The 124,933-nt window shown below is 42.1% G+C and overlaps 1 protein-coding gene across 1 annotated transcript; it reads left to right on the top strand.

Annotated features, from left to right (window-relative positions):
- The first annotated feature begins 26,282 nt into the window (after positions 1–26,282).
- dnajb5 (DnaJ heat shock protein family (Hsp40) member B5) lies at positions 26,283–113,227 on the top strand. The gene is made up of 4 exons (XM_072571747.1): positions 26,283–26,398; positions 26,568–26,816; positions 71,100–71,710; positions 110,680–113,227. Exons 2-4 carry the CDS (start codon positions 26,606–26,608, stop codon positions 110,911–110,913), a joined length of 1,056 nt encoding a protein of 351 aa, XP_072427848.1. The 5' UTR covers positions 26,283–26,398; positions 26,568–26,605; the 3' UTR covers positions 110,914–113,227.
- Positions 113,228–124,933: the final 11,706 nt, after the last annotated feature.

Genomic DNA, 124,933 nt, shown 5'->3' with positions numbered 1-124,933 from the left:
GTAATGGAAATTTAGTCTTTGAGCATGTTTAGAATAGAGATTGATTTCTGATTTATCAAGGTCAGTCAATGGCCATCAATTTATCAATGTGAGGCAGCCGTGCTAACCACTGAGCCACTGTGCTGCCCCAGAAAGGGTTCAGAAAAACTTTACAAGGATGTTGCCAGAGTTGGAGGATTTGAGCTATTGGGAGAGGCTGAACAGGCTGGGGTTGTCTTCCCTGGAGTGTCGGAGGCTGAGGGTTGACCTTATAAAGGTTTACAAAATTATGACGGGCATGGATAAGATAAATAGACAAAGTCTTTTTTCCTGGGGAGAGGGAGTCCAGAATTAGAAGGCATAAGTTTAGGGTGAGATGGGAAAGATATAAAAGAGACCTAAGGAGCAACTTTTTCACGCAGAGGGTGGTATGTGTATGGAATGAGCTGCCGGAGGAAGTGGAGGAGGCTGGTACAATTGCAACATTTAAGAGGCATTTGGATGGGTATATGAATAGGAAGGGTTTGTAGGGATATGGGCCGGGTGCAGGCAGGTGAGACTTGATTGGGTTGGGCTATCTGGTCAACATGGACAGATTGGACGAAAGAGTCGGTTTCCATGCTGTACATCTCTATAACTCTAATTTCCTTTGCTGGACATGTTTTAATCATCTTTTTTGTCTTTGAGTCGCTGACCACATCACTAACTAATGTTCTATTTCCTGTTTCCTGATCTGAATTTTACCCATCTAAGTTGATAGTTTGGTTCCCATTCCTCTGCCATACTAGTTTAAAACCTCACCTCACCTATCATTTATGAAGATGCAGCAAACTCTGGACAAAATTCAAACCTTGGCTGATAAATAGCAAGTGTGACTTATGCCGCACAAATGTAGGCAATAACTATTAACCCTGACATTTAATATTACCTTGCTGAATCACCCAACATCAAGATGGCGGGAGTATGACTTATGAGAAACCTGACTGGTCCAGCCATATAATTACTGTGTTGATGTAAGTACGTCAGTGCCTGGAAATTCTGCAGAAAGTAGCTCACACCTGACTCCCCAAAGCCTATTCACCACCAACAAGGCACAAGTCAGGTGTGTGATGAAATATTCTCCATTTTCCTGGATGAGTGCAGCACAAACAGCATTCAAGAAGCTCTACACCATCCTGGTCAAAGCAGTCTACTTTGCTGTAACATGCAAATTGTGAAAAAAGGAAGTTTCAATTAAACTAAAATCATGCACAGAAAGAAAAGATTTGGGAAATAATTTGGGAATTGGGAAGATTTGGAAACAAATTGAAAATGTAAAAAATAATTAAATCTCCAACATTAACTTCTGAAAGGTTCAAATGAAGATGTGAACAATCATATAAATTATGAGTAGGAGTGAGTTATTCAGCCCCCTTCTCATATTCTGATAACATCAAGGCATTCTCAACTCCAATTTCCTGGCTATCTCCTACATCTTTTACCCAACCTATCTCCATAAATAACTCTGTATGACCTTGATAAATCAGAAATCAATCTCTATTCTAAACATGCTCAAAGACTAAGTTTCCATTGCTAACAGTGGCACATAATTCCAAAGTTTCACAACTGTCTGAATGAAGATAGATCTTCTCATCTTAACCTAAGTGCCATCTCTCATTTTTAAAATGTGGCCCTGGTTTTAGATTCCCCAGTGAGGGAAAAAATCTTCATCTACCCTGGCTATACCTGTAAGAATGTTGTAAGTTTCAATGACATAATTCTTCAGAACTTTAGAAAGTACAGTCCCAGTTTGTCCAATCTCACTTCATGAGTAAAGTGGGGACATCTGGTTGTTGTAGCTGCCTGGACCAGATACTCCTGGCTATGAAAGGCCTGGAGCGAGGACTCTTGGCGGTGTCAGCAAAGCAACGGCAGGAGCAGCGGAGCTGGGGTTTCCTGGGGCATCAGCATCATTATTGCTGTTCCCAAGAGGGGTTTCCTTGAGGCCCAGACGCCTTGCAGAAGCACTAGAGCTGGGCTTGAGACCCAATTTGAATACAATAAACCTCAGTCAGGAGTTCCCCCACTCTGAGCACAGCCACCGCTAATGTCCAGGATCCAGGCCTACTGCCACCAAGAGTTTCTGCTTTGGGCACTGCCACTGCCACCAGAAGTGCTGATCCACACCACCGATGTTGCAGCCACTGTCCCACTGACACTGCTCTGGCCTTGAAGATGAAGAAAGAAAAAGAAAAAAAGATGAAAAGTAATCTTTTTCATAACTCAAAATGGCGCTGGATTGTGGCAATAAAACACTTTTCATTGTATCTTGCTAGACCTATGTGACAATAAAATCATTCATTCATTCAAAATCATTTGAAATGAGGTGTGGTGGGTGCTTGAATTTCACAACTGCAGCATAAGGGTACTGCTGATTGGGAAAACAAATCAAACAGTGATATCACAGGGAATTGTGTTGATTGGTTCACGATTTTTAAAAATCTACTTTTTTGAAAGAAGGGATTAGCTGAGAAACAACAGGAATAAATGGAAGTCAGAGCCAATATAATAAAGTAATATAAGTAAACAAACCATGTTCAATCTTGCTGTCAGTAGGGTTTAAATTAACTTGGCATAGGGGGTGGGATCTCGAGAGAAGGTTGTATGTGCAAACTAGCAGAGGTAGCAAGTGAGTCAGGAAGGTAAAGAAATTATAGACCATTTAAGTCTCAAGGGAGTTTGACAAGGTTGGATGATACTTCTTTTAATGCAAGGAGTCTGATGAACAAGGCAAATGAGTTGAGGGCATAAATTAAAACGAGGGCATATGATGTCTTTGCTGTCATTGAGACATATCTGAGAGAGGGCCAGGATTGGCTACTCAATATTCCAGGATCTTCAGGTGAAACAGGATTTCTCGAAGATTTGCCTACATACCTGTTTTTCTATTTCTCAGACTGTTAGGGAGCAATGTGATTGTTCATTTTTGGTTTAAAGTTCCACTAATTTCATTTGAGGAACTTTTTAAATGTCATCTTTCCTTGTAATTGATTCTCTGATTAATATTTTGAAAGCATAGATAGTGGGTGATTTCAACTTCTCCAATATTAACTGGGGCAGTCACAGTGAGAAAGCTTTAGAGGGAGCAGAATTCTTAAAATGTATCGAGGTGAGCTTTCTTAAGACAGTATATGGAAGGCCATAGAAGAGTGGGGCAGTTTTGGACTTATTTTAGGTAAGCTGAGCACATGGTTGAAGTATCAGTGGGGAACATTTTGCAGACAGTGATCATAACTCTACTAGAATTAAGATTGTATGGAAAGGGACAAGGAAGGATGAGCCAAAAATCGAAGTTCTCCACTAGGGGAAGGCCTATTTTAATAAGATCAAATATGAATTGGCCAGAGTGGACTGGGAGCAGATACTTTTAGATATCAGGTCAGTGTTCAAGAAGGATATAGGGAGAGTACAGGACCAATATGTTCCAATAGAGATACAGGGTGGGACCAATAAATCCGGTGAATCTTGGATATATAGGGTTGGATAAAAAGAGAAAGGGAGGCTTATAGCAGATACTGAGCATTCAAAACAGCAGAATACAGAATGTGGAAGGGGAAACTTAAAAAGGAAATTAGGACAGCAGAAGATAGACATGAAAGGATAAAGGCATGTTAAACAGATGTAAAATCCTAAGTTATTTACAAGTACATTTAGGGTAAAGGATGGCTACGGATAAAGTAGGGCCCATTAAAGACCACAGTGGTCATTTATGTGTGGAACTGAAGGTTCTAAATTAATATTTTGTGTGGCCATTCACTAGAGAGGAATGAATTAGGTATATAAATCAAGGATAGAATTGTGATAATCTCCAAGCTTGGTGAAATGTTTTCCTGGCTGTTGAATGAGACAAAGACAGAATAGCAAAGCGCTGACAAAAACTTTCATTTGTGATCTCTAGCTGCAGGAGAAGTGCCAAAGGACTGGAGGACAGTCACTGTGCTACCATTGTTCAAGACAAGAGAAAGGGGATTAAACCTGGAAACTACAGGCCAGTCAGTGATGGGGAAATATTGAAAGCAATTCTGAGGGACAGAATTAATTTGCACTTGGAGAGGCATGAATTAATCAAGAACAGTCATGGCTTTAGGCGAGATCATATCTGATTAACTTGATTGGATTTTTTTGAAGAGGTGACCAGGTGTATAGTTGAAGGCAATGCATTTAACAGTCAATTTAGACTTCAGCAAGGCTTTTGATAAGCTCATGCATGAGAGATTGGTAGTGAAGCTCATAGGATCCAAGGAATTTTGTCCAATTGGATCTAGGATTGGCTGAGTGGTAGGAACAGAGGGTGACAGTTCAGGGATGTTTTTGTGACTGCAAGCCTGTGACTAATGGGGTAGCACCGGGGTCAGTGTTAGGCCCCTTGCTGTTTGTGATATATAATGATTTAGATTTGAATATCGAAGGGTTCATCAGTATAGTTTGTGGATGAGACAAAAATTGATGGTGGGGTAAATAGTGAGGAGGACAGCCTCAGATTACAGAAGGTTACAGATGGACTGGACAAACTGAGCAATGACAAATGGAATTCAATACAGATAAATGTGAGGTGACTTGAGCAGGACAAACAAGGCAAGGGAATCTATGATGAACAGTAGAATTCTAGGAAGCACCGAGGACATTGGTGTACATGTCCATTGGTCCCCTAAGGTTGCAGAATAGGCAAATAAAATGGTTGAGAAGATATATGGGACATTTGCCTTTAATGCTGAGGTGTGGAGTTTATACTGGAACTGTACGACTGGTTAGGGCACAGCTTGAATATTATGTGCAGATCTGGAATCCATATTATAGGGACTGTGATAGCACTGGAGAGGTTGCAGAAGAGATTTGCTGGGATGTTACCTAGGCTGAAAAGTTTTAGTTATGAAGAGATAGATTGGGGTTGTTTTCCTTGGAGCAGAGGAGACTGAGGAGGGACATGTTAGAGATGTATAAAATTATGAGGGACATAGATACAGTGGGCAGTTTCACCTTAGTAGGATATCCAATTACCAGGTGGCATACATTTAAGGGGCAGGAGGTTTAGATGAGATGTGAGGACTGAGGGTGGTAGGAATCTGGAACTCACTGCCTGTAAGGGTGCTAATGGTAGAAACCCTTACAAGAATGATTTCAATATGTATTGTGATGTTAAAGCATACAAAACTGTATGCTAGATGCTGGTAAATGTTATTAGAATAGTTAGGCAAACAAGGGGCCAAAGGTCTTTTTCTGTGCTTCTATATCTGAGTGCAATCACACAGTATGCTTGATCCCAGTCAAAATATGAATTGGGTCTGTGATGGATCCAGGATCGTTTTGGAGGCAGCTGAAACAAAGGAGGTCACTCCATAAATCCTTGAGGTTGATAGAGCTAAAGGTGTCTGTGAGGTCAAAGAAGAACATGTGCAAGGATTAGTGCTGTTTCCTACATTTCTCTTATAGTTGCTTTGCAGTAAAGATCATGTCTGTTGTGTCCCTTTGAAAGTGTAATCCATATCAGAAATCTGGAAGAAGATCCTGAATGACAGGCAGAATATGAGTTTTCTGTAGTTAATGCAATCGGATTTGACAACTTTCTTAAAGATGGTCACAATTACAGAATCTCTGAAACTACCTGGCATGCAAATGTGACAAGATTCCTTATTCTTATCCCCCAATTCCCTTGAAATATGAGCCAAGATGGTATTTGTCATCCTTCCTGATGGCAGTACCTGTAAGAGCTTTGGAGCAACAACAATAAGATGTTTCATGTTATAAAGGATGGGAACCTGAGGGGCAACCCAAATTGGAAGGAGGTAAAGTTGTCAACAGGAGGTATAGGGAGACTAGAAGATAGGAGAAATGAAGCCAAATATCAACTTTGCTTAGAAAATGGAATTATGTCACAAAGACAAAATAAAAAGCGCTCTACCTGAATAAACATAGTATTCACAACAAGGTAGATGATCGAAAGGCATAAGTAAAGATGCATCTAATTGCCACTGCAGAATCATACCAGTTTGGTCTAGAACTGAGAAATGAATATTCAAGGATATTTGACATTTAGGAAGGAGAATCACAGGTTATTTATTTATTGTCATGTGTATTTTATTTTGCACTACCGTGAAACGTGTTGCATAGTGTCGTCACTCACCCCCGCCATCTTAAAACATAGAAAAATAAACCAAAACATAAACCCAAAGGCAGAGAAATAAAGAAACAGTGTTCAATTTTATAGTCCTTCTTGTTAAGCGTTCTGTCACATGCCATGGGCTTGGTGGCCAGCTACAAGTACCTTTCACTGTATCGCTGGAAAAAGAATTGCCCACTCTTCAGTACAATTTCACCTCCACCAACGGCCCCACCACTATCAGTCCTCACTAATTCTTGCCAATGCAGCCACCACTGATGTCATCGGCCACACCTTCCCAAACTCAACTCCACCACCACCATAAGTCTACTTCGGGCCCACCTTGCCAATGCTGCCAAGTCTCGCACTGAGCTCAAACTTGCCACCACCTTCATGAATCTGCGCTGGATGCAGACATGACTGAGAACTCATGCTTGCCTCCGCCACAGCAGGCATGGGTCAACGCTAGGACAACTTCACTGATGCAGAAGCACTGGGCACACTCGCCAACCAGCCTCGCTGCTGCCAATGCCGTCGCCATGACTGAGCTCTTCACAAGAGGTAAGGAAAACAAAAGAAACAAGGAGAAAGAAAAGAAATCTAAAAAAGTGATCAGAGCAGAGGAGCCCCAAACTCAGGAGCCCTACTCCGCCACCAGCTTACCAGAAACTGAGATTTTCAGAAGGTTTTTGAGAAATCCACCAGCAAGACACCAGTTAGAAAACTTAAAGCACATGCATTAGGAGTAATGTATTGGCACAGATTAATGATTGGCTAATAAAAAGAAAACAGACAGTACAAGTAAACAGGTCATTCTCATGTTTGCAGACTGTGACTAGTGGGGTACTGCAAACTTCAGTACCTGAGCCCCAGCTGTTCACAATATATATCAATGATTTGGAGGTGGGGAAACTGTAATATTTCCAAATGTGTGGATGAGACAAAGCTAAGTGAGAATGTGTAGAAGAAAGTGAGGACTGCAGATGCTGGAGATCAGAGTCAAAAAGTGTTCCGCTGGAAAAGCACCATCAGGTCAGGTTGCATCCGAGGAGCAGAAGAATAGATGCTGTGGACATAAGCCCTTCATCAGGAAGAGGGACCCACAATCCTGATTCGCTTGCTCCTCGAATGCTGCCTGACCTACTGTGTTTTTTCAGCGCCACACATTTTTTGATTAAGTGAGAATGTGTGTTGAGACGAAGATGTAAAGAGGCTTCAGGAAGATTTGGACAGGTTTAGTGTAAAAATATAGCAGAAATATGGTGAAATATGAAGTTATCCATTTTGCTATGAGAATTGGATGTGTAAAGTAACTCATAGTTTCATTGTAGCTATACAAAGATGTGCAGGTTAGGTGAATTGGCCATTCCAAATTGCCCATAGTGTTAGGTGCATTAGTCAGAGGGAAATGGGTCTGGGTGGGTTTCTCTTCAGAGGGTCGGTGCGGACTTGTTGTGCCAAAGGGCCTGTTTCCACACTGTAGGTAATCTAATCTACTCTAATCCTTGTCAAGGAGTGCATTAGTGGTACATCAGACCTGTTCTGCAGAAGATGGGACTGTCATTTGAAGAAAAATTGAGCTAATTGGGTCTGTATTCTCAATTTGGAAGAATGACAGATGATTGGTAGGATAGATGAAGCTAAAATGTTGTACTTGGCTGTAAAGTCTAGAATCGAGGCACAAATTAAAAATCAGGGAGATGCCACTTAGATCCAAGATAGGAGAAACTGTTTAACTCAGATGACTGTTTACCTCTGGAAGTCTTTACCACAGAAGGCTGTGGGAGGTCATTCCTTCAGTGTGCTTAAAGTAGATTTCTGATTACCAATGGCATACAGGCTCCTGGACACAAGTTCTGTAAAAGACAATGAAGTGTTTGATCAGCCACAATTATATCAAATATTAGGGCAGGCCCAAATCCTGTTCCTATGGACCAATTTAAAAAGAAATCTGTTTTTCTAATCTTAGTATCAAAGTGAATAATTTCACACTTCTTTACATTATACACTGCCACCTTAATACCCACTAACGTAATTACCTAAAAATCACTCCAAACTCTGTGTGCTCCTCACAGCTTACATTGCCATTCAATGTTGTATCATCAGCAAAATTGCTCTTGGTCTCCTTATCTAACATTGAGAAAGATTGTAAATAAATCTGTCCTTGATGTCCCTAGTCTCTGCTTCTTGTCCGTTAACCAAACTTCCATCCATGCTGAAATATTTCCCCAATTTCATGAGCTCTTATTCTCAGTTCATTGACATTTTACATGATATCCAATTGAATGTCTGCTGGAAGTTCAAAGTTAAAAATCACACAACACCAGGTTATCGTCCAACAGGTTTAATTGGAAGCACACTAGCTTTCGGAGCAACCTGATGAAGGAGCGTCACTCCAAAGGCTAGTGTACTTCCAATCAAACCTGTTGAACTATAACTTGGTGTTGTGTGATTTTTAACTTTGTACACCCCAGTTCAACACCGGCATCTCCAAATGTTGAAAGTTCAAGTATATAACATCTACTAGTTGTCCTCTATCAAACATGAGTTATATCCTCAAAAATCTAAAGAATTTGACAAATACAATTTCCTCTTTGTAAAACCTTTTTCTTTCTACTTGATTATAGTATGGTTCTCCAAGTGCATTGGATCAAATTCCTCAATAATAGATTCCAGATTTTTTCTAATAATTGACATCAGGTTAACTGCCAGATGGTTCCCTGTTCCTTTCTTCCTTCCTTAAGAGTCAGCATAGATAAATCAAGAACAGGGTCTTTTGATTCCTCCTGCCCGTTTTGGATATCACTTTGATGTGATTGATTAGATGCTTCATTTGTTTCACTTGGCACAAACATTAACAGTTACGTTCATGAAAACGAGTAAAGTACATCCCTGACCTGCCAAGACTTTTACTCTGGCACTTTATCGGTTGATTTTTTTCCAATATACATGATTGTGGCTCTTGCAAATATGTCATGAGTTCGGATTCAAAAGGATATCCTTGGTCTCCTAGGAGGTATCTTGCATTTACATTAAATGACAAAATGATGCACCAATTTAAATTGTCACATAACTAGCTAACATAAGGGTTTAGACACATGATCTTGTGTTGATGGCTGCAGACAATTTGCATATTGTCGGTAATAGTAGCCTTCGTTATTCGTAACTATATATATGTTATCTGCAGGAACATTGTGGGTGCCACAACACCCTATCATTTTGCAGAGGGACCCTATTAATGCTGTTGTCTGACATTAGTGGCAACAGAAGTAAGCTGTCAGATCTGGCAAGCAAGGCACTTGTTTGATGCTAATGTTGCACATTTCCCAGAGTCTGAGACAAAAAGCTCAGGTTCAAAGGGAATTTCACAGTTAATTAAGTAGTAATGCTGTAATTCATAGAATCATAGACATGTACAGCACGGAAACAGACCCTTTGGTCCAACCCGTCCATGCCGATCAGATATACCAACTCAATCTAGTCCAAACTGCCAGCACCCGGCCCATATCACTCCAAACCCTTCCTATTCATATACCCATCCAAATGCCTCTTACATGTTGCAATTGTACCAGCCTCCACCGCTTCCTCTGGCAGCTCATTCCATACACATACCACCCTCTGTGTGAAAATGTTGCCCCTTAGGTCTCTTTTATATCTTTCCCCTCTCACCCTAAACCTATGCCCTGTAGTTCTGGACTCTCCGACCCCAGGGAAAAGACTTTGCCTATTTACCCTATCCATGCCCCTCATAATTTTGTAAACCTCTATAAGGTCACCCCTCAGCCTCCGATGCTCCAGGGAAAACAGCCCCAGCCTGTTCAGCGTCTCCCTGTAGGTCAGATCCTCCGACCCTGGCAGCATTCTTGTAATCTTTTCTGAACCCTTTCAAGTTTCACAACATCTTTCTGATAGGAAGGAGACCAGAATTGCATGCGATATTCCAACAATGGGCCGAACCAATGTCCTGTACAGCCGCAACATTACCTCCCAACACCTGTACTCAATACTCTGACCAATAAAAGAAAGCATACCAAACCCCTTCTTCACTATCCTATCTACCTGTGACTCCACTTTCAAGGAGCTATGAACCTGCACTCCAAGGTCTCTTTGTTCAGCAACACTCCCTAGGACCTTACCATTAAGTGTATAAGTCCTGCTAAGATTTGCTTTCCCAAAATGCAGCACCTCACATTTATCTGAATTAAACTCCATCTGCTACTTCTCAGCCCATTGGCCCATCTGGCCCAGATCCTGTTGTAATCTGAGGTAACCCTCTTCGCTGTCCACTACACCTCCAATTTTGGTGTCATCTGCAAACTTACTAACTGTGCCTCTTATGCCTGCATCCAAATCATTTATGTAAATGACAAAAAGTAGAGGGCCCAGCACTAATCTTTGTGGCACTCCACTGGTCACAGGCCTCCAGTCTGAAAAACAACCCTCCACCACCACCCTCTCTCTTCTACCTTTAAGCCAGTTCTGTATCTAAATATCTAGTTCTCCATGCGATCTAACCTTGCTAATCAGTCTCCCATGGGGAACCTTGTCAAACGCCTTACTGAAGTTCATATAGATCACATCTACTGCTCTGCCCTCATCAATCTTCTTTGTTACTTCTTCAAAAAACTCAATCAAGTTTGTGAGACATGATTTCCCACGCACAAAGCCATGTTGACTATCCCAAATCAATCCTTGCCTTTCCAAATGTACATCCTGTCCCTCAGGATTCCCTCCAACAACTTTCCCACCACCGAGGTCAGGCTCATCGGTCTATAGTTCCATGGCTTGTACTTACAGCCCTTCTTAAACAGTGGCACCACGTTTGCCAACCTCCAGTCTTCCGGCACCTCACCTGTGACTATCGATGATACAAATATCTCAGCAAGAGGCCCAGCAATCACTTCTCTAGCTTCCCACAGAGGTCTCGGGTACACCTGATCAGGTCCTGGGGATTTATCCACTTTTAACCGTTTCAAGACATCCAGCATTCCTCCTCTGTAATCTGGACATTTTGCAAAATGTCACCATCTATTTCCCTACAGTCTATGTCTTCCATATCCTTTTCCACAGTAAATACTGGTGCAAAATATTCATTTAGTATCTCCCCCATTTTCTGTGGCTCCACACAAAGGCCGCCTTGCTGATCTTTGAGGAGCCCTATTCTCTCCCAAGTTATCCTTTTGTCCTTAATATATTTGTAAAAACCCTTTGGATTCTCCTTAATTCCATTTGCCAAAGCTATCTCATGTCCCCGTTTTGCCTTCCTGATTTCCCTCATAAGTATACTCCTACTTTCTTTATACCCTTCTAAGGATTCACTCGATCTATCCTGTCTATACCTGACATATGCTTCCTTCTTTTTGGAGATATTACGACACACCATCAACAGCAGATGGATGATCGGCCAAAATAAATACACTACCACTGCATCTCAAGACCTCTATAGCTTAACTGGTTCCAGAATGCTGAACAACTATGAACAGCAATTTATCACAGGAGATAGGGCAACTCGGCTGTCCCTTAACTCCTAGGTCTTGCCCATATGAGTTGAAGCATTTAAATTATCATCTTCAGGTATAAATAAACATGCTATTCTGAACTGCTGTTAATTCGAAGTGTTGACAGCCTTAAAGGACATCAAGTAAAGGCTTGGGGCTACACATCAGGCTGACAAAACAGACATATAGATGAGACAAGAAAGCTCCAGACCATGTTATTTTAAATGGATAGATTAATTCAGTTCCCTCAATGTCTATTAAACTATTAACCTCACCAATTAAAACTATATAATAAATTATACATGGTTACAGCACAGAAAGAGAACCTTCAGCTCACAGTGTCCATGCCAGCTGTCAATAAGAGCTATTCAGTTAGCTGTACTTCCCCAACTCTTTCATTTTCTGATCAGTCAAGTGCTTACTTCTGTTCCCATTTTTTATGGTCCTATGGTCTTGTAGGCCTACATGTTTTTTTTCTCTCTTTAACTAAATTATCATTCGTAAATTAATATCTACCTCAATGCAACCAATAGAAATAAAAGTCTTGTGAGGTGCATCCTCACTATATTGAAAGGTTCATTATGCTTAATCAACAAGATTAGGGCAGATGAGAAAAATAAGACTAAGGAAACAGATGTCATACATAACAAAATTTCAAAAGCTAAAAGGGTAGAATACTTGACTTGTAACATTGAGACATGGATAAGAAAGTGTTTGTGAATACAAAAATTTAATGCAAAATGCTAATAACATTCTCCAACAAATTGTCTTCCCCAGTTATCAGTGTTGAGGTCCTATTTATTCACTCTACCTATAAAGATTTTAATTTGGAAAAAGAATATAAGCTAGTCTCAGATGATACTAAGCTAGATGACCACAACAAAACATTGCAAAGGGAGTTAAATAGCGCAACTGAGCAGAATAGTAAATTCTGTTTAATGCAAAAAGCTGTTGACTGTCTACACAAAAGTAGAGATTCTCCTCCTCAATGACAAAAGTGTATCTTTGAGATTTCCCCAAAATTATGTCATCAGACCCTACTCAAAACACTGGTTAAGTAGGATTAAATCAAGCTTATTTTGAGATTTCCAGATGAATCTCACATTGTTTAGGTAAATATTGAAACAATTCAACAGGTCTAATGAGATGCACAGCTGTGTTTTAGTAATTAGTCTAAATAACAAGTCAGACTTTGCAATTAAATGACAAAGTGTACATGTTACAATGGTTTTCTCATTCCTCAAGCAACTGAAGTTTTCTTTAAAAAATGCAACACTGATATTTGTTAAAAATCATACACTCCTTTACTCCAAGGGTACAATCAGGTCAAAGTTAAGGTAAGCAGGCCTGGCTGGAAGCTGCAGTCTAACCCATGATTTGAAGTCGAATGGAGTGAGGATGGGAAGCTGTGAATAATGAGAATGAATAAAGGTAGCAAGTCAAGAGGTTAGGCTCTGAAGGGACGGTGAAGGTACTAATGAGTAGACGCTCTAAGACTGAAAGTGGATTTTTAAAAAAACACATATTAAAAGTAAGATAAGAGGAAAATGGCCTATACAAATCTTCAGCAAAAGGGATGAAAGAGTTTACCCAAATGAATTTAACACAATGCTCAAATATTTCTAAAATATTGATTCAGAGGGCCAGAGAAATTTGGTAAATGGCAAAGGAGCTGGGGCTAAAGGTAACCTTTCATGATAATTTCAGTAGCATAACAGTAGCAAAGTAGATAGGATAACCAGAAAAACGCATAAAACTAAGAATATGCACAAACTAGTAAAATTTCTGACAGCCAACACATTTTCAAATAATCAATAAATAGGACATAAGCAATAAGCTACCTCAAAGATATTCCAAGTATAATAAGTGATTTAATGATAAACAAGTTTAAAATCTAGATAAACTAAAGGAATAAAAAATAATTCCAATTGTACTTAGCATAGAATGCCAAGAAAAACTAAGGAGGAGGTCTGAGTGGTACTATATTTACTGCAAGGCAAGAGGTGATCAGCAGTGTTTAAATAGAAATGTCCATCATGCTAAATAAGTGGATAGTTTGCTATACATCTACTGTTTCTGGATAGGTTGAGCTTGGATGTTCTCTTGTCAAGTTGGAAATTAAGTGGGTTTTTTTAAAAAGCATTAGTTCTTTTTTATTCTTTCACGAGATATGGGCATTGTTGGCAAGGCCAGCATTTGTTGCCCATTTCTAACTGCCCTTAAGAAATGGAAATGTTCCACATTACTGAAACATAGCAGTCCATCTGGTGGGGTACAGCTGCAGTGTTGTTCAGAAAATTGTCCCTGAGGTTATCCCAGTATTTATCAGAATTACATGCTTTCAGAATGTCAGCTAGATACAAGACACTTTTGAGACTGCAGAATTGTTTTTAGAAGATTCCAAAGTCCTCATGAATTCCTAAGTTCAGGTTGGTTATGCTTATAATCATGAATTGCATGCATAACTGTGGATTTTAGGTATTGGTATATGCACTACAGTTGACAACCAATGAATTGTTAATGTTCTTGTAATAATTAACACAGCATTTAGTTGTGATTGTGGAAGTCAGTCATCTCAGCTTCAGGATATCACTGCAGGAGTTGCTCAGAGTAGTTCCCTAGGCCCAATCATCTTCAGTTGTTCCAATCATCTTCACTCCGTCATAAGGTCAGACATAGAGATCTTTACTGATAATTGCACAACAATCAGCGCAATTTGTAACTCCCCAGATACTGATCACTCCATGTTCAAGGTACAAGGTCTGGGCAGCATCCAGGTTTAGCTAACAAGTGTCAAGTAACATTCAAATCTCACAAGTACCAGGGAATGACAAGAGGGAATCTAACTATCATATTCAATGGCATTACCACTTCTGAATTCTTTATTATCAATATCTTGTGGATTATCCTTGACCAGGAACTCAACTGGACTAACCACAGAAAAACTGCAGTTTCAAAAGCAGATCAGAGTCAAGAAATCCTTCAGCAGGTATCTTACCTCCCTATTCCCCAAAGCCTGTCCACCATCTACAAGGCACTCATCAAGAATGTAATAGAATATTTCCTATATGCCTGGATGAAGCTTGACAAGAATCAAGACAAAGCAGCCCACTGGATTGCCACCACACCCACAAATGTTCATTACCTCCATCATGAACCCTTAGGAGCAGCTGTGTACTAACTACAAAATGCACTGCGGAAATTCACCAAGGCTCCTTAGACAGCGACTTCCAAACCCACAACCATGACCATCTAGAAGAACAAGGGCAGCAAATACTTGGGAAAACCATAACTGCAAGGCCTCCTCCACACTGTTCACCACCTCGACTTGGAAATATATTACCTTTTAGTTACTGTTGCTTGATCCAAATCTTGGAACTCCCTTCCTAACCCATAAACAGATTCCAGCAGTTCAAGAAGAAAGCTCAACATCACCTTCTCAAGGGCAACTAGGGATGAGCAATAAATGCTGATCCATCCTGTGACACCCACATCCTTTGAGTGAATTTTAAAAATCCAGAAATTTGATGTACATTGCCCATCTAGACATAATGATGTAAAAATTCTATTTTTTTTATTTTTCTGTATTTTTGATTATGGACTGAAATAGGAAAACAACTATTTTAAGAAAAAAGTATTGTTGAAGGATTATTCGAGATTTTAAAAGCAATTAACCTGACACTCGCTGCAAGTATAGTCAGTTCTGCTATAACACAGTAGTTCCATTCTTTGCAATCCTGTGTTATAATAAAATCGTGAAAGAGAAGCATCATTTAAACTAATGGGGCCAGAATTGCATTATAACAAATACACACTTTAAAACTTTGCACTTTAGAAACAGTGTCCCCAATTCATCAACCATGTTATAACGAATTCATGTTCACGAAATGCATGTCACAGCAGAACAACCTGTAAGCAGCTGCTTGTTCAAGCAGTGGTTGTACTGTTGTTTGCAAACCAAGGTTGTGTACAAATGAAGACTCAGCTAGCAACTGTAGTTGATTGTTCTGTGGATAGGTGACCAGTTTTCAATAACAAAGTCCCTCTGCCTGCCAAAAACTCCGTAAGTAGTTCCTCGGTGACTGAACAGCTTTGAGCTGTTGACAAGATAGTGAAAAGCCATCAGACCTCTACCAGCTCAGGAGTTCTGTGTTCCCTGCAGTAAAAGCCACTTTAAGCCTGAAGAAGACCAGTTTATTTCTTTTCAGCAGCTGTTGTAAGCGGTGTCATTTGATTAATAAATTAGAGATCTTTTATAAGTATGAACCAGCTTCTCGATACATCCTGCAAGACAATGGAAACATCTGGAGAAGGAAGACAAAAAAGCAGAATTTTGATCAACACAAGATTCTTCTCAGCAGATCCTGTGAACAGCAACCATAGAACTGTTTCCCTCTACCCATAAAATCCATGTATTTTTTTCTTATCTTTCTCTGTCAGGGGGAGTTTATAAGGGGTGAGATTCATAGAGATGTACAGCACAGAAACAGACCCTTCAGTCCAACTCATCCATGCTGACCAGATATCCCAACCCAATCTAGTCCCGCCTGCCAGCATCCGACCCATATCCCTCCAAACCCTTCCTATTCATATACCCATTCAGATGCCTTTTAAATGTTGCAATTGTACCAGCCTCAACCACTTCCTCTGGCAGCTCATTCCATACACGGACCACCCTTTGCGTGAAAAAGTTGCCCCGTAGGTCCCTTTTATATCTTTCCCTTCTCACCCTAAACCTTTGCCCTCTAGTCCTGGACTACCCCATCCCAGGGAAAAGACTTTGTCTATTTATCCTATCCATGCACTTCATGTTTTATAAACCTCTATAAGGTCATCATCCCTCAGCCTCTGATGCTCCAGGGAAAACAGTTTCAACCTATTCAACCTCTCTCTATAGCTCAAACCCTCCCCCAACCCTGGCAACATCCTTGTAAATCTTTTCTGAAGCCTTTGAAGTTTCGCAACATCCTTCCAATAGGAAGGAGACCAGAATTACATGCAATATTCCAACAGTGGCCTAACCAATGTCCTTTACAGTTGCAACATGACCTCCCAACTCCTGTACTCAATACTCTGACCAATAAAGGAAAGCATGCCAAATGCCTTCTTCACTATCCTATCTACTTGCGACTCCACTTTCAAGGAGCTATGAACCTACCTACACTCCAAGGTCTCTTTGTTCAGCAACACTCCCTAGGACCTTACCAATAAGCGTATATATCTTGCTAAGATTGCTTTCTCAAAATGCAGCACCTCGCTTTAATTTAAACTCCATCTACTACCTCTCAGCCCATTGGCCCATCTGATCAAGATCTCGTTGTAATCTGAGGTAAATCTCCTTCGCCGTCCACTACACCTCCAATTTTGGTGTCATCTGCAAACTTACTAACTACATCTCTTTTGCTCATCCAATACATATATATAAATGATGAAAAGTAGTGGACCCAGCACGGATCCCTGTGGCACTCCGCTGGTCACAGGTCTCCAGTCTGAAAAACAACCCTCCACCACCACCCTCTGTCTTCTACCTTTGAGCCAGTTTTGTATCCAAATGGCTAGTTCCCTCTGTATTCCATGAGATCTAACCTTGCTAACCAGTCTCCCACAGTTTCACTCTTAGAAATATATGCTGACAGTTCATACGTTTTTACCTGTGGCTAGAGTCTACTTACTTGTAATAAACAGTAGTTCTTGTCAATCAGGATGTGAAAGCCAGGTAAACTATTTTGGGAGGCATTGACCTAGTATTATTATTGCTGAACTGTAAATTCAGAGACTGAAGTAATGTTCTGGGAAACTGGGTTCAAATCCTGCCATGGCAGATAGTTAAATTTAAAAGGGATTCTTATAGTGCAGTGATAGTATCACTACCCCTGGACCAGGAAACCAGAGCTCAAGTCCCACAACCTCCAGAGGTGCATAATAACATCTCTGAACAGGTTAATTAGAAAAATAGGTTAAATTTTGGTCTGCAGAACTGCCTGTCCTGGATTCAGACAAAATAGGCAGAAAGCTGGAAAAATACAACAAGACAGGCATCATCAGGAGGTGGGGAAGTCTACATTTTGAGTGTAACCCTTCTTCAGAAGGGTTACATCCGAAATGTCAACTTCTCCACCTTCTGATGCTGCCTGGCTTGCTGTGTTCTTCCAGCGTCCTGCCTGTCTATTTTAGATTCCAGCTTCTGCAGTTTTTTTTGTCTTTAACCTGGATTCGGATAAGCCTATGTATGCCATGAGTAGTAATACTATCTTTGTATTCAATAATAAAGGATGTTCCTTTGGACTTCCTGAGTTACTGCACTTTTCTTCTCTCTCCGCATATGCTGCCAATTTCTCTAATATTCTCTATGACTGCTTCAGATTTCCATCATCTGTAGTATTTTGATTTTATTTGAGTGTTTAATTCACTGTTATTTTTCTTCCAGGAGACACAAAGAATCAGTGCCAATGCTGTAGAACAAGGTTAATTCACAGGCACAAGTAAATGCCATCTACTTTAGAAAATAATGTTTGATCTGTTAAACACTAGGTTGCTTTCAGAAGATGTGTCAATGAAGCTACTCACAGGAGACAGATCAAGGTTAAACTGGTTACAATAGAAGATAAGCCAAAGATATTCCTAAGAAAGGGTTCCATCTGGTAGACTGGTTGGCAAGGTTAGATTGCATGGAATACAGGGAGAACTAGCTATTTGGATAGAGAGCTGGCTCAAAGGTAGGAGACAGAGGGCGGTGGTGGAGGATTACTTTTCAGACTGGCGGCCTGTGACCAGCGGTGTGCCAAAAGGATCAGTGCACAGCTTTTCGTCATTTATATAAATGATTTGGATGTGAACATCAGAGGTATGGTTAGTAAGTTTGCCAATGGTACCAAAATTGGTGGTGTAGTGGACAGCCAAGAAGGTTACCTCAAGACTAGAATGGAACCTTGCTCAGGTGGACTATTGGGCCCAGGAGTGGCAGATGAAGTTTAAGATAAATGTGAGGTGCTGCATTTTGGAAAGGCAAATCAGAGCAAGACTTATACACTTAATGGTAAGACAAAAGGATTCTGGGTAGTCCAAGATGGAGGACGGGAAAAATTTCTGGCTGTAAGAGCTGCTCCTTTTTTTGAGGTATTTTAGATGTTGGAGGTGATTCCCTCGAATTCCAGGAGCAGCAATTACTGTTTATATGCTGTTGCATTGTTTTGGAACTTTGGAAAAAAAAGTCAAAACAACACCAGTTTAAAAGGGAGAAGAGCAGACAAAGAAAGCACGTGGTGAGGACAGTGTAGGAGAGAGAGAGAGAGAGAGAGAGCAAGCGAGCGAGCGAGAGAGAGAACACCTGCACAGTTACCGTCTTTGCTGTTTGAATTTGTGTATCGCTGGACATCGGAGTGCATCTGGGAAAATTAACAAACAGTGAAATTCACAACTAATCTTGGAGGAGCTGTTGGGCGAAGTTCACAGCACAGAATCAGATAAGTTAATTGTTTTTTAAGTCTGTCCAAGAGAAAGGCTGCAAGTGAGTATAGTGGATTCTTTCTTGATTATATGTTTTTTGAGATAAGTCTCTTGATTAAACTTAAAATATAAGCCATAGCTATTAATTTAACCTGGGGCAGTGTTTGTAGAGGAATAAGACGGTGTTATTTTCTGGGTCTGTAGATTGTGAAGGAGCAAAAATGGCCTTTGCAGTGATATGTACTTCTTGTCAGATGAGGGAGTTTAAAGAGTGTTTAAGGGTTACTGCGGATTATATCTGCCATAAATGCTGTTTTTGCGAATCTTATCAGATTGAGTGGATCGGTTGGAGAGACAGATAGAAGCGATGAGGAATTTGCAACAGCAACAGTATGTGATGGATGGCAGTTATAGGAAGGGGGGAAAGTCTCAGATACAGTCACATAGATGGGTTAACTCCAGGAAAGGTGAGAGAGGTCAGCACCTAGGGCAGGAGTCTTTTGTGGATATACCCATTTCAAATAGGTATGCTGTTTTAGAAAATGTAGGGGGTGATGGATTCTCAGGGGAATGTAGCACGAACAGCCAAGTTTCTGGTATTGAGACTGGCTCTAATGCAACGAGGGGTACGTCGGCTTCCAAGAGATCAATTGTGTTAGGGGATTCTCTAGTTTCTATGGCCAGCAAAGAAAAAACAGAATGGTGTGTTGTTTCCCTGGTGTCAGGATCAAGGATGTCTCAGAGAGGGTGCAGAATGTTCTCACGGAGGAGAGGGGCCATTGGAACCAACGACATTGGAAGGGAAAATGTTGAGGCTTCGTAGGGAGATTACAGAGAGTTAGGCAGAAATTTAAAAAGGAGGTCCTCAAGGGTAGTAATATCTGGATTACTCCCAGTGCTACAAGCTAGTCAGGGCAGGAATAGGAGGATAGAGCAGATGAATGCATGGCTGAGAAGCTGGTGTATGGGAGAAGGATTCACATTTTTGGATCATTGGAATCTCTTTTGGTGTAGAAGTGACCTGTACAAGAAGGACGGATTGCAGCTAAATTGGAAAGGGGAGTAATATACTGCCAGGGAAATTTGCTAGAACTGCTTGGGAGGATTTAAACTAGGGACCCAGGGAGATAGTGAGGAAAGAGATCGATCTGAGACGGGTACAGCTGAGAACAGAGGTGAGTCAGGGCAGGCAGGGCAGGCAGGGACAAGGTAGAACTAATAAATTAAACTGCATTTATTTCAATGCAAGGGGCCTAACAGGGAAGGCAGATGAACTCAGGGCATGGTTAGGAATATGGGACTAGGATATCATAGCAATTACGGAGACATGGCTCAGGGATGGGCAGGACCGGCAGCCCATCAAGGATACAAGGATACAAATACTATAGGAAGGTTGGAAGGGAGACAAGAGAGGAGGGGAGTGCCATTTTTGATAAGGAATAGCTTTACAGCTGTGCTGAGGGAGGATATTCCCGGAAATACATCCAGGGAAGTTATTTGGGTGGAACTGAGAAATAAGAAAAGGATGATCACCTTATTGGGATTGTATTATAGACCCCCCAATAGTCAGAGAGAAATTGAGAAACGAACTTGTAAGGATATCTCAGCTATCTGTAAGAATAATAGGGTAGTTATGGTAGGGGATTCTAACTTTTCAAACATCGACTGGGACTGCCATAGTGTTAAAGGTTTAGATGGAGAGGAATTTGTTAAGTGTGTACAAGAAAATTCTCTGATTCAGTATGTGGATGTACCTACTAGAGAAGGTGTAAAACTTGACCTACTCTTGGGAAATAAGGGAGGGCAGGTGACTGAGGTGTCAGTGGGGAGCACTTTGGGGCCAGCGACCATAATTCTATTCATTTTAAAATAGTGATGGAAAAGGATAGACCAGATCTAAAAGTTGAAGGCCTAAATTGGAGAAAGGACAATTTTGACGGTATTAGGCAAGAACTTTCGAAAGCTGATTGGAGGCAGATGTTCGCAGGTAAAGGGACAGCTGGAAAATGGGCTTCAGAAATGAGACAACAAGAATCCAGAGAAAGTATATTCCTGTCAGGGTGAAAGGGAATTTACTGTGGAAAAGGATATGGAAGATATAGACTGTAGGGAAATAGATGGTGACATCTTGCAAAATGCCCAGATTACAGAGGAGGAAGTGCTGGATGACTTGAGACAGTTAAAGGTGGATAAATCCCCAGGACCTGATCAAGTGTACCCGAGACCTCTGTGGGAAGCTAGAGAAGTGATTGCTGGGCCTCTTGCTGAGATATTTGTATCATCGATAGTCACAGGTGAGGTGCCGGAAGACTGGAGGTTGGCAAACGTGGTGCCACTGTTTAAGAAGGGCGGAAATACGAGCCAGGGAACTATAGACCGATGAGCCTGACCTTGGTGGTGGGCAAATTGTTGGAGGGAATCCTGACGGACAGGATGTACATGTATTTGAAAAGGCAAGGACTGATTTGGGATAGTCAACATGGCTTTGTGCGTGGGAAATCATGTCTCAAAAACTTGATTGAGTTTTTTGAAGAAGTAACAAAGAAGATTGATGAGGGCAGAGCAGTAGATGTGATCTATATGAACTTCAGTAAGGCGTTTGACAAGGTTCCCCATGAGAGACTGATTAGCAAGGTTAGATCTCATGGAATACAGGGAGAACTAGCCATTTGGATACAGAACTGGCTCAAAGGTAGAAGACAGCAGGTGGTGGTGGAGGGTTGTTTTTCAGACTGGAGGCCTGTGACCAGTGAAGTGCCACAAGGATTGGTGAGGGGCTCTCTACCTTTTGTCATTTACATAAATGATTTGGATGCGAGCATAAGAGGTACAGTTAGTACGTTTGCAGAGGACACCAAAATTGGAGGTGTAGTGAACAGCGAAGAGGGTTACCTCAGATTACAACAGGATCTGGACCAGATGGGCCAATGGGCTGAGAGGTGGCAGATGGAGTTTAATTCAGATAAATGTGAGGTGCTGCATTTTGGGAAAGCAAATTTTAGCAGGACTTATATACTTAATGGTAAGGTCCTAGGGAGTGTTGCTGAACAAAGAGACCTTGGAGTGCAGGTTCATAGCTCCTTGAAAGTGGAGTCACAGGTAGATAGGATAGTGAAAAAGGCGTTTGGTATGCTTTCTTTTATTGTTCAGAGTATTGGGGGTGTACAGGAGTTGGGAATTCATGTTGTGGCTGTACAGAACATTGGTGAGGCCACTGTTGGAATACTGTTTGCAATTCTTGTCTCCTTCCTATCGGAAAGATGCTGTGAAACTTGAAAGGGTTCAGAAAATATTTACAAGGATGTTGCCAGGCTTGGAGGATCTGAACTACAGGGAGAGGCTTAACAGGCTGGGGCTGTTTTCCCTGGAGCGTCGGAGGCTGAGGGATGACCTTATGGAGGTTTACAAAATTATGAGGGGCATGGATAGGATAAATAGACAACGTCTTTTCCCTGGGGTCGGGGAGTCCAGAACTAGAGGGCATAGGTTTAGGGTAAGAGGAGAAAGATATAAAAGAGACCTAAGGGACAACTTTTTCACACAGAGGGTAGTACGTGTGTGGAATAAGCTGCCAGAGGACGTGGTGGAGGCTGGTACAATTGCAACATTTAAGAGGCATTTGGATGGGTATATGAATAGGAAAGGTCTGGAGGGAAATGGGCTGGGTGCTGGCAGGTGGGACTACATTGGGTTGGGATATCTGGTTGGCATGGACGGGTTGGACCGAAGGGTCTGTTTCCATGCTGTACATCTCTATGACACTATCCTGGAGAGTGTTGCTGAACAAAGAGATCTTGGAGCGTAGTTTCATAGTTCTTTGAAAGTAGAGTTGCAATTGGACAGGATAGTGAAGGCGGCAATTGGTATGCTTGCCTTTATTGGTCAGTGCACTGAGCATAAGAGTTAGCAGGTCATGTTGTTGCTGTACAGTACAATGGTTAGGCTACTTTTGGAAAATTGTGTTCAGTTCTGGTCTCCCTGCTCTGGAAGAATGTTGTGAAACTTGAAAGGTTTCAGAAAAGGTTTACAAGGATGTTGCCAGGGTTGGAAGGTTTGAGCTATAGGGAGAGGCTGAATTGGCTGGAGCTGTTTACCCTAGAGTATTGGAGGTGGAGGGGGTGACCTTATAGAGGTTTATAAAATCATGGGGGGCATAGATAGGGTGAATAGCCAAGGTCTTTTTCAAGGGTAGCAGAGTCCAGACTAGAGGGCATAGTTTTAAGGTGAGTGGGGAAAGATTTAAAAGACCTAAAGGGCAACTTTTTCACACAGAGGGTGATGCATGTATGGAGTGAGCTGCCAGAGCAAATGGTGGAGGCTGGTACAGTTACAACATTTCTAAGGCATCTGGATGGTTCCATGAATATGAAGGGTTTATAGGGATATGGGCCAAATGCTGGCAAATGGGACTAGATTTATTTAAGATATCTGGTCGACATGGACAATTTGGACTGAAGCATCTGTTTCCATGCTCTACACCTCTGTGACTCTATGAAAAATAATAACTCAGAACTGGCAAGAAGATATCTATGTCAGTGAACATATCTCTAAGTTAAGCTTGATACAGAGCCAGGAAGTCAAAAACTACATGGAGAAAAAAAACACATGGGGAATGCTATATAAGGCTGTAGAGGTCTGAAAGGGTTAATGTTGAGGCATGCTTAACACCCTGCCTTATATAATCTCAACTTTGTGACTCGAGAGTAAAATCTGACATCAAGGTCTCCCTCATGGCTTCCATAACAATGTCTATACTCTCAATGTTAAAAATCACACAACACCAGGTCACAGTCCAACAGGTTTAATTGGAAGCACACTAGCTTTTGGAGCACCACTCCTTCATCAGGTGGTTGTGGAGGACACAATTGTAAGGCACAGAATTTACAGCAAAAGTTTACAGTGTGATGTAACTGAAATTATACATTGAAAAATACCTTGATTGTCTGTTGAGTCTTTCATCTGTTTGAATACCATGATGGTTTCACTTCTTTCATGTGTAAATCACAAAACTTTTTTTTTGAAGTTGCATTCTTGTAACTTTCACATCATTGGTGTCAAGTCATAAACTACATATTGTTTTAGATGGCAGCATCATCACATTAGATTACTAAATGATTTTCTCTACCACTCCAGATCAAGAAGGCCCTATGGATCCTTCCCATGAACGAGGATGGTGACATCAAATTCACCAAATTGATTTTATATCAAGACATGTAAATTACTACTTTTAAATTCTTGTTTCCCTGCTACAGTAAATATTTTTTTAAACTTGAAGGGGTTCAGAAGAGATTTACAAGGATGTTGCTGAGTTGGAGGGTTTGAGTTACAGGGAGAGGCGGAACAGCCTCCTCTCACCCACCACACCCCCCCCCCCCCCACTTCCCCCCCCAAACTGAGCCTCACAATCTGCAGGGTGACTTTTTACAGGTTTATAAAGTCATGAATAAGGTGAATAGTGAAGGTCTTTTTCCCAGGATAGGCAGTCCAAAACTAGAAGGCACAGGTTTAAGGTGAGAGGGATAAGGTTTAAAATTGACCTCAGCATCAACATTTTCACAGAGAGTGGGAAGTATATGAACCAGCTACAAGAGGAAGTGGTGGAGGTGGGTACAATTAGAACATTTAAAAATTATTTGGAGATGCCAGTGTTGGACTGGGGTGTACAAAATGAAAAATCACAACATCAGGTAATAGTCCAACAAGTTCATTTGGAAGCACTAGCTTTCGGAGTGCTGCTTCACCAAGTGGTTGTGGAGAATAAGATTGTAAGACACAGACAGGCAACAATGAAAAGTGGCCAAGCAGAAGCTGGGGATGGGGATGGCCTCAACCAGGACCTTGAGTTCATGTCTCACTACAGGTGACATATAGTGCAATGGGGTCACCTGTAGTGTAACATGAACTCAAGGTCCCAGCTGAGGCCATCCCCATGGGTACCAAATTTAGCTATCAGCCTCTGCTCGGCCACTTTTCATTGTTGCCTACCTCTGTCTTACAATCTTATTCTCCACAACCACCTGATGAAGGAGCAGCTTCCAAATGAACCTGTTGGACTATAAGATGGTGTTGTGTGATTCTTAACATTTAAAAAGGCATCTGGATGGATACATGAATATGAAAGGTTTAGCAGGTTGTGGGCCAAAAGCTGGCAAATGGAACTTGATCAGTTTAAGATATGTGATCAGCATGGATGATTTGGACTGAAGTGCCTGTCTCCATTCTGTCTGACTCTAGGATTCACAAACAAACTGGATCGGAGATTAGCAGCTAAATTGCTGAGAGCGTTCAGCTTTGAGAATAGGTCGTTTATTTTAAAACTAAAAAAACACACCAACGAGTGAAAAAGAGTTTTGATTGTGTAGAACTGACTGGCCAGAAATCCACCTGTCCGAAAATGCAAAGGTTACTCGAACGGCTGTCAGTGAATTGTCTCATAAATTCCAACTGGTAGATTTTTTTTCTTGAAATCTCAACATCAGAAAACATCACTCGCCAAAATTTCCCATTGCCGGAAATCAAACTGGGAATTCAGAAGATACAAAGCCACCTGATGAAGGAGCGGTGCTTTGAAAGCTCGTGCTTCCAAATGAACCTGTTGGACCTGGTGTCGTATGATTTCTAACTTTGTCCACCCAAAAGGTAAGTATGCTATCAAGGGCAATTGTTATAGATGCAGTTCAGGAACCTACATACATTTGAATGGATGGTTATGGTAGATTCAGGCGAGAAAAATGATATAAGTCATACTCAAATAGCTCGAGCCGCAAAGGAAGCGAGGCTGGAAATCAAATAGCCATACTTATCCTTATTGCCCTTCAAAGTAACAGAACATCGTAATATCAAAGTAAATCAATAACGATTTTTTTTTATAAAGCAGCTATTTGTCTTCGTTTAGTTTAGCTGGACCGACTGAAAATCATCCAACCATCAGCTAGCTTCCCTGTGCAGGCGAATTCAGAACGGAAGCGCTGCTGTGCCGGAATGTTTCTGGAAGTTTCTCTCGTTTCGCCTACTCCTCCCCCCCCCCGCCGTGAGCACTCCGCTCTAATTCTAGTCTATGACTCATCCTCTGCAGCCGAACCTGCTGGCCGCCGATTTTTTTAAAAGTCAAATGATCGACATCAGCGTTCACCAATCATCTGCGGAGAGCGGCGGGTGGGCCAGTTAAATAAAAACAACGTTTGGGGAGGTGATGGAGAAGATGGTCCAATCAACAGTTGAGTGGGCGGGGTTTATGACGCATCCACCGGCATTCAAGCGGCTGACAAGTTAGGTAGCACGGTAGCGTGATTCTGGTTGACGTGTTGGCTTAAAGGGAGAAAACAAACATTATTTAACGGTAATAAATTTTGGCATTTGGGCTCTAGATCTTTGAGTTCAAAGTAAAGTTTTGATGCGTGTTTCTAGTTTTACCACGCGGTAGTCCCCGGCTGGAACTTGTTACTTTTTAAAGCAAAGAAATCTATGCATTTTTTCACTTATAAAATGATTTTTTTTTTCTCCTTCAGAAAAATCGCTGGTCAACGTTTCGGATTAAAACAAAATCATGGGTAAAAATTACTACACTATCCTTGGTATCAGCTCTGAAGCCAGTGACGATGAAATTAAGAAAGCTTACAGGAAAATGGCCTTGAAGTTTCACCCAGATAAAAACAAAGAGCCTAACGCCGAGGAGAAATTTAAAGAGGTGGCCGAAGCTTACGAAGTACTCAGTGACCCCAAGAAGAGATCTGTTTATGATCAGTATGGGGAAGAAGGTGAGTGTCCTTACAGCTGACCATTTACCTGTGTCTTCCTACATTTAGGCATTCTCTGGCAAGGGCAGCTTGGAACCATCTGCCTGTGACAATTGAGTGTTGCAATTCATTGCAGTGAGAAAAAGAAACATATAAAAACGAAAACCCTGTCTCCAAATTTTATCACAGAATGATTATTGTTCTCATCAGTGCAGTTTATTCTTTTATGAACATTTGTACCTATATTTCCAATGCCTGCACTCCGTTATGTTTAAACAGAAGTTTTTTTAGATTTTGTTTGATTTTTTGAAGGAGAGAAGTTTGTCATTGTCATTGATATATGACCAGGACTCAAAATAACGAAGCTGAAGGGCACGACTGCCAATTTAACGTTAAATGGCAGTGTAAGCAGTTTGGTACAGCCTCTGTTGGAGTGAAGTTATTCTAGTATTTGCTGTTATATTTGGAATTAGTGGTATGACTATTCTGTCATTATTTGATTTATTTATGAATTATCTTCTACTTGTTTAGTCTAACACTATGTTGTGTGTTGTCAATTCACTGTTAGCTTTTTCTTGGTTTGCTGTATAAACAGTTAACCTGGGGAAATAATATTAGCAACTGATTGTGACTGTAACCAGTTTTATATATATTCTTCACTTTCTTGGAGTGTCTAAAGCTATGAAACTCTTCACACATGAGGCCAAATCCAAAGAGAGCCAGTAACTTTTAAAATCAGATCAAATTATAAAGAATAATGTTTGCATTTCAACAGTTCATTGAAGAGTAAGAAAATAAAGACTTGCAATTACATTGCACTCATCATGACTTCAGAATGTCTTAAAACACTTTACAGGCCAATAAGTATTTTTGAAGTGTCATCACTGTTGTAATATAGGAAATGTGGCAGCAACTATAGACAAACAGCAATCTGCTAATGACTAGTTTTGTTTTTAGAGATGTTAGTTGGAAGATAAATATTGGTCGAGATGCCAGGGATAACACTCCTGCTGTTATAAATAGTTTCATGGGATTTATTACAGCCAGAAAGGTAGACAGGATCTCAGTTTCACTTCTTAAAATTGCAAGCTCAGATGCCCCACTCCCTTCCTACTGCATTCATGCTTTAGCTAGATTTTATTTTGTGCTCAATTCTTTGCAGTGAAATTTGAACCCCTGACAGAGGCTTTGGGAAATACATTCGTCGTTATTTGTTTGTGTTATGGCCAAACCCTGAAGAGTAGCAAAGTGAAAATGGAGTCTTGTAATATTTAGGAGCAGAATTAGGCCATTTAGCCAACCACTAGGAGAAAGTGAGGACTGCAGATGCTGGAGATCAGAGTTGAGAGTGTGGCGCTGGAAAAGCGCAGCAGGTCAGGCAGCATCCAAGGAGCAAGAGAATTGATGTTTCGGGCATAAGACCTTCATCAGGGCACTTCATAATTTCTGATGAAGGACTTATGCCTGAAACATCGATTCTCCTCCTCGGTTGCTGTCTGATCTACTGTGCTTTTGCAGCACCACTCTCTCAACCCATTTAGCCAACCACATCTGCCCAGCCATTTGATCATAGTTGATGTGTTTCTCAACCCCGTTTTCTTGACTTCTCTGCATAACCCTTGATCACCTTACTAATTAAGAACCTGTGTATCTCTGTTTTAAAGTCACTCAATGACTTGGCCTACACAGCTTTCTACAGCAATGAGTTCAATAGATTCACCACTCTGGCTAAAGAAATTCTGCCATATCTCAGTTGTAAGGTCGTCCCTTCACTCTGAGATTGTGCCCTCTGGTCCTATTCTCTCCAACGAGTGGAAACATCTTTTCCACGTCCATTTTATTCAGGTTTCAGTATTCTGAGTTTAAATTAGATCACTCCTCATTCTTCTAAATTCTATGTATTACAGACACAAAGTCCTCAGTTGCTCATCAAATGACAACCCCTTCATCCTGGGCTCATTCTTGTAAGCTTTCTTCAGACCCCCCTCCAAGTCCAGCACATCCATCCTTAGGTATGAGGCCCAAAACTGCTCAGAATATTCTGAATATAGTCTAACCAGACCCTGTATAGCCTTAGCAGTACACCCTGCTCTTGTGTTCTAGCCGTTTTTGAAATAAATGCTGACCTTGCATTTGCCTTCCGACCAACGGAGCCGACATTTTAACCTTCAGCAAATCCTGAACTAGGACTTCTAAGTCCCTTTTGTGTTTCAGATTTACAAAGCACTTCCCTATTTAGAAAATAGACCATGCTTCATCTTCCTATCAAAGTGCCTACCTCACACTTTCCTATGTTGTAGTCTATCTGCAACTTCTTTGCCCATGCTCCTAGCATGTCAAAGTCCTTCTGCAGACTCCCTACCACTTTAACACTACCTTCCCTCCACCTATCCTTATATTATCTGCAAACTTAGCAACAATGCCCTTCTCTCCTTCATCTATATCATTAATGTATAACATGAATATTTATGGCTCCAATATTCATCCCTGTGGAACTCCACTGGCTGCCATCCTGCAGGAGGCTTCTTTATCTCCACCAAAACTTGATGTATGCTACTACTTTACCCCTAACACTCCTACCTTATTTGACTGAATCATAGGATCCCTAACTGTGTGGAAGCAGAGCATTCATCCCATTTGAGTCCAGACTATGTGCCGAGGATCTCACCCAGACCCACGCACTACACTACCCTACCCCTGTATTTTCCATGGTTAATCCATCTAACCTGCACGTCTTTGGACTTGGGATGAAACTGGATCACCCGCAGATACGGGGAGAATGTGCAAACTCCAGACAGTTACCCGAGGCTGGAATCGAACCCAGTCCCTGGCCTTGCGAGGCAGCAGTGTGAACCACCATGCAGCTATATATTTAGCAACGTATTAGAAGCTTTCTTAAAATCCAAATAGATCATGTCTACTGGTTTTCCTTCATTTAATCTCCTCAAAGATTTCTAGATTTGTCAGACGTGATCTCACCTTGACAAGACCATGCTGACTGCACCCTATTTTACAATTCTGTTCTAATATTCTGCAATTTCATCTTTAATAGTGGACTTCAAACTCTTACTCATAACTGCAGACACTTAGACCTTTAAATTCCCATTTGCTGCCTCACTCCCCTCTTAAACAAGGTGTTCGATTAGCCATTTTACAGTCTGCTAAGATTCTCCCTGACTCCAGTGATTCCGAAAGATCACCATCAATGCTTCCACAATCCCCTCCTTCAGGATCCTAGGATGTAGTCCATTCAATCCAGGTGATTTATCCATCTTCATAATTTTCCAGGTGCTTTATTCTGAGTGCTGGCTACAACATTCACCTCTACCTTCCACCCCCCTCCCCCCACCAGCTGTCTTGAAGTTCTGGTGTGCAACTAGTATCTTGCACTGTGAAGATTGTTGCAAAGTATTGATTTTGTTTCTTTGTTCCAATTACTTCTCCAGCCTCATTTTCGAATTGTACAGTGTCACCTTTTTTAGATATCCAGAAAAAAGTGCAAGCTTCTATATTACTCGCTAGCTTACCCTATTTCATCTTCTCTCTTTGTTGGTTATTTTAGTTGTCCTCTGCAGATTTTTAAGTCTTCCCAATCCTCTGACTTCCCACAAATCTTGACCACCTTGTATACTTTTATTTTCTTCTGCTTTTACGTTGTCCCAGACTTTTGTTATCAACCGTGGTTGCCTAATCCTCCTCATAATATGCTGCTGTTTCCTTGGGATGAATTTCTGCTGCGCCTCCTGAATTACCCCCAGAAACCCCTGTCATAGAGATGTACAGCATGGAAACAGACCTTTTGGTCCAACTCATCCATGCCAACCAGATATCCTAACGTAATCTAGTCTGATTTGCCAGCACTTGGCCCATATCCCTCCAAACACTTCTTATTCAGATACCCATCCAGATGCCTTTTAAATGCTGCAATTGTACCAGCTTCCATGCTTCCTCTAGCAGCTCATTCCATACACATACCACCCTCTGCGTGAAAAAGTTGCCCCTTAAGTCTCTCTTATATCTTTCTCTTCTCCGCCTAAAGCTATGCCCTCTAGGTCTGAACTCCCTCACCCCAGGGAAAAGACCTTGTCTATTTATCCTATCTATGCCCCTCCTGATTTTATAAACCTCTATAAGGTCACCCCTCAGCCTCCGATGCTCCAGGGAAAACAGCCCTAGCCTATTCAACCTCTCCCTATAGCTCAAATCCTCCAACCCCGGCAACATCCTTTTAAATCTTTTCTGAACCCTTTCAAGTTTCATAACACCCTTCCAATACGAAGACTAGAATTACACGCCATATTCCAAAAATGGCCTAACAGCGTCCTCTACTGTCGCAATATGACCCTCCCAGCTCCGATACTCAATAGTCTGACCAATAAAGGAAAGCATACCAAATGCTGCCTTCTCTATCCTATTTACCTGTGCCTCTACTTTCAAGGAATTATTAACCTGCACTCCAAGGTCTCTTTGTTCAACAGCACTCCCCAGGACCTTACCATTAAGTGTATAAGTTCTGCTAAGATTTGTTTTTCCAAAATGCAGCACCTCACATTTATCTAAATTAAACTCCATCTGCCACTCATTGGCCCATCTGATCACGATCCCGTTGTACACGGAAGTAACCACTTTCGCTGTCCACCACACCTCCAATTTTGGTGTCATCTGCAAACTTAGTAACTATATCTCTTATACTCACATCCAAATCATTCATGTAAATGATAAAATGTAGTGGACCCCACACTGATCCTTGTGGCGCTTCACTGGTTACAGACCTCCAGTCTGAAAAACAACCCTCCACCACCACCCTCTGTTTTCTACCTTTTGAGTCAGTTCTGTATCCAAATGTCTAGCTCTCCCTTTATTCCATGAGATCTAACCTTGTTAACCAGTCTCCCATGGGGAACCTTGTCGAATGCCTTACTGAGCTAAAAACTGTGTTGCTGGAAAAGTGCAGCAGGTCAGGTAGCATCCAAGGAGCAGGCAAATCGACATTTCGGGCATAAGTCCTTCTTCAGGAATGAGGAGGGTGTGCCAAGCAGGCTAAGATAAAAGGTAGGGAGGAGGGACTTGGGGGAGGGGCGTTGGGAATGCGATAGGTGGAAGGAGGTTAAGGTGAGGGTGATAGGCCGGAGAGGGGGTGGGGCAGAGAGGTCGGGAAGAAGACTGCAGGTCTAGAAGACGTTGCGGAGTCCGAGGGTTGGGACTGAGATAAGGTGGGGGGAGGGGAAATGAGAAAGCTGGAGAAATCTGCATTCATCCCTTGTGGTTGGAGGGTTCCTAGGTAGAAGGTGAGGTGCTCTTCCTCCAGGCGTTGTTGCCATGGTCTGGCGATGGAGGAGGCCAAGGGCCTGCATGTCCTTGGCGGAGTGGGAGGGGAGTTAGTGTTCCGCCACCGGCCGGTTGGGTTGGTTGGTGCGGGTGTGCCAGAGGTTTTCTCTGAAACATTCCGCAAGTAGGCGGCCTGTCTCCCCAATGTAGAGGAGGCCACATCAGGTACAGCGGATGCAGTAAATGATGTGTGTGGAGGTGCAGGTGAATTTGTGATGGATATGGAAGGATCCCTTGGGGCCTTGGAGGGAAGTGAGTGGGGAGGTGTGCGTGCAAGTTTTGCATTTCCCTGCAACCGCAAGGAAGGTGCCGGGAGTGGAGGTTGGATTGGTGGGGGGTGTGGACCTGACGAGGGAGTAGTCTTTCCGGAACGCTGATAGGGGAGGGAAATATATCCTTGGCGGTGGGGTCTGTTTGGAGGTGGTGGAAATGACGAAGGATAATACAATGTATCTGGAGGTTGGTGGGGTGGTAGGTGAGGACCAGTGGGGTTCTGTCCAGGTGGCGATTGGAGGGGTGGGGTTCAAGGGCGGAGGAGCAGGACGTGGAGGAGATGCGGTGGAGAGTATCATCAACCACGTCTGAGGAGAAATTGTGGTCTTTGAAGAAGGAAGCTATCTGGGTTGTTTGGTATTGGAATTGGTCCTGGGAGCAGATGCGGCGGAGGCGAAGGAATTGGGAATATGGGATGGCGTTTTTACAGGGAGGAGGTGTAATCTAGGTAGCTGTGGGAGTCGGTCAGTTTATAGTAAATGTCCATGTTGAGTCGGTCGCCCGAGATAGAGATGGAGAGGTCTAGGAAGGGGAGGGAGGAGTCTGAGACGGTCCAGGTAAATTTTGAGGTCTGGGTGGAAGCTGTAAGTAAAGTGGATGAACTGTTCGACCTCCTCGTGGAAGCACGAGGTAGTGCCGATACAGTCATTGATGTAGCGGAGGAAAAGGTGGGGGTGGTGCCAGTGTAGCTGCAGAAGATGGACTGTTCCACATATCTGACGAAGAGGCAGGGATAGCTGGGGCCCATGGCTACTCCTTTGGTTTGGAGGAAGTGGGAGGATTGGAAAGAGAAGTTGTTCAGAATGCCTTACTGATCCATCTAGAATGCATCCACCGCTCTACCCTCCTCAATCCTCTTTATTACTTCTTCAAAAAACTCGATTGAGTTTGTGAGAAATGATTGCCCACACACAAATCCATGTTGACTATCACTAATCAGTCCTTGCCTTTCCAAATACACATAAATCGTGTCCCTCGGATTCCCTCCCACAATTTGCCCACCACTGACATCAGGCTCACTGGTCTATAGCTTCCTGGCTTTTCCTTACCACCTTTTCTTAATTAGTGGCACCACATTTGCCAACCTCCAGTCTTCCGGCACTTCACCTGTCAGTATTGATGATACAAATATCTCAGTGAGGGGCCCAGCAATCACTTCCCTGGCTTCCCATAGAGTTCTAGGGTAAACCTGTTCAGGTCCTGGGGATTTATCCACTTTTATGTGTTTTTAAGATATCCAGTCCCACCATCTCTGTAATATGGACATTTTTCAAGATGTCACCACCTATTTCCCCACATTGTTCTCTTTTATGTCCTTCTCCACAGTAAACATTGATGCAAAATATTCATTTCGTATTTCCCACATTTGCTGTGGCTCCACACATAGGCTGCCTTGCTGATCTTTGAGCGGCCCAATTCTCTCCCTAGTTACCCTTTTTTTTTTGTCCTTGATGTTTGCCAAAGCTACCTCATGTCCCTTTTTTGCCCTCTTGATTTCCCTCTTGAGGATAAAGGCAGTAGGAGTATACTTTTCTAAGGATTCACTCAATCTCTCCTGTCTATACCTGACATATGCTTCCTTCTTTTTCTTAACCAAAGCCTCAATTTTTCTAATTATCCAACATTCCCTGCACCTACCAGCCTTTCACCCTAACAGGAATATACTGTCTCTGGACACTCTCTCATTTTTGAAGGCTTCCCATTTTCCAGCTGTCTCTTTACCTGCGAACATCTGCCCCCAATCAGCTTTTGAAAGTTAGAGTCATAGAGATGTACAGCACGGAAACAGACCCTTTGGTCCAACCTGTCGATGCTGACCAGATATTCCAACCCAATCTAGTCCCTCCTGCCAACACCGAGCCCATATCCCTTCAAACCCTTCCAATTCATATACCCATCCAAATGTCTTTTTTAAATGTTGCAATTGTACCAGCCTCCACCACGTCCTCTGGCAGCTCATTCCATACACGCATCACCCTCTGTGTGAAAATGTTGCCCCTTAGGTCTCTCTTATAACTCTTTCTCTCCCCCCCCCCCCCCCCCCCCCCCCCCCCCCCACCCCCCCCGTCACCCTAAACCTATGCCATCTAGTTCTGGGCTCCTCAACCCCAGGGAAAAGATTTTGTCTATTTATCCTATCCATGTCCCTCATAATTTTGTAAACCTCTATAAGGTCACCCCTCAGCCTCCGATGCTCAAGGGAAAACAGCCCCAGCCTGTTCAGCCTCTCCTTATAGTTCAACTCCTCCAACCCTGGCAACATCCTTGTAAATCTTTTCTGAACTCTTTCAAGTTTCTCAACATCTTTCCGATAGGAAGGAGACCAGAATTGCATGCAATATTCCAACAGTGGCCTAACCAATGACCTGTACAGCTTGCCTAATACTGTCAAAATTAGCCTTCCTCCAATTTAGAACTTCAACATTTAGATCCGGTCTATCCTTTTCCATCACTATTTTAAAACTAACAACAGAATTATAGGCACTGGCCAAAGTGCTCCCCCACTGACATCTGTCACCTGTCCAGCCTTATTTTCCAAGAGTCGGTACATTCACATAATGAATCAGAAAATTTTCTTGTACACATTTAACAAATTCCTCTCCATCTAAACCCTTAACACTATGGCAATCCCAGTCTATGTCTGGAAAGTTAAAATCCCCTACCAGACAACTGAGATCTCCTTACAGATTTGTTTCTCAATTTCCCTCTGACTATTAGAGGTCTATAATACAATCCCAATAAGGTGATCATCCCTTTCTTATTTCTCTGTTCCACCCAAGTAACTTCCCTGGATATATTCCCAGGAATATCCTCCCTAAGTACACATGATACCCACCAATTTCAACCTGCATGACAAGCTCATATACCTTTATGTTATATACTGCGTGCATTAAGTACAACCCCCCTCAGTCCTGCGTTGACCACATCCTGTCTCATAGTTGTCCCCTTAACCACTGTGCATGAAGTTAGATTCCTGACCCATTCCATTCTTTCTGTCCTATTATAGATATTGAACTGTATTCTTTGACTACAAGCCATTGGGTAATATTGAAAGTAGCTACTCTGACTACACTTTTTATTGCAGATCCTATTCTTGTGACTTAGACAGATCAGAGGCATCCAAGCATTAAGTATATTGCAACAAAAGTTACAGCTTAGATCCTTAACATTAATGCTATCCCTTATCAAAAACGCCTCTTGCCCCCCCCCCAACCTTTCTATCCTTCTTATAGCATTTGTATCCTGGAACATTATGCTGCCAGTCCTGTCCATCCATGCCCTGAGTTCATCTGCCTTCCTTGTTAAGTCTTTTGCATTGAAGTAAATGCAGTTTAATTTATCAGTCCTACCTTGTTCTCTGCTTTGTTCCTTTCTGGCCTGATTGTTTGACTCGCTCCCTTTCCCAGCTATACCAGTCTCAGATTGATCTCTTTCCTCACTATCTGCCTGGGTCCCACTCCCTCCCCTTACTGGTTTAAATCATTGCTGCTCCACTGTCTTTTCTGCTTGGCTCCCCTTCCAATCAACTCTGGTTAGGTCCTCCCTTGTGTCTTTGTAGTTACCTTTTTTTAAATTATATTACAATTACATCTAATTCCAGCTTCTCTCCCTCAAACTGCAGGGTCAATTCTATCATACCGTGGTCACTGATCCCTAAGGGTTCCTTCACTTAAGCTCTCTAATCAAGTCTGCCTTGATTACACATCACCAGATCCAGAACTGTCTGTTCCTTCATGGGATCTGCCACAAACTGCTCCAAAAAATCTCAGATACATTGTTTTCTTGGGATCTGCTACCAACCTTTCCCAGTCCACCTGATTACTGAAGACCCCATGATTGTGGTAATAGTGCCTTTCTTACATGCCTTTTCTTGTATGCCTGATTTATTTTCTGCCCCACATCCTGACCACAACTAGGGGACCTGTACATGACTCCCATTAGGGTCTTATTTTCCTTTGCAGTTCCTCAACTCTACCCACAAATTCTATGCCAACTGACCTTTTTATCATTTTTGCTATCTATTTGATTTGGTTTCATACTAATAAGGATATCCTGCCCCCTCTGCCAATTTAGGAGAAAGTGAGGACTGCAGATGCTGGAGATCAGAGCTGAAAATGTGTTGCTGGAAAAGCGCAGCAGGTCAGGCAGCATCCAAGGAGCAGGAGAATCGACGTTTCGGGCATGAGCCCTTCAGGAAATTCTGAAGAAGGGCTCATGCCCGAAACATCGATTCTCCTGCTCCTTGGATGCTGCCTGACCTGCTGCGCTTTTCCAGCAACACCCCCTCTACCAATTTGCCTATCTTTTTGATAGGTTGTGTATCCATAGATACCTAGTTCCCAGCTGATTGTCTTGCTGCATCTCTGTGACGTCCACAACATTATACCCACCAATTTCAATCTGTGTTACAAGCTCATTTACCTTGTTTCATATACTGCATGCATTTAAGTATAACACCCTCAGTCCTTCATTGACCACATCCTGTCTCATAGTTGTCCCCTTATCTGCTGTGCATGAGGTTAGATTCCTGACCCATTCCAATTTTTCTGTCCTATTACTTGTTGTGGAAAATAGATATTGAACTATATTCTTAATATGGACTGTAAGTTATTGGGTAATATTGAAAGTAGCTACTTGGACTAGACCTTTTGTTGCAGATCCTATTCTTGTCATTTAGACACAACAGCGGCATCCAAACATTAAGTATTTTGCAGCAAAAGTTACAACTTTGATCCTTAACATTAGGAATCAATTTTATGATCAAGCTTTGAAGGTGGTGTGTGAGAATTAATCTTATTGACAGCAAATTAATGGAAAAGGTAAATCCAGAGAATTACTTTGAATTAAGTTAATAGTAAAATAAGAATGCAGATTGAAACAAAGAAGCAAAATTAGGATTGACTTTGGGGTATTTTGCACATGGTGGAGTTCTTCTGGATTGGTAAACTGGAATAAGTCAAATTATTTACATAAATACCATGTGAAATCTATAAAATTTCAAGTTTGACAAATATAGAACCCTCTCCATTTTCCTGGCAATTGAGGTGAAAACTACAAATTGCAATAGTATGTGTAGTATTCAAATTTTAACTTTGAAATAACCAAGTTTATAATAAGCAATGCAATGATAAACTTTATTATAATAAACCTAGGTATTTGGTAAAAAAAATGTTACCACAAGTTTCATGCTTTAAACAATATTTTATTACACAAAAATCAAATAACCTGAATGTAATTACATTCTGATTTTAAAAATATCACATTAGCGTTTAAAAACATGTTGTATTCAATTACTTGTATTTAAGTTGAATGCCTTAATTCCATTAGACTTGCACCCCTGAGCCCTTCCAATCAAGATACTTTTCAAAACACAGGATCAATGTCAATTTCACCAGTTTCCTCATCTTCTCTCTCCCTACCTTATCCCAGATCTAACCCTCCAAGTCGGGTTAGATCTGGGATAAGGTCCCTCTTCCTTCCCACCTATCCATTCCACCCCTGTTCCGACTTATCTCCATCACTCCTGACCTGATCTCTCAGTCCTCTTGGGGCCCCCACCCCCACATTCCTGATGAAGAGCTTATGCTGGAAACATTGACTCCCCTGCTCCTCAGATGCTGCCTGACCAGCTGTGCTTTTCCAGTACCATATTTTTTTGACTCCGATCTCCAGCATCTGCAATTCTCACTTTCTCCTCAGAATATTTATAGGTTTCTGAGATCCTCCCCTCATCTCACTCGAGTCAACTCCAGTAAATGTAGTCCTAACCTAGCCAGCTTCTTTTCATATCTGAAAATGTGTTGCTGGAAAAGCGCAGCAGGTCAGGCAGCATCCAAGGAACAGGAGAATCGACGTTTCAGGCATCAGCCCTTCTTCAGGCTGATGCCTGAAACGTCGATTCTCCTGTTCCTTGGATGCTGCCTGACCTGCTGCGCTTTTCCAGCAACACATTTTCAGCTCTGATCTCCAGCATCTGTAGTCCTCCCTTTCTCCTCGAAGCTTCTTTTCATATGCCAGTCTGCCAAGAATCAGTCTTGTAAACCATAGTAGCACTTCCTTCCTCTAATAATGTAGCCAAATCTGCACACAGCATTCCCAGTATGGTCTCACCAAAGCCCTGTACTATTGCAGCAAGATATCCCTACTCCTATACTCTAATTGGCTTGCTATGCCAAAATCTCATTTTCCACCTTCACTGCCTGCTGCACGTGCACACTTACTTTCTGTGATTGGTGTACGGAGACACCCAGGTTACAATGCCGCGCCCCCCCCCCCCCCCCCACCAATGTTTCCCAATCTGTTGCCATCCAGATGACAATCTGCTTTCATGTTTTTGCTATCATGGTGAATCAACTTGCATTTATCTAAGTCTATACTATAGTATATTTGCCTACTCACTCAAAACTCACTGAAACATTTTTATATCCACTTCAGCTCTCACCCTCCCACACTGAGGGAAGCAATGGCCTAGGGGGTATTATCAGTAGACCCTTAATCCAAAAACCCAGGTAATAATCTGGGGATTTTGTTTCAAATCCCACCATGGCAGATGGTGGAATTTGAATTCCATAAGAATCTAATGACGACCATGCAAGCATTGTTGATTGTCAGAAAAAAACCCACCTGGTTCAGTAATGTCCTGTAAAGAAGGAAACTGTTATCCGTACCTGGTCCAGCCTATGTGTGATTCCAGACCCACAGCAATGTGGTTGAGTCTTAACTGCCCTATAGGCAATAAATGCTGGCTTAGCCAGTGAAGCCCACATCCTAAGAATGAATTTAAAAAATGCTTTGTGTCATCTGCAAATTTTGGAGTTTATACATTTTAGTTTCCTCCTCTAAATCATTCATACTTCATACATATTATGAATGGCTGGGGCTCAAGTACTGACCCCTATGGCACGTCACTGGTCATTGACTGCCACTCTTAAAAATGATGCATATATTCCTGCTGTTTGGTTCCTGTCTCCCAATAAGTTTTCTGTCCATGTCAGTACACCCTCTTTCCCAACAACCCCCCCCCCCCCCCCCAACTTTACATGCTAATCTCTTATGTGGGACTTTTCTGAAGTCCAATAGATCACAATAAAGGGGGAGCATTGGAGCAGAAATTAAGCCATGCATGCCATTGAGTCTGCTCCACCATTCAATCATGGCTGATAGGTTTCTCAACCACCTTCTCCCTGTAATCTGTTATCCCCTCGACAATCAAGAACCTATCTATCTGTCTTAAATATATTCAATGACCTGGCCTCCACAGCCTTCTGTGATAATGAATTCTGTGGATTCACCACTGTCTGGCTGAATAAGTTTCTCCTTTTATCTCTAAACGGTGTGCCCTTGGGTCCTAGTATCTCTTATCAATGGAAGCATTTACCCAACATCTAATCTGTTCAGGCTATTCCGTATTCTGTATGTTTCATCTAGATTCCACCCCCCCCCCCCCCCCCCCCCCCCCCCCCAAACTTCCTTATAAATTCTATTGAGTATAAATCCAGACTCCTCGAATGTTCCTCAGATGTTAAGCTTTTCATTCCTGGCACCATTCTCATGAACCTCCTTTGAACTCACTCCAAGGACAGTACATCCTTCCTGAGATATGGGGCCCAAAACTTTGCACAATATTCCAAATGTGGTCTGACAAGAGCCTTCTAGAGCCTCAGAAGTACATTCTTGCTTTTATATTCAAGTCCTCTCAAAATAAATGCCACCATTGTGTTAGGTTCTCTTACTTGAGATTCTTATACTCTTGATGCAACTGCAACACGCCAACATCTGTGAACAACCGAAATTTTATTAGGCAAGTACAAGCTTTCTGAAGGAACCGTTAACACAATTCGCAGGGCTTGTGGAACTGTGTCAAAGATCTCTCTAAACAAAGAGACAGTTCTTTCTTTATACAGTACAAGAGTTTCACATTACAGTCAAGAATGCCAACAAGATGCCCCCCCCCCCGCTATTTCCTCCATAGTTGCATGCCACTCGAGACACAATGTAGTGATCACATCATTTCCAGAAATGATGTAATGTAAATCATCACTTAATGGCCATATCTGTTGTGAATCGTCTTTTAGTCAGAATTTTAATTGCAATGTTCTTATTGATTTCTGAATAGGGGATGATAATGTAATTCCTTTACTCTGAATGAATAACTAGGAAATGGCCATACAAATGGCTCTGAATAGCAAGGGATGGGAATGTAAATTCCTTACGTTCTACCTGTAAGACAGAGACATACCACTCTAGCCTCGGGACATCTAATTTCCTGCAGGTCAGCAGAGCAAATTAATCCTTTAATATCTCAATTGCATTTGCCTTCCTAACTACTGACTCAACCTGCAAGTTTACTTTGAGAATATCCTGGACTAGGACTCCAAAGTGTCTTTGCACTTCAGATTTCTGAATTTTCTTCCCATTTAGGAAATAGTTCATGCCTCTATTCTTCCTACTAAAGTGCATAACCTCACACTTTCCCACATTGTACTCCATCTGTCACTTCTTTGCCCTTTATCCTAACTTGTCCAAATCTTTCTACAGCCTCCCTGCCGCCTCAATGTTACCTGTCCTTCTACCTACCTTCTGTATTGTCTGCAAACTTAGCCAGAATACCCTCCATTCCTTCATCTAGATTGTTAATGTATAAAGTAAAAAGTTATGGTCCCAATACTGAGCCTTGCGGAACAACACTTGCCATCCTGAGAAAGATCCTTTTATCCTCACTTTCTACTTTTTTTTTGTCAGATAGCCAAGCTTCTATCCTTGCTAGCATATTGCCTGTAATACCATGGGCCCGTATGTTACTCAGCAGCCTCCTGTGCGGCACCTTGTCAAAGGCCTCCTTCGTCCAGATAGATAATATCCATTGGCTCTCCTTGGTCTAATCTGCTCCTTACATCCTTAAGGAATTCTAGCAGATTTACCAGGCATGACCTCCCCTTGATGAAACCATGCTGACTTTGCCCTATTTTACCATACACTTCCAAATATTCAGAAATCTCATCCTTCACAATGGATTCAAGGATTTTCCCCACAGCTGAGGTTCGGCTAATTAGTCTATAATTTTCTGTCTTTTCTTTTACCCCCTTTTTAAACAGAGTTGTCATATTAGCAAATTTTCCAGTCCTCTGGGACCCACCCTGACTCTAGTGATTCCTGAAAGATCACCACTAATGCCTCCACTATCTCTTCAGCTATCTCCCTTTAGAATTCTGGGGTATAGTCCAGGTGATTTATCCGCCTTCATGCTATTTAATTTTTTGTAACAGCTTTTCCTTAGTGATGGCCACCATACTCAGCTTTGCGCCCTCACACTCTTTTGAATTTTTGGGATATTACTCCTGTCTTCTACCATGACTGACGTGAAATAATTATTCAGTTTCTCAGCCATTTCCTTGTTCCCCACTACTATTTCTCCAATGTCATTTTCCAGTGGTCTAATGTCCACTTTTACTTCTCTTTTTTTTTGCCCTTCGTATATCTAAAGAAACTCTTATAGTTTTACTTTATATTACTGGGTAGCTTGCCCTCCTAGTTAATCTTCCCCCTCACGTTTTTTGTTTGTTTCTGTTGGTCTTTGTAAGCTTCCCAGTCCTCTGGTTTCCCACTGTCCTTTGCCACATTATATGCTTTCTCTTTTGTTTATATGCTATCCCTTGACTTCCATGGTCAGCCATGGTTGCCTCACTGCAGATTTCATTAACATACAAAAGTAAAAACTTTTATTTATTTTAATAAAGATATCCATGTCATCTAAAATATGGCAAAGAGATTATTAATTACTAATATGAAAACTTAAACAAAACCTTTTTCTAAAATTCTTACGTACATTTATTCATGCAAAGGACAGACAAACAGTTCTGTTTAGGAATATTGTGGATGAAAAATATAGGCAGAGGTACAGAGTCTGAATAAAAGTCTAATCCAAAGGGATTGAGGTGGCTCTTTTCTGAATTTTTTTTTTTTGTTTTCACATTGCTTCTCAATTTGGTAATCAGTCAGTTGGACATCAGTTATTCACTTGAATTAAAATTTATTTATTTTGGGGGAAAAAAATGTTATTACTTTCTGCAATTTCACTTGCTGGCAGGCTTGTAGGTCTGATTGCCATCTGCCTTCTCTCCTGTCAGCATTGTGACAAAACTTCTACTTCTAACTAATCCATTAACTATTGCTGAGCAGTTACTTTTCTTTCCCCAAAAACACTTTGATGCACTTCTCCCACAAAAATATCTAAATCTAAGTTCGAACAAAGCAATACCACTTTTTTTTTTTTCCGAGATTCTTTTTGAAAAAAACTAATAATCCAAAGTTCTATTTTTCAGGTTTAAATTTCTAAATATGTGGTCTTTTACAATGTAGAACAAAGCAATTTTTTTCATCGCACAGCTGAAAGCTTGAAGTTGAAAAAAACCTTGTACTCTGTTATATGTGCGTTCATGATTCAAATGACTATAGTCAAAAAATCATATACCTACTTTTACATTTTTTTTAGTGCTATTGCTATCATTCAATTTTGTTGTTTCAGTATGCTGTTTTATTGCAGCCTTCTATATTTGCACTTTCAGTATCAGGATCTTTGGTCGACAAGTGAAATAGAATTTTGAGATTTTGCAACAAAACCAGAAATGTAAGTTTTTATTTTGACCATGAAAGGGATGGAGACTGCGTAACTAAATAAGCACTCCTAATTAGTATTATAAACAGTTCTGGTGTTTCCAAGTGGATTATTTTGCAATATAATTACACTATAAATCAACATTGCATAGGGGATATTTTGCTGGGACATTTTGTTTATTGTGAAGATGTTTAAAATGCACAGACCAGTGATAAGATAGCATCGTGTGGGCTTTTTAGAGAATTAAATTTCAGTCATAACATGGATGCTGCCTTTCAGTCCTATTTGTTTTGGCCTCGAATCAACCCACTTGAAATTTGGACTGTCTCAAAGTTGATTTGATGATTTTGTTCATATTTATATACCAGTCCTGGAAAAATATTTAAGCAGTAAAGTGTGCAACAACGTGAAAAAAAGTGAAGAACAAAAGAAATACTTTACTACAAATATCTTTAGGTTAAGCAGACAAAAACTTGGCAGGTAGAATATAATATGGGAAAATGTGAGTTTATGCACTTTGGCAGGAAGAACAGATAAACTGAATGTTACTTAAATGGAAAAGACCACAACAATTTGAAACATGGAGGGATTTGTGTTCCTTGTGCATGAATCACTAAAAAGGTAGTTTCCAAGTTCAGTAGGTTATAGTGAGTTTAAACAGAATGTTTGGCTTTTATTTCAAAAGAAAATTGAATATTTTTTAATTTACTTATGGATGTGGACGTCTCCAGCATTTCTTGGCCATCTTGTACTGCCCAACGGGCAGGTAAGTCAGCCCATCGCTATGGACCTGCAGTCACATGTAGGCCAGACCAGGTAAGGATGAAAGATTTCCTTCCCTAAAGGACATTAGTGAACCTGTTTTTTTTTTGACAATTGACAATGGTTTCATGGTCATCATTAGACTCTTTGAATTCAATAAAGAATCTGGAATTAAATCTGCCATTGCAGAATTTGAACCCAGGTCCCCAGAACATTTGCCGAATTTTTGGATTAGTAGTCTAGCAATATCACTTGGCCATTGCCGCCTCATTGGAGGACTTGCTGTAGCTGTAAGACATTTTAATACTGTGAACAGTTTGGCCGCCTTATCTGAGGAAAGATTTACTGGCATTTGATAGTCCTAGAAAAGGTTCACTAGGTTGATTTTTAGGTATGGAAGAATTTTCTAACAAGGAGAGGTTGAGTAGATTGGATTTGTACTCATTGCAACTCTGAAGAATGTGAGATGACGTTATTGAAACACAAGATTTTTAGTAGGCTTGACGAGGTATATGTGGAGAGGTTGTTTACCCCTAGTGGGAGATTCTAAGACTAGAGGACATAATCTGAGTGAGGGATCACCTATTTAAGATAGAGATGAGGAGGAACATTTTCTGAATGGATTTGTTTTGAAAAACATGGCAGTGCCAAATAATCACATCAATGAGCAAATGGTATACAGTCAATTTTTCTATAACACAATGGTTGCATTCTTGTGCAACCTTGTGTTCTAGAAAAATCACACTTTGCCAACACTTTAAGCACTGTTTCTAATGTTACAGCCAACACATTTTAAAGGTTTGCATTTTAGAAACAGTGTCCCTGATTTGTCAATTGCATTAACGCAAATTTGCTGTAACAAAATGCTTTATAGCAGAACGACCTGTAACATAATTGCCTGTACTAGCAAGGGTATTGCAAGTGTATACTCAATGTTTTGGAGATGTCAGCAGGTATTCTCTAAGCATGGCAAAATGGAAGGAACAATTATTTAATTCACCTTACTCAAAATAATCTTTTTGTGCTAAAATTGAAGGTTCATTTGCTTGAATGAAAAGATTTTTAAGAGGTCAGGCAAACTATGCCTCTCTGTAGACGGTCATTCTCACTACTTACTTTCTCACCTATTTTTGTATTTTGGTTGCTGAAAATTTATTTCTGCCATCAAAGTCAATAACTCCATCCCATTCTTCCTGTCAGTGCATCCCAGATACAATCTCCCTGATCAGGATAATTTTGTGTTGGGCTCCTTACATTTTGTTTTTGTTTTCTGCTAACTGCTTCCCCTACTATTGTTATGAACCATCAGCAGCTACGTTAATATCTCTCGCACTCCAGTGCTCTGTGCAATTAGTATTGCTGATTTGTAACAGTGGCGATGGTATCTGGACTAATAAATCCAAGGCTGACTTCAAATTCCACAAGGGCAAATTAGTGAAAAAGATAGTAGATCTGGAGATTTCTAGGATCATGTGCAATAATCACAAGTTTGTTTTCAGGAAGGAGGTGGTTCTTCTTGGGGCTAAAGACTTCAAAGGAAATGTGGAGAACATGGGAACAGGGTACTAGGTTGGATGGTCAGCCATGATCATATTGAATAGTGGAACAGATGGTAGGTCAAATGGCCTCTTCCTCTGGTTTTCTATTTCCATGTTCACATGCTGCTGTGTGTACCAGGCACTGCCCACCAACAGATGTGATCTTCAATCTAAACCATCAAGATCAATATGAGTCCATGTAGAGAGCGTGAAGTCTCAGATTTCATCCTTAGTTAAGCTATTTTCCATTGGTTAATCTCAGGCTAAAATAGGAAAACAGCCCCAGCCTATTCAGCTACTCCCTATAGCTCAAACTCTCCAAATCCAGCAAAATCCTTAAATCTTTCCAACACCCTTTCAAGTTTCATATCTTTCCTATGGGAAGGAGACCAGAATTGTAAAAGTGGCCTCACCAATATCTTGTACTGCCGCGACATGACATCCCAACTCCTTTACATAATGCACTGACCAATAAGGCAAGGGTACCAAATGCTGCATTCACTACCCAGTCTAATTGTGACTCTACCTGGAACTCTACCTTTTAGAAACTATCAACATGCACCTCAAAGTCTTTGTTCAGCAACACTCTCAGGACCTTCTTATCAGTATAAATCCTGCCATGATTTGCCTTACCAAATGCATATTTATCTAAATTAAACTCCATCTGCCACTCCTCATTGGTCCATCTGATCAAGGTCCCATTGTACTCTGAGGTAACTGAAGTAGCTAGCTCTCCCTGTATTCTGTGATCTAATCTTGCTAACCGGTCTACCATGTGCAACCTTGTTGAACGCCTTGCTGAGTCCATGAGACAATGTCCACTGCTCTGCCTTCATCAATCATCTTTGTCACTTCTTCCAAAAATTGAATCAAGTTAGTGAGACACAGTTTCCCACACAAAGCGATATTGACTATCCCAAATAGGTCCATGCCTTTCCAAATAAATGTAGATCATGTCCCTCCGAATCTCCTCCAACAACTTAACTACCACTGACATCAGACTCGCTGTTCTATCCTTACCACTGGCTTTTCCTCACCACTTTTTTTTAAAATAGTGGCACCATGTTAGCCGCCCTTCAGTTTCCTGGCACCTCAGCTGTGGCTATTAATAATACACATATCTCAGCAAGGGGCCTAGCAATCACTTCTCTAACTTCCTATAAATTTGTGGAATACATCTGATCAGGTCCAGGTAATTTATTCATCTTTATGCATTTTTAACAAATCCAGCACCACCACCACCTGTAACATGGACATTTTTCAAGATATCACTATTTATTTCTCCAAGTTCTCTAGCTTCCATATCTTTCTCCACAGTAAATACTAATGTGAAATACTCATTTAATATCTTCCCCATCTCCTGGGGTTCCACACAGGGTTTTGTTGATCTTTATTCTCTATTTTCACCCTAATTACTCAATGTATTTCTAAAATCTCTTTAGATTCTCCTTAACCCTATTTGCCAAAGGTATCTCATGTACCCCTTTTGACCTTCTGACTTCTTTCTTGAGTATACTCCTACTGCTATTCCACTCCTTGAGGGATTCACTTTATTTCAGCTGTCTATACCTGACATATGCCACCCTCTTTTTCTTGACCAGAGCCTCAATTTTCCAATCATCCAGCATTCCCTACACCTACCAGCCTCGCCATTCATAAAAACAGGAACATACTGCATCTGGACTCTTGTTATCTCATTTTTTTGAAGGTCTCCCACTTCTTAACCTCCTCTTTACGTGGAAATTGCTTCTCCCAATCAAGTTTTGAAAGTTCTTGCCTAACACCATCAAAATTGGCCTTACTCCAATTTAGAACTTAAACTTTTAGATCCGGTCTGTTCTTTTCCATAACTACTTAAAATTAATAGAATTATGATCAGTGGCCCCAAAGTGCTCCCCCATTGACATCTCAGTCACTTGTCTTGCCTTATTTCCCAGAAGAAAGTAAAGTTGTTTTTTTTAGTAGGTTCATCCACTGACTGAAAAAGAAAATTTTCTTGTACATAACAAATTCCTCTCCATCCAAGCACTTAACACTATGGCAGTCCAAGTCTATCTTTCGAGATGATAGGTTTGAAAGTTTTAGCTAAGGAGTCTACATGCATTTCTGCTGTACATACTGCTGTTACTGTGCATTGATGGTGGAGAGTGAATGTTTGTAGATGTGATTTCTTGCCTCTGATTTGCTCTTGAAGCCACAGCATTTAGTGGCATGTTTAATTTACTTTCTTGTCTCTGTTAACTCCCAGGATATTGATAGTGGGTGACTCAATGATGGCATTGAATCACAGAATCCCACAGTATGGAAGAATATCATTTCGCCCATCAAGTCCACACCGACCCTCTAAAGAGCATCCAACTCAGACCCATTCCATTCCCTCTAACCCTGCATTTCTCATAGCTTATCCACCTAATCTACACATCTTTGGACATTATGACAAAACCAGAGCTCTTAGAGGAAAACAACACAGACACAGGGGGAATGTGGAAACTCCACACAAACGGTCATCTGAGGGTGGAATTAAACCCAGGTCCCTGGACTTGAGGCAGTAGAACTAGCCACTGTGCTGCCTAATGAATATCATGAGGCGATGGTCAAATTCTCTGTTATTGGAAACTGTCATTGCTTGGCATTTGCGTGGCACAAATTTATTTGCTACTAGTCATCTCAAGCCTGGACATGGACTTTCTGTTTCCATTTGCTGATTGCTGTTCATTGACTTCCTTTGGCAAGTACAGGTTATAGAGTCGTAGAATTATACAACACGGAAATAGACTCCTCCGTCCAACTTGTCCATGTCAACCTAAGTTAATCGAGTTTTGACCTGATTTTGTAAACTCAGCCTCTGCTCCAGAGGAAATAGCCACAGGCTATTCAGCCTCTCCCTGTAGCTCAAACCCAACTGTGTCAATATCCTTGTAAATCTTTTCCGAACCCTCAAGTTTCACAACATCCTCCTTGTAGCAGGGAGACTAGGATTTAATGTACAGCTGCAATATGGCCTCCAAACTCTATTCTTTGCATTAACCAATAAAAGCAAGCATACAAACGCCACCTTCAATATTCTATCTACCTGCAACTCTACTTTCAAGGAACTAAGGTCCTGCACTCCAAGGTCTTTGTTCAGTAACACTCTGCAGGACCTTACCATTAAGTGTGTAAGTCATGTATTGATTTCCAAAATGCAGTACCTCACATTTATCTAAATTAAATGCCATCTGTTACTCCTCGGCCCACCGACCCATCTGACCAAGATCCCATTGCACTGAGGCAGCCTTCTTAGCTGTCCACTACACCACCAATTTTGGTGTCATTGGCAAACTTACTAACCATACTCCTATGTTTACATCCAATTGACAAAAAGCGGTGGACCCAGCACCAATTCTGTCACAGGTCTCCAGTCTGAAAAGCAACTGTCCACTATCGCCCTCTTATGAGGACTCTGATGCATTCCATCACTAAATCATACCCTTTATAAGGCAATTACTCCATTTGAGTTTAATAACTCAATATGCTACAATTCTGTAATCTTTTAACTGGTAAATGTGATGTGAGAACATTAGCATTGATCAAAATGAAGAGATGCTTTGAAAGACATTTGAAAGTGCTTTGCATGTACAAGGAGGTAAATGTAATATCTTGTCTACGTCCTGCGCAACTGACTGGAAAAAATGAATGGCTTGTAAGTTAGAATGTGAACGGAACAGGAGTGAGATTGGAAGTAGACAGTCCATCTAATTTGTGTCCCAGAATACCTTTTTTTAAAATGAGTCCCCAAGTCTTTTACAGTAATTTTACCCAGGCTCATAGCTTGGATCTCTTAAGCTAGGCATTAATTTTTTTTTTGTGTAGCTATGCTCCCTGGATATCTTGTATTGCAATGACCATAATTATACACTGTTCTGCGGTTTGGCAACATTGCCTTGTACAGAGTGGTTAAACGTCATGTAATGTGCACACTATTGCTCTGATAACTTATACAAACAGGAGATAGGGCCCAGCCATTAGAAACGGCCAGCACCATCATTTTGTGCATGTGAAGTTGCATCTGTGATGTCACCCCATTGGTGTGGGGACTTTTTTTTGCAAAATTCTGCAGAGTATACTTTTCTGAAACCAAGAACATTGTGGAAAGCCCATACCCTGTTTTCACAAAGTGTAGTTTTTAATTGACTTTTCTACAGCTGTAAAGAATCATTTGTTAGAAAGACATTTTCAGGAACACTTGCAAAACATTTGTTACTTTAATGCTCTAAACAGACATTTAATAAAGCTTTAAATTCACGCAGTGTCCAGATGCAGTGAAATCTGGCAGCCAATCTGATTCCATCACTAATCCAAGTGGATTAGTTTGGCCACCTAAATGTCTGATCATGATCACTGTGATTGTTGACACTACTGAGCCCAAGGTGCACATTACAGCCACATTTGGTCCTGTTCTAACCTGATATCAACATTTCCTTTTATATTCTATAATAATGAGAAGGAAATGATTGTTGATATGGTGCAACTGTTACCATTTAAGCTATGATGTGGAAGTGCTGGTGTTGGTCTGGAGTGGGCAAAGTCAGAAGTCAAACAACACCAGGTTATAGCCCAGAAGGTTTCTTTGAAATCACCAAGTTTTCGGAGCACTGCTCTTTTGTCCAGTGAAATGGAAGGGAGTGCACAGGCCCAGAATATGTTGGTGGAGAGCTAATGACGTTATATTCTATGTCCACACACTTCTCTCACTTCACCAGATGAAGGAGCAGCGCTCCGAAAGCTTATGATTTCAAATAAACCTATTGGGCTATAATCTGGTGTCTTGTGACTTTTAACCATTTTAAGCTGTGTAAGTTAAATGAAATTATTATTAATGTTTTTTGGTCATCACCAATTATTGCTCCAATTTTGCATATAAGGTATAGCGCTCTATCTGGTGTCAGTGTTAGTCACAAATGCACAAATACTTAATAACCTTATTTTTATTTAATGCTTATTGCCACCTTTTTTATTTGAATTTTATTTGTACCATAATTATAGTCAGTAAAGCAAAGAAACATAATTGAATCAGCCTTGGGCTGCAAAATAGAATATTTCCTAGGGTTACAGGAAACCTGATCTAGGTTAATAGGATGCAAAAATTGAAGGTAGTATTTCCCCCAATTTGTCTTCTCTTTATTTAAAGTTGGGTAGAGTGGTTTCTGAATGCTACCCAAAGGAAAAAAGTGATTTGTGCTGTTAGCATCACTAATTCTGAATAGCAGATGTGCTTTTTGCTTGTGAGCTAAGTGGCTGACTCCATATTGATTCCCAATTCCTCTGCCTCTGCCACATCTGCTCCCAGGAGGATCATTTCCAACACAGAGCACACCAGATGGCCTCCTTCTTTTAAACTGCAATTTCCGCTCCCACATGGTTGATTTATGCCCTCTAGCGCATCTCATCCACTTCCTGGACTTGTGCACTCGAACCCCAACTCTCCAACTGCAACAAGGACAGAATTCCACCCCACCAATCTCTGTATATATTGCATCATCCTCTGCCATTTCCACCACCTACAAACTGACCCCACCACCTCCGCACTTCTATCCGCTTTCCATAAAGTGTTCCCTCCATGCCTACCTTGTCAGGTCCATGCACCCCCCCCCCCCCCCCCCCCCCCACCCCCCCCCACCAAACAACCCATCCTTCCCTTCCCGGGACCTTCCCAGCTACCGCAGGAATTGCAAAACCTACACCCACATCCCTTTCCACCCCCCCACCACCCATACCTCCATCCACAGCCCCCAAGGAGCCTCCCATATCCATCAAAGTTTCACCTGCATTCCACACGTCATTTACTGTATCTGTTGCCACCGATGCGGTCTCCTCTACATTGGGGAGACAGGATGCCTACTCGCAGAGTGATTCCGAGAATATCTCCAGGACACCTGCACTAATCAACCCCCACAGCCCAGTGGCCGAACACTTCAACTCCCCCTTCCACTCTGTCGAGGACATGCAGGTCCTAGGCCGCCTCCATCGCCACTCCCTTGCCACTCGATACCTGGAGGAAGAATGCCCCATCTTCCACCTCAGGACCCTCCAACCCCATTGCATCAATGTGGATTTCACCAGTTTCCTCATTTCCCCTCCCCCCACCTTATCCCAGTTCAAACCTTCCGGCTCAGCAATGTCCTCATGTTCTGTCCATCTGACTTTGCACCTATCTGCACCACCCTTCCCTCTGACCTATCACATTTTTACCCGCATTTCCATCCACCTATTGCAATCTCTGCTACCTCACCATCCCCACCCCCACCCCCTGTTTTATCTCTTCACCTCCAGGGCTCCGAACTTCATTCCTGATGAAGGGCTTTTGCCCGAAATGTCGCTTTATTTTTTTTTTCCTGCTTCTCAGACGCTGCCTGACCTGCTGTGCTTCTCCACACCATACTCTCAACTCTAATCTCAAGCATCTGCTGTCTTCACTTTCGCCTAGTCCATATTGACTAATATAGTGATTTTGCTGTTATTGGGAGGAAAGGTGTACATGGCCAAACAGGGATGGATCCAGCAAAGTAGTCACAAAATGACTCTTAACTCTGATTGCACAACTGAGACTGCAACATATATGCTACAATCTTAACCAAATGAACATTATGATGCATTAACAAAACAATAAAAACAGAACTGCAGATGCTAGAACTCAGAAACAAAATCATGTTGCTTGAAAAACGCTGTGTCTGAAGAAGGGTCATAGAGTCATAGAGATTTATAGCATGGAAACAGACCCTTTGGTCCAACCTGTCCACGCCGACCAGATATCCCAACCCAATCTAGTTCCACCTGCCAGCACCTGACCCATATCCCTCCAAACCCTTCCTATTCATATACCCATCCAAATGCCTCTTAAATGTTGCAATTGTACCAGCCTCCACCACATCCTCTGGCAGCTCATTCTATACACGTACCACCCTCTGCGTGAAAACATTGCCCCTTAGGTCTCTTTTATATCTTTCCCCTCTCACCCTAAGCCTATGCCCTGTAGTTCTGGACTCCCCGATCCCAGGGAAAAGACTTTGTCTATTTATCCTCTCCATGCCCCTCATAATTTTGTAAACCTGTATAAGGTCACCCCTCTGCCTCCGACACTCCAGGGAAAACAGCCCCAGCCTGTTCAGCATCTCCCTATAGATCATATCCTCCAACCCTGGCAACATCCATGTAAATCTTTTCTGATCCCTTTCAAGTTTCACAACATCTTTCCAAAAGGAAGGTGACCAGAATTACACGCGATATTCCAACAGTGGCCTAACCAATGTCGGTATGCTGGACCCAAAACATAAACACTCTGCTTTTTCTCAACAGATGTTGCCAGACCTGCTGCTTTTTCAGCAAATAGTTTTCCAGCAATTTCTGTTCTTGTATTGATTATGATGTATTATCCTTTCTTGACTTCTACAGGATCTTTTAATGCATTGAATTCAATGGGAGTAGGCAATAAGCTTCCACTATGTTCTGTGCAATTGTATTTAGAACAGATCTAGAAATAGCTACCTGCACATAACTTCTGGAGTCTGCTAAGGACCAAGTCTTGGCCACACTTTGTGTTACCCCTTAGCATTATCTTCAGACAATTGGTAAACTTCTGTGTACAGCAAGATTTAGTCATTGTCATGTAGCATGGAAACAGACGAGTCCCATTTGCCTGCATTTGATCCATACCCCTCTAAACCTTTCTTACTCATGTATTGATGTAAATGTCTTTTAAATGTTGTAATTGTATTGACCTCCACCACTTCCCCTGACAACTCATTCCATACCACACCACCCTGAAGAGGTGCCCCTCAGGTCCCCTTTAAACCTTCTCCCTCTCACCTTCAACTATGCACTCTACTTTTGACCGGCCCCCCCACCCCCCCACCCCCCCCCCCTCCAGAAAAGACCTTGGCTATTCACACTGTCCTGCCCCTCATGATTTTATAAACCTCTAAGGTCACCCCATAGCTTCTGACAATCCAGGGCAGAATGTCTCGGCTTATCCTTACAGCGCAAAGCCTCCAATCCCATAAACATCTTTGTAAATTATTTTGTATCCTTTCAAGATTAATAACATCCTTGCTATGCTAGGGCAGCCAGAAATGTATGCAGTATTCCAAACATGCTCTCACAATGTCTTGTTCAACCATAACAAGATGTCCCAACTCTTTGCTCAATAATCTGACAATGATGACAAGCGTGCCAAAAATCTCCTCCTCTACCCTGTTTGCCTGACACTCCACTTTCAAGGAACTCCGAACCTGTATCCCCAGGTGCGTCTGTTCAACAACATTCCCCAGAGCACGAGCATTAACTGTAAGTCCTGCCCTGGTTTGCTTTACTAAAAAGCAACACCTCTCATTTATCTAAATTTATCTGCCACATCTCAGCCCATTGGTTCATCTAATCAAGATCTTATTGTATTCTTCGGTAACCTTCTTCACAGTCCACACTACCACTAATTTTCTTCAAGCACGACAGATTTTCAGCGTTTGGTGATTTTCCAATTTTCCAAGGATGGAATTCTGCCCTTTGGAAGTGATTTTCTGATCTCAACCTTGACTTATATCTCATGTTATTAGATGCTGAAGTCTGAACTGTTGACAGGATTCACCTGATGACTTTAGTCTCACCTTGTCACATTGTTTCAGCAGTGGTTTTCAGTCATGGGACCTAGCCATAAAGCAACCTCTGGTCTCCCAGAGAAACCTGATATTACTGTATAGCTCTTGAAAAAGTCCAGTCTGCAAAAGTGTGAAAGACCCTTGGGCAAGGAACAGGTAAAGGGATTGCTGAGTGAACTGGGGAGATATAGAGTGCAGGGGGACCCTATATCTGTACATAGGCAGAGGGGCTTCACTGATTCTTCTGTCATCAGGAAATATGGAGAGCTTAACTAAAATGGTGTCAGTATACAAAACATAGAACAATACAGCACAGAACAGGCCCTTCGGCCCACGATGTTGTGCCGAACTTCTAACCTAGATTAAGCACCCATCCATGTACCTATCCAAATGCCGCTTAAAGGTCGCCAATGATTCTGACTCTACCACTCCCACGGGCAGCGCATTCCATGCCCCCACCACTCTCTGGGTAAAGAACCCACCCCTGACATCTCCCCTATACCTTCCACCCTTCACCTTAAATTTATGTCCCCTTGTAACACTCTGTTGTACCCGGGGAAAAAGTTTCTGACTGTCTACTCTATCTATTCCTCTGATCACCTTTTAAACCTCTATCAAGTCACCCCTCATCCTTTGCCGTTCCAACGAGAAAAGGCCGAGAACTCTCAACCTATCCTCGTACGACCTACTCTCCATTCCAGGCAACATCCTGGTAAATCTTCTCTGCACCCTCTCCAAAGCTTCCACATCTTTCCTAAAGTGAGGCGACCAGAACTGCACACAGTACTCCAAATGTGGCCTAACCAAAGTCCTGTACAGCTGCAACATCACTTCACGACTCTTGAATTCAATCCCTCTGCTAATGAACGATAATACTCCATAGGCCTTCTTACAAACTCTATCCACCTGAGTGGCAACCTTCAAAGATCTATGTACATAGACCCCAAGATCCCTCTGTTCCTCCACCTGACTAAGAACCCTACCATTAACCCTGTATTCCGCATTCTTATTTGTTCTTCCAAAATGGACAACCTCACACTTGGCAGGGTTGAACTCCATCTGCCACTCCTCAGCCCAGCTCTGCATCCTATCTAAGTCCCTCTGCAGCCGACAACAGCCCTCCTCACTGTCCACAACTCCACCTATCTTCGTATCATCTGCAAATTTACTGACCCACCCTTCGACTCCCTCCTCTAAGTCATTAATAAAAATTACAAGCAGCAGAGGACCCAGAACTGATCCCTGCGGAACTCCACTTGTAACTGGGCTCCAGGCTGAATATTTACCATCTACCACCACTCTCTGCCTTCGACCGGTTAGCCAGTTTTCTATCCAATTGGCCAAATTTCCCTCTATCCCATGCCTCCTGACTTTCCGCATAACCCTACCATGGGGAACCTTATCAAATGCCTTACTAAAATCCATGTACACTACATCCACTGCTCTACCCTCATCCACATGCTTGGTCACCTCCTCGAAGAATTCAATAAGACTTGTAAGGCAAGACCTACCCGTCACAAATCCGTGCTGGCTGTCCCTATTCGAGCAGTGTCTTTCCAGATACTCGTAAATCCTATCCCTCAGTACCCTTTCCATTACTTTGCCTACCACAGAAGTAAGACTAACTGGCCTGTAATTCCCGGGGTTATCCCTATTCCCTTTTTTTGAACAGGGGCACAACATTCGGTACTCTCCAGTCCCCTGGTACCACCCCCGTTGCCAGTGAAGACGAGAAGATCATTGCCAACGGTACTGCAATTTCCTCTCTTGCTTCCCACATAATCCTAGGATATATCCCGTCAGGCCCGGGGGACTTGTCTATCCTCAAGTTGTTCAAAATGTCCAACACATCTTCCTTCCTAACAGGTATCTCTTCTAGCTTATCAGTCCGTTTCACACTCTCCTCTTCAACAATACGGTCCCTCTCGTTCGTAAATACTGAAGAGAAGTACTTGTTCAAGACCTCTCCTATCTCTTCCGACTCAATACACAGTCTCCCACCACTGTCCTTGATCGGACCTACCCTCGTTCTCGTCATTCTCAGGTTTCTCACATACGCATAGAATGCCTTGGGGTTATCCTTGATCCTATCCGCCAAGGATTTTTCATGCCCTCTCTTAGCTCTCCTAATCCCTTTCTTCAGGTCCCTTCTGGCTATCCTGTATCCCTCCACTGCTCTGTCTGAACCCTGTTTCCTCAACCTTATGTAAGCCTCCTTCTTCCTCTTTACTAGACATTCAACCTCCCTCGTCAACCAAGGCTCCCTCACACGACCATTTCTTTCCTGCCTGATCGGTACATACATATCAAGGACACGTCGTATCTACTCCTTGAAAAAGTTCCACATTTCCACCACATCCTTCCCTGACAGCCTATGCTCCCAACGTATGCTCCTCAAATCCTGTCTTACAGCATCGTAATTTCCCTTCCCCCAATTGTAAAATCTTCCTTGTTGTGCGCACCTATCTCTCTCCATAACCAAGGTGAAAGTCACAGAATTGTGGTCACCATCACCAAAATGTTCACCCACTAACAAGCCCACCACTTGTCCCGGTTCATTACCGAGTACCAAATCCAATATGGCCTCCCCTCTGGTTGGACACTCTACATACTGCGTTAGAAAAGCTTCCTGGACACACTGCACAAACACCGCCCCATCCAATCTACTTGATCTAAAGAGCTTCCAATCAATATTTGGGAAGTTGAAGTCGCCCATGACTACGACCCTGTGGCCTCTGCACCTTTCCAAAATCTGTTTCCCAATCTGTTTCTCCACATCTCTGCTGCTATTGGGGGGCCTATAATAAACACCCAACAAGGTGACTGCACCTTTCCTATTTCTGACTTCAGCCCATACTACCTCCAGAGGCAGATCCCCCTCAAACTTCCTTTCTGCAGCCGTTATACCATTTCTAATTAGCAATGCCACCCCCACTCCTTTTTTACCACCCTCCCTAATCTTACTGAAACATCTGTAACCAGGAACCTCCAACAGCCATTCCTGTCCCTCATCTATCCATGTTTCCGTGATGGCCACAACATCGTAGTCCCAGGTACCGATCCACGCCTTAAGTTCACCCACCTTATTTCTGATACTCCTCCTTGCGTTGAAGTATACGCACTTGAGCCCATCTCTGTGTCCGCAAGTAGTCCCTGTCAGTGCTACCTTCTCCACAGCCTCCCTACAGTCTTGGGCATCCTGACACACAGCTAGCTTACTTGCTGGACTACAAGTCCGGATCCCATCCCCCTGCCAAATTAGTTTAAACCCCCCCGAAGAGTGCTAGCAAACCTACCCCCCAGGATATTGATGCCCTTCTGGTTCAGGTGCAACCTGTCCTGTTTATACAGGTCCCACCTTCCCCAGAATGCAGTCCAATTGTCCAAATATCTGAAGCCCTCCCTCCTACACCATCCTTGCAGCCACGTGTTCAACTGCACTCTCTCCCTATTCTTTGCCTCTCTGTCACGTGGCACCGGCAACAACCCAGAGATGACGACTGTCTGTCCTAGCTTTTAGCTTCCAGCCTAACTCCTTGAGCTCTTGAATGACCTCCCCACCCCTCTTCCTACCTATGTCGTTGGTGCCAATGTGTACCACGACTTCTGGCTGCACACCCTCCCCCTTAAGGATTCTGAAGACACGGTCCGAGACGTCTCGGACCCTAGCACCTGGGAGGCAACAAACCATCCGAGAGTCTCTCCCATGTCCACAGAACCGCCTGTCCGTCCCTCTAACTAGAGAGTCCCCTATAACTAGCGCTCTCCTCCTCTCCCCCTTTCCCTTCTGAGTCTCAGAGCCACAGACCCCTTCACTGCAGCTTACACCTGCAAGGCTGTCCCCCCCCCCCCCCCCCCCCCCCCCCCCCCCAACAGTTTCCAAAGCTGTATACTTATTTTTTAGGGGAACCCTGCACTGCCTGCTTCTTCCCCTTTCCACCTCTAACTGTTACCTAGCTACCTCTGTTCTCCGGCGTAACTATGTCCCTGTAGCTTCTATCGATCACCCTCTCAGCCTCTAATAATCCTCAGCTCATCCAGCTCCAGTTCCAGTTCCCTAACTCGTTCGGTGAGGATCAGGATCTGACTGCATTTCCTGCAGATGAAGTCGGCAGAAGTATCGGTGGTCACCCCTACCTCAAACATCCTGCAGGAGGAACATTCCACCGCCTGCGCTGCCATGACTGTACACTGTCTCCAAAAACAAGAACACTGAGTGAATAACCTGTGGACTTTAAAGTTAGGTTAGAGGAGGAGGGTGGGAGGGAGGCCCTACGAAAGTAGGACCTGGGGTCTAGAATACACCCACTCAAATACTAATCACTTACCTTCCCGCCCAGCTATGCGCTCCAACCTCACTTCTTCCGCTGCCCGTTACAGGTAAGTAATTTTGAAACAAACTGTCTTACCTTAGCTGTAGTCTCCCGGGTTCGCTTTTCCTCGGCCGCTGCTCCCACTCAAATACTTTAAAATTCATATTGATGATGAATGTTGACCTGACACAAACTTTAATTATATACTGAATGTTATGATACTGTTTCAGTTTTTGTAGAGATCACTTTTTTAAAGAGATATTTAAAATATATTCATTCTTGGGATGTGGGTACTCCTAGCAAAGCCATCATTTGTTGCTCATCTTTAATTACACTTAAAGGTACCAGAGAGTTAAAATAGGATTACGTTAGAAAAAACTTGATGAAGCATTGCTGTAGTCTTAAAGTCAAGTTATGATAGACTGCAATCTATATTACATGCACTAACTGAACATTGAATTCCAAGGTCACTTTGATTTTATAGATGTACATTAGTCCTCAGTTTTAATTGTAATAGAAGATACATAAAGGGAATGCTAATGTTTCTACCTGCTTAATATCTTATAATTCCAAACAGTTGGTGACCTAGAAGTTTTACATAATGTGCTATAATTACAGGGTTCCTTATCATAAAACAAACTGAGCATTTTTCTTATTTATTCATGGGCTGAGCGCATCGCGATCTAAGCCAACATTTTATTGCCCATTCATAATTGCATGGGCAATTTAAAGGAGCATCAAAGGAGCAGGAGAATTGACGTTTCGGGCATAGCCCTTCACGAAACCGGGCTTATGCCCAAAACGTCGATTCTCCTGTTCCTTGGATGCTGCCTGACCTGCTGCGCTTTTCCAGCAACACATTTTCAGCTCTCTTGATTGTCAGTCCAGCGATAATACCACTAGGCTGGAGCATCCCCAAAATGTTTTTGTTCACTTTCATCACTTTTTTTTTTACAGATCCAGTACATCTCTTAACTCCACTGTACTATCTGCCTGCTCCTTCAACATCCAGTCTTGAAAGAGCTAGTTTCCTCCACCTAAATATCAAAGTGGTTGAAGTGACTGTGTCTTCAGTTCGAATTCCATCATTAACTCCATCTTATGTGACCACTGTCTTAGGCAGACCTAGAATGTTTGTATCATTTCTGTATCATTTCTTTATTTATTGCAAAGGAATGAAATCTAAGACTAGGAAAGTTTCTGTACAAATCATTGCTGAGGCTGGAGTACTGTGTACAATTTTGGTTTCCCTTTTGGAGGAAACAAAATACCTTTAATGACTTTAGAAACAATTCCGAGATGGTTGATGCAGGAAAGTTGGATGGCCTATACCCATTTGGAGTTAGAAAAAATAGAGGTGATCTTACTGAAACAAGATCTTGAGGGGACAGAATAGGATGGATACCCAGTTGTTTCCTTTTGTGGAAGAGACTAAAACTAGGGTTAATAGTTTAAAAATAAATGCTCTGCCATTTAAGACATGGATGAGATGTTCTTTCTGAATGCTGCTAAGTGTGGAACTATCTTCTGCAAAATGTAATGGAGGTTGAGTCTTTAAATTTATTCAAGGCTAAGTTAGATTTTTGAATAAGAAGGCAGTCAAGGTTTTTGGGATACTGACAGGAAAATGGACCTGGACTTGAAATGACTCCACGAAGGCCGGCATGCCATCATCCAGTCACCCTTTATTTATGTGCTTGGTACATGACACTGACCCAGCTAGCTCAGAGATGGCTGCAAGGTGAACAGAACCTCTGACACTCCTGTTTATATCTCTCGGCCAGTACTCCCTGATGTGGACTAGGTTAACGACCCCAATCAAGGAATGCATTGTATGAGGTCCACCTGGCTAATCTCATTATAATCACTAAATCCCTCTCCCTCCAAGTCCTGGGACATGGGCCCTCAGATTTTCCTGTAGCGTTTTTGCATCAGATACAGTTCCTCCAACTCTGCCTTGGATACTGGCTGCCTGTACCGGACCAACCTCTTGAACCTGTAGCATCTCCGAACACATTCTTTATGTTCAGGCACTAATGGCTTCAAGGATGTGTTATCTGCTGCATCTTAGGAGGCTTCTTTAAATCCCAAGAAGAGGGGGAGAACCCTCAGGTTCTGACAGCCTTGCCAGGTGTTCTGAGGCCAGGTATGTTTTGCTCCTACCCTGCTTCTGATGCTGTTTCACTCAGCCGTCTGCCAAAGATCAGGTTTAACCTGGGATGGAATAGTCTCCCTGTTAGCAACTCTGAAGCTATCCCTATAGTTGTGAGGGGTAGTCCTGTAATCACACAGGAACTGGGACAGTTTGGTATTGAGTAAACAGTAGGCTGTTTCTTCGAGCCTGCCTTCAAAATTCAGGCTGCTTTTTGCAGCAGACCATTAGACGATGGATGATATGGAACTGTCCTTACTTGCCAAATGCCGTTCGATTTTATGAAATACTCAAATTCCCTACTGGTAAATGATGACCCATTATCAGTGACCAACACTTTTTCAGGAGTTCGTGTTTTGCAAAAGATGCCCATTGCTTTTCAATCATCTACATGTTTGACGAATGAACTGTATGGAAAAAGTGAGGACTGCTGATGCTAGAGACCACAGTTGAAACGTGTGGCACTAGAAAAGTACAGCATGTCAAGCAACACCCAAGGAGCAGGGAAATCGATTGTTTCAGGCATAAGCCCTTCATCGTGAATGCGGGGATGGAGGGCATTTGAGAGATAAATAAAAGGTTGGGGGGGAAGATAGGTGGGAAGGCAATAGGTAGATGAGGGTGGGGGCTGATACTAATAGATCAGAGAGGAGGGTGGAGCAGATAGGTGGGAAGAAAGATAAACAATGAATGAAGTCTGTGCACGTCCAACCATATTGAATGGGTGTTCTCAATGACTAAGAACCTACAGCCAATGAAAGGACTGGCGTTGTCAACCTTAAATGTGTCTGCCTGGCCAAATTGGCCATAAATAGGTTCAGGCAGCGGGCTGTGGAGGGGGTCGTTAGGGACGACTGCCTGCCCATCTTCCGCGGTTATGTTAGAGCCTGGGTGTCTCTGGAAAAGGAGCATGCGGTGTCCATCGACACCCTGGAGTTGTTCAGGGAGAGGTGGGCACTGCAGGGAGTAGAGTGCAATATTTCCCCCTCCAACTCTATTTTCACTTAATCCCTGCCCTCCCCTTCATTGTTTGATCACACAGCATTGCCCTTTAATGTGAAGGGCACTGCTTGTCATAGACCACTCGGGTGTTTCCATTCTTCCTGGTGGTGGAAATTTGAATAAAGATTTGTGTACCTTGTGTCTTTCACTGTGTCTCACACTTGCACACACACATGGGTGCTGGTGAAAAAATAAGCACTACCGTAGTTAGACAGTAGTGTGGGGGGGGAAAAAAAGAAAAAAAATTAAACAGGGGGAAAAAAAAACAGGAACATCATAGATTCTGTTCGCTCGGAGCTGGACCAGTTTAAAAAAATTAAACGAGTCGGCCTGGCCAGACTGGCCGTAAATAGGTCCAGGCAGCGGCCTGTGGAGGGGGTCGTTAGGGCCGACTGTCTGCCCCTCTTCCACGGTTACGTTAGAGCCCGGAGTCTTTGGAAAAGGAGCACGCGGTCTCCACCAACACCCTGGAATTGTTCAGGGAGAGGTGGGCACCGCAGGGAGTGGAGTGCATTATTTCCCTTTCCAACTCTATTTTGATTTGATCCCTGCCCTCCCCTTCAGTGTTTGATCACACAGCATTGCCCTTTGATGTGAAGGGCACTGCTTGTCACAGGCCACTTGGGTGTTTCCTTTCTTCCTGGTGGTAGAAACTTGAATAAAGAGTAGTGCACCTTGTTTCTTTCACTAAAAAAAAATTAAATGAGTCGGCATGAATGGGGGGGAGCTGCTAGCGGTAATTTTTGTCCTTGTTAGCACCGCACCACTAATGTGGCTATTTCGGGATCCAATCCTGGCCACCAGACATAACTTCTCACCAACATTTTGGAAACCTCTGTAGCGTTCAGCCAGTATCTGGTGGCAACCTTTGCTTGGGACAATCACTAATGCTCCCTATAATAATGTCATACTTTATAGTGATCTATTCTTGCCAGGTTCCAAAAGGTTTCGATCCTGGTTGTGATGGCCATTTTGCTTCACCCCCCATCGCCAACAGCTGTTTCAGCTTTGCCAGAACAGGATCTTCACAGTCTGATATTGTCACCGCTAACAATAAGGGTATCCAGAAAGGTTAATACCAGTACAGGCTCTTCTAGTGACAGCACCACCGGTGGTGTTTCCGCCAGTGGGAGGCAGCTCAAGGCATCCACGTTTGCCACTTAGCCTCCCACATTGTGTTCCAACTTGTAATTGTACACACTGAATAAGAGCCTACGGCTGAATTCTACCTTAAGCTCTAGGTGGCATGCTACTGTCCACTTTAGAGCCCTTACAGGGGTTTGTAATTCATGACTAGTAAGAATTACAATCATAAAGGTATTGGTGGAACTTCCTTACACCACAAATAACTGCCAAACCAACATTCTATATCTGGGCATGTTTTGCTTAGCATCAGCCAAAGTCCAGGAAGCATTCCTCTATGGACCACTGGTGAGCCAATACTATTCTGATACCGTATGAGGAGGCATTGCATATCAGTACCACATCTCGCTTGGAATAATAGTGTGCTAACACCTTTGATGACAATAGCTGCTTCTTCACTTCCCTTAAGACTGCATCTTGGCTACAAGACCATTTCCAAGACTGACCCTTTTTCAATAGCAGAAGTAAGGATGCCAGGATGGAGGCAAGGTTATGTATGAATTTTCCCTAATAATTCACCAACCTAAGGAAAGACCTAAGACATGGGAACTGGAGCATCTTTTGATTGCCCTCATCTTCCAATGGATGTATCCAGTCTTGTCAACTCTGAGCCCAAGTAGGTCACTTGGGGTGCCTTTAACACACATTTTTCCCTTCTAACGCGTATAACTGCATTAGAGAAGCATTTAAGCACTATGTCCAAGTTCTCTAAATGCTCTTCAGGGCGAAGGAGAATTATCTGGTTACAGTGCACAGATCAGGGCCGGTGCAGCGCCCCTGCCCAATCCTAGTGCACTTCCACTCATATAAGGACAAGCAAAAAGTTATAGAAGCCCCCAGACTATTGGGAAATGATCTGCAGGCACTACTGTACAAGAGGTCAAAAATCATGTTTTTCCAGGATTTCTCGGCAGATTTAATTCCAAAGAGGAAGTCCTTCCATGAAGTTTAAAAAGAGGCTGAAGAACCTGGGTATCCAGTACTCCATGAGGAATCCTGCAGTGCTCTATTTCAGCCACGAGGACTCAGTTTATACATTTGACTCAGCTGATAAAGCTAAAAGCTTTGTAGACACTTTAACCGTATTCTTCAGGCCAGTCCATCTATTTAATGTTCGTTCTTTTTTCCTTCTTTCCCCATGTTTTCCCTTTTTTTTTAAAATCCTTTCTTTCTCCCTAATAATTTCTTTTTTGGAAAGGGGGAAAGAAACTTGGAATAAGTTGTTCCTTTTTTTTTAAACTGCATTATATAATGGGAAATTTTGTGGATGTCCTTTGTTGCCTCCCTTTATTTTTTATTTGTTTGTTTCTCTTTTAGTCACAAGAAGGGGTGATTTGTCTTTTGGATCCGACAGTGGACAGGATGCCTTGTGGGCCCCCAACTATTTCTTCACAGGCTAAGCAGGTGGCTGACTTATGCGAGGAGTTGGGGCTGGTGGATATTTGGAGATGTCTTCACCCTACCGGCAGGGACTTCACCTTTTTTTCAAACCCACATAAATGTCACACAAGGATTGATTTCTTTCTGGCTCCCTCAGCCCTTCTGGATTCGATTTATGGGTTGTAAAATTGGGAATATAGCTATCTCCGATCATGCGGCGGTACTTTTTAGAAGTTCAGGCCAAGAGTGAGGGGCTAGGTTTGCGGCACTGGTGTTTGTACCCTTTTCTCTTTAAGGTTTCCAAATTTGTGGAATACTTTTCAAAGGAGTTTCAGGAATTCTTGACTATCAACTCAGGCACGGCTAGTAGTCCGTCTATGCTATGGGATGCTACTAAGGCCTTTGCTGGGGATTAACTATTTCCTATTCAGCTAGCTGGAATTGACAGAAGGAGGAACAGCAACGTCTACTTGAGACGCAGTTGAAAGCTGCCGAGCGGCACATTTTGCGCGGCTTTCGGTGACTAAGCTACAGCGGATCACAGCCCTCTGAGCTGCTTTGAATTCAGTACTGATACAAAATGCAAAGAAAGAACTTGCTTTGCTAGACAAAGGCTGTTCAAATATGAAGATAGGCCAGGGAAGTATTTAGTGTACCTGACCAGGAAAAAGGGTGCTCCCCAATCCATTACTGCAATCAGAGAAAGTGCCAGGGTCTTTACATACAATGCTAAAAAGATTAATGAGGCTTTTTGGAGTTTTTACTCTGAATTGTATCGGACAGGAAGGCTAAAATGGAGGCCTTTTTTTTTAAGAGCCTGGACCCGGGGTAACCTTGGAACAGGCCTCTCTCCTTAATGTCCCCTTCACAGTTCAGGAGATACAGGAAGCAACCAGGCAACTTCAAGAGTGGGAAAGCGCCTGGCCCTGATGGTCTCCCGGGTGAGTTTTATAAGGGGTTTATAGGAATTCTGTCAGGGCCGATGTTAGAGATGTACAATCACTCCTATATGCATGAATGCCTACCACCATCTTTGAGAGAAGCTAATATTTCCTTAATTCTTAAGAAGGGGAAGGTTCTTGAGAATTGTGCCTCATAAAGGCCCATCTCTTTATTTAATTCAGATTTCAAGATTCTGTCTAAGATCCTAGTGCTGAGATTGGAAAAGGTGTTACCCCATATTGTTAAAGAGGACCAGACAGGCTTTATAAGGGGCATAGGACCTCTAATAATATTAGAACATTACTGACAAACTTGGACCATATTCAGCAACAATCAATTCAGGGGTTGGTGATTTCCTTAGATGCAGAGAAAGCATTTGATTGGGTGGAATGGCCATTTTTTTTTTATGTCTTAGAACAGTTTGGATTGAGTGGGGTCTTTGCTAGGTTGGTGGAGGTTTTATATTGCTACGCTCTGGCTGTCATCATCACTATTAGGATTGGTAGGGGTAGTCGGCAAGGTTGCCCCTCTCACTGTTGTTTATGTTGGTGATAGAGCCGGTGGTAGAGGTCATTTGTCAGAACATCCACATAACCACTCCGGAAGTGGGATCGAGGGCACACAAGATTACACTTTATGCGGATGATGTCCTTCTGTTTTTATCGAACATGATGACCTCCATACCCCATTTGATACAATGTGTCAATTCATTTGGGGCTATTTCAGGATGTGAGGTTAACTTTGCAAAATCTGAGACTGAGCCTTTGGGGAAACTTCAAGGATGTCCCATAAGTTGAAGGTGGCTCTAAGTTCCCTTTTAAGTGGTCACGGGCAAGGCTCCAATACCTAGGCATTTTTATTACCCCCAAGTTTGATCTGTTATTTTGGACTAACTTTGTTCACTTGCTCGACAATATTAGGCGAGATCTCCAGAGATGGGAGGCTCTTCCAATTTCATGGCTGGGCCGAATATCTCTCATTAAGATGAATGTTATTTCTCATTTGCTTTATCCCATGCATATGCTCCCTATAATGTTTCCCACGTCAACGCTACGGAAGCTTATGGGGTAGTTTGGTTCCTTTGGCATTGTGGGCGGCACCTCATCAAACTTACTAAATTGCAGTTGCCTCAAGGAGGGGGAGGAATTCATTTCCCAGACATCCGGAGGTATTAATTGAGTTCCCTGCTGTCCTTTGTCTGTGATTGGGTAGGTAATGATCTGAACTCAATATGGCTGGGTATCGAGGCCTCCCAGGCGAAGTGCCCTCTTATTAACCTGTTGCTCATGGATAAGATGACGACAGTTATGGACCACTGCCGGAACCCCATTGTCATTAATCCAGTCAAGGCATGGAGGGCGATGCGTTAGAAGACTTATTTAAGTCTTATATAAGTCTTATTTAAGACTTACGCCTATACTTGGCATGCCAGGATTCCGACCAGGGGTGATTGGACTCAGGATTGAAACCATGGGCAGCGAGAGGAGTTTCTAGTTTGGGAGACTTGTTTGAGCAGGAGGTTGTGATGTTTTTTGAGCAATTGAGCCGCAAATACGGTTGTCCAGCAGAGATCTTTTCTGTTTTTTTCAAGTTAGGGATTTCATCCAGAAGAAGACTATGCTTCTCACTAAACCCTATAAGCCCGATACATAGAGGTTGTTGCTACATTCCACAAGCACCCTTTTGGTTAGTGCCCTCTATCGCCTGCTGGGTGGCAGGGCCTGGCAGGATGTTAACAGGTTATGTGAGGTCTGGGAGCAAGAACTAGGAGTGGAGATCTCTTCTATACATGGGAGAACATATGGGAGAATGCTCGAAAGATCTCCATCTGTAATAGGCCATGCGCTACGCAGTTAAAAGTTCTGCACAGAGTTCATCTGGGTCTGGACCGTCTGGTGAAGTTTTAAAAAGGGGCATCTTCAGTGTGCCCCAAATGTAAAATAAGTGTAGGTACTCTTACCCATAGCTTCTGGACATGCCACAGGCTCCATGTTTATTGGAGCTCTGTGGCGGGAGGACTGAAGTCAAAGTAGACCCAATATGTCTCCTCTTAAGTCTACCGAATTTGCCATGTTTAGACTGGTATGAGAAGAAACTATTTTAATATTCTTGCATACTGTGCACGGAAGAACATTCTGATGAATTGGGTGTCTGAGAACCCGCTGGGCTTGCTGGGATGGCAGAAATTAATTATGGAGCACATTGCCTTGGACCTTTTTACAAACATGGTGCATCACACAACGGATCATTTTTATAAGACATGGCAGCCCTATTTGAATTAATTTGATATAGATTTGTCAGCTATCTTAACTAGGGCGTTTGTTTAACCAGGATGTTTAGGTTTGTTGAGCCCTGAGCCCTGGAGGGGGTCTCCCGAGTTAATATGTGTATATATACAATGCTCCTATTCCTTTGTTTGGGAGCTTTGTGTAGAGCATACTTGTTCTGTATTCTGTTTTTTTGGGGGTTTTTTATTTGCTTTTTTTTTAATCTATTAGTTATTTAGTGTTGCTTTGCACAGTGTTAGGGTTTGTTTTGTCTTATAGGGTAGGTTAGTAATTAGTAGACAGTAGTTGTATTGAAATTGGTGTTTTTTCTTTTTATTATACTGATATTTGTTTATTGATTTGTATTTTCCAATAATTTTATATGTTTGTAAAGTTAAAAAAGTTTGCTAATAAATATATTTACAAAAAAAAAGCATGAAAGTGAGTAAATTCCCATGACCTGATTAGGTGTACCCTAGAACTGTGGGAAGTGATTGCTGGGTCCCTTGCTGAGATATTTGTATCATCAGTAGCCACAGGTGATGTGTCAGAAGACTGGAGGTTGGCTAATGTGGTGCCATTATTTAAGAAAGGTAGTGAGAAAAGGCCAGGGAGCTATGGACCGGTGAGTCTAACATCAGTGATGGACAGTTTATTGGAGGAGATCTGGAGGGACAGGATTTACGTGTATTTGGAAAGGCAACAACTAATTGGGGATAGTCAATGTGGCTTTGTGTGTGGGAAATAATGTTTGACTAACTTGATTGAACTTTTTGAAGAAATGACGAAAAGGATTAATGAAGGCAAAGCGATGAATGTGATCTGTATGGACCTTGGCAAAGGCATTCGACAAGGTTCCTCATGGTAGACTGGTTAGCGAGGTTAAATCACATTAAAACAAGCTAAAGATACACCAACTGTCAGCAGAATTACTTGTTGCTTTTCATCTGCCCCAGTTTCATTTGTCTGAGAAAAAACACCTCCTTTTCACATACTGGGCCCTGTGAACAAGGACTGGATCAAATGAGTCAGGCTTCCCTCTCTTCACCACTGAAAACTCCACAAAGGCAGGTATCCTGTCACCAAGTCACCCTTTGTTTACACGTGTATAGTAGACAACACTGACCCAACTAGCTCCCAGCCAGCTCCTGGAGTAAACAGAAATTCTGACACTCCTGTTTATATCTGTCAGCGAGGACTCAGTGTTACTCTAGTCCAAGCAGGGAACTTCTTCTGTGAAGTCCACCTAGCTGACCTCATTCCAGTCACTACATGACCACAACCAGATCAGCCACAAGAACACTAAATTGTTCAAGGACCAAATGGGTTTACACCTGTTGATAATGCAGTTTGTTGTAATAAAATAAATAGGTATGTTCTACAGCAGTACTAATGAAAATTTACAGAATTATTCAGATACAGAACCATTTCAAAAAGCATTTCTACAATACATATTATTTATTGAAGTCTCAAATCGATAATTGCAGTAATTTTAAGTTTGCACTACCTTGATGCTTTAAGTAACCAATATCAGCATATTTTAAATTTAAGTGCAAGGTGTACAGTTATAAATTCAGAGAATGGTGGAGGAACTTTGTAAACTCAGCAGGTCTGGCATCATCTGTGGAGAGGGAAACAGTTAACATTTCCATTAATTCTGATTTACTATCCACAGATGCTTCCAGACCTCCTGAGTTTCTCCAGCATTGTTTATTTAAAACTTCTGATATCTGCCATATTTTACTTTCATCATATTTAGCTTTTAATACTTTGCAACCAAATGAATTTCTAAGACAGAGTATGCATTCAAATCCAGTCCTGGCTGAAATATTGAAATTCCTCAGTTGCAGCACATTTTGGGTGTGGAGGACACTAAGGATGCAGGCTTCGGATCACACTTCTGACATAATTGGCTAATTTTTTTGGCCAAATAATTTAAGTCAAAATAATGCTTTTCTTTTTTAATTGTGGAGTTCCAATGAAGTGCTGTTACATCATTTCACTTTGACTGTTGAAGCAATAAAACATTAGAATATTAGACTGACGTCCAAGACTCCAGATTAAGTCAGATTTTAAAAAAACTTCACTTGCACCACAGGGGTAAGTCTTGATTTCAGCTGACTTTTCAATGAAAGCAATTAACGAACTATATTTGGGTGCCAGCTAATTAGTGAGAGCATTTGTAGAAATTTCTGATTTCCTTTGACAGATGCAACAAGTTGAGTCTTATGGAAATCATTTTCTTTTCTTTAGGAAGCAGACAAGAATCTTTTTAACTCTCCCAAAACTGTAGGTATACAATAACCACTTGCTCATTCTATTTAAAGTGTTTCAGATTTCCAGACTCTTGTGAATTTCCTTTTTATTTTAGCAATTTAACATTAAAATTATTAAGATAATTGTCAAAGCTCTCCACATTTGTTGAATATTTAAGGAACTTTTGTGATCACTGAGAATTTGAAAAGTCCTTTTTTTTTGAAGTCTGCAGATAATTTAAAATGGATTACATAATGCTTATATTGAGGGAAAAAGATATGTCTCTAATTCAGAAGAAAGGTAGAAGAGGGATTTTAGATGAAAGGGAAAAGAGAAAAATTTATGCAAAAAAATAAAATGATGTTTCACTTTTAAGAAATCCATCTGCACTGGGCATGATCTGTTTATTCACCCATGTTGAAATGATCAGAATTAGTCTTTGCTCCATGAAACTCCTTGCTCCCTTTATCATAATTTTAAATTCTATTTAATTTTAATAAGTAAATCTATATTAAGTTTTGGTATTATTGTTTATTAACCTGGTCAGAGCTTTTAAGCCACTAATGAAGTATAAATATGTAGAATGGGTTCATATCTGCTTAAGGAAAGCATTTATGTTCAATCATGGTTTAGTTCTACAATACACTGTCATGTAAATATTTAACTTTGCTGTTGTGTAATCCTTAACTAATAACTTTAGCTATGCTGTGATGGTAAAAATTATCATCGCTATTTATCTGAAAAATTATAGTGTATTTGTTGAATGTAAGCTATTGGTTCACTGGAAGTGTTGATCAGACCCAGGACAATGCGCGTGAATCAAAATGCATTTGGATTTCACAATATAACCCAGTTGACCGTGGCAGCAGGAGTGTGCTGCATTAGTGTTCATTCAACTTAAGTGTTTTAATTCTGCATATAAAATTAGGAATAGTTGGTTCTCTTGAACTTGGGTGCTGAGCATAAATCGGTAAAACCATTTTAGGGACTCAACAAATTGGTCTGTCTTTCAGTTGATATATAGCAGGCATGTGAAACATTATTTTTAAAGTTTAAAGCTGTATAGTTGTTTAAAGTGACTTTGTGATCTGTTGCTTGTGGTGTAATTAATTTGTTCTTAATCAAGGTTGTCAGACATTGTAATATAATAGTAATTGTCCAGAATCCAAAAGATTTCATGATATAAAAGTGGGGCAGTCAATTTGTTTTGGAAAAATTTTGAGAATCAATTATTTTGGCTCTTGGGCATTTGTTCGTAAATATACATTAAGTGTCAGATTTAGCCGCTGAACTTCATAAAACCAAATTTATACAATCAAATACAGAAATGTACAAGCATTATGCAAGTAATTAGAATTTAGCAGTCTATTTTGAGCGTTAAAGGGATTTCTAAATTACCTCTTTAAGAGGACTTTCCATAGTCCTTTCATTAAAATTTTTTTTAGCTGCAAAACATCTGAATGTCCTGTTATCTTCATAGAACATTAGACTATAGTTTCTTATGAGGTTCACTATTCTCCTCCTTTATTACTCCATTAACCACAAAGATATGTGTAATAACTCATCCAGTAGGATGTTGTAGTACTTTAAGCATTGCATCATTTATTCCTTGCTGAATCCATTCTAAGTTATATGACATTGTAATTATGAGGTAATCTATGGATTGTCTTTGTAACTTGTTTGTAATCTGTTTTATGTGACAGGTCTGAAGGCTGGAGGAGCCTCTACAGGTGGCCCTGGCAATACGTTCCACTACACTTTCCATGGTGATCCCCATGCCACTTTTGCATCCTTTTTTGGTGGTTCCAGTCCGTTTGATATTTTCTTTGGCGCTCCAGGACGCTCTAGAATGACTACTGACTTTATTCATGACGACATGGACATTGATGATGATGATGACGACCATGATCCCTTCAATGCATTTAACCATTTTGGTTTCAATGGAATGAATGGATTTCATCGGCGGCATCCAGGTTCCCTCCATACTCGGAGAAAGATACAGGATCCCCCTGTCATTCATGAACTTAGAGTATCCCTTGAAGAAATCTACCATGGTTGTACTAAAAGAATGAAGATCACACGTAGACGGCTGAACCCAGATGGCCGAACCACAAGGACCGAAGACAAGATTCTGAATGTTGTTATTAAAAAAGGTTGGAAAGAGGGCACAAAAATCACGTTCCCCCGGGAAGGTGATGAAACAGCAAACAACATCCCAGCTGATATTGTCTTTATTCTGAAAGACAAACCTCATCTCCATTTCAAGAGAGATGGATCCAATGTAGTTTATGTCGTGAAAGTCACTCTTAGGGAAGTAAGTACAAATATGCTTTCTTTTTTAAACCTATGATTTAGAGGCTATCTTGAAATCATAGAATAGCTACATCAAATCCTTACCGACCCTCTGAGGAGCTTTCCACCACCCCTCCCCAAATCTCTGTAAGCCTGCATTTTCCATGGCTAATCCACTTAGCCTGCACATCCCTGGACACTGGGAAATTTAGCATGGCCAACCCACCTGACATTCACATTTTTGGACTATGCGAGAAAACCTGGAAGAAACCCACACAAAAACAAGGAATGTGTTTGTTGTTTGCACAGTCACCCAAGGGTGGAATTGAACCTGGGTCCCTGACTCTGTGAGACAGTAGTGCTAACCACTGAGCCATTCATGAGCCAGTGAATTGAAAAGCCAGAAGCTGAATTATAACTTTCCACCCAATCATTCAGTAAGGCACACAGCTATTATCACAAACCCATGCTTTTGAAGCTGGTTTGTTACCCGTCCCTTGCTTCGTCCCAATACGCTATCATCTTTCCCTGCACTAGCCCAACCGAGACAGTTATTAACTTGTGACTTGGTTAATCGGCTATGGACCAGCTCGTGAGTTGCCCCATGATTTCATTCACAAACACATTGTTAAAAGGATTTGCAGCTGCAGTTTACATGACCAAGGACTGATTAGGGATAGTCAACATGGCTTTGTGCATTGGAAATCATGTCTCACAAACTTGATTGAGTTTTTTGAAGTAACAAAGAAGATTGAGGGCAGAGCAGTAGATGTGATCTATATGGACTTCAGTAAGGGGTTCGACAAGGTTGCCCAAGGGAGACTGATTAGCAAGGTTAGATCTCATGGAATACAGGGAAAACTAGCCATTTAGATACAGAACTGGCTCAAAGGTAGAAGACAGAGGGTGGTGGTGGAGGGTTGTTTTTCAGACTGGAGGCCTGTGATCAGTGGAGTGCCACAAGGATTGGTGCTGGGACCTCTATTTTTTGTCATATACGTAAATGATTTGGATGCGAGCATAAGAGGTACAGTTAGTAAGTTTGCAGATGACACCAAAATTGGAGGTGTAGTGGACAGCAAAGAGGGTTACCTCCGATTACAACAAGATCTGGACCAGATGGATCAATGGGCTGAGAAGTGGCAGATGAAGTTTAATTCCGATAAATGCGAGGTGCTGCACTTTGAGAAATCAAATCTTAGCAGGACTTCTGCCCTTAATGGTAAGGTCTTGGGGAGTGTTGCTGAACAAGGAGACCTTGGAGTGCAGGTTCATATCTGCTTGTAAGTGGAGTCGCAGGTTGATATGATAGTGAAGAAGGCATTTGGTATGCTTTCCTTTATTGGTCAGACTATTGAGTACAGGAGTTGGGAGGTCATTTCGCGGCTGTACAGGACATTGGTTAGGCCACTGTTGGAATATTGCATGCACTTCTGGTCTCCTTCCTATCGGAAAGATGTTGTGAAACTTGAAAGGGTTCAGAAAAGATTTACATGGATGTTGCCAGGATTGGAGGATTTGAGCTATAGGGAGAGGCTGAACAGGCTGGGGCTGTTTTCCCTGGAGCGTCAGAGGCTAAGGGGTGACCTTATAGAGGTTTACAAAATTATGAGGGGCATGGAGACGATAAATAGACAAAGTCTTTTCACTGGGATCGGGGAGTCCAGAACTATAGGGCATAGGCTTAGGGTGAGAGGGGAAAGATGTAAAAGAGACCTAAGGGGCAACGTTTTCATACAGTGGGTGGTACGTGTATGGAATGAGCTGCCAGAGGATGTGGTGGTGTCTGGTACAATTGCAACATTTAAGGGGCATTTGGATGGGTATATGAATAGGAAGGGTTTGGAGGGATATGGACCAGGAGCTGGCAGGTGGGAAATGTTTGGGTTGGGATATCTGGTCGGCGTGGACAGGTTGGACCGAAGGGTCTGTTTCCATGCTGTACATCTCTATGACTCTATGACCACAATGTTCAAATTTTCACGTTTCCAAATGTGTCACTAACCAACATTTTCCCCCCACCTCTTAACTGTTAGTCAGAAATTTAGCTTGTGTTCCAAGTCTAGTTCCCATCTATTTGCTATGACTGTATCTATAATCACCCTTTTTGTCCTTGGCATCTATACTGTAGAGAAACTGACCCTGGTTGCTATATCTGTAAAGTGCAAAATGAAAATATTAGTCTTTGTTCCACACCTTAGAGTCATAGAGATGTACAGCATAGATACACCCCCTTCAGTCCAACTGGTCCATGTTGACCTGATATCCTAACCTCATAACTCCATAAGGCATTGGATTGGAAGCAAGGCCATTCAGCCCATCGAGTTCACTCTGCCATTTAATCATGGCTGATGGACGTTTCAATTCCACTTACCTGCACTCTCCCCGTACCCCTTAATTCCTTATGAGATCAAGAATTTATCAATCTCTGCCTTGAAGACACCCAACATCCCGGCCTCCACTGCTCTCCAGGGCAATGAATTCTACAGGCCCACCAAGTTCTGGCTGAAGAAATGCCTCCTCATTTCTGTTCTAAATTGACCCCACCTAATTTTAAGACTGTGCCTATGGGTCCTAGTCTCCCCACCTAACGGAAACAACTTCCCAGCGTCCACCCTTTCTAAGCCATGCATTATATCTTGTAAGTTTCTGTTAGATCTCCCCTCAACCTTCTCAACTCTAATAATTACAATCCCAGGATCCTCAGCTGATCGTCATATGTTAGGCCTAATCTCTAAACCCCATGGCCAGCATTTGGCCCATATCCCTCCAAACCCTTCCTATTCATAGCCCCATCCAGGTGCCTTTTAAATGTTGCAGTTGTACTAGCCTCCACTGCTACTGGCAGCTCATTCCATACACGCACCACCCTCTGTCTGAAAAAGTTGCTCCTTGGGTCCCTTTTATATCTTTCCCCTTCAAAGTTTGGGAGAAGATTTGTAGCTCGGGTGCTTGTTGTTGTGGTTCTATCGCCAAGCTGGGAATTTGTGTTGCAAACGTTTCGTCCCCTGCCTAGGTGACATCCTCAGTGCTTGGTAGCCTCCTGTGAAGCGCTTATGTGATGTTTCCTCCGGCATTTATAGTGGCTTGTCTCTGCCGCTTCCGGTTGTCAGTTCCAGCTGTCCGCTGCAGTGGCCGGTATATTGGGTCCAGGTCGATGTGTTTGTTGATAGAATCTGTGGATGAGTGCCATGCCTCTAGGAATTCCCTGGCTGTTCTGTTTGGCTTGCCCTATAATAGTAGTGTTGTCCCAATCGAATTCATGTTGCTTGTCATCTGCATGTGTGGCTACTAAGGATAGCTGGTCGTGTCGTTTCGTGGCTAGTTGGTGTTCAAGGATGCGGATCGTTAGCTGTCTTCCTGTTTTTCCTATGTAGTGTTTTGTGCAGTCTTTGCATGGAATTTTGTACACTACATTGATTTTGCTCAGCATATATCTTTCCCCTCTCACCTAAACCTATGCCCTCTAGTTCTGGACTTCCCCACCCCAGGGAAAAGATCTTGTCTATTTGTCCTAACCATGCCACTCATGATTTTATAAACCTCTAGAAGGTCACCCCTCAGCCTCCGACGCTCCAGGGAAAACAGCCCCAGCCTATTCAATCTCTCCTTACAGCTCAAATCCTCCAACCCTGGCAACATCCTTGCAAATCTTTTCTGAACCCTTTCAAGTTTCACAACATCCTTCTGATAGGAAGGAGACCAGAATTGCACGCAATATTCCAAGAGTGCTCTAACCGAAAAAGGAAAGCATACCACACACCACCACCTTTTATCCTATCTACATGCGACTCTACTTTCAAAGAGCTATGAACCTGTACTCCAAGGTCTCCTTGTTTATCAACACTCCATACCTTTTACCATTAAGTGTATAAGTCCTGCTAAGATTTGCTTTTCCAAAATGCAGCGCCTCACATTTATCTAAATTAAACTCCGTACCCGTTCCTTCACCCACTGGCCCAACTGATCAAGCTCCCATTGCAATCTGAGGTAACCTTCTTCGCTGTCCACTACATCTCCAATTTTGGAGCTATCTGCAGACTTACTATATCTTCTCTGTTCACATCCAAATCATTTATATAAATGATGAAAAGCAGTGGACCCAGCACCAATTCTTGTGGCATTCCACTGGTCACAGGCGTCCAGTCTGAAAAGCAACCCTCCACCACTACCCTCAGTCTTTTACCTTTGAGCCAATTCTGTATCCAAATGGCTAGTTCTCCCTGTATTCCGTGAGATCTGACCTTGCTAACCAGGCTCCCATGACGAACGTTGTCAAACACCTTACTGAAGTTCATATAGATCACATCCACTGCTCTGCCCTCGTCAATCCTCTTTATTACTTCTTAAAACCTCAATCAAGTTCATGAGGCATGATTTACCACCTTCAAATCAGTGTCTACAATTTCATTACACCTAGTGCCAGTTAAAGTTCATGAATCGCAAAAGGCTACAATCCAAGTTTGATGGGTTAACAGGAGGGCAACAGAATATTAGCCTTTATTTCAAAGGCAATGGAGAATGAATGTCAGGGAGTTTTGCCAAAAATCTCCACTGGAATATTGTGAACAGCTTTGGGCACCTTATCTAAGCGAAATATTCTGACATTGGAGGCAATCCAAAGAAGTTTAGATGACCTGAAATCAGGTATAGAGGGACCATCTTACAAGGTGAAGTTGAGTAGATTTGGTCTGTACTCATTGGAGCATTGAAGAATGAGAGGTTACCGTATTGAATTAAGGTTCGTAAAGACAGGGCACATGCAGAATGGCTGCTTTCCCTTGTGGGAGAATCCAGGTCCAGAGGGTGTTATCTCAGAATAAAGGGTTACAAATTTAAGATTTGAATATAAGTGATGAAACCTGTTCAAAGGTGGTAATGAAGGTACTGAAGCTGTGGAATTCTTTATCATAGGGTGCTGTTGAGGCTGAGTCATTAGGCATATTCAAGCTTGAGAGGGACAGACTGATCAATAACTGGGTCAGAGTTTGGGGGCAGGAAATTAAAATTGCGAATTATCAGATCAGCCATGACCAGTCAAGCTGACCCCATGGGCTGAATGAATGATTTCTGCTACCATGCCTTATCTTAATGTGGTTGCCCCATCCAGGTCATTTCTTCAATGACCATTATATATTCATCAACCACACTTGCTTCCTTTTAGTAGAATTTTTAATTAGTGATACTGCGATAATATTCTCTGATATTAAGACAATTGGTGTTTTATAGTCTCATTCTTACCCGATGCCTTTAACACTTGTCAGAATCTTAGAATATTTTGTTGAATAGTTGTAATAATCGAAAAATACAGCGCAGTACAGGCCCTTTTGCCCTCGATGTTGCGCCGATCCAAGCCCACCTAACCTACCCTAGCCCACTATCCTCCATATGCCTATCCAATGCCTGTTTAAATGCCCATAAAGAGGGAGAGTCCACCACTGCTACTGGCAGGGCATTCCATGAACTCACGACTCACTGAGTAAAGAATCTACCCCTAACATCTGTCCTATACCTACCAGCCCTTAATTTAAAGCTATGCCCCCTCGTAATAGCTGACTCCATACGTGGAAAAAGGTTCTCATGGTCAACCCTATCTAAACCCCTAATCATCTTGTACACCTCTATCAAGTCACCCCTAAACCTTCTTTTCTCCAATGAAAACAGTCCCAAGTGCCTCAGCCTTTCCTCATACGATCTTCCTACCATACCAGGCAACATCCTAGTAAACCTCCTTTGCACCCGTTCCAGTGCCTCCACATCCTTCCTATAGTATGGCGACCAAAACTGCACACAATACTCCAGATGCGGCTGCATCAGAGTCTTCTAAAACTGCAACATGACCTCAGGACTCCAGAACTCAATTCCTCTACTAATAAAAGCCAGTACGCCATATACCTCCTTCACCGCACTATTTACCTGGGTGACAACTTTCAGAGATCTGTGTACATGACACCAAGATCCCTCTGCTCATCCACACTACCAAGTATCCGACCATTAGCCCAGTACCCCATCTTTTTGTTACTCATACCAAAGTGAATCACCTCACACTTACCCACGTTGAACTCCATTTGCCACCTTTCTGCCCAGCTCTGCAGCTTATCTATATCCTGCTGTAACCTGACACATCCTTCCTCACTGTCAACAACTCCACAGACTTTCATATCATCCGCAAACTGGCTCACCCAACCTTCTAGCCCCTCCTCCAGGTCATTTATAAAAATGACAAACAGCAATGGTCCCAAAACAGATCCTTGCGGAACACCGCTAGTAACTGCACTCCAGTTGCAAAATGAACCTTTACCATCAACTACTACTCTCTGTCTTCTTCCAGCCAGCCAATTCCTAATCCAAACCTCCAACTCAACCTCAATGCCATAACTCCGTATTTTTTGCAGTAGCCTACCATGGGGAACCTTATCGAATGCCTTACTAAAATCCATATACACCACATCTGCCACTTTACCCTCATCCACCTCCTTAGTCACCTTCTCAAAGAATTCAATAAGGTTTGTGAGGCACGACCTGTCCTTCACAAAACCATGCTGACTATCCTTGATCACATTATTCCTATCCAGATGTTCATCAATCCTATCCCTTACAATTCTCTCTAAGACTTTGCCCACAACAGAAGTGAGGCTCACAGGTCTATAGTTACTAGGGTTATCCCTACTCCCCTTCTTGAACAAGGGAACCACATTTGCTATCCTCCAGTCCTCTGGCACTATTCCTGTAGACAACGTGGACATAAAAATCAAGGCCAATGGCTCTGCAATCTCCTCTCTTGCTTCCCAGAGGATCCTAGGATAAATGCCATCAGGCCCAGGGGACTTATCTATTTTCACCCTTTCCAGAATTTCCAACACCTCTTCCCAACATACCTCAAAGCCGTCCATTCTAATTAATTGTGACTCAGTATTCACATCGGCAACAATGTCCTGTTCCTGAGTGAATACTGACGAAGAGTATTTATTCAGTGTCTCCCCAATCTCTTCAGCCTCCATATGCAACTTCCCACTACTATCCTTGACTGGACCTATTCCTACCCTAGTCATTCTTTTATTCCTGACCTACCTATAGGAAGCCTTTGGGTTTTCCCTAATCCTACCAACTAAGGACTTTTCATGTCCCCTCCTTGCTGTTCTTAGCTCTCTCTTCAGATCCTTCCTGGCTACCTTATAACTCTCAATCGCCCCAATTGAACCTTCACGCCTCATCTTTACATAGGCCGCCCTCTTCCCTTTAACAAGGGATTCCAATTCCTTATTAAACCACGGCTTCCTCACACAACCCTTTCCTCCCTGCCTGACAGGTACATACTTATCAAGGACACTCAATAGTTGCTCCTTGAACAAGCTCCACATATCAATTGCGCCCTTGCCTTGAAGCCTACTTTTCCAAGCCACGCATCCTAAGTCGTGCCTCACCGCATCATAATTTCCCTGCCCCAGCTATAACTCTTGCCCTGCAGTGCACACTTATCCCTCTCCATCACTAGAGTAAAAGTCACTGAATTGTGGTCACTGTCCCCAAAGTCCCCTACCTCCAATTCTAACACCTGGCCTGGTTCGTTACCCAGAACCAAATCCAGTGTGGCCTCACCTCTTGTTGACCTGTCTACATATTGTGTCAGGAAACCCTCCTGCACACATTGGACAAACACCGACCCATCTAACGAACTCGAGCTATAGCTTTCCCAGTCAATATCAGGAAAGTTAAAGTCCCCCATAACAACCACCCTATTACTTCCACTCTTCTCCTGAATCATCCTCGCAATCCTTTCTTCTACATCTCTCGGACTATTAGGAGGCCTGTAGAAAACTCCTAACAGGGTGACCTCACCTTTCCTATTCCTAACCTCAGCCCAAACTACCTCAGGTGGCGAGTCTTCATCCATCGTCCTTTCCACCGCTGTAATACTATCTTTGACAAGCAATGCCACATCTCCCCCTCTTTTACCCCCACCTCTGACCCTACTAAAACATTTAAACTCTGGAACCTGCAACAGCCAATCCTGTCCCTGTTTTACCCATGTCTCCGTAATAGCCACAACATCGAAATCCCAGGTACCAACCCACGCTGCAAGTTCACCTACCTTATTTCGTATACTTCTTGCATTGAAGTATACACACTTCAAGCCACTTTCCTGTTTTACAGGCACCCTCCTTTTGAGATTGATGCCATGTTCCTAACCGCCCTACACTCCCGGTCCTGCACCCTAAAGCTACAATCTAGGTTCCCATGCCCCTGCAGAGCTGGTTTAACCCCCCCCCCCCTCCCCCCAAGGATACTGGTGCCCCTCAGGTTCAGGTGTAGACCATCCTGTTTATAGAGGTCCCACCTTCCCCAGAAGGAACCCCAGTTATCCAGATACCGGAATCCCTCCCTCCTGCACCATCCCTGTAGCCACGCATTTAACTGTTTTCTCTCCCTATTCCTTGACTCTCTATTACGTGGCACGGGTAACAAACCAGAGACAACAACTCTGTTTGTTCTAACTCTGAGCTTCCAACCTAGCTCCCTGAAAGCCTGCCTAACATCCTCAGCCCTCTTCCTACCTATGTCACTGGTGCCAATGTGGACCATGACTTCGGGCTGCTCCCCCTCCCCCTTAAGGACCCGGAAAACACAATCAGAGACGTCACGTACCCTTGCACCTGGGAGGCAACATACCAAACGTGAGTCACGCCCCCGCAAAACCGCCTATCTGTGCCCCGAACTATCGAGTCCCCAATAACTATTTGAGTGGGAGCAGCGGCCGAGGAAAAACGAACCCGGGAGACTACAGCTAAGGTAAGACAGTTTGTTTCAAAATTACTTACCTGTAGCGGGCAGCGGAAGTGAGGTTGGAGCGCATAGCTGGGCGGGAAGGTAAGTGATTAGTATTTGAGTGGGTGTGTTCTAGACCCCAGGTTATTGACTCAGTGTTCTTGTTTTTGGAGACAGTGTACAGTCATGGCAGCACAGGCGGTGGAATGTTCCTCCTGCAGGATGTTTGAGGTAGGGGTGACCACCGATACTCCTGCCGACTTCGTGTGCAGGAAATGCAGTCAGATCCTGATCCTCACCGAACGAGTTAGGGAACTGGAACTGGAACTGGATGAGCTGAGGATTATTCGAGAGGCTGAGAGGGTGATCGATAGAAGCTACAGGGACATAGTTACGCCAGAGAACAGAGGTAGCTGGGTAACAGTTAGAGGTGGGAAGGGGAAGAAACAGGCAGTGCAGGGTTCCCCTGTAGTCGTTCCCCTAAACAATAAGTATGCAGCTTTGGAAACTGTTGGGGGGGACAGCCTTGCAGGTGTAAGCTGCAGTGAAGGGGTCTGTGGCTCTGAGATTCAGAAGGGAAAGGGGGAGAAGAAGAGAGCGCTAGTTATAGGGGACTCTCTAGTTAGAGGGACGGACAGGCGGTTCTGTGGACATGGGCGAGACTCTCGGATGGTTTGTTGCCTCCCGGGTGCTAGGGTCCGAGACGTCTCGGACCGTGTCTTCAGAATCCTTAAGGGGGAGGGTGTGCAGCCAGAAGTCGTGGTACACATTGGCACCAACGACATAGGTAGGAAGAGGGGCGGGGAGGTCATTCAAGAGCTCAAGGAGTTAGGCTGGAAGCTAAAAGCTAGGACAGACAGAGTCGTCATCTCTGGGTTGTTGCCGGTGCCACGTGACAGAGAGGCAAAGAATAGGGAGAGAGTGCAGTTGAACACGTGGCTGCAAGGATGGTGTAGGAGGGAGGGCTTCAGATATTTGGACAATTGGACTGCATTCTGGGGAAGGTGGGACCTGTATAAACAGGACGGGTTGCACCTGAACCAGAAGGGCACCAATATCCTGGGGGGTAGGTTTGCTAGCACTCTTCGGGGGGGTTTAAACTAATTTGGCAGGGGGATGGGATCCGGACTTGTAGTCCAGCAAGTAAGCTAGCGGTGTGTCAGGATGTCCAAGACTGTAGGGAGGCTGTGGAGAAGGTAGCACTGACAGGGACTACTTACGGACACAGAGATGGGCTCAAGTGCGTATACTTCAATGCAAGGAGTATCAGAAATAAGGTGGGTGAACTTAAGGCATGGATCGGTACCTGGGACTACGATGTTGTAGCCATCACGGAAACATGGATAGATGAGGGACAGGAATGGCTGTTGGAGGTTCCTGGTTACAGATGTTTCAGTAAGATTAGGGAGGGTGGTAAAAAAGGAGGGGGGGTGGCATTGCTAATTAGAAATGGTATAACGGCTGCAGAAAGGAAGTTTGAGGGAGATCTGCCTCTGGAGGTAGTATGGGCTGAAGTCAGAAATAGGAAAGGTGCAGTCACCTTGTTGGGTGTTTATTATAGGCCCCCCAATAGCAGCAAAGATGTGGAGAAACAGATTGGGAAACAGATTTTGGAAAGGTGCAGAAGCCACAGGGTCGTAGTCATGGGCGACTTCAACTTCCCAAATATTGATTGGAAGCTCTTTAGATCAAGTAGATTGGATGGGGCGGTGTTTGTGCAGTGTGTCCAGGAAGCTTTTCTAACGCAGTATGTAGATTGTCCAACCAGAGGGGAGGCCATATTGGATTTGGTACTCGGTAACGAACCGGGACAAGTGGTGGGCTTGTTAGTGGGTGAACATTTTGGTGATGGCGACCACAATTCTGTCACTTTCACCTTGGTTATGGAGAGGTATAGGTGCACACAACAAGGAAGTTTTTACAATTGGGGGAAGGGAAATTACGATGCTGTAAGACAGGATTTGAGGAGCATACGTTGGGAGCATAGGCTGTCAGGGAAGGATGTGGTGGAAATGTGGGACTTTTTCAAGGAGCAGATACGACGTGTCCTTGATATGTATGTACCGATCAGGCAGGAAAGAAATGGTCGTGTGAGGGAGCCTTGGTTGACGAGGGAGGTTGAATGTCTAGTAAAGAGGAAGAAGGAGGCTTACATAAGGTTGAGGAAACAAGGTTCAGACAGAGCAGTGGAGGGATACAGGATAGCCAGAAGGGACCTGAAGAAAGGGATTAGGAGAGCTAAGAGAGGGCATGAAAAATCCCTGGCGGATAGGATCAAGGATAACCCCAAGGCATTCTATGCGTATGTGAGAAACCTGAGAATGACGAGAACGAGGGTAGGTCCGATCAAGGACAGTGGTGGGAGACTGTGTATTGAGTCGGAAGAGATAGGAGAGGTCTTGAACAAGTACTTCTCTTCAGTATTTACGAACGAGAGGGACTGTATTGTTGAAGAGGAGAGTGTGAAACGGACAGATAAGCTAGAAGAGATATCTGTTAGGAAGGAAGATGTGTTGGACATTTTGAACAACTTGAGGATAGACAAGTCCCCCGGGCCTGACGGGATATATCCTAGGATTATGTGGGAAGCAAGAGAGGAAATTGCAGTACCGTTGGCAATGATCTTCTCGTCTTCACTGGCAACGGGGGTGGTACCAGGGGACTGGAGAGTAGCGAATGTTGTGCCCCTGTTCAAAAAAGGGAATAGGGATAACCCCGGGAATTACAGGCCAGTTAGTCTTACTTCTGTGGTAGGCAAAGTAATGGAAAGGGTACTGAGGGATAGGATTTACGAGTATCTGGAACGGCACTGCTTGATTAGGGACAGCCAGCACGGATTTGTGAAGGGTAGGTCTTGCCTTACAAGTCTTATTGAATTCTTCGAGGAGGTGACCAAGCATGTGGATGAGGGTAGAGCAGTGGATGTAGTGTACATGGATTTTAGTAAGGCATTTGATAAGGTTCCCCATGGTAGGCTTATGCGGAAAGTCAGGAGGCATGGGATAGAGGGAAATTTGGCCAATTGGATAGAAAACTGGCTAACCGGTCGAAGTCAGAGAGTGGTGGTAGATGGTAAATATTCAGCATGGAGTCCAGTTACAAGTGGAGTTCTGCAGGGATCAGTTCTGGGCCCTCTGCTGTTTGTAATTTTTATTAATGACTTAGATGAGGGAGTCGAAGGGTGGGTCAGTAAATTTGCAGATGATACAAAGATAGGTGGAGTTGTGGACAGTGAGGAGGGCTGTTGTCGGCTGCAGAGGGACTTAGATATGATGCAGAGCTGGGCTGAGGAGTGGCAGATGGAGTTCAACCCTGCCAAGTGTGAAGTTGTCCATTTTGGAAGAACAAATAAGAATGCGGAATACAGGGTTAATGGTAGGGTTCTTGGTCAGGTGGAGGAACAGAGGGATCTTGGGGTCTATGTACATAGATCTTTGAAGGTTGCCACTCAGGTGGATAGAGTTTGTAAGAAGGCCTATGGAGTATTATCGTTCATTAGCAGAGGGATTGAATTCAAGAGTCGTGAGGTGATGTTGCAGCTGTACAGGACTTTGGTTAGGCCACATTTGGAGTACTGTGTGCAGTTCTGGTCGCCTCACTTTAGGAAAGATGTGGAAGCTTTGGAGAGGGTGCAGAGAAGATTTACCAGGATGTTGCCTGGAATGGAGAGTAGGTCATACGAGGATAGGTTGAGAGTTCTCGGCCTTTTCTCGTTGGAACGGCGAAGGATGAGGGGTGACTTGATAGAGGTTTATAAGATGATCAGAGGAATAGATAGAGTAGACAGTCAGAAACTTTTTCCACGGGTACAACAGAGTGTTACAAGGGGACATAAATTTAAGGTGAAGGGTGGAAGGTATAGGGGAGATGTCAGGGGTGGGTTCTTCACCCAGAGAGTGGTGGGGGCATGGAATGCGCTGCCCGTGGGAGTGGTAGAGTCAGATTCATTGGCGACCTTTAAGCGGCATTTGGATAGGTACATGGATGGGTGCTTAATCTAGGATAGAAGTTCGGCACAACATCGTGGGCCGAAGGGCCTGTTCTGTGCTGTATTGTTCTATGTTCTATGTTCTATGTTCTATTGCTCTGCTCTTCTCCACCCTTCCCTTCTGAGCAACGGGGACAGGCTCTGTGCCAGAATCCTGAACCCCATTACTTACCCCGGTAAGTCATTCCCTCCCACAAGTATCCAAAACGGTATACTTGTTCTTGTGGGGAACGGCCGCAGGGGATCCCTGCACTGGCTGCTTCCTCCCAGTCCCCCTCACTGTCACCCATCTGTCTGCAATCTTTGGAGTTACTACTTCCCTAAAGCCTCCCGAATGATCCTAAGTTCATCCAACTCCAGCTCCAGTTCCCTAACACGGTCTTGGAGGAGCTGGAGATGGGTGCACTTCCTGCAAGTAAATGCTGTGATTGAGAGAACAATTATATTATCATGTCCTTTTGTCTATTTTCCATGTAAAGCTGCTTAACTACAATGGTATTTCACTATAGACTACATTAGCACTAAGAAAGTGGGGTACTCCAGATACTTTGCATGGAATCACCACTCCTAATGACTTCAGTGTGTTGTCATCCCCAATCCTGAAATAATTGAACCTTCAAATTTTACTTTGATCCTTAATGAGGATTTCTTGTGGTACAGCAATAGACGAGAGATAATCACACGAGGAGGCCCAGAGGTGTGAATTACCACCTTTGAACAGGTTAATTAGAAAATCTTTTCTTTGATCCTTAATACTGAGTCTAAATAATACTTTGTATTACTGATCTTTTCCACATACAGTGGTTGTGACTTTTACAGCCATAGCGAGATTAAATGAATCCATGGCTAATCCTGTCATTACCAGAATAAAGCTTCTTGTAACTAGTATAATGCCTTAAAATTGATCATTGTCATAATCAACTTTCAAATTCTGTGTCTTGCATCACTTCAAAACCCTGCTGTTCTACTTTGGACAAATCATAATGTAATGATATTTTGAATCACATCTAAACACCTGTCAATTGTCCCATGGACAACCCTGAGGTTTATTAGTCTATTTTTATTGATCCAGTCTTGTCTTATCATATTTTAAAATTGACTTTATCTTGATTCATTCTGTCTGTCACCTTTTTTGTTGAACTGATGTCACCAACCCCTACCTGAAAAATTTTGAAAAGCCACCTGTCCCATTTACTCCGATAAGGCTGCTGGAAATGATTTTTGTTTGCTGACGCTGCAGTTAAAACCAGGACCTGATCTTGAAGTGACACCTGAATAATCCAGCAATTCAAATATGAACACCAGCTATCACTAAATTGATTTTTTTTTTGTTCCCCCACCCTACCCAGGTTTTTCTGCACTTCTGTTGTCCATGATATATTTATATAAGTTTGATCATGTTTCAAAGTCATGGTTCATTGATCATCTTTTTTGTAAATTTGAACCATGAAGTTTATAGAAAATCCAAAGCTTTACCAGCATCTAAATGACTGGTATCCAGCTGGCAAAATACTTGATTTCACTTCTGTTAAGAAGTGACAGTGCCTAAGGTATACCTTCTTTTCCCTCTTGTTAAGAATGTAACCATGTCCTTGTCCTTGTACATGCTTCATGGTTCCACTGTCATAAGGTTTAATTTGGAGAATATTAGTAGGTAATCATACCCTAACAATTTACACTTGTTTTCAGCCATGTTTGTTTTGAGTAACTCATGACGAGAACGAGGGTAGGTCCGATCAAGGACAGTGGTGGGAGACTGTGTATTGAGTCGGAAGAGATAGGAGAGGTCTTGAACAAGTACTTCTCTTCAGTATTTACGAACGAGAGGGACCGTATTGTTGAAGAGGAGAGTGTGAAACGGACTGATAAGCTAGAAGAGATACCTGTTAGGAAGGAAGATGTGTTGGACATTTTGAACAACTTGAGGATAGACAAGTCCCCCGGGCCTGACGGGATATATCCTAGGATTATGTGGGAAGCAAGAGAGGAAATTGCAGTACCGTTGGCAATGATCTTCTCGTCTTCACTGGCAACTGGGGTGGTACCAGGGGACTGGAGAGTAGCGAATGTTGTGCCCCTGTTCAAAAAAGGGAATAGGGATAACCCCGGGAATTACAGGCCAGTTAGTCTTACTTCTGTGGCAGGCAAAGTAATGGAAAGGGTACTGAGGGATAGGATTTACGAGTATCTGGAAAGACACTGCTTGATTAGGGACAGCCAACAAGGATTTGTGAAGGGTAGGTCTTGCCTTACAAGTCTTATTGAATTCTTCGAGGAGGTGACCAAGCATGTGGATGAGGGTAGAGCAGTGGATGTAGTGTACATGGATTTTAGTAAGGCATTTGATAAGGTTCCCCATGGTAGGGTTATGCGGAAAGTCAGGAGGCATGGGATAGAGGGAAATTTGGCCAATTGGATAGAAAACTGGCTAACCGGTCGAAGGCAGAGAGTGGTGGTAGATGGTAAATATTCAGCATGGAGTCCAGTTACAAGTGGAGTTCCGCAGGGATCAGTTCTGGGTCCTCTGCTGTTTGTAATTTTTATTAATGACTTAGAGGAGGGAGTCGAAGGGTGGGTCAGTAAATTTGCAGATGATACAAAGATAGGTGGAGTTGTGGACAGTGAGGAGGGCTGTTGTCGGCTGCAGAGGGACTTAGATAGGATGCAGAGCTGGGCTGAGGAGTGGCAGATGGAGTTCAACCCTGCCAAGTGTGAGGTTGTCCATTTTGGAAGAACAAATAAGAATGCGGAATACAGGGTTAATGGTAGGGTTCTTGGTCAGGTGGAGGAACAGAGGGATCTTGGGGTCTATGTACATAGATCTTTGAAGGTTGCCACTCAGGTGGATAGAGTTTGTAAGAAGGCCTATGGAGTATTATCGTTCATTAGCAGAGGGATTGAATTCAAGAGTCGTGAGGTGATGTTGCAGCTGTACAGGACTTTGGTTAGGCCACATTTGGAGTACTGTGTGCAGTTCTGGTCGCCTCACTTTAGGAAAGATGTGGAAGCTTTGGAGAGGGTGCAGAGAAGATTTACCAGGATGTTGCCTGGAATGGAGAGTAGGTCGTACGAGGATAGGTTGAGAGTTCTCGGCCTTTTCTCGTTGGAACGGCGAAGGATGAGGGGTGACTTGATCGAGGTTTATAAGATGATCAGAGGAATAGATAGAGTAGACAGTCAGAAACTTTTTCCCCGGGTACAACAGAGTGTTACAAGGGGACATAAATTTAAGGTGAAGGGTGGAAGGTATAGGGGAGATGTCAGGGGTGGGTTCTTTACCCAGAGAGTGGTGGGGGCATGGAATGCGCTGCCCGAGGGAGTGGTAGAGTCAGATTCATTGGCGACCTTTAAGCGGCATTTGGATAGGTACATGGATGGGTGCTTAATCTAGGATAGAAGTTCGGCACAACATCGTGGGCCGAAGGGCCTGTTCTGTGCTGTATTGTTCTATGTTCTATGTTCTATGTTCTATTACAATTTGTATCTTTTGATGGGCGAGAGAACATTTTCTTGGTTTCTAATCTTTATCTTAGGCAACTACTATCTGCTGCTGCTTTATACTTTTGAGAGCCAGAAGGTGAAATAGAAAACTGTACAATGAGCTTCACTTGATACTAGATTTCTTTTTAGTGCGCAATACTACAAATGTCTCCATCAGTGTTAAGTAAGGAGAGGCAGAAGAGACTTGGAAGAGATATCTGGGAATCACAGATCACTGAAGTAGATTGTTGAGATTTCGAGCCATTTTAAATTACTGAGTTCTTAATAATTGTCTCAGGCAACTGACTGTGTGGAGATTGCATGTTCTCCCCGTGTCTGCATGGATTTATTCCAGGTGCTCCGCTTTCCTCCCACAGTCCAAAGATGTGTAGGTCAGGTGAATTGGCCATGCTAAATTGCTTGTAGTGTCAAGTAAGGGGTAAATGTAGGGGTATGGGTGGGTTGCGCTTCGGCGGGTCGGTGTGGACTTGTTGGGCCGAAGGGCCTGTTTCCACACTGTAATGTAATCTAATCTAATCTAAAAAAAAGTTGAGACATGAACAATCTAAAAAGATAGGAAAAGCGTACATTAATTTGATAAGGGGATCAAGTGTTATGGGAAGAATGCAGAAGTATAGAATTGAAAAACATCAATTATGATCAAAAGATGGAGAAGACTGCATGCCTAATTCTGCTGCTATATCTAATAGTCTTGAATCTTATGGACCCTTGATGGCAAAAAATATTTACATTTCGCACAATATTCCAGATGTGTTGTCATCAAGGCCCTGTACCTCCTTGTTCCTGTACTTGAACCCTCTTGCACTAAAGACCAACAATCCATTTGGTTTCCTAACTGCATGCTGTAAATCTAAAGTGTTTAACTCTCCAATTTGCAGAAGAGTGTATCACTTCAAATTCTCGCTGTTCTTTGATACTTTTAAGGCGAAGTTTTACTTGCTCCAATAACTAATGATGCCACATTTGTAATCAAAACGAAGATGTATGGGGCAATCTTTTCATGCAGAGGTTGGTACATGTATGGAATGAGCTGCCAGAGGAAGTGGGGGAGGAGGGTTTGGTAAAGAAAACGAAGGAAGCACATGTCAGGTATAGACAGGACAGATCGAGTGAATCCTTAGAGTATAAAGGAAGTAGGAGTATACTTAAGAGGGAAGTCAGGAGGGCAAAAAGAGGACATGAGGTAGCTTTGGCAAATGGAATTAAGGAGAATCCAAAGGGTTTTTACAAATACATTAAGGTCATAAGGGTAACTAGGGAGAGAATAGGGCCCCTCAAAGATCAGCAAGTCGGCCTTTGTGTGGAGCCGCTGAAAATGGGGGAGATACTGAATGAATATTTTGCATCAGTAATTACTGTGGAAAAGGATATGGAAGATATAGACTGTAGGGAAATAGATGGTGACATCTTGTAAAATGTCCAGATGACAGAGGAGGAAGTGCTGGATGTCTTGAAACGGTTAAAGGTGGATAAATCCCCAGGAACTGATCAGATATACCTGAGAACTCTGTGGGAAGCTGGAGAAGTGATTGCTCAGCCTCTTGCTGAGATATTTGTATCATCGATAGTCACAGGTGAGGTGCTGGAAGATTGGAGGTTGGCAAATGTGGTGCCACTGTTTAAGAAGGGCAGTAAAGATAAGCCAGGGAACTATAGACCGGTGAGCCTGACCTCAGTAGTGGGCAAGTTGTTGGAGGGAATCCTGAGGGACAGGATGTACATTTATTTGGAAAGGCAAGGACTGATTAGAGATAGTCAATATGACTGTGCGTGGCAATCATGTCTCACAAACTTGATTGAGTTTTTTGAAGAAGTTAAAAAAGAAGGTTGATGAGGGCAGAGCAGTAGATGTGATCTTTATGGACTTCAGTAAGGGGTTTGACAAGGTTCCCCATGGGAGACTGATTAGCAAGGTTAGATCTCATGGAATACAGGGAAAACTAGCCATTTAGATACAGAACTGGCTCAAAGGTAGAAGACAGGGGTTGGTGGTGGAGGGTTGTTTTTCAGACTGGAGGCCTGTGATCAGTGGAGTGCCACAAGGATTGGTGCTGGGTCCTCTACTTTTTGTCATTTACATAAATGATTTGGATGTGAGCATAAGAGATACAGTTAGTAAGTTTGCAGATGACACCAAAATTGGAGGTCAAGTGGACAGAGAAGGGGGTTACCTCCGATTACAACAAGATCTGGACCAGATGGGTCAATGGGCTGAGAAGTGGCAGATGAAGTTTAATTCCGATAAATGCGAGGTGCTGCATTTTGGGAAAGCAAACCTTAGCAGGACTTATACGCTTAATGATCAAGTCCTAGGGTGTGTTGCTGAACAAGGAGACCTTGGAGTGCAGGTTCATAGTTCCTTGAAAATGGAATCACAGGTAGATAGGATAGTGAAGAAGGCGTTTGGTATATTTTCCTTTATTGGTCAGACTATTGAGTACAGGAGTTGGGAGGTCATGTTGCGGCTGTACAGGACATTGGTTAGGCCACTGTTGGAATATTGCATGCAATTCTGGTCTCCTTCCTATCGGAAAGATGTTGTGAAACTTGAAAGGGATCAGAAAAGATTTACAAGGATGTTGCCAGGATTGGAGGATTTGAGCTATAGGGAGAGGCTGAACAGGCTGGGGCTGTTTTCCCTGGAGCGTCTAAGGCTGAGGGGAGACCTTCTAGAGGTTTACAAAATTATGAGGGGCATGGATAGGATAAATAGACAAAGTATTTTCTTTGGGGTCAGGGGGTGCAGAACCGGAGGGCATAGGTTTAGGGTGAGAGGGGAAAGATATAAAAGAGACCTAAGGGGCAACTTTTTCACGCAGAGGGTGGTACGTGTATGGAATGAGCTGCCAGAGGATGTGGTGGAGGCTGGTACAATTGCAACATTTTAAGAGGCATTTGGATGGGTATATGAATAGGAAGGGTTTGGAGGGATATTGGTCGGGATATCGGCAGGTGGGACTAGTTTGGGTTGTGATATCTGGTCGGCGTGGACAGGTTGGACTGAAGGGTCTGTTTCCATGTTTTACATCTGTATGACTCTATGACTCTAGTACGATTGCGACATTTAAAAGGCATCAGGACGGGGGATTCAAGATGGCGGCAACCTAGTAAGTCTGCCCTGCTGAACTCCTGAACCAGAACCCAGACAAAGTCGTGCACTTACCCACCCTTTATTAACCAATGTGTTAGAAATAGGTACTTTTTGACCTCCAGAATCATTCAGTTTTAGTTTAAAATAGTTAAGAAAATGACTGGCAAAAGGGAAGGGACCGCAAGGATCGCAGCAAGCAGGACACCCCCGCTGCGACAATGGACAGGCCCACAGCCGCCGCGTCGGCCTCCACGATCGGTCCAGGTGACTTACCTGTGGATCAGGGTCTGGTCTCGGATTCAGTGATGGAGGAGACCCGGACCAGGCCGGAACCAATCTCTGTCATGCTGCAGAAGCATGACCAGGAGATCCTCCGTCTCTAGCACCTTGTCGTGGATGTGGAGCAATGGAATCCTTGGCACGTCGAGTCCAGGCCATGGAATGGGCTTTGGAGGAGCAGGTTGACAGTCTCAAATTGAGGCTGTCGGAAGAACATCCGGCTGGTGGGGCTTCCAGAATGGGAGGAGGAAGACCAGGGGTTGTGAATGTATATTCTGCATTTCCCCCCACCTCCTCCCCCCCCCCCCCCTCCCCAGCCCCCGCCAACCCTGGCAATCCCTTCAAATTTTTAACAGATATGCTTTCCATGTTGATGGCCTTGGGGTGTGTCAATAAGTATAGGGGGACACTTTAATCGACTTATTGACCCCAAAGTGAACAGGATGCTTAGGGGCCTTGTGGGTATGTCCCCGCAATCCAGGCAGTTGGTGGACCTGAACAGAGAGCTGGGGTTGGTGGATGTGTGGGAAATGTCTTCACGCTGAAGAGAGGGATTTCACCTTTTTCTCTAATCCATATAAATGTTATACCAGAATTGATATGTTTCTTTTTTGTCCCATCGACTTTTTTGAATTCGGTGCCATCTTGCAGAATTGGGAACATCGCCATTTCCGACCATGCAGCAGTGTACATGGAGGTCAAGGCCAGTAGTAACAGGGCAGGCTCGCGGCACTGGCACATGTTATCCTTCAGGAGGAAAGGATCCAAGTTTATAGAGTATTTTTCGCAGGAATTTAAAATCTTTTGGGATGTTAATTTGGGTACAGCCAGTAATCTGTCTGCTCTGGGAGACAGGCAAGGCCTATGCACGTGGTTGATTATTTCTTACTCCGTAACCCAGAAACAACAGAGGGGAGAGCAGCAGCGTTTGCTCGAGGCTCATCTGAAGGCACCTGAGACAGCATACTTTGAGAAACCGTCTGTAACCAAAATGCAGTGGATTACAGTCCTCAGGGCTACTTTGAATGCTGCGCTCACCCAGACAGCAAAGAGGGAAATCTCTGTTGTGAAACTGAGGTTATTTGAGTATGGTATCAAACTTGCCAGAAAGAAGAATGCCCCCCCCAGTCTATCACATCCATCAGAGAGAGTGCTGGTACTCTTACTTGCAATGCCAAAAAGATTAATGCAGCATTTAGGAAGTTCTACTCTGAGCTGTACCGGTCGGAGGGCTGTGAAAACAGATTGAAGAAGATGGAATTCTTTTTTAAAACCCTGGATCTTCCAGGTGTAACTTCAGAGCAGGGTGTCTCTTCTGAATGCCTCCTGACGATCCAAGAAATACAGGAGGCGGTGAGACAGCTCCAGCGTGGTAAAGCGAACGGCCCAGACGGATTTCAAAGTGAGTTTGATAAGGAGTTTGTAGACATGCTGGCTAAGCTACTGTTGAATATGTGCAACTGCTCGTACAGTCAGGACTGCCTCCCATCCTCTGGGAGAAGAAAATACTTCTCTTATCCTCAAGAAAGGGAAAGCCCCAGAGAATTGCACTTCATACAGGCCCATATCGTTACTGAACGTGGATTTTAAAATTCTGACAAAAATGCTGGCGTTAAGGTTGGAGAGGGTTTTGCCCTTCATTGTAAAGGAGAACAAGACAGGTTTTATTAAGGGTCATGCCAGCAAGGGTCGATTCCAAGCTTGGTAGTCTCCCTGGATGCAGAGAAAGTGTTTGACCGGAGGGAGTGGCTGTACCTCTTTTATGTACTGAAGCGATTTGGTCTTGAAGGTGTTTTTGTCAGGTGGGTGGCAGTGTTACATAGTGACCTGAGAACAGCAGTTCTTGCTAATGGTTAACAGTCAGATCATTTTAGTATCGGCAGAGGCAGCCAACAAGGGCTCGTTGCTATTAGGTACACTAATAGCATACCTAGTGATTGAGCTGCTGGCAGAGGCCATCCAGAGGGACCCCAATATAATTGCTCCGAAGGTAGGGTCAGGCAGGCATAAGATCACCCTTTACACAGATGACATTATTCTCTTTTTAACTGATCCAATGACATCTGTGCCCTGTTTAATACAAGTGATTAATCTATTTGGTTTGTTTTCGGAGTATAAAATTAATTTAGTGAAGACAGAGGCCATGCCTGTGGAGGTGGGGGGGGCCTTACTAGAATATCCGATCTTGGGAATGGAACCCAAGACGGTCACAGGGAGTTTCCTGTACTTTTATCATCCCAGCCTTCAATCAATTACATAAAGCTAATTTTGTGCAGTTGCTAGAGAAGATAAGGCAGGATTTTTGGCGCTGGGAGGATCTTCCAACAAGAGGGAATTTTGGTTGGGTAGAATAGCTCTGGTCAAAATGAATGTTCTTCCTCACTTATTATATCCCATGCAAATGCTCTCTTTGATGCTGCTTAGGCAAGCACTACAGAGGCTTTACAGTTGGCTTGGATCTTTCATTTGGCACCATAGGCGGCCTCTTATTAAGCTGGCCAATTGCAGCTTCCGCAGGGGATGGGAGGTTTGGATTTCCCGGACTTTAAGAAATATCAATTGAGTTCCTTACTATCCTATGTGGCTGAGCAGACTTGGCAGGACTGCAGCCAATCTGGTTGGAGATTGATGAGGGGGCATTTTGCCAGGGAAGCCTCAGTTTGTTGTTTATGGACAAGATGAAGACTATTATGGACCATTGCAGAAACCCAATTGTCCTTAACACAGTTAATGCATGGAGAATGATGCGACAAGGTGAGGGCAACTTTCAAAAAACTTCCTCTTTCACTCCCATAATAGGAATGTTAAGATTCCAGCCAGGGTCGATAGACTCTGGCTTTAAGATCTGGAGTCTCCTGTTTGGGAGATTTATTTGATGGGGAGGTCATGATGTATATAGCCACAAACACCTGCCTGTTCCCTTTAATTATTGAAACATCTGGCACTATTGCACTTCCTTTTTTGCCCTCCCATCCCTTACAACAGAGGCATTCTTAAAACCATAAATGTGATTCTGACTGCCTCGTCATCAGCTTCAAAACAGACAAACTATTTGTGAACGGGACTCCAGGCAACTCCTGCAGTACCGGTCTTCTTCCTTTGAACTGTTTGGTAGTCACCCATTCCCTTTCTCCCTCAGGCACTTAAGCTATGATGTGACCTGTCTGAATGTGCTATCCAGCTATCTCTTAGGGTCAAAGTCATACAACGTGGAAGCAGACTCTTCAGTCTAATTAGTCATACCAACCGTGTTCCCATTTGCCTGCGTTTGGCTCATATCCCTCCAAGTCTCTCCTATTCATGAATTTATCCAAATGGCTTTTACATGTTGGAACTGTACCTACATCCAACACTTTTCTCTAGCAGTTCATTCCACACACGAACCACTTTCCATGTTACCCCTCATATCCTTTTTTAATTTTACTCCTCTTGCCCTAAATATCTTTCCCTTAGTTTTGAACTCCCCATTCTAGGGAAAAGACCCTTTATCATTCACCCTATCTGTGCCCCTCATGATTTTATAAACCTCTGATAAGGTCACCCCTCAATCTTCTACATTCCAGTGAGAAAAGTCCCAGTCTTTCCAGTTTATTGTTATATCTCAAACCCACCATTCCTAGCAACATCCTGGTTATTCTTTTTTCAACCCTTTCCAGTTTAATAATACTCTTCCCATAATAAGGTGACTAGAACTACACACAGTACTCAAGATTAATCCTCACCAATGTTCTCCACAACCACAACAGGACATCCCAACTCTTACACTCTGAGCAATGAAGGCAAACGTGCTAATTGCCACCCTAACCACACTGTCTACCTGGGTGGTGCAAATTTCAAAGAATTATGCACCTGAACCCCTAGGCCTCTCTGTTTTACAACACTACCCTCAGCCCTCATTAATTGTATAAGTCTAGCCCTTGTTTGTTTCCCAAAATGCAATAACAAGTCCATTTATCCAAATTTTTTTTTAGATTTAAGATTAAGATTTCCTACAGTGTGGAAACAAGCCTTTCAACCCAACACACTCACGCTGACCCTCCAAACAGCAACCCATCCAGACCCACCTCACACTATGAACAATTTAGTATGGCTAATCCACCTGACCTGCATATCTTTGGACTGTGGGAGGAAATTTCTAGTATCCTTGGAAATAGAAAGGTAGATATAAGCCTGCAATATTTAATATACCCTGTATGTACGTACAGTATGGATTTATTCTAACTGGATTATTGCACAAAGGGGAATCTGATGCAAACATATAGAACATAGAACATTACAGCGCAGTACAGGCCCTTCGGCCCTCGATGTTGCGCCACCCTGTCATACTAATCTGAAGCCCATCCCACATACACTATTCCATGTACGTCCATACACCTGTCCAATGATGACTTAAATACACTTAAACCTGACAAATCTACTACCGTTGCAGGAGAAGCATTCCATACCCTTACTACTCTGAGTAAAGAAACTACCTCTGACATCTGTCCTATACCTATCTCCCCTCACTTTAAAGTTGTGTCCCCTCGTGTTTGCCGTTCCCATACTTCGATAAAAGCTCTCCCTGTCCACCCTATCTAACCCTCTGATTATCTTGTATGTCTCTATTAAACATATCTGCCACTCCTCAGCCTATTGACTCAATTGATCAAGATCTCTTTGTAATGTTAGATAACCTTCTTCATTGCCACTATACCACCAATTTTAGTGTCATCCGCAAGTTTACTAATCAAAATCATTTATATAAGTGACAAACAACAATGGACCAATGAACACTACTGGTCGTAGTCCTCCAGTCCAAAAAATAACCCTCCACAACCACACTTTCTCTTACCATCAAGTCAATTTTGTATTCAATTGGCAAGCTCATCTTGAATTCCATGTGATCTAACTCTACTAATTTGTCTACCACACACAGCCTTGTCAAAGGCTTTATTAAAGTCCATATTGACAACATTTACCACTCTCCCTCCAATGTTTTTGGTTACTTCTTCAAAAAAAACTCAACCAAAGTTGTGTGGCACAATTTTCCTTGGGGATAGTCAGCATGATTTTGCGCAATCGGTCCTTACCTCTCCAAATGTATGTAAATCCTATCTTTCAGAATCCTCTCCAACAATTTATCAGGCTCACAGATCTTCTCTGATATGCCATAGAGTCTCCATCCATCTTCCTTCCCACCTATTCATCCACTGTCCTCTCTGACCTATCACCATCAACTTCATTTAGGTGGGGACCTTCATCTACCTATCGAATTCCTACCTTGCCTCCCAACCCCAACTCTCTCCTTTTTATCTCTCAGCCCTTTTGCCCCCAACCCCCATTCCCCTCACCTCCCTCCAAGGCCCCAATGGATCCTTCCATATCCGTCGCAAATTCACCTGCACCTCCACACACATCATTTACTGTATCCGCTGCACCCGCTGTGGTCTCCTCCACATTGGAGAGGCAGGCCGCCTACTTGCAGAACATTTCAGGGAACACCTCTGGGACACCCGCACCAACCGACCCAACCGCCCCGTGGCTGAACACTTTAACTCCCCCTCCCACTCTGCCAAGGACTTGCAGGTCCTTGGCCTCCTCCATCGCCAGACCCTGGCCACACGATGCCTGGAGGAAGAGCACCTCATCTTCCGCCTAGGCACCCTCCAACCACACGGGATGAATGTAGATTTCTCCAGCTTCCTCATTTCCCCTCCCCCCACCTTATCTCAGTCCCAACTCCCGGATTCAGCACCGCCCTCTTGACCTGCAATCTTCTTCCCGACCTCTCCGCCCCCCCCACCCCCTCTCCTGCCTATCACCCTCACCCTCACTTCCTTCCACCTATCGTAATCCCAGCGTGCCCCCACCCCCACCTTTTATCTCAGCCTGCTTGGCACACCAGCCTCATTCCTGAAGAAGAGCTTATGCCCGAAATGTTGATTCTCCTGCTCCTCGGATGCTGCCTGGCCTGCTGTGCTTTTCCAGCACCACACTTTTCAACTCTGGTCTCCAGCATCTGCAGTCCTCACTCTGAGTGCCAACTTCTATTTTAAATTTAGGACACATTGGGGATGCTCCTGCCTTGAATTTTGCAGGTCGTTCAGGTGCCATATGAGCCCTGTGGAGTATCTTTAATTGAATAGCCTAAGTTCTGTTACAAATAGAGATCTTTCTGGCATTTTCCCAGATGTTCTCCCACATTTCTAATGAGACTTCCAACCCTAATTCTTGATTCCAGGTTTTCAATAGTCGTTCCATGTCCTTGGATACTTTATTATATAATGAGTGATAAAGAGTACTAACTGAGAGGAGGCCCTATCGGCCATAGCACTCTCCTTGCCCCTATCTGATTTGTAGGGATTAATTATCAGTGTGGTCTCCTTTTGTATATCGTCTCGAAATCGGAAATACCGAGAAAGGTCCCTGTTAGGCTGTCCAAACTTCTGGTGCAACTGCTCAAATGACATCATAACCTCCCCATTGAACAGGTCTCCCAAGCAGGAGATACCTCCGGACTCCCAAGTTTTAAATGTACCATCTGTCATCCCAGCTAAAATCCCGATGCTCTCACTAAAGGAGTTTAAGGGGAGGTTTTTTGCAGGCATTCAGAAGCTTTTATAGTTTTTTTTATTTGTTTATTTTCTCATTTTATTGTCCCCTACTTTATCTGTTTCTAGATTTTAAAATGCTCTGCATTTTAAAATCCTACTAATCGTGTGGTTTCTCACTATTCCTGGCAGTTTTTTTTTATGCCTTTTCTTCTAATCATTCATTCACACTCCTTGACTCTCCTTGTTAGCTACGGTTGACTGACTTTTGATAAATTGTTTAAATATTGTTAAACTCTTCAATGTATTTTCCCAGCCCATCTTCAGCTCTAACCCTAACATCTACCGGACAATATGGACATTTATCCAATTATGTCCTGCTCATAAAGCAGAACCAATCTAATTCAGCCACTTACTTTCACATCCGTCTACTATCTACCTATCATCAGCAAAGCGATGGGAGGAATTGTTCACTGCTGCCAGCCAACTCTGCTTCTGACCTCATGACAGTCTTGGTCTAAATGTGAACAAAGGAATAGACTGTAAAGGTGACATTGACCACCTTTGATATCATTGCAGCATCAATGAATATGAGCAAAACTGGTCATCAGGCAGAGGGTTGAGGTGGGAGTAGAGAGACCGACAGACAGACAGACGTCTCTGCTTGTTCAAGTCATATCCTTCACAAAGGAACATGGCTGTAGCTGCTGGACGTTGATGATCTCAGTCCCAGAACTTGGCTGTCCTCTGTAATATTCTAAAGCTGCAGTAGCTTCATCAATAACCTTCCCTCCACCATAATGTTGACATACAAGCCAGCAATTACCAGCTCCAAAAAGAGGGAATCTAACCACTGCCCCTCTACAATCAATGAATTTCCTATTATCAACATTTTGAGGTTATCATTGACCAGAAACTGAACTGGAGTAGAGCAGGCTAGGAATTCTGCAGCCAGTGACTCACCAAAGCCTGTCCACCTTGCAGAAGACAAAGTCAGAAATGTGATGGAATACTGTTCACTTGTCTGGATGAATGCAGCTCCAAAAGCACTCCAGAAGCTTGACTCCATCCAGAACAAAGCAGCTGCATGATTGGCACCCAGCCAATCAGTGGCAGTGGCAGCAATGTGCACCATCTACAAGGTGCACTGAAGCAACTCTTAAGGTTTTTTTCAACAGTACCTTCTAAACGTTGACCTCTCAGTAGGACAAGTGCAACAGATGTATGGTACTATCACTACTTGCAAATACCCCTCCAAGCCACATACCAACGTGATTTAGAAACATTTGCCATTCCTTTAGTATCACTGACTTAAAATTCCCTTTCCTAACAGCAATTGTGTATGTACTGACATCAAAGGGATTACAGCAGTTCAAGAAAATAGCACACCAGCACAATCAATACCTTGCAAGAAATTTCAAACTCTCCTCTGTAATGCATTTGATTCCTCCTTATATTGACTTCCAATACACCCCGCACCAAAAATACTTTCTTCTATAGATCTAGAAATTTGTGTCTTTGATTTCAAAATCTAACTTGCTGTTCATAAAGTAACAGATGTCCCAGCACTGATTCTTGTAGAATGACACCTCTCAACTTCTGCCAATCTGAACACTGACCTGTACTCCTACTCTCTGCTTCCCTTCTTGAAGCCAGCTAGCAATCCTTTGCCAGACTGCATGTTCTTTGACCTTGTTAATTTGCCAACTGGGGGAACTTTCTGAAAATTCAGAAGAATTACAAGAGTTGTTTACAGTTGTCTACTATTACCTTTTCAAAAAAATTTAGTAAGATTGGTCAAGTGGCAAGTGACAAAGTCAGAAGAAGTGTCGAGAGCAGGAGCATTAAAGGAAGAAATGGGCAAGGTTATGAATCTATGAAATTCTTTACCACGAACGGCTGTTAAAGCTGGTTCATGAAGTATTCAAAGTTGAGATGTTCAGATTTTTAATCAGTAAGAGAATCAAGGGTTTCAGGGATAAGGCAGGAACATGGAACTGAGAGTAATCAGATCAACCATCAAGGTGGAGCAGACTCGATGGGCTGAATGGCCTACTTCTGTTCCTACTTCATGTGGTCTTAATTTGAGGGAAATAGCAAGTTGAAGTGTCAGCAAGTGAGAGAGAGTTGGGAAGAGCAGTGGGAGATATACTAAGAGACTTTAAGTCTCTACAGGCTTACCAGAGGATTTCTAGATCTCTTGGCTTTGGTATGTCTTTCCAGTCCATGTGAGAGGACAGGAATGTAACCCACTTTTAATTTTTGTCTTTTTTTAGTCATGCTTCTTTTTTCATCAACATCAGAAACATAAGATCCTGAGGGACTGGGGAGGATGTTTCCTTCTATGGGAGAAGCAAAAACTAGTGGTCACCCTTTAAAATGAAAGGATTACCTATTTAAACCGATAAGGTGAATTCTTTTTGTCTGAGTGTCATGAGTCTTCAGAATTGTCTTTGTGAAAGGTATTGGAAGCAGAGATATAAAGCATAGAAACAGACTCTTCAGTCCAACACATCCATGCTGACCAGATATCCCAATCTAATTCTTGTCTCACTTGCCAGCACCCGACCCATATCCCTCCAAACCTTTCCTATTCATATACCCATCCAGATGCCTTTTAAATGTTGCAATTGTACCAGCCTCCACCTCTTCCTCTGGCAGCTCATTCCACACACACCATCCTCTGTGTGAAAAAGTTGCCCCTAAAGGTCTCTTTTATATCTTTCCTCTCTCACCCTAAACCCATGTTGTCTACTTCTGGACCCCCCCCCCCCCCCCCCCCCAAGGAAAAGAGTTTGTCTATTTATCCTATCCATGCCGTTCATGATTTTATAAGCTTCTATTAGGTCACAATCTGGAATACCCCTCAGCCTCTGATGCTCCAAGGAAAACAGTCCCAGCCTATTCAAGCTCTCCCTATAGCTCGAATCCTCCAACCCTGGCACCATTCTGAACCCTTTCGAGTTTCACAACATCCTTCTGATAGGAAAGAGACTAGAATTGCATGCAATATTCCAAAAGTGGCCAAATCAATGTCCTGTACAGCCACAACATGACCTCCCAACTCCTATACTCAATACTCTGACCAATAAAGAAAGCATACCAAAAGCCTTCTTCACTATCTTATCTACCTGCGACTCCACTTTCAAGGAACTATGAACCTGCACTCGAAGGTCTCTTTGTTCAGCAACACTCTCTAGGACCTTACCATTAAGTGTATAAGTCCTGCTAAGATTTGCTTTCCCAAAATGCAATACCTCGTGTTTATCTAAATTAAACTCCATCTGCCACTCCTCATCCCATTGGCCCATTTGATCAAGATACCGTTGTACTCTGAGGTAACCTTCTCTGTCCACTACACCTCCAATTTTGGTGTCATCTGCAAACTTACTAACTACTCCTATATTCACATCCAAATCATTTGTATAAATGATGAAAATTAGTGGACCCAGCACTAATCCTTGTGGCACTCCACTGGTCACAGGCCTCCAGTCTGAAGAACAACCCTCCAGCACCCTCTGTCTTCGAGCCAGTTCTCCCAGTATTCCATGAGATCTAACCTTGCTAACCAGTCTCCCATGGGGAACCTTGTCGAACGCCTTACTGAAGTCCTGTTAGTTAGTTACTTCAAAAAACTCAATCAAGTTTGTGAGACATGATTTCCCATGCACAAAGCCATGTTGACTATCCCTAATCACTCCTAGCCTTTCCAAATACATGTACATCCTGCCTCTCAGGATTCCCTCCAACAACATGCCCACCACTGACGTCAGCCTCACTGGTCTATAGTTCCCTGGCTTGTCCTTTCCACTTGTTTGAATGTTGTTATTGCAAATAGATATCGTAGATAGAATTGTGATAACCTCTCAACTCTGGCTTATTGGGACAACAGAGCAAGAATATAGATTTCCAATCAGATCAGCCATGATCTTAATAAATGGTAGAGTTGGGCTCAAGTCATTGACTAGCCTACTCCTGTTCCTTGTTCATATAACCATTAGGCTAATATGTACCAGTTTTAGTTGGCCGATAAGCATTTTGGTTTACACAAATATGCCGTTAATAATTTGGCTGCTCACTGCCCAGTTTCATAAGTGTGATCATTCTTTCTGTTTGTAAATTTGATTGTATAAGTAACGTGCAAGCTAGGTTATTACCTTTTGGTGATATTCACCTATTGATTTGCTTGGCTTTTGTTTATTTCCAAGCATAATGTTAAAAAAAAATTAAAGCTGTTGTGCTACTGCTTGACAAATTCATAGCAGTTTTAAAGTATAATGTAGTTATATTTTTAGTCAGCAAACAAATTTTATTTTTTTTTAGTTATCCCATATTTATAGTAAAAAGCTAGAATTGTACTTGTTATCGACTGTGTTCCTCCTAATAATAACAACATTTCACACATCTATAAAAGTTGAATTTCCTCATGGAATGGTGAATCTGACACCAGATTTTGTTTTAACAGGTCAGCTACTCTTAAATGCATTGGTAGTAGTATACTTTTGAGCTAAAATCATTACAATTGCCTTTGCTTATAAAGCTTCAGATTGGTGGGTTCAAAAATGTAAACAATATTTACAAATACTCGAAACACTCCTGCCCAGTAGCAACTTAATAGAGGCTGCATGGCGTCTGCCCACATTTTGAAGAGCTGACTAATTCATTACTGTGGATCAAAGATGCACTGTTATGCTTGGACTTTATTTAACATGTCTTTTGTACACGTGCACACTATGAATTCCATTATCAGTTCATACCTGGTTCTATCCTTGTGTTTAATATGAGCTGATGAGATATCCCGACACTTTCTAATTCATTTTTGAGATGTCAATATTGTTGGAAGGCGACCATTTCTTTTCATTTCTATTTGGCCTTGAGCAGGTAATGCCGAGTGCTATCTCGAAGCTGTGAAGTCCATTAGGTGTAGGTAGACTAAAGGGCTCCTAGGGACAGAGTTTCAGAATTTTGAATCGGTGTCAGTGAAGAAACAATCAGTGACATGTCAAGGGAATTACAGATCATGTTTCTGCACCACCTAGAAGAATAAGGGTAGAGGTGTGCGTTTGGAAGCTTCTTTAGGGGTTGGACTCTGGCACTCCTCAGGTCAGACTTGTAGCAAGGAAATCTGATTACTGTCTACTGTCCTCTCAGCTGATGAATTCTTGCTCCTCCATGTTGAACACTCTCACTTCGTAAAAACACTGAAGATAACAAAGGCTCCGAATATCCTTCAGGTGGAGGGCTTCAATGCCCAACAAGAGTTGCTGTGTAACATCACTACTGATGATGACGGAAACATCTGCTAAGGACACATCTGCCAGATGGGGTCAGCAGGAGGTGATAAGATAACCTAGAAGAAAAAGCGCCTCTTGACCTTCATCCATCTACCTGAACATACATCTTTCTGTGACAATATTGGTAAGACTAATCACTGCACAGTCCATAGGGAAATAGAATTCTTCAGACTGCAGAAGCACTCTATAATACTTGCTAGTGTGGTATAAAATTGGGTAGATATGGAGTAGATTTAGAAGCTTGCAACTCAGTGCCAGCTATTACCAGCTATGAAATTGTATTCAACGACAATTATCTCGTGGCCCAGTTTATCCTTCACTCTGCCATCCCCAACAAGGCAGGAGACCAACTTTGCTTCAACAAAACATAAAGGAAAGCAAGCCTAAAGCTGTATCAGACAGAATTAAAAAATTAGTTGCCAGTTTGCTGAAGCTACAACATGGGACTATGTACACACTAAACAGTAGAAACTGCATACTATGGGAAAAAAATTGGATTAAAAAAATCAAAAATAGGAAATTCTAGAGACTCACTGTCCGGCAGCACCTGTAGAGATAGAATCAGAGCTAACATTTCAAGTCCAGTATGACTCTTTCCTAGAGCTGGAAAGAGGCTGGAAAAATGGTTTGGCATTATGTCTTTGGAAAATAGAGGGGGAGAAGTAAGCAGAAAAAATGGCTTAGATGCCTCAGAGTAAAAGACAAAGGAACTGTTAATAATGGTAGAGAAGAGGTATGAACATTTTATGTAATGAGTAACAAAGAAAATTCATACCAGAATTGAAACGTTAACTGTTTCCCTCTCCACAGATGCTGCCAGACTGCAGAGTTTCTATAGCACTTTTTTATTTAGGATCAGATCAAAGTTCTGCAGTCCTGCCGCATCCAATCATGAATGAAGTTGGACAGTTAAACTATTAAGTAAGGAGTTGACTGTCTATCATGGAATATGTCATTGAAAAAACCATCATTTGTTGTCTATGCCAAATTACTCTTGAATAGTGTGGTCTGTTTGCTAGGCCATTGGAGAGGATAGTTATGTATCAACCACATTGCTGAAAAACTGGACTTGCGTATCGATCAGACTGGGTAAGGGTGACAGATTTCCTTCTGAAAGAAATTAAGACTTTAGATACCTTTTTGTTTGACAATCTGGAAGTTTCACAATCATTAAGAAAATTGACATTTTATTCCAGATTCATAAATTGAATTTAAATTTTGCCTTGATGTAATTTGAACTTGTCTCCAGAGCATTAGTCCAGTATTGAATGATTTATAATCATAAACTTAGCTTCTCACCACCTCCTATCTATCAGATTGCAGCCAGGGAATCTTTTTTGTTCCTGCAGTAATCCCTGCTGTCCCAGAAGAATCTAACCTTGGCTCCTCCTTTTTTCTGATCTACACTCTTTTCCCCCCCTCAGTGACATCATCTGCAGTCACAGCATTTGTTTTCACTTGTACATAGAAGGCATCCAGTTCTATCACACCAGCACCTCTCTGCTTTAGCGAACTTATCAATACTGGATGAACAAAAATTTCACACCATTATTTTACTTGCACATTCCAAACTCCATTTCCTAACTACTGCCTTCATCCCTCTTCCTGACAACTGAGATGAATTCAATCTGTTCATAACATTGGTGTCACATTTGATCCAAATATGAACTTACAACCTCATTTCATTGCTATCACTAAGACCACCTATTTTCCCCTCCAGAACATTGCTGAATTTTGCCCCATTTCAGCTCATTTCCATGTTGAAACACTCATTCATGCCTGTTGTTGCTTTTAGACTAATCTACTCAAGTGGACTCCTCATTTTACCCTTTTAAGGTTTGAGGTCATCTGAAACTCAGCTGCCAGAGTTTAACTTTCAACTTCCCCTGTTGTCCCTGTGCTCACTGACCTATGTTGGCTCCCCCAAGCAAAGGTTTGATTATGAAATTCTCATCCTTATTTTTAATTCACTTCATAGTCCAACCCTTCTTTCTTTCTTTAATGTCTTCCAAACCCACAACCCTCCAAGATTATCCGTACCCCTAATTCTGGCTTCTTGCACATTCCCAACTTTTAATTGTTCTCTATTTATCATTAGTTGTCTCAGCTCCAAAGAATACCTTCTTTGCCCCTCTCTTCTTTTCTATCTTGCCTTCCTCCTTTAAAACACTCCAAAAAAATTGATTAAAGAAGTAGGTTTTAAAATCATTATCTAACTTGTATTTCTTAGATGGCTCAATGTCATAATTTTTAGATTCATGTGATGTTCCTTGGGATGTTTCATTGCATTAAAGGTTCTATATGAATATAAAGGTGTTGCCAGTGAAAAAGAGCATTTCATATTTTGAAGCGTGTTCCAAGTTTTACCAGACTGTTAAACTACTGGCTTGTAAATGAGATGTTAGTTCTGTACTTCAATTGTCGAGAGTGTGGTGCTGGAAAAGCACAGCAGGTCAGGCAGCATCCGAGGAGCAGGCGAATTGACATTTCAGGCATAAGTCCTTCATCAGGAATTTCTGAAGGGCTTATGCTTGAAACATCGATTCTCTTGCTTCTCGGATGCTGCCTGACCTGCTGTGCTTTTCCAGCACCACACTCACGACACTGATCTCCAGCATTAGTAGTCCTCACTCTCCCTCTGTACTTCGATTGCAAAATTCAATACTACATTGGCTATTTCCATTCCGGCAGCACACATCAATACTTCCAAACCCTGTAAGACAATTTCTAGGATCCTTGCAGCTTCCTCTCTCATCTTCCTTCGTATCCTAGGATATATATTGCTAGACCTTGGTATTTTGCTTTTCTTTAGTTTAATCACTTGTGTTATTATTATAGTTAAAATCTTCTTAACTCATTCTAAACCATTTCAGGACCACATTCTCTGATATATTCCTTTTTTCTTTAAAGACTGCAACATTTTTGCTCATCTTTTAAGGTGGCCTTATGGTATTATTACCAGAGACCCAAGTGGTGTTCTGGTGGCCTAGGTTCAACTCCCATTCTGACAGATAGTGATTTTTTTTAAAAATCTGGAATTAAGAGTATAATGATAATCAGGAAACCATTGCTGATAGTCAGGAAAAGCTCTTCTAGTTCACTAATATCCTTTCAGGAGGGAAACTACTATCTTTACCTGGTCTAGGCTTACTGAGACTCTAGACCCACTGTAATGCAGCTGATTCTTAACTGCTGTCTGGGCAACTAGGGATATGCAATAAATGTTAGCCAAGCCAGTGATGCGCATGAATAAATGTTTAAAAATCACTCTTATAACTGAAAAAATACATGGGCATTCCAATAAGAATATTTTTCCTTTTAGTAGTTTGAAATGTATTTCTTATCCCAAACTTATCCACTTCTCACCATTTCTTCTTCTCTCACATATAAAATGATGATTAGAAGGATTTAAAACCTTAATTTGCACACTTGAATATATGGAGTATGTTCTGCGCTGTTTTTAAGTTGCATTGTGTGCGTTTTAGAGTTCGGAATAAATGGTCTGAATTTTTAAAAGGATGATCGGAAACAGATGCAATAACTATTGTTAGAGAAAAGGTGCTTGGAAAAGTAATGGGGCTAAAAACCAATAAAACCACTAAACCCAGTGGGATGCATCGGATGATATTAAAGGAAGTAACAGTAGAGAGTGGATGATCTTCCAGGAATCTTTAAGTTCTGGAAAAATTCCAGAGGCTTGTAAAACTGTTAGTGTTGGCAGTTTTATTTAAAAATGGAAAGAGACAAAAAAAAACAGGTAACCAAAGGCCAGTTCACTTCATGTCTATTACAGGGAAATGCAGCAGAGCATTCAGAATACATAATTTGCATGGCTTCATGAAGAAGAAACCATGACTGACAATTTTACTGGAATTTTTTTTAGGAGGTATCAAACAGGGTAGATAGTGGAGAAGAAATGGATGAAATATTTAGATTTTCTGAAGGCATTTTATGAAGTTCCACACATTAGGCTACTTAAGATTGGAGTCCATGGTGTTGGAAAGAACATTAAATAGAGGATTGGCTAACTAATAGAAGACAGTTGGGATAAGGGGCTCATCGTTCAGGATGGCAACCTGTGACTAAGGATATGACCCATGGATTCATGCTGGGGCCACAATATGTATTAATGACTTGGCTGAGGAAAGTGAATGTACTGTAGCCAAGTTGCGGAAAACACAAAAATAGGTTTGAAGACAATTGATGAGCATGATATACGAGTCTTTCAAGAGGTATAGACAGGTTAAACAAGTGGGCAAAAACTTGGTATATGAGCTGAATATTTAAATGGAGAAAGCTACAAAACAAAGGGGTTTGGGAATCCTCATCCATGAATCACAAACATTAGCATCCAAGTTAAGTAGGTGAAAGGGAAGGCAAATGGAAATGTTAGCTTTTATTTCAAAGGCAATAGAGTATAAAAGAAGCAGAAAAGGTTTGCTAGAACTATACAAGGCACTACTCAGGCCACAGTGAAATATGAAGAACAGTTTTAGGTCCCTTTATTCTAAGGAATCAGATACTGACTTTGGAGGCAATGAACCAGAGAAGATTCACTAAGCTGATAATATATACGAAGGCAAAATATTGCAGATAATGGGAACCTGAAACAAGCACAGAGTGTTGGAGAAACTTAGATCTAGCAGTACTTGTGGAAAGAGAAACCATTAACAGTTCAGGTCTAGCATGACTTTTTGAGGATCTTGTTTTGAAGTAATCATACTGGACTTGAAGTGTTATCCCTACTTCTGTCACTACAGATGCTGCCAGACTTGAGTTTCTCCAGCATTCTGTTTGTACCACAGATGGAGAGACTCTGTCTTATGAAAGAGGTTGAGTAGGCCAGGCCTGTACTCATTGGAATTTAGAATAAGAGACATTTCTGAAATATTGTTCAGGGACATAGCAGATAGATGTAGAATTCTTTGTCATAGGGCTGTTGAAGCTGGGTCATTAGGTATACTCAAGGCTAAGATGGACAGCTCTTTAATCACTGAGAGAATCATGGGTTTGGGGAAAATGAAGGAAAGTGGAGTTGAGGATTATTAGATTAACCACAATCCCATTGAATGGCAGAACAGACTCAATGGGCTGAATAGCCTCCTGCTCCTACATTATTTCAGAGTTGAAAGTTTGTGTTAGTTACATGTTGGGCTGCTCTTATTTGTGGGATGGTAAATAAAGGAATTCAATGCATTGTGGCTTCAGAATTGATGATGCAGTTTGTATTAAACGTTATGATACCTAAATGTTGATCGACTGGTTTTAATATTAATAAAGGTGTTGGCACTTCAGTGCTCAGCTATATAGCATCAACAAACTGGATAGGAGACAATAACTTTCCTTCTCTGTGCTTTGCATATTGATAACTGGTACTGAATTTTACAAGTATTTAAGAACTTGGTGAGCCTAGGAAAGTTTTTTCATTTAGGTAGTTAGCAGTACACTTCTAAATAACCTTTTTCATGGTAATATTGTGACATGGTTCATCAGATTGACTCCATGGATAGAAATTTGATAATACTTGTATATAAGATTGTGCTTCACTAACCTGATCGAGGTTTTTGAGGTGACAAAGATAATTGAGGGAAAAGCAGTTGATGTTATCTACATGGACTTCACTAAAGCCTTTGACAAGGTCTGGCATGGCAGACTGGTACAAAAGGTGAAGTCATATGGTGTCAGGGATGAGCTGGCAAGACGTATACAAAGCTGACTCAGTCATGGGAGACAGAAGGTCATGGTGGAAGATTGCTTTTTGGAATGATGGATTATGACTAGTGGTGTTCCACAGGAATCAGTGCTGGGACTTCTGTTTGTGATCTACATAAATCATTTGGAGGAAAATGTGACTGGTCTAATTAGTAAGTATATGGATGATACAAAGATTGGCGTTACGGACAGTGAGGAGGATTGTCAGAGGATACAGCAGGATAGATCAGTTGATGGCAATGACAGAAAAATGGCAGATGGAGTTTAATCTGGACAAATGTGTGGTGATGCATTTTGAAAGGTCAAGTACGGGTGGAAATTATACATTGAATGGCAGAACACTTGTATTGATATGCAGAGGGATCTGGGCGTGCAGGTCTACAGATCACTGAAAATGGTAGTGCAGGTAGATAAGGTAGTAAAAAAGGCCAATGGCATGCTTGCCTTTGTTGGAAGGAGCATTGAGTATAAGGATAGGAAAGTTCTATAAACTTGCAGCGTAGCTTTAGTTAGGCCACACTTGGAATATTGTGTACAGTTCTGGTTGCCAAACTACAAGAAGGATGTGAATGCATTGGAGAAAGTGCAGAAAAGATTTACCGAAATGTTGCTTGGTATGGGGGATTTTAACTATGAAGAAGGGTTGGATAGACTGGGTTTGTCTTTACTGGAATGCAGGAGGTTGAGGGACAACCTGATAAATTTATAAGATTGTGAATGGCATGGATAGAGTGAACAGTATAAGGCACTTTCCAGGATGGAGGGGTCAAGTACTAGGGGAAAAAGTGAGAGAATCATGGGTGGGGGAGAAATTTAAAACAGATGTGTGAGGCAAATTTTTCACGGAGTGGTGAGTGAATGAAATGTGCTGCTGGAAGAGGTTGTAGGAACAGACAACAGTAGTACTCAAGCAGCATTTGGACAAATACATGAATAGAAAGGGAATAGAGGGATAGGGATCTTGTAAATGAAGACAGCTTTAACATGGAAGGGCAAAATGTGTTGGCAAAGGGCCTGTCCCCATGCTGTATTGTTCTTTGTTCTAATTTGATTAGATTATTTTTATGGCCTAAAACTACACATCTCAACTTATTGAAGACCAACCAGATTGGAAATAGTGTGGTGCATTGTGTGATCTTTTGTACTCTAGTCCACAAGAACTTGGGATAATTTACTTTCCCCTTAAGTTTTCAAACATTGCCATCCTATCTGGGAAAGTACCTAACCTGTCCCCACAGTTCAGGATGATTAAGTGAAATTTATCATCAAATCCAGGATAGCTGCAAAATGTTTCTTCTCCAAGCAAAAAATGTTGTCTTTTTTGAGTTTAATTTGCTTTCTAAACAATCCAAAGACTGTTATTTCAATTTAAATAAAATGTCTTCTTGCATTTTTTTTAAATAACATCTACAAACGTCCAATTACCTGTAACTTCAGGTTGGATTACACCATTTTATCAGATGCAATCGTTAGCATACCTTGACCCAACATGTGTCAAATGATGTAGAAAATAATCTCTACAGGTCTGCCTGATTATGAATACAGAGCTTTAAGAAAATTTTTAAAAGATAATTCTGGTCACAAAGCACCTCCTTTTAAATTTTGTATTATGTGAATCTGATATCTGTCAAATCTCCCTGATCCCTAAAGATGCCTTGTTATTTGTTTAGTAATGTAACACAAAACTTCCCTTTCTGTTCTAAAAAAATCCCTGATGCAATACATTGATTTTCTCCTGTTCCATTTTATGTACTTGTTTGTATTACATTTTTTGTCAGAAAAGTGGATTTTAATATCTTAGTATAATTAAACATTTGTTTACTTTCATAGGCCTTGTGTGGCTGTACAGTTAATATTCCTACAATTGATGGCAGAGTGATTCCCCTACCATGCAATGATGTTATCAAGCCTGGGACTGTGAAGAGGCTGAGAGGAGAGGGTTTACCGTTTCCTAAGACACCTACTCAACGCGGTGACTATATAGCAGAGTTTCAAATAAAATTTCCTGACAAAATGTCTCAAACAACAAAAGAAATCCTGAAGCAACATCTTCCAATTTCTTAGAACTCAAATCAAAGCAATATTTAATACAGTGCCAGAAGTTTGAAGAGGAGAACAAAAGGATCATCCATTTTCTAATATAATGTAATCCATTTTAAAGAAAATTATTTTAAGACCGAGCATTTCAGTTCTTTTGTATGCTGAGCCTTGTAATAACAATGGTAAGTGTGAAAAAGAACTGTTGAATCTGTTTTAGTGGAATAATAATCTTGATGCATACTGAAATTCACCACTGTCATGGTGGGTATGCAGGTGTAGATGTGGTAAACTTATTTTAAATATGTTTGTATTCGAAAAGGTATGGTGCAGTGCTACATCTTTAAAGCTGGGTTTGTCAATATAGAGTAATTATGTAGAAACTGAAGTACCTGCATAATAAACTAGAGGTGGCAGTTTGAGAGATGAGCTTTAAATATTATTCTTCCAGAAAAACACTTATTAATTTTAAACTAGATTAACTCTGGTCAGTAGTTTTGAAGCACAAGTCATCACAGTGCCATAAAATGGTAGGGGCTTGTTGGAACCATGGAATAGCTGTATGGGTTGATAGAAGTCCACTGAATCAAAAGTTTCAAGCTATAAAAACTTGCAGCAGTATTGATTTATATTTTTTTAAAACTTGTTCCACAAGGGGTTAAATTAAGAGGTTAAGTCAGCAATCAGAATTACATTTGGATCTATACAATGAAAATAGTGAAGGCAGAAGCAACCCTTGTATGTAGAGGAACCATTGTTCCTTAAAAGCAAGCTTATTTGCAACAATGTATATTTGGCATACCATTAATAGTGAGAAAATGAAGTGGTTTTTAAACTAATTGGTTATGACAATAATAAACTGTGTGCACAATTCAAGATTTTAAATACTAAAAACTAGCAGTATCTTGTAAAGTCATCTGTATGCAACAGAACAGGTAGCTTTGGAGGCTGACAATTTCTCAATTTAGAACTGAACCAAGTTTCTTAATGCTGAAATTATTTACATTAAGGCATTTTAATAAAACTGTTATACTCTTGACTTACCCTCAGATCAATTGCAAAAAAATTCCGTTTAATATTTCTCACATGTCAAATGTTCAACTTTGTATTTTCTTCTGTGAGTTCCTTTCTATAATGTCATGATTAAATTTTCTACTTTCTGCTAACAGTCACTGCAGTCCTAATAACTGATTAAGTTTGAGTTATTTTTGACCTCCTTTTCTTTTCAATATTTAAATTATATCACATTTTTAAAAATTCATCCAGTTTTCCCAACATCACCACAAATTTTATGATTAAATTAGATTTCATATTCACTTTCCAATTACTGACCATCTTCATTATTTTATCAGCATTTTTGGAATATTATTGTACCATGCTTTTCCTGCGCAGCCTAGCCAAACAATTTATTCTTGTTTAGCTCTCAGTATGCTGAAACACTCCTATTCTAGTTCACATCACTTTTTAAAATAGGGCATTGTGCTTTGTTTATGCTATTCTGATGGTCAAAGTTGGTGCAGTTTCACAATCTTAAACGAAGCTATGTAAGCACGCGAGAGCTAAGAGAGGGGTTTGTTTTGGTGGTCTCTTTTGGACCCCTTCAACTGATATTGAAAAATTGCTGTGGGGAAGTGTTTGTGTTTGCACTGTAACTCTAGGGTTGCATGTTTTTGCTGAGTATATCTGCTGCTATGAAACTTTACATTAAACGGAACAATTATTTTCATTTATAATCTGGTAAATTTCTCTCTTTAGGGGATTACACAAACATTTTCTAGTCTCATCAAAATACAAAATTATTAAGCAACATTTCTGTTTACCATCCCCCTGTCCTCCTTTGTCCCCATTTGGTTAAACCACATTTACTTACTAAGGGAAAGTGCAAACTGCATTGACTAGAAGTTTTGCAATGCTTCATCCTTTTTTTCCTGCATTTTATATGTCTAATCAATTATTTAAATGTAAAACATGGCAATACAAGTCTCTTAAGCATTCATTTAAAAAAATACTTGTAAAGAACGTGACAGCATTGCTAATGCTGGATAAGTTTTCTGAATCTGCCTTTCTCACTTTATTTTGTGGATGAGACGTAGAGCTGACACTAGTTTTGGTTACAAAATTCCATTGTATTGTACAAGCAGGAAAATAATGGAAGCAGTACAGGTACTGCTAAGAAAAAATGTGAAATTCTCTTCCTGCATATTACTTTTTTTAATTCTAAAAAGACTTTCAAAAGAAGAAAAATCCACAAGGATACTTTTTCAAACCTATAAATTGTTGACTGTTTCAATACTTCCATCTGTATCTTAATTCTTAAAGAATAAACTGCATTTTGACTGAACATTTTTCAAAAACTTAAGTTGTATTTATCAACAGTACAGTAGTTTAATTTGGACATTTTATTGAATAACAAAGTTAGTTTATATAAATTTATTTTGTAATTGTGATTAAATAGACAACCCTCAAGATTTGAAAAAGAAAAATTACAAATTTCAAATAAGATCACTCAGATTTCCAAGAGATTGTTATTCAAATATGCAAAGAGCAAGAAGCAAGAGACAGGTTAAAGCGAAATGGATATGTGGAGCAATGATGATGGAGTGGCAATAGTCTGATGGTATTATTGTTAGATTATTAATCTGGAAACTCGGATGATGCCCTTAGGACACACGTTTAAATCCCACATCAGCAGATAGTGGAATTTAGATTCTTTATTACAGATATTTATTTAATTCGATGATGACCATGAAACCATTGCCAGAAATAGCTATGTATTCTCTAATGTCCTTCAGCAAAGGAAATCTGCAATCTTCACTTGATCTGGCCTACATGTGACTCAAAACCCATAGCTTGGAAAACTCGGATTAGCAGTAGGAGCCTGGATGAGCAGTTTACACAATGTTTTGAGAGAATTTATTAGAGCAGTACATTCTGAAACCAACCAAAGAACACATATTAGTCTTGTGTGATTAGGATAACTAATAACCTCGAATAAAGACACTTCAAAGTAGCAGTGATCACAGTATAGTGAATTTTATATACTGGTTGAAAGGGAGAAGATTAGATCTAAAATTAGTAGGTTAAACAATTAGACTAGAAGATAGATCCAGACAGATGCTGTGGTCGACATTTTAAGAAGCTATTTCAGAAGTACATTCCTACGCTGAAGAAAAATTTCTAAAGGAAGGACCCACCATCCTTGGTTAGCTAAAATAGCGAGTGAAAACATCAAACTGGAGGAAAAAGCATATAACTGCACAATGGAGGAGTGGCAGGTCAGAGTTTAAAGAATGTCAGACAGTGACTAAAAGGCTAACCAAGAGGATGAAATTAGAATAGAAACAAAAAAAATGGATAGCAAGTGTTTTTACAAGTTTATAGAAAAAGACTATGTAAAATGACTGTCTTGGCCTCTGTAGAGAATGAGAATGGGGGATTGATGGTACGTAAGGAAATGGTGGATGAAATGAACAAATATTTTTGCTTCCATCTTCATTAAAGAGGATACTTAAAACATTCCAGTGAGCTTGATGTCGGTTTTGGGAAGATGTTGAATCGGTCATCAATGAGATTATAGCCACACACTTAGAAACATTCAAGGCAATTGAGGAGAATCTGCGAGGTTTAATGAAAGAGACATCTGTAATGATTGTGATGAGGTCAGCCTGATAGACATTATAGAATATGAGTTCTTTGGGGCTGTTAGCCAAGACTGACAGATAAGAACAGAGTGTCAGACATCCTGTTCATTCTGAGAGCTGAATCAGTGTCAAGGACTCTCCACATGTAAATAAGGGTGACTTGGTGACAGGCTACCAGCAGTTGTGGAGTTATTTCACTAGTGACAAGAGAAAAGCATGATCCTGAAGAAATTTGCTCACAGCAGTCATCTTTGAGTTAGGGTCAGCATTTCCAGCATCATGCTCTCATTTGGGAAACTTGACTTTGGGCCCAGTCTTCGACAGCAGGATCAAATGTGGAAAGAGTGCATTTTTCTTTCCAGGTAACTAACATTGGGGGCAGATGAAAAGCAAGAAGTAATTCTCTTGATAGCTTGTGGACCCACAGTATTTTCAGTTATTAACCTTCCCTGAGGCACCAGATACTAAAACGTTTCAAGAGTTGATGGATTTAGTTAAGGAATATTACAAATCCAAGCTGCCTCTTATTTTTGAGACAACTAGCCACCAAAAGATGTGACCAGCTATCACTAGTATCCTTACACACAGATGAAGAACACCAGTTTGACTGGGAAAACACATCCATTCTAGGACAGGCTAAACAGAGACATGCATGGGAATTCCGAGAGGCCTGGCATTCAAACTGGAACTCCATCAATAAACACATCAATTTGGACCCCATTAACCAACCTGAGAGAAAAAAACAAATGATATCATCCACCTTAACAGATCAAGACACATAAATAGAAAGCAGGACAGAACACCAGTACTTCAACGGAGACTCGCTGATGTTACCAAGCATGCTGACGAAATGTCTGAGAACAGTCCTACCAGCTCAGCGAGCAAACTTAGAACCTGAACCTCAACCTGAGCAACAAATCCTCTCAAAAAATCACAAACCTCAAATAGGCACTGCAGCTCACTTTATCATGAGAAAATATGCCAAGTGGAGCATCTGAGTTGCAGTGGATTCTGATGGAAGTAGACAACCTCAGCAATCCGACTGAGTTTGAGAACCACCAACAATACAAACAGAAATTGCTGGAAAAGCTCAGCTGGCCTGGCAACATCTGTGGAGAGAAATCAGAGTTAATGTTTTGGGTTCCATGACCCTTCCTCAGAATTTCGATCCAAAACATTTAACTGATTTCACTCCATAGATGCTGCCAGACCTGCTGAGCTTTTACAGCAATTTCTGATTTACGACAGCTGCAGTTTCTTTTGGTTCTTACTTGGGAAACATCGCTTGAGTGAAAGCAATTATATAGCCTCACTCAGGATATATATCCTGGATAGAGGAACTAGAGGTTAGCCCACAGCAAATATCCAAAACAAAGCCAAGCAGTTAACGTTTTTTTCAGGATATGGGCCAACAAGGCATTGTAGTTGCTGCTGGTATGCAGATTCGAGTAAGAGAATTCAGAAGGCGGTATCCTGTCAACAAACCATTCTAGGTGTAATTGAAGACACTGATCCCTGAAAGCCAGCTCTGAGAGTGAAGATATCTGACACTCCTGCTCTTGTCAGCCAGGGTTCCCTCATTGGGGCTGTTAATCTGGTCCAATAAGGGAACTCATTCTATGACGTTGACCTGGCTCACCCCATTACAATCACAACATATATAATCAAATTATTAGACTACTTTGAAAATATAGCAAGTGGAGTCCCACAAAAGTATGAGTCTCAACCTTTTACAATTTACATTAATGACTTAGTTTTCCCACTACATTTGTCATCATCTATGTTGTTAAGAAATTGTCCTTTGCTCTGTGCACACTGCCCATCTGTTCCACGCTCTCCTCCTCTTTCCCCCCCCCCCCCCCACCGTGTCAACAGCATAAATTTTCCAGCTTTCAGTTCTGAAGAAGTCATATCAAACTCAATATATTAACTGTCCACAGTCTTGTTAGGTATCTCCATTTATTTTTTTATTTCAAGTTTCTAGTGTATGCTGTACTATGCTTTCATAAAATTAAAGATGTTGTCTTCAGTTATATAAAGAGTACAAGTGAGATCACGTTTCAAATACTTGTGCAGTTTTAGTCTCCTTATTTTAAAAAAGCATAAAAATTCAACAAAGGTGATTCAGAGAAGTTTGCTCGATTGATATCTAGAATGAGCAAGTTTTTCTTATGAAAATGGGTTGGACAGGTTGTGCTTGTTTCCATTTAGAATTTAGAAGCATGAGGAGTGACTTGACTGAAACGTGTAGGAATCTGAATAATCTCAACAAGACTATTTGTGGGTGGCACAGTGGTTAGCACTGCTGCCTCAGCGCCAGAGACTCGGGTTCAATTCCCGACTCAGGCGACTGTGTGGAGTTTGCACATTCTCCCCGTGTCTGCGTGGGTTTCCTCCGGGTGCTCCAGTTTCCTCCCATAGTCCAAAGATGTGCATGTCAGGTGAATTGGCCATGCTAAATTGCCCGTAGTGTTAGGCAAAGGGGTAAATGTAGAGGAATGGGTGGGTTGCGCTTCGGCGGGTCGGTGTGGACTTGTTGGGCCGAAGGGCCTGTTTCCACACTAAGTAATCTAATCTAATCTAAGATACTCAACAAAAGTGTTTTTCTTCTTGAGTGTGAGTCTAGGACTAGGAGGCTGCAGTTTTAAAATTAGTATTGCCCTTCAAGGACTGAATTGGGGAAATTCTTTTGAGTAGCAAGAGTTTGGAACTCTACCTTGGAAGGTGGTGGAAGCAGGGCCATGGAATACTTTTAAAGCAGAGGTAGATTCTTGTTATACAAGGGAATTGAAGTTTATTGGGGTATATGGGAATGTTGAATTTAAAACAAACAGATCAACCATGATCGTGTCAAATGTAGAGCAGACTCAAAGGGTCATGTGTTTAATTCGGTGTGCTGGAGGGTATTAATACTAGTTAGCCGTTGGAACAAAACATTCTTTTTAAAAAAAGGTACCATACCTGGTTGCTCAGGGGTTAGCACTGCTGCCTCACAGCACCAGGGACCCAGGTTTGATTCTAGCCTTGGGCTGGAACGTCTGTGAGGAGTTTGCACATTCTCCCCGTGTCTGCGTGGGTTTCTTCCGGGTTCTCCCGTTTCCTTCCACAGTCCAAAGATGTGCAGGTCAGGTGAATTGGCTATGCTAAATTGCCCATAATGTTAGCTGCATTAGTCAGAGGGAAATGGGTCTGGTTGGGTTACTCTTCGGAGGGTCAATGTGGACTTATTGGGCCGAAGGTCTTGTTTCCACACTATAGAGAATCTAATCTAATAAAACAAAACTACTCATCAGGTCAGATAGCATCTATGGAAAATAAAACAGTTCCTTTTCATATCTATCTAAAAATTAATTTGGCCATTTAAATGGAGGCACCACCTTCCTCTGTCATTATTGTCGCAAGGGGAGATCCAACTATGCCAAGTGGATAAGCTAGCACCTTTGGTTTCTGATTTTGACCTCTGTGCAATGCCAGGGTGTCTCAAACCCAACCTTCCACCCATCTCATCTAAGTCCTGCCAGCCACAGCCAGCAAAAACTATCTTTCCCCTTACCTTTGTGTTTGGCTCCAATAGCCTCTGTTTAGTCCCAGCAGTGGTCATTGTACTTGTCTGACACTGCTGGGGCTTTTCAGCTTCCACCTAGTCAAATGGAGGCAGATCTGATGGCAAACCTCCTGTTTAATGGGCAGAAATCCCAGCGAAAGCCAACTAAATTATTTTTGGAACACCCATCCTTCCCATGGGCAGGCTCTGCATTGTCTTTTCAGTTGAGATTGAGAGATGGCAGGATCCATTACAAGCTAGAAGAGTATAAAGGCAGTAGGAGTATACTTGAGAGAGAAATCAGGAGGGCAAAAAGAGGACGGGTGTGAGATAGCTTTGGCAAATAGAATTAAAGAGAATCCAAAGGGTTTTTACAAATAAGTTAAGGACAGAAGGGTAACTAGGGAGAGAATAGGGCCCCTCAAAGATCAGCAAGGCGGCCTTTGTGTGGAGCCACAGAAAATGAGGGAGATACTAAACAAGTATTTTGCATCAGTATTTACTGTGGAAAAGGACATGGAAGATATCCAATGTAGGGAAATAGATGGTGACATCTTGAAAAATGTCCAAGTTAGAGGAGGAAGTGCTGGATGCCTTCAAATGTGTAAAAGTGGATAAATCCCCAGGACCTGATCAGGTGTATCCTAGAACTCAGTGGGAAGGTAGGGAAGAGATTGCTGGACCTCTTGCGGAGATATTTGTATCATCGATAGTCACAGGTGAGGTGCCAGAAAACTGGAGGTTGGCTAACATGGTGCCGCCGATTAAGAAGGGTGGTAAGGACAAGCCAGGGAACTATAGACCAGTGAGCCAGAATCCTGAGGGACAGGATGTATATGTATTTGGAAAGGCAAGGACTGATTAGGAATAGTCAACATGGTTGTGTGTGGGAAATCATGTCTCACAAACTTAATTGAGTTTTTTGAAGAAGTAACAAAGAGGATTGTTGAGGGCAGAGCGGTAGAGGTGATCTATGTGGACTTCAGTAAGGCGTTCGACAAGGTTCCCCATGGGAGACTGGTTAGCAAGGTTAGATCTTACGGAATACAAGGAGAACAAGCCATTTGGATACAGAACTGGCTCAAAGGTAGAAGACAGAGGGTGGTGGTGGAGGGTTATTTTTCAGACTGGAGGCCTGTTACCAGTGGAGTGCCACAAGGATCGGTGCTGGGTCCTCTTCATCATTTATATAAAAGATTTGGATGTGAGCATAAGAGATATAGTTAGTAAGTTTTCAGATGACACCAAAATTGGAGGTGTAGTGGACAGCAAAGAAGGTTACCTCAGATTACAACAGGATCTTGATCAGATGGGCAAATAGGCTGAGAAGGGGCAGATGGAGTTTAATTCAGATAAATGCGAGGTGCTGCATTTTGGGAAAGCAAATCTTAGCAGGACGTATACACTTAATGGTCAGGTCCTAGGGAGTGTTGCTGAACAAAGAGATCTTGGAGTACAGGTGCATTGCTCCTTGAAAGTGGAGTTGCAGGTAGATAGGATGGTGAAAAGGCGTTTGGTATGCTTTCCTTTATTGGTCTGAGTATTGAGTACAGGAGTAGGGAGGTCATGTTGCGGCGGTGCAGGACATTGGTTAGGCCACTGTTGGAATATTGCGTGCAATTCTGGTTTCCTTCCTCTTGGAAAGATGTTGTGAAACTTTAAAGGGTTCAGAAAAGATTTACAAGGATGTTGCTAGGGTTGGAGAATTTGAGCTATAGCAAGATGGTGAACAGGCTGGGGCTGTTTTCCCTGGAGCGTCGGAGGCTGAGGGGTGTCCTTTTAGAGATTTACAAAATTACGAGGGGCGTGGATAGGATAAATAGACAAAGTCTTTTTCCTGGGGTCGGGGAGTCCAGAACTAAAGGGCACAGGTTTAGGGTGAGAGAGGAAAGATATAAGAGAGACCTAAAGGGTAACTTTTTCACTCAGAGGGTGGTACATGTATGGAATGAGCTGCCAGAGGAAGTGGTGGAGCCACTTTAAGTTGTAACACTTAAAAAACATCTGGATGGGTAAATGAATAGGAAGGGTTTGGAGTGATATGGACCAGGTGCTGACAGGTGGGACTAAATTGGATTGGGATATCTGGTCGGCATGTAGGAGTTGGACCGAAGGGTCTGTTTCTGTACTGTACATCTCTAGGACTCTAACAGTGATCGGATCTAAACCATTTCTTTTGATTCATGTCACCAATCGATCTATCTCATTGTGATGATATTTGCTGATGTACTATTGCTGCTGATATCTGTCCCTTTTTGCTTTGCTCGTCATTATACTGCTCCGTGGCTTTGATCTATTTTAATCAAACCATCGTAAATCACCAGTGTTACTAATTAAAAGAACAGTTAACAAGTGTGACCTACCAGGTCGGTGCAGCAATAACAAATACGAGGTCGTAGAAAAGAAAGAGGACAGGGATTAAATTAAAATGGAATTGAAGGGAGGAGTAATGCACTCCAGCCTCTACAGTGCCCCCTCCTTCTGAAGGATTTGAGGATAATGTCTTATCTTTTATTCTTTAAATTTCAACATTTCCTCTATCTGAACTCCCTCTGCTCTTTTAGATTAAACCCTCTCTGTATTCCTAGTGACAATTCATCAGGACCATTTATCCCAGCCCAATTTAAGTGGTGCCCATCTTGTGAAAATCTATTCCTCTTTCAATTGGATCAAAATCTCAACTTCCCATACAATTCTTTGAACATTGTGTTTAATTCTCCAATTTTCGTGACCCAAGTCAATTGGCCCATAGCTTGGATAACAATCCAGTTTTGGACCCTAACCTTCAAAGCTTTTCAACAGAACACTATTGGTTGTATCTGCATCAGTGTTTTCTATCTGAACTACAGGGAGTAGGAAATGATTGAAAAGTTAAGATGATCAATTCACTGGGAGGAGGCTCAAGTGGAGTGACAGCGCCAACATGGGCTTTCTTTGGTAGAAACACAGTCTGTTTCTTGCCATTTAACCAATGTAACCTTCTGGACAAACATATGAACAAGGAACAAGAGTAGGCCATTTGGCTCTTTCACCCTGCTATGTCATTCAATAAAAGCATAGCTGATCTGATTTTAACATTGACTCTATATCCCCAATTATCTTGCATCACTCTTAGTAAAGAATCTACCAACTTTTGCCTTAAAAGATTTAAAGATTCTGCGTTCAATGCCTTCTCAGTGAAGAAATTACAAAGATACTCAGCATTCCAGGAGAAAGATATTCCTCCAAAATGTCTTAAATGGGTCACCCTTAGTTTTAAATTATGGTTCCTAGTACTTGATTCTCCCACAAGAGGGAACATCCTTTCCGCATCCACCAGGTCAGGTCCCCTCAGGGTCTCATATGTTGCAATTAAGACCTGTCTGACTCTTCTAAACTCCAGAGAATACAGGCTGAGCCTCTCCAGCCTTTCCCCAAAAGATAATTCATTAATTCCTGGTATTAGCCAAGGAAACCCATCTCCCTGTTTCCAACATATTAATATTCTTCTGTAGGTACGATAGGCAGATGCAGTCATAAGAAGGCCCAGTATTCGCTCTCCTAACTATTTTCCGCATGCACTTCCTGTTGGGATGTCCGATGATTTGCTCACCTGCTAAAAGCCTCTCTTTTTCTTTTTATCCAGTCTTGAGTGTTCTTCGATATCCAGGGTTTTCTGTGCTTGTTGTTCCTGTTTCACCTTAAAGGGAACATGTTGGGTTGTACTTGCTAATTCCAGTTTGAACGCCCCCTCATTTTTCTGTAGATTTACTTGCCTGAAGATGTATTTAGATTCTCAATATACAGTTGCCAATCTTGCACTTCCCTTAACCACACATCTGTAATAACACAAGCACCAATCGACATCTTTAGTTTAATGCTAAGAGTATTATAGATTAGGGCCATCCAGCTTTGCCCTACTCCCTTGTGATTCCACATGACTGAACTTTCTCTGCCTTGATTCCTTTACTAAACTATGCTCTGTCTTTATTGTACTCATACGGCATCCCTCCCCCCTGCTGAACATGTTTAAATTCCTCCCAACATGGAACCTGTCTATTCCATTAACCAATTAATCCCTATCACTATTGCTCCTGCTTCCTTCTTCCTCCCTGCCTGTGCAGTTAGGACACTTGTGGTATCAGAAGCTTGGGTTTCTCAGCACTCCCTTGAGCAACTAGTACCCTAGTCAGCTTCCAAAATGGAAAACCGATTTGGAAGCAGGATTCCAGGAGACTCCTGGCCTACCTGCCTGATTCTCTGACTATCCAGTGGTCACCCATTACCATCTTTCCTTCAGTTCCTTGAACTGTAGTATGACCACCTCTCTAAATGTGCTGTCCACAAAACTCTCAACCTCACAGATGTGCCACATTTCTCTGGCTGCTGCTCCAGTTCCGAACCACGGAGCTCAAACATCTGCAGTTGAGAGCACTTACTGCATACACACACAGAGTCATCAAGGATTCTGATAGGGCCATGACATCCCACATGTGACAGGTCACAAATTGCACTCAACTGATCCCAATCATAATTTATTTAGTCTTGCTATTTTTTCTAATGACTTAATCTTCAGAATACTCCCTTTCCATTAACTGTAATCTCTAATTCACTGACATTTACTTCTATCTAGTGATTCTCAGTTAATCCCTTAATTTTCCAGCTCTTGGCACTTGGTCTTCTCCTACCCACACTGCTCTGTGAAAATATTTAAGAAAACAAAACAGCAGATACAAAGAAACATCTGCCACTCCCAGTTACTGAACTTCCTCACCACTCTGCAAGTTCCTTTCTTAAGTCTGTCCTGACAAAGTTCCTGCAAAAGCTTGTGAATTTTCAATTAAACCTGTTGGACTATAACCTGTTGTCATGTGATTTCTGATTTTTTGCTGGTTGTACAGAGCCTTTTTTAAATGCTCGACCTCATCTTTTGTAGGAACTGGTTTTAACCAGATTAAATACTAACCCCAGTTATCCATCCAAGCTACAGCAGTACTATGAGGCTATTTTTTGCTTCTCAACCCTAAAGCTGTCAATCCTTTAGAAGTAAACCTTACTAAATCTTTCCACAGGAGCTGGATGCAATTGAGTACATGACAAAGCACTCTTTCAAGGTTTCCATCGATAGAAAAGGATTCTATTCCCTTAACATACAGATTATTTGTTACCACAATAACCAGATAATGAAGCTATGCACTAAATATCAAGTAATCTGTCTTAAATCTTGCATACTGGACCACTTTGAGGTGCCAGCTTTTCTTTTTAAAGTCTTTCAAAGTGTAGTCAATCTGTGGAATTCAAGGGCTCATGCCCAAAACATCAATTCTCCTGCTTCTTGGATGCTTCCTGACCTCCTGCACTTTTCCAGCAACACATTTTCAGCTCTGTGGAATTCTTTACTGTAAAGGCTGTCAATGCTGTGTTGTTAAATATATTCAAGGCTGAGATAGACAGATTTTTAGTTTGTAAGGGAATCATGGGTTATAGGGAAAAGACAAGAAAGTGATGTTGAAGGTTAGCCATGATCTAATTGGATGGAGCAGATTCAATGGGCTGAATGGCCTAATTTTGTTCATCAGTCTTAAGATCTAATTAGCTCGTGTCATCCAGGAACTAGCAGCAATTAGTACTAAATTCTCTGATTAATTCAAATTCCCATACATACCAAACTGCCACACTCCACTTTCTGGAGGTTACCCTCTGCTAGTTGCATAGAGGATTTTTTTTGGAATATCTGCTTCAGCTGTTCAGGTTTAGAGCGGATTTTAGGAATTTCTTTTTCACCCAGGTGTGGGGAATCCAGAATACACTGCCTGGAAGGGTAATTCAGGTGGGAAATCTCAACATTTTAAAAGTGCTTGGATGCACATTTGAAATTTCATAACTTTCAAGTGCTGGCAAATAGGATTAGAATAGGTGGATGTTGAATGGCCAGTGCAGACATGATGGGCTGAAGGGCCTGTGCTGTAAATTCTCTATAACTTTATGCTACGTAGTATATTTACAACAGTAAATGTTTGCATTTGCAAGGACTGTAATAGAAGAAATAGTGATCATCTTAACAACTTAACAAGCTAAAATTAGAAAAGTTGTTATAAGCTGAGAATTTGTAACCATAGGGATATCTTTTGGTTTTATAGCTGAACAAGTGTGTATCGAACATAAACAGTAGCTGATCAGAACTAATGAAACTATCAAAAGATTTGCTCTGCTCATATTCGATGACTTCAAACTTGTTTCTCTACTACAGTTTTACCTTAACTGTTAGGGTGTTCAGTAACTGTGTAACACCAATGATTTGTTTTACCAGATATGGAATATCTTATGTACATTGCTGTGCCCTTGATTTTCTGTAGAAAAAAATTGGCTGAGTTGTCATACCATATGTGGCCATCCTGCAACCCCAGTTTACTGTAATGGAAAATAGATCAACCATCTGTACAAATACCGTTGGTCAGCATATTTATGTTAAGCTGTCAGCCTGTTGGCAACAATTAGTTGGTGTTCTCAACTAACCTAACGGATGAATTAAAACTTTAAAATACACTTAATTAAAAATATATTATCATGAAGATGATGAACTTATTTTATATAATCTTTGTTAGGATTTTCCATCTGTTTAATAACAAAATTATTTTTTTTCTGTTTCTGGCCTTTTATGCCTCCCACAACAATAATAGGGTTTCCCAGTCCTCGCATTCCACATCAACAGATTCCATATCCAAAACATCATAAGTCTCCATTTCTGCCATCTCCAATGGGATACAATCAGCAGACGCATATTCCTTTCCCTTGTCAGTACTCCTCAAAGACTATTCCCACTGAGACACTCTGGTCCACTCCCAACACCTCAATGCACCTTTCCATGCAATTGCAGAAGGTG

Source organism: Chiloscyllium punctatum, chromosome 1 (assembly GCF_047496795.1).
Source record: "Chiloscyllium punctatum isolate Juve2018m chromosome 1, sChiPun1.3, whole genome shotgun sequence".
In the NCBI taxonomy this organism is placed as follows: Eukaryota; Metazoa; Chordata; class Chondrichthyes; order Orectolobiformes; family Hemiscylliidae; genus Chiloscyllium; species Chiloscyllium punctatum.
This window is presented reverse-complemented; position numbering and strand designations above follow the sequence as displayed.

Coding starts and splice junctions, on each gene's coding strand:
- dnajb5 (XM_072571747.1), top strand. CDS start 26,606: ATGGGTAAAAATTACTACACTATCCTTGGTATCAGCTCTGAAGCCAGT. Junction 26,817..71,099: donor TGATCAGTATGGGGAAGAAG/GTGAGTGTCCTT, acceptor TTTATGTGACAG/GTCTGAAGGCTGGAGGAGCC. Junction 71,711..110,679: donor TGAAAGTCACTCTTAGGGAA/GTAAGTACAAAT, acceptor TTACTTTCATAG/GCCTTGTGTGGCTGTACAGT.